The 110,919-nt window shown below is 39.1% G+C and overlaps 8 protein-coding genes across 8 annotated transcripts in view; 4 read left to right on the top strand and 4 right to left on the bottom strand.

The window, feature by feature from the left end:
* The first annotated feature begins 21,622 nt into the window (after positions 1 to 21,622).
* LOC119738572 (ankyrin repeat domain-containing protein SOWAHB-like) lies at positions 21,623 to 41,473 on the top strand. The gene is made up of 7 exons (XM_038213478.1): positions 21,623 to 21,706; positions 22,231 to 22,236; positions 22,903 to 22,975; positions 24,049 to 24,129; positions 35,118 to 35,144; positions 35,569 to 35,774; positions 38,852 to 41,473. Exons 1-7 carry the CDS (start codon positions 21,659 to 21,661, stop codon positions 38,855 to 38,857), a joined length of 447 nt encoding a protein of 148 aa, XP_038069406.1. The 5' UTR covers positions 21,623 to 21,658; the 3' UTR covers positions 38,858 to 41,473.
* Positions 41,474 to 42,149: 676 nt separating this feature from the next.
* LOC119738570 lies at positions 42,150 to 59,392 on the bottom strand. The gene is made up of 21 exons (XM_038213477.1): positions 58,248 to 59,392; positions 57,722 to 57,974; positions 57,034 to 57,151; positions 56,478 to 56,570; positions 55,721 to 55,807; positions 55,023 to 55,096; positions 54,270 to 54,396; positions 53,921 to 53,991; positions 53,207 to 53,303; positions 51,111 to 51,235; positions 50,177 to 50,264; positions 49,783 to 49,881; positions 48,825 to 48,909; positions 48,317 to 48,380; positions 47,678 to 47,849; positions 46,171 to 46,580; positions 45,754 to 45,799; positions 44,832 to 45,258; positions 44,153 to 44,269; positions 43,390 to 43,496; positions 42,150 to 42,949 (listed from the first exon to the last, which is right to left on the bottom strand). Exons 1-21 carry the CDS (start codon positions 59,329 to 59,331, stop codon positions 42,842 to 42,844), a joined length of 3,852 nt encoding a protein of 1,283 aa, XP_038069405.1. The 5' UTR covers positions 59,332 to 59,392; the 3' UTR covers positions 42,150 to 42,841.
* Positions 59,393 to 63,457: 4,065 nt separating this feature from the next.
* LOC119738568 (aspartate aminotransferase, mitochondrial-like) lies at positions 63,458 to 74,509 on the bottom strand. The gene is made up of 10 exons (XM_038213475.1): positions 74,209 to 74,509; positions 73,165 to 73,317; positions 72,069 to 72,197; positions 71,292 to 71,425; positions 70,618 to 70,705; positions 69,906 to 69,974; positions 69,207 to 69,242; positions 68,404 to 68,720; positions 65,795 to 65,945; positions 63,458 to 64,712 (listed from the first exon to the last, which is right to left on the bottom strand). The coding sequence occupies exons 1-10, from the start codon at positions 74,248 to 74,250 to the stop codon at positions 64,590 to 64,592; spliced, it is 1,242 nt and encodes a 413-aa protein (XP_038069403.1). The 5' UTR covers positions 74,251 to 74,509; the 3' UTR covers positions 63,458 to 64,589.
* Positions 74,510 to 74,563: 54 nt separating this feature from the next.
* LOC119738569 (NADH dehydrogenase (ubiquinone) complex I, assembly factor 6-like) lies at positions 74,564 to 84,472 on the top strand. The gene is made up of 8 exons (XM_038213476.1): positions 74,564 to 74,739; positions 75,469 to 75,649; positions 76,409 to 76,507; positions 76,869 to 76,971; positions 77,638 to 77,771; positions 78,315 to 78,416; positions 79,100 to 79,590; positions 84,071 to 84,472. The coding sequence occupies exons 1-7, from the start codon at positions 74,594 to 74,596 to the stop codon at positions 79,283 to 79,285; spliced, it is 951 nt and encodes a 316-aa protein (XP_038069404.1). The 5' UTR covers positions 74,564 to 74,593; the 3' UTR covers positions 79,286 to 79,590; positions 84,071 to 84,472.
* An 899-nt stretch (positions 84,473 to 85,371) lies between these two features.
* LOC119738567 (DNA replication complex GINS protein PSF3-like) lies at positions 85,372 to 86,462 on the top strand. Its single transcript, XM_038213474.1, has 2 exons — positions 85,372 to 85,773; positions 86,157 to 86,462. The coding sequence occupies exons 1-2, from the start codon at positions 85,372 to 85,374 to the stop codon at positions 86,391 to 86,393; spliced, it is 639 nt and encodes a 212-aa protein (XP_038069402.1). The 3' UTR covers positions 86,394 to 86,462.
* Positions 86,463 to 93,592: 7,130 nt separating this feature from the next.
* Positions 93,593 to 101,109, bottom strand: LOC119736581 (centromere protein L-like). Its single transcript, XM_038210598.1, is given in 11 exon segments — positions 93,593 to 95,364; positions 95,603 to 95,665; positions 96,179 to 96,281; positions 96,666 to 96,777; positions 97,257 to 97,344; positions 98,079 to 98,234; positions 98,237 to 98,277; positions 98,482 to 98,572; positions 99,472 to 99,647; positions 100,024 to 100,132; positions 101,068 to 101,109. Coding segments are annotated over 11 exon segments (1,062 nt in total). The 3' UTR covers positions 93,593 to 95,283.
* A 412-nt stretch (positions 101,110 to 101,521) lies between these two features.
* LOC119738565 (RNA polymerase II subunit A C-terminal domain phosphatase-like) lies at positions 101,522 to 108,663 on the top strand. Its single transcript, XM_038213472.1, is given in 8 exon segments — positions 101,522 to 101,791; positions 102,689 to 102,772; positions 103,675 to 103,765; positions 103,957 to 104,082; positions 104,886 to 105,136; positions 105,485 to 105,755; positions 105,757 to 106,536; positions 106,539 to 108,663. Coding segments are annotated over 8 exon segments (2,361 nt in total). The 5' UTR covers positions 101,522 to 101,558; the 3' UTR covers positions 107,064 to 108,663.
* Positions 108,664 to 110,397: 1,734 nt separating this feature from the next.
* LOC119738566 (28S ribosomal protein S17, mitochondrial-like) overlaps positions 110,398 to 110,919 on the bottom strand; it is a 2,812-nt gene continuing 2,290 nt past the window's right edge. Inside the window, exon 2 of the mRNA XM_038213473.1 lies at positions 110,398 to 110,919. This exon is cut by the window's right edge and continues 899 nt beyond it. The gene's annotated coding sequence lies outside the window, so the exon portion shown is untranslated.

The following is a 110,919-nucleotide window of genomic DNA, read 5'->3' as shown; positions in this document are numbered from 1 at the left end:
GTTTTGCAAAATATCCTGTCACTATAGATTTTTAGATTAGTGTCCATGGGGCGGAAGCACTTTTTCTTAAAACAAGGAGAAGTGATATTCTCATTGGGACTGTTGGAATAGAATGGAGTCCGTTTCGCTTTGTCACTTATACCCTCCTGAGATTGGATGTCTAGATAATATTCGTTTGGGGGGCCATGTGAAAACATGTGTTTGACATAGATTCCCATGATGGAAATGCTGATAATAGGATGCGGGAAAAACAGGGGAGTTCAAACAGCGATAGGTCAATTGCTTTTAGATATTGCCTTTTTTCATGTTGAATTGTTTGATACATGTACCTCTTAAGTTAAGAGTCATTTGCTTATTAAGGAACTGTCTTAGGAATTCTTGAGACAGTATCATGTAAATATCTCCATCCTCAGTGGGCAGCAAATTCCAATCCCATTTCCCCCCAAGGCTGCCAAAATTCTGTGGTCTCAATTTCACCTTGCAGACCAAACAACAACAAGCCATAGTGCTGTGACACATCGCCCCTTTAATTACCACTGACTGAAAGATACACAAAAACTAATCTTTAACGTCCCAACACAGTCAGATTTAAACCACTTAAATATGTTAAAGGCGACACCCTAAAAAATCCTTGACTCTAATATTCCCTTGGGCTGTTAAGACACTGACACCACCTACTCCCCGCTGACCAACAATGTGATGAATGTGGACCTGCCCATCTCCTTTACATTAGACCAAGTAACAAAAATATACCAGTTTCTCATCCCACCCGCATCCTCTTTCTCTGCCTGCTGGCCTTTTTTCCCCTCTTTTTTTATATCATACATTTGCAATGTATTTTGTCTTCTTGTTTCCAGCAAAATGGTAGCTATGTATACATAGCTACCATTTTTGTTCAAAATATGGCAGAAAGGGTAACGGCTCAATTGGACACAAAAGTATCAACCCAAAAAAGTCAGGAAAATTGAAGAATCCATCGGCCCTCTTGGAATATCCACCATCTTGGGGGGGGGGAGGCTTCCTGAGGTGTTTTTATCTGTAGCGCACATCATCTATGGATCATGATTATTCAGTTTGTTCGATGTTTATTCATCAGAAAATGACAATGATGTTACACCATTGCTATCACCATGGAGGAGTAAGAACTTTTTCCTCCATGCTATCACTCAGTCATGCACGTTAAAGCATTTCAAAGAACGGCTTTCGTCGAGCTGCCACAGTGACCTAGTGGATACTGGAATTAATTATGGATCGCAAGATTTGTGGTTCAAACCTATGTCCATTTTGATCAAATGTTTTTGTTGGATAAGTTTAATTAAAGGGAAAACACTATGAGAACCTAAGTGTCTTCCATCCACACAGCGTGATAAACATTCATGTTAGGGTGCATGATGTGATTGGTTAAAATACAATGTATGCTGCGAAAAAAATATACATGGCTGCCTCCTCCCTTTTTGAAACAGCCCGTACAAGAAACAGGTTTTTTTTTGCTTGGCCTTACCAGTACCAGACATGACTTCACACCCAGCAAATTACAAAATTACAGCACGAAGATGGTTTCTGATAGAATTTCCCTGGCAGACTTTGTCCAGTCAGGGGTAAATTTAGTTAGGACCCAAGGACTTTTCATTCAATGATCAGACCATGATGATATCCTGAAGGGGGTTTTGTGGACATCTGCAACTTGTATAACCTAGTTTGGTGTCTCAAAGGAAATTAAATTGCTAATTTCCACAATCTTTGCTCTAGCCATTCTTTAGCCATCGTAATCAGGTTAAGAAACTTTTTACCCACTTCAGAGTGGTTGCTCAACACATCTTGTAAAAGCTATTTAACATGTGATTTGCCTGTAGGTATTGTGTGAGATCTTAAATTGCAGTATCAGGTTGGTGGTAGAGCAAAAAGGAAGACAAATGGTTAAATTCAAGGACTTTCTACTGTACATGTAGTGTACATGTAAGGCTTGTAAGCTTTCATGCTTGTCACCGAGCAAATGTGGCCCATCAGACTGGCGTTTATCTCCGGTTTCAGTAGCATGAAACGGACTGAGAATATTTCTACTCCCCTGGACAGGATGCTGGTCTGTCACAGGTTACTCCCAGCTAATGCTGGTACCCATTTATACTCCTGGGTGGAGAGAGGCAAGTGGAGATGAAGTAGCTTGCCCAAGGGCACAACATATGACCAGCAGCTGGATTCGAACCCATGACCCTCTGTTCATGAGTCACGAACCCTAACCACTAGGCCACACTCCCCCACCTAAGATGCTTAGCATGTACATGTACATTGGTTTAAAAAAAACCCAGTAATCATCTAATTTGCCTAAGAATTGGAATCATCAAATTTATTTCCTGTATTAACACCAGAGTTTCCCAGTGCAGTGCAAACAAACAACCAACCAAAAAATTCAACAGCAACAAACACAATGTGGAGTTTTTCTCAAGTTTCAGTTTCTTGGCAAATTTTAATTCGAAGTATGTCTAAAAAGTACCGTAAAAGTTAACGATCATAGTTTTGCCTTTAACTGTTTTTTTTAATGATTTGTGGAGGTGTTACAACTTGAGAAATGCAAAACTGTTATCAGGTAAAATCTCCGTTTACCCGTTTATGGCATCACAAACTTCTAAACGGCATATTAGGAAATTTCCAGTTTTTCAAAATCAAACCATTTTTGTATAGAGGAAGATCTGTATTTTAATGACATTATTAAAAGAAAAACTAGCTTCGCCCAGCTGCCTGGAAGTGTATCTCTTTACAAAACATGCCACATCTTGGAATTTACAATTCAATCATATACAAAAATCTTGAATGTAAGTCACGACTTGAAACACCTCCGCTTTTCATTTAAATTCAATCAATTTTCAGCAAAAGTCATACAGGCTGTCACAGAAAAAAATGAAAGGAATTTATTTTTCTGAATCATCACGAGCCATACCACAACCAAATCATCGGAAGCATTCCAACGCATCCATCATTACATTGCCACAAACATCATCATCTTGTGAGCACTCTTTCTCCAACCTTACCCCTGTTAGCGATATGAATTATCATGCAAATATTGTGAAGGGAAGTCCAAACACATCTCTGGGAAATTTATGATTTGACGTAAGACAACCAAACTTGTCTTTCTTCACAGGAGAGGATTAATTTTTTTTTTTTAGTTAGAGGAGATTGATGACATTTGTAAAAACAGGGCCTGGTTTCAGTGCTATTAAATGTATTGTGGAAAAGTGGCCAAGATATCAGCCCTCAGAGAATGTTTTTAGGATGCTGCGGAATCTTGTACTGCGACGGCGTAGCTAAGAAGGGAGGGGCACCCCCATCAAAAGATTGTCCTCTCCTAGTTGCCCCCCTAGAAATTTGTTAGTCCTGTAAGTGACCATGGTTAGTGGGTGTTACAGAAATCCCCCCCCCCCCTGTAACATCCACCTCCACCTCCCCCACTCCCTCCCCCTCCCCTCATTGTGAGAACGCTGGCTAAGCCCCTGTTGTACTTGTAAGGCTTTTTTTTTTTTTGGATTTCTTGGATTTCTTATAATCAGGATATATACATGTTGGCCTACAATTCTTTATTTTCACAATTTTTTTTTTAGATAAACTAATATTTGGGTTGTTAACAGGGCAGGGCGTAAGATAACTCTACATACTTACAAAGCAGTCAAATTACCCTCCACTCAGTTATTGCTGGTGGTGCACTGCCAAATTGCCTAACTGTACATTCCCCCAGCTTGATTCAGTGTAGGGGAAAAATCTGCCTAACTATGCTTTGCCCAGGCTTTATACCTTCATGATTTAAAAAAACTGCCTAACCTTTCATGAATGCCACATCTTGTGTTGCTGGTGCGTGTCATATCTTTTTTGATTCCATTGGGTGGAATGTTTTGAAATAATGAACGAGCAGCGGCAGTATGTAATTCTGCATGATTGATTGAAAGTTGTAACAATAGAGACAGCAATCGTATTTCCCCCCCCAGATTCACAGTCATGTTGGGCGCAACAATACCTTGTTCATCATATTCTCATAAAACGCACAAATTGAATTTTGATTAACCGGATCTGGCGGGCCTATCCCATAAATTAATAATATGAGATAGCTTTAATAGGAATGAAATTTAGTAAAGACGGGGAGATTCCTCGCTGTTTATCACAAAGGCGGTAATAAAAATTTGAAAGGAAAAAAAAAGAACAATGGTTTCTCAGCATGCAGTCATGATATTGGGCTGTTCTGTCCGCACGGGCGAACAGATACCCGGGAAAAAATAGATTGTCTCCCTGTTTGTCCCTTGTGTCAAAGCCGACACGGCAACATTGGCCCAAATCGCAGCGCTCATTGTCGGTGCTTATTTGCTTGCCTCATGCTGAGCGTTTGACAATAACCTCTTAAGAACTGCACAGCATGAGTTGGGTCGAACATGCTTTTTTTTTTAGCACACAATACTAATACGTTCAATTAACTTTAATACAAAATGCCTCGCTAGGCGAGACTTTGTGCCTTTTGTAGCCTCGGAGGTGGGAACGTAAATAAAAGGGGTCATTTAGAGGGAGTTATGAACCTCTTGCATTCATTGAGGTAACCGCAGAGCTTTTGTGACGGTCGTGACGCGCTAACTCAAGCGTGTGGATGAGAGAACAATACGCACTGATATGCCTCATTGAATTCACTTCGTTTGTTGCTGGAAAATACAAGGCACGAATATTCAAAACATGTTGCTCAATCATATTTTTTCTCTTTTATGATGAAAGGGTGATGCTTGTATAAGTCTTAGTAGCCATGGATGTTTGTCTTTGGTGTTTTTGTTTGAAGCAACACAATTGCTCAATCTTATGTACATGTAGGGTGTATAAAATTCTGCTGAAGTTGTAGCTCAGCTGCTACTACATGTATATTTTGAGAAAACAAGGAAAACATGTGTACTTTTCGTCTTGTAACTACAGATTCCAATGCTAACACACATATTTTAAAACCACCATCAATGACTGTTTTTCGTATATTGAATGCATTTCTGTCAGAATAATTTCACATGGTATTTGGCACCCGCCCTATCTTAATTCTGAGCAAGGTTTAAATCGGTAGGTATGTGTCTTGCTTATTACCAGTGTTTCTTAGTTAAGATATTATATGGACTTGATATGGTGATATTGTACACATTATGGGCTTACGCTTTTCAGGTTATTGTAGGAATTGAACTTCCAAAATGTTGGTTTAATATGTAATTTCATATCATATGAAATATTCACGAATATGAACTGCAGAATAAAATCAACATAATGAAACCAGAGTAGGAGCAGAGGTTTGTATACAAGATCCCTAAATTCACCATTTAACAAAGTAAAATTTGGAATAATGGACTTCTGCTCAGCTTTTTATATGAAAACAAAATACTATTGTCTTTATTTATTAGGTGTTGCGATTCAGCCTTTTACTCAGTTTGTAAATTTTCAGCGATTTGTTTTCAATAGTCGTCAATCAAATGCATCTCTTTTTTTAAAAACTTTTTACAAAGCTCTAAACATCTATGGGCTGAAAATCATAACGTGTTTCTCCGAAGGCTGTTGAATGAGAATTCCCCTAAATCAACTAATAGTTACATGTAAACAAGTGTGTGCGAACCCAAATGTTTTTCGGCAAGAATGTTCTTCCGATTGTAAATTTCACCCATCTGCTGTAAACAATTTGGAAAAAAACGAAATGCTCAAGTTTGCGAAGCGAAGAACAGAATCAAAAATCGCCGACAGCTAGAAATCGTAAATCCACGATCCTGCCGGTTTGATAACATCATTACATGAAGAAATCTGCCAACGGCAAAAAGTGATTTAACTAATGTTTCCCCGATGTGGTCGTGTTGCCCTTAGCAATAAATAATATCCCCACATCCAAATATCACATTGGAGAACAGTTATTCCTGCACATAGCTTACCTCAGTAGCAACAATTTTCACTTTGTCACGGTGATTAATTTTGCTTATAAACTTCACACCTTGCGTAAATATCAAATGCATACTTTCTGCAAAACTTCACATATAACCTTTTATTGGAATAATATTTCATAGTGTGAAGAATGTTATGTTGGATTACATATCGTCATTTCCCCTTGATGAATCACCTTGTTGTCAGTGTTAGGACGTCTGTCATGCCTAAGAAGCAATCAAAAATGAAAAAAACAGAAGGCAAGCCTCGTAAATGTGGTCCCAGAGTTTACAAAATTCTATTCCATTGATTCGGAATGGTTCGGAATTCTATTCAGTCGATTTCATGAAACTGAAAGTCATGATGCGATAGTGTTTTTTTTTCCTTAAAGGTAATAAACAACATTTGCAAACATCAAAAAACAAAACTTCAAAATTATTATGAAATACCTCACTTGACTGTAAGTGAATAATAGTCTCAAGCATCCTGTGAAATCATGGCACCTGGTGTGCTGTCATTTTCAAGTAATGTGAGATTTTCATATTGATTTCCAACGCTGGTCGGCCGACCATTGTTGGAAAAAACTGACCTCTCTCAAATACTGCCCCCAATTTACCAAATTTAGTTAGTTCACATTTTATAAGCAATCAGTTACACATCTGTGAATGCATTGAGTGCAAGCCAGCTAATGTTCCATGACCTGACAATTCCCAAACGTCTATAAATTGCTTTTTTTCTCCTGAAGTAGGGTCAGGGAACCAGACCACAAGAACAGCATTTTTTTTCTTGGTTTTACCAGCATCTATGAACACAAAACTTTTACAAGTCAGTGTAACAACATTTGCTATAAAATACTAACCCCCAAATCCATCCATTTCTCAAATTACAGCAAAAACAAATCTTGTAAATTACCATTAAAGTCTATTCCACTAAATCAGCCAAGTGCTATCAAGTTGGAGCGATATAGTGTAGGGCACTATCAATAACATGAATTTAAATCCAGCCTTGGGATTATTAGTACTCAGACTTGAAAAAAAAACTCAAAGCACACATACTGTATACCTCACATGTGCTGTATTCAAACTTACGCAGGCACGTGTGAGGTATGCTTTTCAGTCTGAGTGCCAAAAGTGCCCAAGATTGAATTCGATTCTTCTTGTTAACGGTGTCCCATACCGTAACAGCGTCTTGACCATGCTTGCCAGGGGGTGCATTAGGATAGGTAGTCTTGGTCAAAGACTGGATCTGCATTTTTATTCCCCTATTTTGTAGCCAGTCCCATGACAAACCTGGCTAAGCTGCTGCGGTGTTGGAAGTCTCTATCCAGAAGATGAAATAAATCCAGTTTTGATAATATTGACAGCACTTCCCAAGAACTTCTGAGTATACCTCACGCGTGCTGTATTCAAACTAATGCATGCGTGACTATTGGGACAGGGGTGTTTGCAAGGTCGGCAAAAGCTCAAAGGGTTCATTCAGTCCTCAAAACCCACTTGAGACCAGCGCCTAGAGTTAAAGGAATGGAAGTGCCCTAACTGTCAGGTGAGACTAATCTGTGAAAGATCTCCACGCCATCTGGGGCAATTTTTTGCTTAGAACTTTAGAACACCAACGTTGTGGATTTTTTTGTGAAAATGCAGTCTTGAAAAAGGCACATTTGTGTCCGGTTTAATTTAACCTTAACCTTAACCCACCCTAATCCTTCACCATCCTCCAGGAGAAAATTTAGGGCCCCCCCCCCCAAAAAAAACATTTTAAATAAAATCAGAAGAGAGAGCGAGAGAGACTGAGAGAGAGAGAGTAACCCTGCTGTAATCAAATCCATTTGACATAAAAATAACTTTGCTCCTTCAAACAGCTCAGAAGCAGGGCCGTAAATCTTGCGGCATCTCAGCCTCTGGACCCACTTATTACCACATTAAGTTTCATTTGGGGGCTGTTCTCTGGTGAGAAATTGCTGCTAAATGCAGCCAGATATTGCCTGTATTATATCTGTCAACAAGGCCATTTGGGCTTATAGGAGTTATACTGGTTTTTAGCCAGCGCTCCCAGTAGGACCACAATTTGGTCTCCCTAGGCCCTTGAATTGATGTGTCTGATTTTAGAGTAAGGAAACAGAAAGGGCAAGTTCCTGATCGCCAGAAATGCATTGAATTTTGGAAAGCTTGGTTTGGCTTGATAGAGGTCATTTAGTTTGAGTGGTAATCATTTAAGTACAGATTTTTTGTGGGTTTTGTCTCTTTCCTGTGGGTCTTTCCTCAGCAAAATGCTGGCATTGTGAGGCGGAATTTGTAATAATAAATTGTAAATTTTATATTTCATGTGTAAGATATTAGCTCTTCTACTTACTAATGTATGTCACACATTCAAACATCCATTTCTGCAAAAATAAACTTTCAACAGTTAGCTTACAGTATGTGAAACCGTAAAAAGTATCTCAAAATGTAAAGAAATAATTGTGTGATTTCACTCTTTTCTGTCTTCAAATCTATTCCAAGTAAATATCTTTGGTTGAAGCACTTCTTGTCCCTTACTTTCTTAAGGCCGGTTCATATACTCAGTGCAAAACTACCGGTAAATAAATGCGAATGCAAATTTGTGACGTCACTTCAAGTTTTGCACTGCGAATTCACAAATGTTGAACACTTTTCAACTCCTGCAAATTTCACAGCCAATGTTTGGTGACAACGGTTTGCTTCGCATTTGCATTTGCAGAAAATATGAACCTTCATATTTTTGTCATTAGCATCCTCTTTTGAAGTTATTTCTTTATAAAACCCTGTTTTCCCATCCCCAATTTTTGGCAGCCTACTAAGAGTGGTTTAAATATAATAACTTCCAAAATTGCATTTGCTCATTCTTCTCTGCATTACAGAACAGCTTGGTTTTTAAATGTGAAAGTTCATTATAATCATTCATTTCCAAGAAATCTAGTTTTGAATTTTTCCTTTAAAATAGAAATCCGTGGCCTGTTTTATTTCATGCCTTCAGTTCCTGCCCATTTGACAGTATCCCCCCCCCCCCCAACGTTTTGCAACAGTTTTTTTTTACAGCCTTGTCTAGACTCTTGTCACAAATGTGGAGCTGTTTGGTGCCGCCCATTTCAAGGGTAACATTTTTATGAAAGTGTTTTTGTCAAGAAGAAGGGAGAAATATTCTGAGACTGTTTAGTGCACTGAGCAGCAGCAAATGGCCTCTGTGTTAAGTTATTTCCTATGACCCTTTCCTGGGGCCTGTTTCCTGTAAAACTCTTCTTAATCTTAACCCTGTGTTTAAAATATTTAAAAAAAAAACATGCATTTTTTGTGGCCAAGGCCAAATTGAAGAGGACAATTAAGTAAAAAGTGTCTTCAGTTCTACATGTACTTCTTTACCACCAAGATGCTGGATTTTCCAAGATGGCGGACGGATTGTTCCATTTTCTCAGCACTTTTGCTGATACTTTTGTGTCAAGGCGCCGTCACCCTTTTTACTATAACTTGCATACATAGCTACAACTTTGTATATATTGCAAATGTATAATTGAAAAAAAAAGGAAAGCGTTAGGGAAAAAGGAAATGGGTGGGGGGGGGGCGAGAAAGTGGTTTGTATTATTACTTGGGCTTGTGTAGAAGTGCTAGTGGGTTAAGGCAAATTCTGCCTCTGAAGTTGACATGCTCTTTGTTTTGCTTGCTGCTAAAAAGAAAATAATAGACTTAGAAGTTCTTGGATTGAAATTCAATCAAACCAGGCCCTGATGGGGTGTAAGAAGTTTATATGATGATGTAGTACTTTTGGACAACGAAAAGGTAACCTGCAGAGCAGAATTCAAACCAATGATCCTTCGAAATTGGATGAGTGAATTGGATGACAGTGTTTTTTACACATCTGTAAAGACAACTGACAGTAAGACCAATGAAGAGGTGACAATTTGCTTAGGTTTGACAGTTTGGTTGCAGGATATTATCAAGGGAGCTCTTCAAAAGGGCTTGTTGGTATGGCCTATAAGAAGGCCACATCTGCAGACATAGGAGGAGACTTGAACTGAATTGATGTTGAAGTGTCTCACTCAACACCTGCATCCTTGAGCTGATTTACAACCCTGGCCTTGCCTGAGAAGTTTGTCTGGTCCTTGGAAGCATGGAAGAGGCTGTGGGATCCAAGAGCAAGAAAACCTATGGTGCAGATCCTATAGCTTCATGGTGTGGTAGAATTGATTTGGTACATGAATTCCTGGCTCATCAGCAGTGAAGTGCAACTTCCTTCCTAGGGTCTATACTACTTTCAACCTCCAGACAATGTTTTCCCTATATTACAAATAAATTAGTGCTGAGAATGTCTGGCACTAAGACTGGGGATGGAGTCATATGTAGCATGATATGAGACGGAGGCAACCCCCCTCCCCTCCTTTGTGTTGGTCATTGTATTACCAGAATCTCAGGAATTCTTTTGAGATATCTAGGGGAGATGTGTTAGGTAACAATAGTCTAGGGTTTGCATAGGGTATTTGGAGATGGGGGGGGGGGGGGGGGGTACCCCTCCGTCTCATATGGTGCTGTATATAGATGGAGTAGCAGGCGTCAGTTTTGTGTTAGAACATGAATCTTAGCGTTGATGTATTGGATATGATATTTTGCTGACTGAACCTATGGAGATGGAGATAGAGGCAGATGTATATGTTACAATCAAGCATAGTGAAGGTGTAGAGCTATAGGTGTGGAATCCATGCAGATCTGATTGACTTCTGCCTCAAGTTTAACGGTGATTAAATATTGACATGGTGCATGAATAGTAGATGGCGAACACTTTGTGACCACTTTCCAGTGCATACAACTCTCCTTACATACAAAAGCCATTGCACTGTTCATTTTTCTGCTGGGTCATATCTTTATCTGGTCTGGCAGTCTGGCCTGTCCAGCCATGGATGGCCCAGTCCAGCCAGAAACAGGTCAGTCACTCTTTTTTTTCTTTACAAACCAACCACCCATTAATTATCTGAATCACCTGTAAGGGACATGGTACCAATCACCTCCAATTAGACCCAGTCTGGTTGTGTTGTCATTGTTAATCATCTTTACAGTGTGCAATGCTTGTTTTACAAGTTCTGGTCAAATTAATGGAGAGGGGAGAAGCCATTAAAATAAAAACAGTCTTGTCTTGTCCAGAAGAAGTTGGGAGGGGGCTGTGGTGTGTCCTGTGTCCTGTCTGGAGGTCACTTGTAATTTGAGATTATCTGCAAGGTTTAAATAGTTCAAAAGCTAAATTTAAATTACCCCTCGAGGGGAATTTAGGAGAGTGTTGGGCAGCTTGAGTCAAGCTAAATTTTGTAGAGGTGCTAAGCACAAAACACTGGGAAGCCAGTTAAGTTAGTCATCAAAAATTTGCTGACAATTTGTGACATGCAATACTGATTGTGTGACTTCTGGGTTATGCCATACATTTAGAGTCCACTTTTTTTTCTGACGCTGTTACATCTGACATCTTTGACTTCTTAATTCTGGATGCACTCCTTAAAGCCCGAGTCCATCATTTGCAGCTATCCAAAAAAGTACCTGGCGTAATTGTTGTTGAAAAACATACTGGTTGAAAGATAGTAAGGGGACTAAACTCCCTGTGAAATTATCCTTTCTGGCAAGCTCTCATTTTGAAGAAATCAACGAAAGAAGGCATTTCCAACGGTGCTTCTTAAGAAGCACCATAGGAAATTTAAATTAGTTGTTCGTTTTGTTATTTGGCGCAGCGCGCACAAGCATTGGAACGACGCACAGGCGCGCGCGGTTGCTATAATTCGTCGGATCAGTGCGCGACATCGCGTAAAGCTGCAATTCAAAATAATTCGAAACATGATTTTAGCAACTTTTGATTTTAAATTGAGATCCTAGAATGCTGTTTTTCTCGGAATATGAAGCTGAAGCTGAGCTGAAACTTATAATCAAGTAAGTTGTTCAGTATCCTTCATTAGATTTTGAACACTTTTGTTGCTTCAAACGAACAAAATGCACTAATTACAAATGATGGACTATAGCTTTAATGTATTCTTCCTCCACGAGTGATTATGTGAAGCAAAGGACTTACCCAACAAATACAAAACTAGTTTGGAGGTCATATGATACCTGAGCAGCAAATTATAAAGTTCAGAGGTCATAGGGACAGAAAAAAGTCACACTTTGAACCCGAAAATGTATAGAATGATTCAGCTTTTGACTCTGTCATGTTCAAAATAGTGTGAATCTAGCTCTGTGTTTCTGTTCCTTGCTCCATTTGTTTTGTCTTTGAATTTTTCACATAAAAATGTGATCTTGAGCTTCCATCTACTTGGGGTGAACTTGTTTGTTTCTCTTCCAGAAGCTTGGGTTTTGATTCCAGTTGATTGAATTGTTTTTATTTAGGCCTACTTTTAGACAATAAGTATGAGGTGTTGTCAAGAAAAATAAATTTTCAGTCTCGCTCCAATTATATTGAATTTTTTTTTTCCTTTTTAAAAGCTATCAGTGCTTTTGTGTGATTATTCACAGACATGAACCATTAAGCATAAGATGCTGTCCGACTATTGAGGGCGCTGTGTCATGTTAGTGGAAGAGGCATTTGTCCTAGGTTCAGCTCGGCCCATTTAATATCTGTGCAAGTGTAGAACATGCATTTTTTTTTTTTTTTTTAAAGGTTCGAGAGTTAATAGTTTCAAATATGTCACTTGAATGTAGCCTTATGAATTCAACTGCATATACATGTATTGCACTACTTGCCTATTAAATTCCCCTTTTGAAGTAATTTGAAAATTTACGTACCCCTTTGTCCCCCAAAGTGCTATTGTTAGGGTAATCAAGTTGATTTGTTTGTTTTTCCCCTTCATACTGTAGAACCGCAACAAAATTTATCTTCTTTGTTTAGTGGAGCAAAACATTTGTTGTCTGTTTTAAATTACTGCCACATAAGCCATCAACTTACTTTATTTGCCTCTCTAAATTATTATCACAAAATAAAATGAAGTATATTTTTCCTTCATACGTGATTCTTTTATTTTTTTCGGTGGCTCTTGAGCCATCCAATAGAAAAAGTACAGTGCTCCTACTGTTTGGTAATGTCTGTCACAAAGTTTATTTTCCTGAGGAGTTGCGAACAAGACTGGAGTCTCGGTGTCGGGCCCAGCATGCCTGACGACGAGCCCCAAAGACCAACTACTTGAGCTGGGTCAGTGGGAGAGATCAACAGTTTTGCCTGAGTGCTGAGAGGGATATGGCGGGGAGTTGAGTGGTGTAAATCATACCTCAGGAAGGTTTGATTGAAGGATTTGGATGGGCTTTGTGGCTGGAGGTTGATAAAATAGGGCTAACTTGTCTGATTGGGTCGTCTTCTTGTTTGATGCTTATAAAATACTGATATGTACCTCTAATCTGGAAAACAAGACAAGAAAGGCCTAGTACTTAGTAGAGTTGGTCCTAGTAGAGTGCACAAAATTGTATTCAATTGATTCAGAATGGCTATTCACTGGAAACATGGGCGTCAATCCTGGGGGGGGGGGGGGGGGAGGACAGGGGGACATGTCCCCCCCCCCCCCTCCACTTTTTGAAGGATGGGGGACACAATATCAAGTGTCCCCCCCAGATTTTTGAACCCGTGTGTATCATTTACAGGGCCCTTTTATATACAATGCCCTTTGCTAAGAAAAAAAAGTTTAAAGTGGTCAGAAATTGCCTCAGATCTCGCCACAGAGCTTCTAGAATCCATTTTGCTTCGCGCTCGCATTAGTTCTGATCAAGGTATGTCCCCCCCCCCTACTTTTGAGAAGCGATTGACGCCCCGTTCTTTTCCTGCATGTGGTCTACACAATGGGCTCGATTATGGCGTAGTCCTACACAATCTGGGACAAGCCAAAGTTAAAGAAATGAAGCAAAATACAGGATAAAAAGTGCACTTATTCTGAGAAAGAAATTGGTATGTTTTTAAGTGATGTAACAATTCTGCGGATCTGTTGTTACAAAGCTTAGCTTCATTGACTGTAAAATTTGATCAGTTGCTGCTGTGATGAAACAAAAAAACAAGTAGGCCCAGTTGATAAGGCTGACCTCTAGCTTAAATAGGTCGTACAGAGACGGAAGTTGACCAAGTAGAGTTACTTTTGCTAATCAATCAAATTAAGCCAATAAAATTTTACTTATCCGAGACTTCTTTTTTTCCTTCTGCGTAATTGATAGAACGGAGCTCAAGATTACTTTGACTGATCGGGGTGTTGTAGAATAATTGATTGACTTTAGGAAGTGTTGGAAACTTGGAAGCGCCCAAATACCAGGCAAGATGCATGACTCGGTTTCGGAGGCGGAAACCCCGGCCTTCCATTTTCCCTCATGTGACCGCAGGGGACATGTGACATGCAATCCATACCAAGTTCACAAACGTCTGAAGTTTTTGTTCATTTCTTCTTTTTTTTCTTCTGTTTTTCTGCTACTTCTGTGGCGGGGTTCAGAAGTGATATTAACCTACCCGAGGCACCACAGATGCATTACTGCCACGATTGCGAATAATGTTGCGGAAGTTTATGGAAATGGCTTTTTAATTAACCTCCTCTGGGAATGGGTAAAAGTTCTTGCCCCAGTACAAGCATGAATAAATCTGAATGATGAATTGACAACTCGGTCTGATATTCCTTCCAAATCGTTCCCCGAACAAGAAATTAATGTTAAGCGAGTAACTCCTGCTGGCCAAACTTATGGTGGGAGAAATCGGAGATTTTAAAATCTGGTTATTCTAATTTTTGTTTTAACTGAATAACAGTTATCTGCTATCTGCCCTCCAGAGCTGTAATGTTGAAAAAGTGGGTGGGAACTCTCTGATCACTCAAATTTTGCAAGCTTTTCATGAACCAAGAAGACCACTATCCAGTGAATGTGGTCACAATCTGAGACCACGGAGCAAATTGGGGGATACGTTCCAGATCTTTTCTTTAGCCTGCAGTAACACAAAAAATAGAAGGCCTAATTTTTTTTAAAGGTTGGTTTTGAATATCCGGTTTGCAAAATCCAAATCGAATAGGGAAATCAAACCGAATTAAAAAAAATCCCGATATTAATCCCACTACTACATAATAAATGCTGGTGACCGTGCATTCCTATGCTGCCACCAATGTGGTTTTAACATTACCAGAAAGAAAATGTCAACGACACGCTGGTGTACGTAATTCAAAGACTCTGTTTGTCTGATATTTTTGTCGTAACAATGTTTTACAGCTCTTGTGGTTGGTTAGAGTACTTTATGGGGATGTCCAGTGCATGCATGATATGACTTATAATACCCAGGAATTTTATGAAACCTCGGCATTGCTTTGGCAGCGGCTTTACCTCTAGTACTTACTCATGAGTGCTTGAGGGCGCTATGCGACATAATGTTGGTGGTTTAAATAAATGAGAATGGGAGGCCCTTGGCTACGTTTTTACACTTGGCTACAGTGCATACATTACATTTTTAAAATCGTTAATTTTTTAGATTTGGGTAAAGTAACTGGACTAAAATGACTGCTTCAAGAAGGGTGATTTTTCCTGGTGTTGGTACCCAAAATATGGTGTTGCTCATGCCCTCAAATATTTGGCCTATCAGAAATCTGTCATTAATATCCAAAAACAAATAGACACACTCCAGATCTTTTGCTTCATGTTTTTGGAACTTGATCTTCCTGACGCAGACACTTGGACCTATTTTAAAAGCATGTGGGAATATTGGTAATTACCCCAAAAAATAACCAAAATAACTCAAAGTGAAGAAAGAACTAAAAAAACCTATGAAATTATTCCACCTGAAGAATTGTCCTTTGGAAGAAAATAATCATTAAAGGAATTTTTTGTGTATGTGTGTCGGCAGCAGATCCATTTACCAGGCCCAAAAAAATTGTGCAAATGTTTTCTCTGATTTCCCAAAACATATTTTGCTTCCAGTAAGCTAAAACTTCAACAGATTTTATTTGTTTTGTACGCTACTTACGATTTTGAACAATTTTGGTTATGCTTCTAAAAAAAAAAAGTACACAAAGACCAAACGATGCAATGTGCCTTTAAACTGGAGTTCCCAAGTTAATTCAAAAGTTTAAAATCTCTTGAAGCCAACGCTGGGGGCAGAGCCAAGGTTTCTTAAACCCCACAAGTTGTTGTTCATTGTCCCAACCCTAGTATATATGTGATTTATTACGAGTCTCCGGAGAGCTGTGTTGCGCCTCAGTGTCTCCACTGCAGCCAAGTATTACATATCAGTATCCAGAAATGACGTTTAGTGGTGACTGCTCATATTTCAGTCCTCTTGCTGGACAGTGTTAAGACCCTGGCATTTGCGTATTTTCAAATCTCCCGAGAATTATGACATTTTCAATGTGAACTTTTTTTGCTGTAGCATCTACATGTACATGTATAAGATCCCAGGCATTGCGTTCATCATACTTTCATCAGTTTGTACATGGGTCAGAGATATGCATTTTCTGCCCCGGTGCTCGGTAGGTACTCGGTAGAGCGTCTCAAACCTGGACCCGACCAGGCTTGGATTTCACCCGTTTAGAGCACCAGACCCATAGAATTCCTGTTGGATTCTTGCTTGTTTGAAAGGGATTCCTGAAAGTTTTGAAAATTTGGGATAGTCTGAAGGGCCCTTTTGACGCCATGCCAACGGCATGGTATACTGACCACTTCATGTGCTTTCCTAAGGTATGATGTGAGCACAGAGATGTAAAATGGGGGAGGGGGGGGGGGAGGGGAGAGAAATGGGGGAGGGGGGAGGAGAGAAATGGGGGAGGGGGGGAGAGAAATGGGGGAGCGGAATGGGGGAGGGTAGGAGCTTAATTGGTGGTATTATTAGTTCTCATTTGCAGGTTTATAGGTTTGGGCGTGTCGGTTTTGGAGATGGGATTGTAAGAAGAGCTGTCCTAAAATTCTTGCCAATGCCGTGGACAAACAAACTTCTTTACAACGGTTATCACAGAAATCAAATCACAAGTTGGTCACAAGTCAAAGTGTAAGTTCATCATAAGTCAGGGTTACAAGTACCAGGTGATGTTTAACCCTAAAAGGGGGGGGGGGGGCGGAATCCACCCCCCCTCGACTTTTTCCGTGATAGCCTTTAAAAAATGTTTTTTCGCGACCCGAGCTTTTATGACTTTTTAGCCTCGAGCTTTGCGCATCTTTTGACACCAAAAACATAAAAATCGGACCAGGGGTTGTCGCGCAGCGACAACCTCTGGTGATCAGACTTGAGACTGGATGATTGTGATGGACTTCAGGTCAGTAAATACTTCACATGAAGCGAATTTGATGTCGTGAAATATTTAAGTTGACATCTTGAAAGCTGTTTAACTTTTGCGAATTCGCAGCCCGAATACTTGCCGTGACATCACAAGTTCACGTTCACCGTTTCGCGCCAAGTATGAACCAGACAAGTCTGTCTTTACCCTCTTTAAACCCTACTCATGTCAGGATCCAAATTTGTGGCAGCCGAGGAAAAAAAAAGAAGATTTATGGTTGTGTGTACATGGCACTCTTGCTACAAGTGTACAAACACATGATACATGTGTCATTACATGGAGTTTGGGTGCTGGGCCTAGATAACTTGTCTCTGGCAGTATGATGTATAATGTTTGGAGTATCCAAGGGGAGGATGGATGGGCCGTGTGATGTAGGGCCTACGCCAGATGGCTGGCTGGTGTGTGATGATAACGTCAACACGCCCCCCCCCCCTTCCCCCCAAAAGGCTGACAGAACACCCCTGACCCGTAAAAGTACAAGTTTGGATGGTTTAGGTTTAGATTACTAGCTATCAAAGAAATTGTGGGCACTTACTCACTGTACATTGGAGAAATGCATCTCATATTCCTTGACGACGGTTTGAAACATGTTGCAAGTTACAAGTCTTTTGATAATTGCAACATAAAATGTAGTTTTTGAGGCAATTCATGGAATATGCAATTAACTGAACGGAGACCATAATGTAAAGTTCCAAATAGATCATATGCATGTATCAAAGACTTTAAAAAAGTAAATATGATTTTCAATGAAAAATCCAGTTGAATGTTTGAATTAAATAACAGTCCACCGTGAGTTTGTTTTCCTTTCAAACAACTCTTTACTTCCGCCATTTTGTTGTGTGTTTTAAAAGTTGTTGACTGAAGATCCAAACAATTCTTTTCTGAATATCCTACAACTGTTTACTGTGCACACAAAAAATGCATGAAACAGACACTGTTGCAGGAATAACACCCATGACAAGTTTTATGAAATTGCATGCAGGTCTTCATATTTTCATATAATGCAACAAATCTGAAAACGATTGAGGTACCAATACTTAAATTTATTAAAATACATTTTTAATCTACAAACAGATAATTTTGGAATTAAAACCAAAATATGTACCATGATTAGTCATTAACGGGGAAAAATATCGTGGAGGAGGCCAAAGGAGGATCCATTTACACTTTACATGCTGGGAATTTGGGCCCGCTTGTTTATTTGCTTGTGTTTTGTTTTGGTTAACCTTTCCTTTGGGAACATTCTCTCATGAAAAGGTGCAGTCTATTTCTCCAATGTTTATTTCAACTGGAAAATGTGGAATGACAAATGTAACACAAATACACAGATTATGATAATGCAGTTTGTCAAAGTTGTGGGCTCAAGCAGTGGGGTGTTTTATTTTTATTTTTGTATCTGGGCCGTAAATCTGTCACTTGGCTGGTGTTTTTGGGAAGGGTAGAGAGAGAGACCTAACATCAACAACATGCAGGAATGTTCAGGTCAGGAGTATGTTGTCGTATTTTCAAAGTGGTGGGAGGATTTCGGTCAGTGTGGCCATTTTTCTTCAGAGAAATCATTCATTGTCATGCTTGAACAAAATCCAATTTTGGTAGCCTCCAGTCTCACGATAAAGTATTTTTTTGATAATTTTTCTTGAGAATTTCTATAAAACAGTTCAGTTGCTGTACATTTTGAGAAAGTTAGAAAGTTCTTTCAGAGTTTTATTGAATTCAGGATTAGTCTGGTTCCTGAAAAGTTAAGAAGTTTAAGAATCACCTCTAAAGAAAAAAAAGTCTTTAAATGTTTATAATTAATTTTAAAGTTGAAACCATAAACCCATGTTATGCCATGTAGCCAGGGATCATGACCAAAGTCACGATGCTAGCAAACCTGGGAAATAGCAAAACTTCATTTCAAAAGATATACATTTAGCTTTATGCAGAACTAGGGCTATTCTGGGAATCACGTAATTTTTTCTCCACTTGAATTTTGTTACTCTAGCTGAAGGTCGTAGTTCAAACATGTATGCTCATAATCAGATATTCACACATCCATTGTAATGACGGCACATTATTTGAAAAAGCAATTTTGCCACAAAAGTAGTAATTTGCACAAAATGTGCCTCATGTTTATCAATATTTGATTTAATACACATTTGGACTAGTGACTGCAGGGTATTTCTCAGCAAAAAGTATCCATCGGTAAAAAATAGTACAGTCAACCCTAACTAAAATGCCCTATTTCCAAGTTGTTTTAAAACAGAGCCCAGAAGTAACCAAAAAAAAGTACATCAGTCAAAGTTGGGGTCGGGGGTCAATTACAGAGTTTACTAAACATGGGCTACTATATCTGTCTGTTGTAATATAAATATGTCATGTGCTTGGCTATTACGCTCAAAAAATAAATGCTGCTGCTGAAAGATCCTGGAACACTAGGTGGTCCCTTTCCCCTCTAAAGTTTACGTTCTGTAAAAGTCTTTGTTTTTATTGCTGTTTTAAAGTGGGTGCATGTTATGAAACATAAATTGCAACTTGTATTAGGAACTGGACCAGACATATTTACAACCCCGTGACATTGACGAATTGCGCCCTCTTTTTAGCCACAACAATCCCCCCCACCCTTGAGGAGCAATTCCACTAAGATAAGAAAAGACACTGGCCAGTAATACGAGGGGGTGGGGCAGTGGTGTAACAGGGGTTTAGTTTGCAAGGGGCACTCAGGGGGGGGGGGGGGGGGGGGCGTCATTTTTCTAGAGACGGTCACTCAATGGATTTTGAAATAGCTAATTTGAAGAGGGTGGAGGGCACAGAGCAGGTGGGCCTGTCTCCTCCATGCGCCCCCTCCCCAGCTTTGCCACTAAAGAGGGTAGTTGGGGAGGTGTAAGCATCCTCTCCCACCCCACCCCACCCCCATAACCCCTCCCCCCCCCCCCCCCCCCCCCCCCCCCCCCCCCCACCCCCCAAAAAATGAAAAAGGTGCACATTTTGAAGTTATTTTTGTAGTATTATTAATTTGGCTAATCTGTTACTTTCACAACTGCCTATCAGAAGATGATTTTTATCTCTCCATGAAAATGAAAAATAACATGATTTAAGATTGAAAGGGACAAGTACCGGTATTCACAACACTTTGTTTCACGCTGTGTGGGGCCCAGTAGTTATTGGTCATCAACCAGTATTAGCATTGGTCATCAACCACTCATTTCATGTCATTTGGATGGTACATACTACATGACATGGGCGTTAAATGTGGCTATATATGAAGAGTTCATTTCCAAAAATTGTGCATCTCCATTTTAAACAAAAGTGAAAAAGATGCACGGTTATGACAAGTTATGGAGCATACACTCTAGAAGTTCATAACAGCTGTTGCTACATGTTTCCCTTTATTGTATTCTTCTATTGTGTTTAACTAAAAGCTGTCAAAAGTGAATTTTGGCAGCCAGGAGAGCTAGGGCAAGATTCTAAGAAGACAACCAAATGGCATTTATCGCGTTTTGGAAACAAAGTCTTCATATATATGTTCATATGCATACATACAAGTTTCAACAGTTCCCAAGAGTCAGCTTCCATCAAGTTTGAGAACTGTAATCCTAAGGTTGCAGGTTCGAATGCAGTCTGAGTCATTCTTTCCAGTCACTCATCAATAAATACAAAAGTATTTGCTGCACAGTTTCCTTTCAGATATGTGTTACGGGTCATGTAAAAATTTTACTATTGCGAGTAAACCATTCACTACAAAGTGGCCATCTGTGCTTGCAAGCCAGTGGTGGGTGGTTCGACTCCCTTCCACCACCATCATATTGACTTTACAATGGAAATGCAGGCCCATGCTTCAGACGCACAGTTACACAGACAAATTGTGATCACTGTTTTCACCAGCTGGAAACAAAACAAATTAAGTCATTAATAAAATGTTTAATTGCTATTATACACTCAACCCAAAAAGAAAGTCCCCCTTAATACTTTTTTGTCTAACTCAAAAACTACTGGGCACTTCTTGCTCAAATTACGACTGATCAGTGCAGAAATTCCTTAGCAATCCGACCATACTCTTTGTTTGGCCCAAAACAGTGATAATATGTACAAAATTATGCAATTTACGACAAATGGTACCGAAAAAAAAGTTGCACTTTTGTACACTTGCAAGGTGAGTGTGAACTGCAACATGCACGTATACAAAAGTGCAACTGTTTTCAGTATTATTTGTCATAAATTGCATAAAATCATCCACATTATTACTGTTTTGGGCCAAATAAAGAGTATTTGAGAATTTCTGTACTGATTAGTCATTACTTAAACGAGAGGTGCTCAGTAGTTTTGAGTTAGACAAAACAGTATTGGAAGGGGGGACTTTCTTTTTTGGTTGCGCGTACAACAGATCTTCAGGCAATTCCTAATTGTTTATATCTTGTGCTAATTATGCTTGTGAAGTTGTATTAGTAATTTGAGTTCTTTTTTTCCTTCAAATCTAAATAGACTGCATTACACTGGGGAGCAAAGCATGGCAAGAAGGAAATGATACGTTTAGTGGCTGACAGGGGAGCAGATGTCAACTCCAGATCGGTAAGTCATTATCTATTGAATTATTCATGATTACCTATTGAATATTCATGACAATCTGTTGAATTATTCATAAATGAATCGGTGATCTTTGCAATCGGTGATCTTTGCAATCAGTGATTTTCAAGGATGGTTGCTTCCTTGAAACTGCAAATTCTCGGAGACCAATCATCACGTGAACAGTTCGCTAGTAATGGGTAACTTGCGTGGAACTGATGACACAGGGACTAGCCTAACTTTAAACCTAGCTTTTTGGACTGTGGTTTGAAATGCCTAACTGTGATGATTTGCAAAGTTAGGCATTATTGAAACCTCTTAAAACAGGAATGGTATTTGTAGTGCCTTTAACATGCATTACTATGTCCCACTTCTGTCCAGCAATTTTGTTTGAGCTTTTTTTTTTTATTTTCGGGCTGGAATGTTTATAACTTAATTGGTTATGTACATTGTTTTGATGTGATACAAATTTGAATTTCCCCCTGTTTTTCCCTTATTCCACGGCGTCTTAAATGATCTCCACATTTCAGCAAGGGGTAAGTCTGCCACTTAATTTTGAAATTGCTTTCTGATCTCATCCTGTTGGAGTTTAACAAGAAGTTAGATAACAAAGTATGCCTGTGTTATTGATAACCTGTATGTGCTCATTATAACCTTAGCCTCAGACCAATGGAGCTTCAGAGTTGCATATTAGTACGCATATTCAAACTCAACACAACTTATGGAGAAAAGGAATGTACTTACGTCTTTAGTACAAAAAAGTGTTCCTACATGTTCTTATTCATCACTCCTAACGTGTTACGTACTGTTATTATTAAATGGAACAAATAAATTGACTGGAGTGGGGTTTGAACCCGCTACCTTCGGAAGGTTGCGCATTCAAACCCAGCACCAGTCAATTTCTTTGTTCAACTTTGTAATGATCATTTATGCACCTTATGCACCTTACAATACATGTATGTCATACACTGTTTTAGTTTTGTAGAGAGCCAGAAAATTATTACTTAAAAAAAAATCTGCTGTCTTCCAACTTATATTAATTATTAGAATATTCAGAACATCAGAAAGAAATCTGAAAACTTGGTCTTAAAATTGTTCACCTCTCCTTACATTAATGCACCAAAAGTCTCTAACGACACCTGCTGTTGGAATGATTTGTGATAATTTCAGTAATTTTAACTTTCTTGGATGATTGATTTCAGGGCTATACTCCTCTCCACATAGCTGCCATGCACAACAAGGAGTCAGTCATGCAGTTTCTCATTCAGGACTACCGTAAGTTATTTCTTTCCATTCAAATTTGATTTACAAAAGCGGAACCAAAACCCAAAGAAATACATTTTATATTTAAAAAAAGAATGAAGCACCAAAAATAATTGTGACTGATAAGCCAATTTTATAATTGCTTTGAGATGAAAAAATTACTTCAATTGCTCAATCCATTCAAATTATATCACCATTTGAATGAAATGACCCTAAAATCTGTTTCATCCACAAAAATGCGATTTCATGAATTGTTGTTAAAATTGTCTTCAAACATCACCAGCGATAATACCTCAGTTTAAAAGTTAAAATATTCAACAAAGTCCTTTTGAAGGCCCGTCTTTAAAAAAAAACAAATGGATTTTATAAATCCTATTGTTAGCCAAAGCAGGGTTGTTAATAAAGATATTGTGTACTACAGTTGTTGAAACAAGTATTCCGTGTCATTTTCTGTTTTGCTTCAAACAGTCAGAATACCCTATAAATTGCTTTTGTGGACGAAACTGATTGTAGGGTTACTTCGTTTAAATAGTGATAACATTTTAATATGCAGAGCAATTGAAATAATTTTCTCACTTCAAGGTAGTTTAATAAATGGGCTTCAAAGTCATGATTATTTTTGGTGCTACATATTTTTATATGAAATGTATTTCCTTGGATTTGGATTCCGCTTTTTTTGACTCGCCCTATATAACTCTGTATTTTCTGGTCCTAGATGACCAGCCATGTAACCTCTTTATACCTATGGCACTTTGCTGGTTGTACCAGGAAATGTTTATAAACATGTGTCCTTGGTGTGTGTAACTGAGCATAAAAAAAGGTCAATAGCTGGCTTGCTCTCGTAAATGAATGCAGTATTTGAAAATAGCCAGTTTTCCAACGATCATTTGGCCTGCTGATTGTTGATTGGCCGGTTGATTTTAAAAAATGACAACATGCTAGGCATTACGATTTTAAAGGATTCTTGATACTATTATTTACTTACTATTCTATTCAGTAGTCATTTGACAATTTCATTTTTGGAGTTTTGCAACTGTTGTACACCACTTTTAATAAACCTTACTCTGTCTGACTCTAAACAACAGATGCCGACGTCAACGTACGGGACTTTAGCGGCCGCAAAGCTCGCCACTACCTCAAGACGGGCGCCTCTTCCTACATGCAACGTAAGACAGATCCTTTCTCTTGTTACCCTTCCCCCCCTACCACAGACCCTCCCTTCTCCGCCCCCCACCACAACGGCCTAGCTCACACCCGCGGCGCTTTACATAACCCTGCCACCAACACTACTCATGCTAGTACTACTCCTTCTTCTGAAGACACCCCGGGCAACTCCTTCACCCGGGCCATGGAGCGACTGTCCTTCCGGCGACCTGCCGCCATCCGGAGGTCAAAGAGCGAGAGGCACCATACGCCTTTGGCGAAGGGCGCCCACAGTGGCAGCGCTAAGCGCTCGCCGAGTCTCAAACGACAGAACAGCAAACAACCTACTGAGATATACCTAGTCTGAATTTGGGAAATCATAATTTCAGAGGCAGCTTCTAACATTTGCAACTGTTACTTGATAAATCACATCAGTACCTGCCCTTAAAGGTCATTCCTAGTTTGTATTCCTGCGGAACTTCGACATCTTATAGTTGCATTCCACATATTTCACGAAAGCAGCATTTCTTAAATTTTAATTTTCTAATTTGTTTGAAAAAACAATGTATATACATTTAGCATTTTTCGTCAATTTTTAAAAGTTATACAGGGTCTTTCCATTTTAATATCATGCCTTGATTTTAAATTTTGAGATTTATTTTTTAAGTAGTGTGCTTAGAAAAAAAGTGATAATTACGCAGGGTCTTTCAAAATTAACAGCATTCCTCCTGATGTTTTGATATCTTGTAGTGAATGTAAGTTGAAGTATGTGTACTGCTAGACGAGTGTCTTGTTAGTGTGTAAATTATAGTGATCGCAGGGGTGAGTTTTGTCAGGATTTGTCCTGATTTCAGGATTTAAAAAAAAATCCTTTTTGAAACCTGGAATTCCTGAGGTTTCACGCATATTTTTACCTATAAAAGTTTATATAGAACAAAAGGTAATTTGGTATTTTAAGCAAATACTTTAGGCAAATACAAACATTTGCTATAGTATAGACCCTACGTTGCTCTGGGCCCTCATTGACCCTCAAATCGTCTTCCGATTATTGCATGAATTGTTCATACTCCCGTAATCTCACCTCTGTGATTGGTTTAGAACTGAAGATATTAGACGAATGCAGCCTTAGAATGTAGATGCATGCCAGATAGCATTTGCTTGTGATGATTCCAAACAACTGTCATTCTTCCTGTATTTCTGCATAATTCCATTTCCCAATTTAACACCAAAGAACATTGCGCACAGTACTCAGAAATTCTATTAATTGTGTGATGTTTAATTACTGACAAATGTAGGCAAATTAAAATTACAAATAAGTATCAGTACACGGCCTAACAATTGATAAATTTGAGAACCTTTAAAGGGAATATACATCATTTGCTTTTGCTGTAATTTTCAGAAATGGATGGAATTGGGGGGTTGGAAATATAAAGCAAATATAGTTACACTGACTTTTTGGAGGTTTTGGGTTCGAAAATGCTATAAAAACCAAGAAAAACGATCATTTTCCTGTAGTCTGGTCCCCTGACTCCATATAAGAAGAAACAGAGCAGTTTACATACATTGGGGAATTGTAAGGTCAGGGAACCAGTCTAGCTGGCTCGTACCCGTTCATAGGTTTGTAATCGATTGCAAACAAGTGCAATGGTCAATTGGGGCCAGTATTTGAAAAAAAAGCCAGTTGTTTCCAACGCTGATCGGCCGATCAGCGTTGGAAATTGATACAAAAATACCACTTTTCTTGAAAATGACAGTATACCAGGTGCCATAATTTTACAGGATGCTTTAGACTGTCATTTACCAACATCCTATTAAGGTATTTCGCAAAAACTTGGTAGTTTTATTTTTCGATGTTTGCAAATGTTGTATATTCCCTTTAACAGAGAATATACTGTTTAATCAAAATTAGACAATAATGAACCTAGATATTTCCCTTATTTAGGTTTTTGGGGGTTTTTTGGGGGGTTTTTTTTTGTGGGGGGGGGGGGGGGTTGATGAGAGAATATTTTGTAAAACTTCCATTCATTGGTGCTGGTGTACTTATACAGGACTTTCCTCAAATTAACAAAACTTCATTAACAGTTTGTATTTATTGGCAATTTCATGGTATTGGGAGTGCTTGAATGCTAACTTTATCATTTTTTTTTAACATTGAGCATTTTAAAATAAAATTCTATGTATTCCTGTATCCTACTAATTGTATGTATTTGTACGAGTCAAAGTTTGTTGTAAAGTGTGGTTTTTGTGATTTTTACATGGAAACTTGCCTTCATACTTCTTTGTTTTGGCTGGTACTCATCAGTACATGAAGCATGACAAAAGTAAAAAGGGAGCCAGTGATTGTACATGCTAATTCGTTTTTGCACGCATGTTAGAGAACTGAACTAAGTCATCAATAAGTAAAAATTAAAACAAACAAAAAATGGAAATCTGCTTTTGTTGTCATTAGTAGAGAAAACATTAAAAATCATATTTTTGCTGCTTAAGAAAGAGACATCATTTACAATTACATTAGTGAGCAATACAAATTACACAGCCAGCTTCATTTTTTTTTTAAATTGAAATGCAAGTTTGCTGTTTTCATTGAATCAAATCTTGAAATTTGCTTAGACCTACATTTCTGCGCTTCATTAAGAAATCCCTGAAATTAGCCAATGCTTTGTTCTGGGACTACAGGGTTATAGTTTAGTTTGAAATAAAACAGCTGCATTAAGGAATATTGACACCAATTGATTGCTCTATTTTCTTTTATTAAAAACTAGCATGGTTTATGCATTTCTTCCTTTACTGTTAGAGGTAGTACAGTGTAAGCTTATCAACGGTTTATTTATTTACAATTGCTAGAATTTATGTTTACTGACTAGTTAATACGTGTTCAGAAAAGATTTTAGACTTATGTCTCTTTGCATGATAGTTCAAAAAGATCTACCACAACTAATTATGAAAGCAAACATAGACTTGTGATCAAAAGTTAGACAACACTAGACTCACTTTGACTTACCACTACTTTAAAAAAAAAAATTGTTGACCAGCAAATAAAACATAGTTTATTTACAGTTCAGTTGCTGTAAGTTTTCCCTTTTTTTGAAAACACTCTTCTTTTTTAATCACAGTAGCTGGAAATCAAACACTGAAGAAAAGCAAATTACAATTGTCTATGGTTCATTCTATAGATTTAATAAGATAACTTAAAAGAAAAGAGATGTATGTTAAACCTCCAAAACATTTCTATTGTCCATAAACTATCTTGTATTGTGAATATATTTATTGCATGGAATGTTATTGTATGAGATGTAGTTTTTGTAGTCGTAAAGTCGTCAGGTGTTCTGCATTGTGCTCATCATAGAGTCGTCATCTCCCTCCATCCATAGATCAAGAGTTAGGGTTCTCAACAAAGGCAAGACTGAATAATCTTATCTGCACCAGTCCAAAAACAAAAAAACAGGTTATTTCTCATGCTTCTAAGATGGCACGAGGCATACAAGTGCCACACTATAAGAAAGGGCAGATTCTCTTCTTTCAGTACGTTGTTTACGTAAATTCATCTCCTCTCTTTTTAAAAAGTTTGTTTGTCCCTAGAGAATCACACCTAATTCAATGAAAATATGACTAGGAAAGCCGGTCCCAGAGTACACACAATTCTATTCAATCGATTCAACGTGGATATTGACTGGAAATCTTTTCATGCATGTGGTCTACACAATGGACCAGATTTAGCCCTTAATTGGCATTACAGGGTAATCCTATACAATAGCACTGCCCAGCTCACAAGGGACTGTCAGTCAGTCAGTCAGTAAGATAAGTACAAGGAGGACACTAGGCCGGCCCTCTGGGACCAGCAAAGTCAACTTTTCCTTTCCTGAATCTTGGTTCACTGCTTAAGGCAATACCTCTGTACATATATGTATTGACTTAAACACCTTAGCCCAATACTCCATTGAAAAATCCTGGACTTGCGCCTCATCGCAACCACCCTTTGGAAAATGCCTGGATCTTCCCCTGCATGTTGCCAGACACCATGTTGAGAACCCTGACTACTCAAACCATGCTTGCCATATTGCATGAGTGTGTGATTTCCATGAGTGTGTTTTACCCCACTGCTGCCTGCTTTGCACACTATAAGTTTTGAACATGATAAAGATTATCAAATACAGAGAAAAAGTTTGTCTGCATCTTGGATTGTTACTGATGCCTGCTGTTAGCTGATTGGCTGATTCCAATTTGTGACTCCGATCCTGCTCCTACTCGTTGCAGAATGCTGAGAACGAGCTTCGCTCTGACAAAACGTCTGTCCGATCGACGATCGTCTGCCATGTTTGTGAGCATCGCAAGGCAACTCAAAGGAAGTACGCCATGAAACATTGCTGCCAACTTCACGATACTCTAATTCAGTCACAAACTGAAGTGAAGGAAAAACATTTGAGCACAGTTGCTTTACTTGCAACATTGAATAAGAATCCGGTCGCGTGTGCATTGTGATAGAAACTCCACAAAACAATATCTGCTCGCTGATGATTGTATAAAATTGTTTATACCTCAAGTCCATGTACAAGTTGAAATGGCTATGTTAGATTTATCATTTGGAAACCATTTTTTGAAAGTCCGGTTGTAGGAAAAGAAGTTTGTTTAAAAAGAGGTAATTAATGTACATGTACATGTATTTTTTACTGACTAGAGTTCAAAGGTTCTTTATGGGAAAATCTTGCTTACCCCTTAACGGCCCCTTGATGGCCTGAAAAAAAGGATAGATACCAGTAGTGCGTCTGAAATTTTAGTATGGTATAATGTACATGTACCACTCTTCATATGAAACATACGAAACAAAGGTTAAGACTTTAGTTGACTCTGATGGTTATAGTTGAGTATAGTGTGAGCAGAACATTAGTCATTGTAATGATAAACAAAGAGGTTGACTGGAGCAGGGTTTGAACCTACTACCTCCGCATTATCGTACCGGTGTTCTACCTAGAACATTAGTAGTTCGTAATGAAATACTTATCTTTTGCTGTCCCTACTTATACAGGTTAGCAGGCCAGATACACTTCTAGACCTGGCTTTAGTTTGATCTAGTATTGTTTTGTAATTTTCAGGGAGAACATTTGTAGAGTGTGTGACTATGTGGTGGGGAACTGAATAAGTCTTTTTGGTCGGGGAAAGACAGTTGTATTGGGTTGTTACATCTTCTCAAAATGTATCCTCGTCACTTACCCTCTATTCAATTGAAGTGCCTTTTTTTCTCTTCTATTTATGGCCGGTTCATACAAATGCAAAGCAAACGTGACGTCACAAAACATTCACTGCAAATCTCTCCAGAGTTGAAATGTGTCAACTTTTGCAAATTCCTAGCGGGACAACTTGCCAGGACGTCACAAATATGCGATTAGGTTTGCTTTCGTGCTGAGTATGAATCGGGCTTTAGCCAGATTAACTTAGTTTACTATGGTGCTACCTGTGGGGCTTATTGGCTTTTTAAGTTCTGCTAGCTTTCAGGACAGATTTTAAGAAGCTAAAGTTGTAGCAGAGTTGCAGGGGAGTCAATCGCAAGTCATATCACAAAGGACACAAGTAACGGGCGATGAACATTGAAAGAGGGATGCCTTTGTCTTAGCCTGTTAGAATAGCTTGTCACATGACTTGAGACTGGATGACTCTTGATTGACTTGTGATGACTCGATAAGATCTCCGTGCTTATTCTTTAACTCTCTAGTTACTTAGTTTTCATAAAACTGTGGGAACCAGTCCAATTCAATGGCTTCCCATGATATCTTGGTTGGTGACCAATCTTTACATAGTGTGTCTCAGCATACCTGTTTCTTTTCATCATCTTGATTATGCTTAGACTTTCTACGCCATACATTTTTTAACTTGCCGTAGTATTAATTATATCAGAAAATCATATCTAATCAGAAGATCTAAATTTTTTTATCATGATGATTACGGTTTTTAACTACTTTGTACAAATAAAGTAAATTTTTAATACAACTCCTGAATAGCGAATCTTTACAAAACCAAAGCTTCGTTTTAACGTTTAAATGATTGAGCAATTTTACAATCTTCTTTTGTAGAGTATATAAAGTATACAATATTAGATCATTTTAATGAGTTTTCTAAAATGAAAATATATTACATTTGAAGTTATAGATTATTCACAGAAAATTTTTGGTTTGCCATATGAAAACTTAAAAGAAAAAGATTAAAAGAAAGGTCCTCCCTCCACTGACACTGCAACCCTACTGTTCCACTTCAGTGGGCACTAAGCTTGCTCAGGGATCCTGTCTACTTGGCATCCTCACAGGATGCAACTTCACACTCCATTGATTTCACCTTTTGCTACTTAAGTATTCACTTCTTAGAGTTTAGGCACTCTCCTGAAGACGGTCAGAGCATACTGACCGGAACGTCGAGTTTATACCTCTGGTTCTTTTCAGAACCATTCTCTTAGTTGAGAAATTATTCGCACATGGTGTTTCCGCAAACCTTTCATTATTTAGTATCTTCACCATGCAAAGCCTCAAATCTTACTTATTAAAAGAAAGGATTAATACCATTTTACAATTATATCTGTTCTTTCCTTGTGGGCAAAGTATTTTACCAATTGGTATAGCTCAATTAATTTATTTATTGCATATAATGCATTCCATGTAGTATGTAGGTAGCTAAAACAATTGAACAAAAATCTGAAGAAAGCAAAAATCACTTTCAGTGTAACTGCTCATGACCTCGCATGACTGCATTTTATTTTCTGTTTCTGGAACTCTTTAAAAAAAATTGTTTTGTTAAAACAAATTGAATTATTATAAAACCATCAATGGTAATTTCCCATTAAAAAGTTTTAGCAAATTTCAGAAATCATGCTTTACCTCGTAACCTGATTTGGTAATTGGATTTTGTTTTTACATCAGTACGTTTCCCTGAAATTTCAGAGTAGAAAAGGACTTATTTTTATTAATGTGTGAACAAACTTGGGTGTAAATCAGAAAAGATGTGCATTTTACAGCAGATCAAATTTGCAAATTGCATAAGTAACATAATGCCATCATCAAATTACATTGAAATCATGTTAATTTTTCATACGACCACAGTTCAAGACAGTGCAGTTGGAACTTCATGTATTTACTAATGCCGGGGGGAATTGTAACCATAGTGATTGTGTCAATAACATTACTGTGCCTCTGTATACCATTGTATCTAAAGCCGTTTTTATAGGAGACAAATGAAAACAGAATAGGCTCATGTAAATTTTCGGAGAAAACAAAAATTGTTAGCAAAGTTTGGAGCTTTGTATGCAACAGAAAAGGTAAGAGACACATTCAACATGTTGCTTCATGTCAAGATGGGTGTTCAGTAAATGGTGGCAAGTTTTGTACTCTAGACTCCAAAAACTTTCTCCATTAATTCTTTCATCTTTTTGTTTGAAGGTGTCTGCAAAATGTTAAACATTGAAAATAAATGTGTGCGGCATAGTATTTGCAAAATTTGCATTAGTGCAGAGCAGTACAAAAACATATTGGCGCTAAACGAAAAGAGAGATCGTTTTACTGCTCTTAAAAGTTGCCACCAATATACTGAACATGCATTTCTGCTTGCTCTTTTGTTTTGCCTTTTGTTTTAACTTCACACTCAACTTGCAGCTGTTTCATCACACTTCCCTTTAATCCATCCTCACACTGTCACTAATTGGTGCTGTCATTGTGCATGCATTTACGTCAATTAATAGTATTAATCTTGAAATCATTTAGAATTTTAACAGATCTTGGCCCAATTTAATGGCTCTGCTTATGCTTACTGTTAGCGGAAAAATAATCCTGCTTACTGTAGCAGAAAATTATTTGCGTATGGTAAGCGTATTTCACAGGCTATTGAGGAATTTTGGCTTGTGTGCATTTGTACATCCCACTAAAGATTCCGCGCTTACAGGTTTAGGCCACAAAAAAGTCTCCGGTTTCTGGTATGCGTGCGCGTCGCCGTAGCCATGTGCGTCGGCAAAATGAAAAAGTTTTTTTTCAATGAAAGATGATGTCTCAAAACCGCCAAACTCACTGGTTTGACTGGAATCCTGCTACTGCACAATTTTAACGTGTTTTTAGATGGGGTTATGATCGAGAATAAGCTTTATGTGGCCTCTCTGGACTCCCATATATTTGCACTAAGTTTAGTCGGGCACCATTTGCAGTCATCAGCCGACATTTGAAGCAAAAAAGTCGGGTAAAAAAAAAAAAAAAGCCGCGTTGCCGCACCACTTTTTGGACAAGCTCCATACCAGAAACCGGAGACTTATTTTTTTTGGCCTTAGTGCTGATATTTTTGCTGGGGCTGTTAATGCACAATGGTGATCGTAAGCTCAGAATTATATGGCTAGCAGAGCCTTCAAATTGGTTCTTTTGCATTTTATTTGATTTCATTTTTAGCATTATCACGAGTTGATTATTTCATATTTGATTGGTGATGATTTTGATTCAGATTTTGTCATTGGATCGGGTGATATTTATTTATTTATTCATAATTACGAGTGATCATTTATTGATTAGTGATACAATTGAGAATTGAGATGCATTTGCAAAATTCCTCTGCATTTTGAAACTTTGTGCATCATGAGAATATCAGCAAATGCAGGAACAAGGCAGGGGACCTGAAAACTGTTATTTTGGGAACAAGATGTGGTCCTAAATCTTTTAGGGCGCATGAAGGGTTTCTTAATTTCATTTATTGGAAAGTGCAATTCTGAAAAGGAATAAGATGGTTTCTTGATTTTGCTGTTGTTGGTATTTTGCATATTTTTAACGGGGGTGTTTTCTTTTTTGTTATTGTGTTGCAACATTTTCAAAAAGTAAATAAAACAGGCTTTAATGCCATTAGGGTCCAGAGGAACAAGAACATCGTCCCGGCAAATGAAGACACGCAAACATTTCATGTCGAAAAAAATGAAGGAAATAGACAACCAATTTTTATGTATTTCAAATGGTATGTGTGAATCTGCATATGCAACTTGAAATCTCGTTCTAAGTTGACATGTTCTATCATTCATATATTTATCATATATTTAGTTTTTGAGGTTGATCTCAAAATATCTGTCAATCTATAGACCACAATGCATGTCTGTAGTTGCAAAATTTAGCAGACAGTCATTGACAATACGAAAACATGCTACCACTTTTCTGTCCGCAAAGCATTGCAAAAATACCCTGAAAAATTTTGAAAAGTGCTGTTGATAGAATAGTGCGCAGCTTCTCTGTAAAATGCTTCCGAAGAAAGTGGCTTTAAAAGTGTAGATTCTGTTCCCTGAAAGTAAAACATTGATACCGCTTTAAGACACCTGTTTATGCACATTATTAATTGCTCAGTGTATTAAGGGAAGGCTTCAGTTTTGTTTCAATTCTCATGCAGACATCTTTAACAAGGTTTCCACTTTTTAAAGAGAAGTTCTTTGCATTTCAGTTTGTCATTGTTTTGTTTCGTTGTTGTTTTTATTTGGCAGATGCATTTTCTTTACCATTTATTTAGTTTTGAATTTAATTAATATTTTGAATTAATCAAATGTCATGTTAAACCAAACCTCCGTTCTTACTAGTTCATAAGAGTAGAGTACCAAAAACATCCACTTGTTATTCGTGCAAATAATCACTTGGTTTAAAAAGTAGTGCACAGGATTGACTTCCCTGCCACTTGCCAAAACCCATGCATTTATTTTGAAATTCCTCCCTTTTTTTCAAATTCAAATCTTCCGGAAACTTGTCAGATTGTTTATTTGAAGAATTTAGTTGACAAGGCCTTTCTGGAAAAAAAATGAAAGATAGAACTTGGAACTTTTTTGTGGGGAGTTTTTTAAACAGATGATCTCACTGAATATCCAACTTGAGACATGCAAACTCTCAAATGCAAACTAAATTCCAAACCTCATTTTCTCCCCTTCGTAGAGTAACTATAAAAATCATGCAATTTGAATAGTCCAATTGCATCAGCACAGTTAGTCTTTGCCCAAGACTGAATTTGAATCACTGTTGATAGCAACCTCTGCCGTCACTGTGGTTTTAATGCACTTGTCAGGGACATGCTGTATTAGGGGAAGAAAATACAAATTCCAGCCGTGGCCCAAGACTACCGCACAGTCAATCCTGTGTTAAAGATATAGTCCATCATTTGTAATTTGTGCATTTTGTTCGTTTGAAGCAACAAAAGTGTTCAAAATCTAATGAAGGATACTGAACAACTAACCTGATGAAGTTTCAGCTCAGCTTCAGCTGTATATTCTGAGAAAAACAGCATTCTAGGATCTCAATTTCAAATCAAAAGTTGCTGAATCATGTTTTGAATTGGGCCTGAATACAGCGTCCGAGACACGTTCTCACTGAGCCGATTGCAGCTATACATGATGTCGCACACTGATCCGATGAATTATAGCAACCGCGCGCGTGTGCGTCGTGCCAATGCTTGCGCGCACTTCACCGAATAAGAAAACGAACTACTAATTTAAATTTTCCTACGGTGCGTCTTAAGACGCACCGTTGGAAAGGCCTTCTTTCGTTGATTACTTCAAAATGACAGCTTGCCAGAAAGAATAATTTCATAGGGAGTTCAGTCCACTTACTATCTTTCAACCAAGTATGTTATTCAACAATAATTACGCCAGTTACTTTTCGGATTGCTGCAAATGATGGACTATAGCTTTAACTCTACATCACATCACGTCATGACCGTTACACACACACATTCACAACAAACCTCATACCAGCATGTTGAGAAGTAGTGCACCAGTAAAACGTTTCTTAAAATCAGAGTTTTGTGCTTTTAAGCGCAAAATTCTTGCCATTCTTGCAGTGGTGTGTGTTTAGAAAACTGAACAATAGAACACATTAGAAGTAGTGATATAAGAGTTCTCATTTTAGAGGAAATAGTTCAGATTTGAATTGTTCCACCTGCAGGATTTCTTGTGAATTTGCTGTGTGGGGGTTTTTTTTTCGGTGTTTTTAAAAATAATTTTAAAGGTTTTTTTAAAATCTTTCTCTTGTTACAGAAATGATGACAGGAACTCCACCAACAAGTAAGTGAAGCTCCTCTCCATGTTTTTCTTGGACGTGTTGAAAATTCACGAGATTCTATTGGTCAACATATATGCTAGTGTGTTCTTGGGCTAGACACTTGACTACAATTGCCTCTGTCCACTGAGAAGATAAATGGGTGCCTGTGAAGGTAGAGACCAGATTGCACTGATCTCGAGCTGTTGCAGAAAAAAACTGGTCTCAAGACTCGAGGCCTGATTAGTACGGGTAATAATTGTGAAGTGCCTTGAGACCTTTGGTATAAAGTACGATGATATTATAAGCATCGCAGTGTAGGTCATTATGGGCAGTCAGTCAGTCAGTCAATCAGTCAGTGACTCATATAAGGGACTATGGGCCATCCTTTGGGTTTCAGCAACAACTAAAACCAAAATTAAACAAAAGTTGCATCGTCTCCTTTTACAGCTTCCCCACCTCGAATCAAGCTGATGTCCCTAGCTGAGACGTCGCCCGAGAAGCATTCCCAGCATCATCACTCCAAAATGTTCAGCTCCTTCCGTGACACTATCAAAAACTCCTTCCGGATATGGGGCTCGGCCGATAACCTGGATGAAACCGACAACTCCAAGCTACAGGTCTCGCCAAGGAGCCGTAAAGCCGGCGTAGATTATGTAAGACAGATAACATGGAATTCTGCACTTGTGGTCACCTTACCACAGTAATTCTGCATTGATCCATAAAAGCACAGAATTCTTAGTTACTGGATCTTTGCGTTTGCACAAACAAACAATTCCTTGCAATTCTGTGACACTTTACAGTTGGAAAAAGTTTTCTGCTATAGTTAGCAAAAATAAGTCGAAAACAGGTCCATGAAGTTAGCTGCTCTGCTTACGATTACCAAACATTTAATTTATTATGTAGCCAAACAAGGCAAGGGGAGCCTATTAAAGCTGATGCCAGAGTGCACAAACTTATGTCCAATTGATTACGAGGTGGCTATTTACTGGAGTCTTTCGTGCATTTGGTCTACACACTGGACAGGATTTTGCACACTTATTTGCATTACATGGTAATCCTATATGATAGCACTGCCCGGCTCTTAATTCACCAGTCGGCAACCAGTCTAAGGTCACAAGTGAGCTAGTGACTTTTGTGCAAAGAGGGACCAGCAAAATGCCTCTGCTAACGTTAATGCATATTTCATAGGTTAGCAAGGAATTCCGACTTATATATGCAAAGATCCCATAACTAAGTACTGTGTTCTTAGGATTAGCACAGAGTTTCTGTGACAGCACTGTTATATGAAAGAGTGATTTTGAAGTTAGTGGTTGGTAGAGCTGAGATTGGGTGGTGATAAACCTGAACTCTCACTGTTTTACATGCACATGTTTTTGTTTTATTGACTAACTGAGCAAAGGCAGCACAAAGGTGGTGGATAGTTTGTTTAAGAATGGTTTTGGGATTTTTTTTCCCCAGAAGAGGTCAGGTAAATACCAGGAAAGTTCATCACAAATCAAAAGCAAGTCAAATCACAATCCAATCTTGAGTCAAATCACAAGTTAGTCACAATTCAAATCACAAGTACTCACGAGTGTGACGAGTCAAACTACTGGTCAATCACAAATCAATCAAAGGCCCCTCATGAGTCACTCTTTGAGTTGATCACAAGTCATCTAGACTCAAGTCAGCAACCAAAAACTTCTACTCTAGTGAACTATGACCAAGACATCACTGTTCAATTCTCATCCTCTATTGTGACTGGTGGTGATCTGAGTTGTTACTGACTTGTGGACAAACTTGACGAGCACAACTCCACTGTAATGGCCTATTTTCAATGTCAGTTCAGCTCTTGGTAGCAGGGCAAAGCAGCATTTTTTTAAAGGTACATAGAATCATTTGCTCAATATGCATTGCTTTTATTTGAAGAAACAAAATTGCTCAAATTCTGAAGTAGTTTGCATAACAGCTAATCCGTTGAAAATTTAGCTTTGTGGTGACCATAGATTGAGAAAACACAGTAAACATACATGTATGCACAATTTTGTTGGTCTCTTCCATGGGTCCATTGCGAATGCAAGTAAAGAAAGTGCCCGCTGGATCATTTAAAAAAAAAATCACCCTATTTTCCTTTCAATTGAAGTATTCCTGGCAGAAAAATTACACAGGGTATTTGATACCATCCCTATCTTCCCTTTGACCAAGGCTTTCTCATTAAATTTGTGCGTACATTTCTAGGCAATTTCCATTGTTCCTACATGCCTTGAGGTTTTCCATTTGTTTTGTCATTTGATTTTGTTGCTTTCTAACAGCGTGATGTGGCTCTAACCATGCACTTCTCTTTTCTCTATTTCGGTTTTCGTTTCCTGTGTGATCAAAATTGCAGTTAATGCCACCCACTGCAGCACCGCCTAAATTTCGTAGGCATACGGAGAGCACTTCACCAAGTATAAGGTATTTCATTGTCTCAGTCGTCCTGGACACCAGGCCAACAGGCATACCTGGCTAATCAGCCAATAGACAGATCCGTTAAGCCTCGCCCCACGGTGTCCTGACCAATCACAGCCGTGATTCATGTCCAACATGCATGCACAAAAGTCTGACATGCCTAGGGGCAATTCCACAGTTACTCACGTAACATTTTTGATGTACTTTGGAGTTTCCTTACTGAAAAGGTTTAATAACTGTTATCCCCATGGTAGATAGAGTAGACCTGGACCTACCTAAGACATCCAGAAAAATGTGTTATGTATGATAGACAAGACGCACAAAATCGGTTACTCGCGTTACAGAAATGTAACGTGAGTAACTGTGGAATTGCCCCTATTATGCACGCGTCTGGAACATATATAGTATTGCATTGGAGAGATGCACGTGTTGATACATGCGCGTTCAGTGGGCGGAGCCTAATTGGTCAATCTATCCGGTATTCCAACTGCGCATTGGTTAAAAGAGTATAGGTCATAGGTCGCATGAGAGAAAAAAAAATAAACAGCCATTTCCAAGACAAAGCCGTATTGGTTCTTTGTGGTACTTCACTGATTCAGTGCAACATTTAACAACTTTCAAGTAAGACCTTACTGTTGGCACTGTACGATGTCACACTTCTCTATCCCGAATGACATACATGAATATGGACTATAATTCATTGTTCAGCAAAGAAATACCAAATTGGCTTTTCTTGGAAATGAATTCAATATAAAGGCTGAACCAAGAAATTGACTGCAACTGGATTCGAATTTGCCAATGCTCCTGAGGTTGAACCTTCAAATCCTGCTCCGTTTTTTCAACCAAATACGGGTGTATAGGTGAATTGTGTTCAGTTTTCCATTTTGGATTTGTGGAGGTTCTTATTCAGTCTACAACCCCCTCAAAAGAAAGCATCCTGTTGATTAAAGGGCCTTTCACACTATCCACATCTCCCTGTTGGGCCCAGATCCAATACGTTGATTGCAGGAACCCCTTTCACGCTAGCAAAAAGCCAACACATTTTCCCACATGAGTTCAGCCCTCTACACGGGTTTAATCCAAGCCTGGTTGGGATCAGGGTTGAGAGACTCCACCCAGGTAGAACATCCAAAATCTACAGCTGACCCAGTGTAAGTGTGGACTGGTGGTCGATGGGACCCAGTTCTGCTTAGATGGACTCTTGTTGATTTCAACACGGGTAGGCACGAGTATAGTGTGAAAAACCCTTATTTTATCAGGTCGTTTTAACAGCAAAGGCACTTTCCCCCTTTTTTGTGAACAGATCTGAGATGAGAAAAAGCGAATCTGATCCCAACATCATGGAGTCGACAGAAAGCATGTTTGTGTAGAGACCAGCAATGTGATGTGTCTAGTAACTGCAATTCTCATCCAAGTTATTGGACTCAATAAGCTGTTGAGCAACAATGCAAGAGCCTACCTGCACCAGCCATCCTAGATAGATGGAAAAGGGTCAGGGGAAACTATATGTACCTTTTATTTCATGCCCACTGAAAAAAAAAATGTATTGTGTAAGTAAAAATTCTTGAAAAATTATGGTGTTAAGAGATCCCTGGAGTTTGAATGATGTTCCTTGAAATGTTCCCCAATAGAAATTCACTTGTCTGATCATCATACACTTTTCAATAAGGATTGTGTTCAGGATACTTGTACATGTATGTGAATTTATGAAGAGCTGAAATTTTGGTCATAATTCTATTAGCTGCAGCTTTTGAGACAACTGATTAACAAAACAATTAAAATAGCATTAGTTTGTATAAAAAAAATAACTCAGAAATTCATTAGTCTTTCATGAACAAAATTTTAATCAACATTTTTTAATGTATTCACATCTATTTTTGTATAAAAAAAACTTTTGATTTGCTTGTAAACATGCTTACTGGAGAATATGTGCTTATGTACTGTTTTATGATTAACTTATACTTGTACATTGCATGATTTGTATTTAGTGCTGTAGTCCGTGTGATTAGTAGTTTCTGTAGTTAAACCTGGTAAGTATATTTTCTATTTGATTTTAGGTTGCTTTTACACATCTTACCAGTCTGACCAATAAGTGTCTTTTTTAATTTTGGAGGACAAAGCTTTGACCTATATACAGTGTTAAACAGCATTAGTTTTTAAGGTGATGGACATCAGTTGCGTTTGTTGTAATTTTATGAAATGAACCAATTTAAGGGCTATTAACTTAGAGCAGACATCGTTCCACTGAAAGTTTATTTAATGTTTTGTGTCCTTCGGTACTGGAAAAACATGGACACAATTTTTCATCAAAGTGCAGCTCCCGGATAGAACCCATAGATCACAGGGAGTGCCCAAGTGCCGCTCTGTAGTGGGAAACCAATTACATACATATACCTAGCATACCCGAGCCTAAGCACGAAGTCAACAGCTGGCTCACGGCCGTTAACTGATGGCCGTTAACTGTTCTAAGCAATGGTTAGGTCCTAACCATAGTTAGTACTGATACAAAATTCCTCTTTTCTTGAGAATGACACTACCAGGCTCAACGATTTCACAGCATGCTTCACACTATTATATACTTACAATCAAGTGGGCTTTTTCATAACATTTTGGCAGTTTCATTGTTGAGCATTTTCAAATGTTGTCCATTACCTGTAATATAGAAGTTTAAATTTTTGCAACATTTTTTGTTTAAATTCATGTTCAACCCATTTCCAATTGTATTATGAGCCCCTTGGCTTTGTACATTAGTAACAGTACAATAGTGTACATTAATGTAGTATATTCTTCACTACATGTACAGTTTTATTTATTGGCCAAAAACCAAAGCATGGACATTTTGTGAAAGTAAGATTGTATCAAAGTCCACAAAAGTTGGCTTGATTTTTCCATCTTCAATTAAAAAAATGCATATTGACTTTCTGATTGAGCAGTACACATTACCTTTTTGCAGACATGACAATTAAGAAATGTGGATCTTCATTACACTGTCAAAAACAATGCTCTCATCAAATTCTGGTAGACACATTTTCCCTTACAATATTGTTGTTTGCCCTCGCAAGAAATTCCAACAAGGTTTTTATATTTTTATTACATATAGAATTTTCGATTCAAGTATTTGTAGTTATCGTCTTGTACATACTATAAATAATCAGTCATAAATTTATTTCTATCCTTTTATTCATTTTCATCATTGGCCGACTTTTTCATTTTTAAAGACTTTAGTTTTTAACATGTTGATATTTTCCAGTATTTGTTTGATTTTGAAGCTCAAAAACCTGTTCCTTTCAATACTTTTTAGTGATTCAATATTATAAGAAATTTGACACCGATTGTCAAAAGGGATACTTTGTGTTTTACTTTATTTTTTTATTACGTTTTAAATTTAAAGATGGACTACTTAAAATAAGACCAAATTAATCTAGTGGTAAAATTAGATTTCTCAGGTTGTGCTCAGAATTATGAAAGTAGACTAATACATTGGGTATTTATTGATTTAGCAAGAGGGTAATTGATATTAGATGATGGTTTGGCAAGAAGTGTCCAGTTTGGATGTCAATTGCTTAATGGTAATATTGGTGGTGGGGTTTCATGGTTAATTTTTGCAGAGAATCATGCATGAAATGCCCATTCAAAAAACTTACATATTGAATGCAATAGGAGTCTGTAGATCTAGAGAGGTACCGAAAGAAGCAAAAGCTTGTAAACGGGGCTCCCTGTACTTGCACGTACAGGAAGTAATTAAAATAGGTGGTCAGTTGTTCAGTTATTTTCGGGGGGATAAACACCATGTTTCCTCAGTCGGAACTTGTACTTATTTTTAGGATATATATTAAACAACACAAACACATAGATGTGTGCATTCCAATGTACTGTAATTGCTGCAAGACTTTATTATTGTAAACAAAGTTTTTCCAGTCGTTAAGCTGAAGAGGCTTCTTTTTTATGTCAAACATCAAACCGATAGTATTGTAGTATGGGCCTTATGCACGAGTTGGCCATTTTTATCGAGTTCCCTGAATGTGTTTCATAAATTGTTAACTTTGAATGGGATGGCACCAGACTATTTATGCAGCCTTGTTTTTCCGTCATTTTTTTATATGGCTTAAAACATGAGGGAATGTTTAATTTCATTTCTCTTCGCAAGTTCCAAAAATTAAGTTTTTGCCTCTCTTTCAATTCAATATGGCTGACTTGTGCATAAGGCCCATTGTGTTCATTGCTTCAGTATCCAGTATTTATATTAACACAAATAGTATTTGCAGAGAACTTTCCCTTAAATGAGTGGTAAAAGAGATATGGTTAATCAACTGAATAGTTGAATTTCAATTAATTACAAGTTGAAGTAAACTGACTGAAGGGGGATTCTAGTCACAATATGCCCCCAACATTCCATTTCAATTCAGTAAAATTAAAAATGTCTTGCAGGAAATAGCTTGATTGATCTTGTAGATTTTGCGACTTTTTTCGACAAACTTATCTCCTGATGTGTTGTTTTGCTCAATGATTGTGAGGAATCAGTAAATGGAGTAAATATATTCATTCACAAAATCTGAAATTTATTTGAAGTCTTTGAAAGAACACTCTGTACTCAGTTTGGGTATAATTCATTCATTGGTTGAAAATGCTTTGTTTATTCATATATTTGTACATTACATAGGATTATCATACATATTAACAAGGATTTATTAACTACTTTGTGAGATAAGAGCAAAATTACCCAATATCAGGGTTATGGTAATAAATCAATAAAACAATATGGAGACAATTTCTTTTGAGAAAATGGAATGTGTTCCCGTCAATGTGATGTCCAAACCGAGTCAGTGTGTGTAACTTGCTAAATTCAATATTCAACAGAGAAATAACATGGAGTGCTTTGGTTCAATGGAATCCCAACAGGAAACATGGTACCTGTGTACTTGGGCAAGACACTTGCCTCTCTCCACCCGAGGCCAATGGCAATAGACTGATCTAGTAGGCCCCGCCCCCATGTTGTTTTGATCAATCACAGCCTTGATTAATGTCCGTCATAGTTAGCGCAGCACAAGTGTTCAATATTTATTTGAAGATGTTTCGACACTGTAGACCAATCAGGGCACACTACCAATGTACATTCACAGAGGCCCCCTTCAATGGTGAAAGCATTGTGCCAGCTATTGTATAAAGCAACTACCCCCTGATGGATTATCTGAACAACAGCTAGCACAATGCTTTCCCCATTGAAGGGGGCCTTCATGATAGTACAATGGATTGGTCTATACCACTCGTCGCAGTATCAATGACAAACTGGCGATTACTTGACTCTGATGAGCTGTGCATTTCTCCCTTTCTCATATCGCACTGCTCCGGTCTCAAATTGCTGTGCCCTGATAGATTCTGAGATGCGTTTGTAGGTTGACGTCTACATCAAACAAATAGTCAAGAAAAGGAGAAACGTATTGTAAGCCATTTGCATAATGATTTTAATTTCTCTATTTGACCCTGTGTAGCTTATCAGCTCATGGGTCAAACTACCATAGAGCAACTTGTAACAGTTTACAATATCTGAAATTCTGTCAGAAAAAGTCTTGTAGTACACTTGGCGAATCTTCAACCTCTTGAAATGTGTAATATTGTTATAAGTGGGTGTGGACAGCCGAGAGCTTCTTACATTACTGTGTCTATAGCTCCTGGACCTAGTTACTTAAAACTCGATGGTTCTTGAGTCTGTAGTGCTGAATAGTAACTCACTGCAACCAGGGAGAACTGGTATGCAAATGAATAGATGTTTTCATCTGCTGATGTAATCCCACCCACACCTATATTTGTTCACTTTATGGCATTGAAATATATGTAATTTACCTTTGGGTTTAGCACGGCAACCACGCTGGTGATGGGTACCAGTTTTCCATGTCGAGGGTTGACTGTGAAGTAACGCTTGCCCTTGATCACACCGTCGGTATCACCCTCTGGCAGGAAAACAATAAACATGATCAGTTTGGTGTTCTGAAAGGGAGGATGGGCTTGCCACAAAGTACCAACAATAAAAAGAAGAATTCCATTATTAATGAATTAATTGTTTAACATAAGAGTTCGGAGAGGCTAAGTGGTGCCCACTGGAAACACTACCAGGGAATTGGTGGAGGTTTTTATCCAGTCACAAGCCAGTTGGAGTAGGGACCTTCATTTAATGTGGAATCAGGTTGGCGTAGCGGTACTTTCCTCGCCTTCCACCGCTGTGACCCGGGTTCGAATACCGCCTGGGCCAATATGAGGATTGGGTTTTCAGTCCCTACCTGATTCTGTGGGTTTCCCCAGAACATTATTCTGGGGTTTTCCTCCCACCTCTGTTAAACTGTAATTCCTTCTCATTGTCTTCTCTCTTCAGGTTTCTTCAGGCTTGCGAGCTACAGTGCCTAGTGCGCTTTTGAGGAATCCTTGGTTTCATAACCATATATATGAATAATAATATTAATAATAATAACAATTTAAAGCTTTCTCTGTCCCTCCAACAAGAGAACAAAAACAACCTGAAAACCAGACGAGTTCACTTTTGGTGCAAAAACAAAACATCAACACAAGGTTTTTGTGGTTGGGATTTAGGCTGTAATGACATTTAGCTAACCTGCTTCATCCAGCCGGATGCCTGCATACAGTCTATGGTCATTGTGATTGTATTCCTTGTCCACTTTACCGATGAACTTGACGATTCCTGACTGAATGGTGCCTCCTCTTTTACCACCTACAATTAAAAAAAAGTTTAAAATTCAAAACAGTACATTTATATTGTAATTCTGCAGGTTGTGAGTTCCAGTCCAGCCTGGGGTTATGGTGCGTGCGTGTGTCCTTGGGCAAGGCACTTTGTCGCGCATTGCTTCTCTCCGCCCAGGAGTAAATGGGTACCTGTGAGGGCAGAGATGGTTATTGTGATTGATTTTAGCCGCCTTACACTGAAATGAGCTGAGATTGTATTTGGAATGTTTCATTGGATCAATGAGCTTGGGTAATATTGACGTAGTGCCTTGAGTACCAATACTGGCGATGTACTTTATTTTAAAAAAAAAAAAATTATGCAGCAAGCAACTATATTTCAGCTTGATATTTATTGCGCATTGTTTTAATTCCATTTTATTCAGGCAATAAATTTTAAGAAAATAATTGGGGACAAATGAAATGGCACCTCGGGTACCAAATCCCCCCAGACATACAAAAATGCCATGGACCACATCGTAGCAGAAAACAATTTTTTACTCTTGACCAAACGTGCACACAGATAAAACGAAAGAAATCTTTAAGTCACAAACCTTTCTTTTTGATGCGGACCCTGTCTCCAACCTGCAGGCACTGGGCCACCAGAAAGTCATCCTCAAACATCACCGTCCCCTTCTGCATAATGGAAGACTCCTCTGCCCCTAATCTAGCCATAGAGGACTTAGGCCTGGGGTTGGCACCATTTTTCAGGCAAGGGGTGACAGTCTTAGAGGTGGGCATGTAAGAACCCTCAGGCGTATACAAGTCATATATAGTGGGCTCGTCCTCTTCCACGCTGCCCTGTTTTTGGAGAAGTCGCAAGAGTCCTCCGTTTGATGCGTTCACGGACGTCGCCACCACGTCTTCGTCGTCTGGATGACAATCATTCAGTCTTTGGTGCTTGCATTCTGATTGGCTACTGCTGCTACTACTGTCGTAAGGAGGTGTGCTGATGTCTATGCGGCTGGAGTTGTATGATGGCTAATGACAAAATACAAATACAGAAAAAAATTCATTTTTTTGTATAGACTCATATACAAGTACCCCCTCAACGGTCACAAAGAGAGAGTTGGGAGGGACCACTGACATTACAATCGGAGAAACACTTGTACATATTGGCACCTTATGCCTACTTGCTCACGTAAACACGCTACAGGCTTGTGCACAATTAATTATGAAATTGTTCGTGAGCGGTTCACGCCATACGCGTACAAACCATGGCAAATGGTCTTGCATGTTGTGTATTCTTCCACAGAAGCCCTCGTTAATGCCATCACAAAGGGCCCTCTACTGGTCATGCATCAGTCCATTGGCAGAGGCAGTGCATACTCTTCTTCCACAAATTCCACAGTGAACGTACTTCATATATACAAAGTGTGGCACATATTGATAACTTCGTTTGGCCAGATATTTCAACAGTTTCTAAAATAAGAATGCAAAAAATATATTGGTCCATCTTTTATTGAATGTACTTACCTTGTTTTCCTTTGAGCGGGCCCCAACTTGCATGCTCTTTGATGACCTAGGGTTACAAATGAACGAATCAGTTAATGATTATCGGAAACAAAGACAGGTGTTCCTGTATTGTTTTAGTTAAAAGTAAATTAACAATTTAAGAAGACTGTATCAATGAATAATAAAGCCATGAAGACTATGTCTGCTTTGGTTTTTGCAGTGATTTTTTTGTCTTAAAAAACTTTAGATATGAATGTGAGACTGACTCACTCACTGACTGTCACTGGTGAATTAGACTTCCATAAGTCTCACCTTGGCCCAAAAGTTTGACTTAGAGATACCCTGTAATACCAATGAATGGGCTAAACTCTCGGCCCATTATGTCGGCCACACGCATTACAAATTACAAAGTCTCCACTAAAGTTAGTTCACACCTACCTCTTCTGGAGTCGGATAACCCTATAGTTCACCCCATTCGGTGGGTAACCGTTTCTCGTGCCCCGCCCCCTCGTTGTGTTCCCAGACCCCGCCCCTCCCTCCATCCCACGATCCAGCCTCTCCTTGACACTGTCCAGCTCCTGTGATTTCTGCGCCACCAGACTGTCTTTCCCAACAATCAGCTGTTTGAGGGTGTAGATCTCACACTGTGCGATTTCCAGTTCTTCCTCAACAGAGGGCAGTTTGGAGAGCTCTGTTTCCAGTGTCTTGATCTTTGTCTTATTCTCTCGGTTGACCTGTCGGGTCAAGGTCAAGACAGCGTTCCTCTCCTCCAGCTTCTTCTGGCAAAGCTGGAGGGTCTCTTTCTCTTCTTGCAACTCCTTCTTGATGTCCGGAACCTTCTTCAATTCCTGAAAATGAAAGAGTATTATTTAATGAATCTCAATGCTCTTCCAATTAAAGCTACAGTCCATCATTTGCAGCTATCCATGAAGTAACTGACGTAATTATTGTTGGAAAACATGCTTGGTTGAAAGATAGTAAGGGGACTAAACTCCCTGTGAAATTATTCTTTCTGGCAAGCTGTCATTTTGAAGAAATCAACGAAAGAAGGCCTTTCCAACGGTGCGTCTTAAGACGCACCGTTGGAAATTTCCGTTAGTAGTTCATTTTTTTATTCGGCGAAGCACGCGCGCGCGGTTGCTATAATTCGTCGGATCAGTGGCAACATCGCGTAACTGCAATTGGCTCAGTGAGAACGTGTCTCAGACACTGAATTCAGGCCCAATTCAAAACATGATTCAGCAACTTAATTTTGATTTGAAATCGAGATCCTAGAATGCTGTTTTTCTCGAAATATACAGCTGAAGCTGAGCTGAAACTTCATCAGGTTAGTTGTTCAGCACCCTTCTTCAGATTTTGAGCACGCTTGTTGCTTAAAACGAACAAAATGCACAAATTACAAATGATGGACTATACCTTTAAACTATCAAAAATCTCTTTCACGCTAGCAAGAATGCAACACAAAACACAGCAGTGTTGTAGTGGAGGTACATTTGATAGATCACAAGTCATCTCAAGTCCATCACATGTCATTCCCAAGTCAACAAAAGTTATTAAAATGAACTTTGTTAGTGTTCATCCCCTGTTTACTTGTGACTTGATGGGTGAACTGATTTGTGATGTACTAGTGGTCTTCTGCAAAATCCGGGAGAGTTGGCAGCTCTGCTATGATACTACTGCTATACAAGGCCAATTAATGCTCTACACGGGTACAAACTTTGCTCTGGTCAGGTCCAGGGTTGAGAGGATCAACCCACTTCTAAAAAAATTTGGAAAAAAATAATTGTGAGCCCCCCCCCCCACAAGCCAAATCCTGCGTGTGCCACTGGTGATAAGGTCTTTACAGATTCTTGAAATTCTTATAGGATCATGGAAAGCAGTAAATAGCCATGCTACTAAACTTATGCATGTCTTCTACAAGGGTTTCATCATCAAAGTGACCTACCGTTTCCATCTTCTCATTGCGTTTGATTTCCTCTCGTAGCTGTCGATGCAGGTCCGCGATGACTCCCTGCCCTTCCTCCACCTTGGACTCCGACTCACTCAGCTGTTTGCTAAGATCATCAATCTTGGCCTGCAGACTCATGATGTCCAGCTCGTGTTCCCTTAGAGCACCTCTGAGGTTGGGTGGAACAAAGATGAAAATTGTTGACGATTTCTATAGACAAACTTGGCGACAGCCATTTTCTAAGTTGGAACCGAGCTCGTATGCATCGCACTCAATATGGACGCACTCTGGGCTACTTCGACCAATTGGGTTACCAAAATGCATGCTCACCTAGTCTTTAAGATTGGCTTCTAATTTTGTTCACCAAATAAGTCAATAGCCATGTTGATAATGATGGAATCACAGAAAAATGACGTGAATCTGTCGTAAAAATGTGGCAAATTCGTGTAATTTTGTGTATTGGGCTTGAATGAGGTATTCAATACAATTATAATAATCGTTAATAAATGAGCATGATCAATATTCAACAGACATCAACAGTTAACTTTTTAAGTTAAGTTTTCTGAGCAACTCAGATTGTGGATCTTTCAGGTACTAAATTTTCAGTAAAATGTTCATGAAATCACAGTGACTTACTGGCAGTTTCTAAGGACATCTCGCACAGAGTCCAGATTGGTTTCTGTTCTTTCAGCATCAGCAACTGAAAATCAAAAAATAATATTAATAATATTAATATATAATAATAATATTATGTCAGGAAATTAAATTGACACTATTTCTAGCAAAGCAGTTATTAACTTGAGTTGATTCCTTTGTACACGACTAACGGTTGCAAAGACAAAAACCTCATTAAAGTTTGTTAGCAACAAGTTTTTTTTTACTTGAATGAAATGGACAGTTTAACCAAATTTAATTAAGGGAAACGTAATCGTTGCACACTGCTGAACACTGTCAAAATGGCACCTTTCTTTTTTTTAATTAAAAAGCCTGATTTGTTCGAGAGTGTCATAAATTGACAGCAACAAAGGATGTTCACTGAATGTTACTTTTGTAATTAATAGACGTATGAGCAAACATTATTACCGTTCTAAAATATGAATAATAATGTAACAAGGGGTGAGGAAGACAATGTCATTTTCTTTACCTCTTTCTTCCAGTTGTTCAATTTTGTGAAGTAGTTTTGTCTTCTCTTTCTCATTAGCATCCAGCATTATGCTCTTCTTCTCACTCTGTATGATATCAACAAAAAAGGTCAAAATTTGCACATGAATTTGCAATACAGGACTGATAGCACTTTTATTCTTTCACTTGAAGGTAGAGAAGATCATTTGTCATTTTTTGCATTTGTTTCGTTTGAACCAACAAAAGTGTTCAAAATCTAAAGACGGATGTTCAACAACTATACTGATGAAGTTTTAGCTCAGTAAATGCTGCATTTTCCAAGAAAACAATATTCTAGGATCTCGATGTCAATTCAAAACTTTTTGAGGAGATTAAAAGCTCTACTTTTTTCCTACAACTGTAAGAGCAGAACTATAATGGCATTTTGCATCAGGAAGATATAGATTCAGTTAGGTTTAGCCTGTCATCACTGATGTAAATGTAGGAAATTACATCAGTAAATTTATAAAATTACATCAGTGAAGGGCAAAACCTCTCCCAGACGCAAAACTCCATCTTATAAATTGTGATTTGTTGCAGGACCTGCTGCTATTTTGGTTCAAACTAGCCTGCTGATGCCGGCGGTCATTGGTTCATGCATTTGAATCCCTGCGAATTTGTTCTCACAGGTTTATACTCTGATGTCAGAGCAAACGTGCATGCTGAAAATGTGCATGAACACAAGATGAACATATTCCAGCTCTCATGAATTTACCTCAATTGTTTCTTGATATCAAATTTATATTATCTTCTCATTCATTATTGCATGAAGTATGAACCAGCCATTACTTTAAAAAAAATCCACATTAATTTGACTGCTTAAATACAATGCACAAGTTCACCATTAACTTATGAAAACTGCAGTCTCAGTATTTCATTTTCTTTTTCAAGAAGACTTTGAAATTAACCCCTCCATTTAAGGAAATCAATCAGGACATTACCTCTGCTCTGCACTTGTCATACAGTCGCTCCATTTTCTGCAGTTCTCTGGATGTGATCGCATGTTCAGAACTGAGTGATGTATACTTCTCCTCAAAGTCCTAGACAAAAGAGACAAACAAGTCTTTTAAATCAAACACATAAAAGAAAATACCAAATAATCAGGTTAGAATTTCTTTTCCTGGGAAACGAGTTGACTGAAAGTCCATTATCATATCATGCTTTTTGTACATTTTGAAAACATTAACAATTTGCAAGTATGCACACTTCACAGAACCCTACAAAATATAGCAGATGTATTGTCTAAATTTTGCCAACTTGCATTCTATCCTGAGATGCCCTTTTTCGAAGAAAAAATCACAAATTTCTTTAGAAAAAAACACAAAAAACTTGTACCTTTCTGAGAGTTGACTCGTCCTCCAGTTTAGCCTTGGTGACTTTGAGTTCCTCTGTTGCCTTCAGAAGAGCTTGGCCTTCATGTTTTCTGTCAGAATTTACCAAAAAAGTACACACAGAAAAATGAAACGCTAAGCAAAGTTTTACTTTGAAAGAAAATAGTGGCAGTTACCAAAAGACTTTGACCCCGTAAAAATGTTTATGACAATTCACTGTGAGACATCAGGTCCAACGCTGGCTTCAGAATGATACAAAATTGATTTTAGAGCACACGCATTGGAGGAATTTTCGAAAAGAAACGTGTCCTGGAATGAAGAGTATAGTGCTCAATGCCTTGATTTTTGAGAAACAAAATTTTGTCACATGATAAAATTCATGATAAATTTGTCAGGTGATTACACAAAAACAGCCAATTTCCAAGGTATAGTTGTGTGAACGTTTGTATTCCATTTTTTTTCTAATATAAGATTTTAGGCTTTGCATGGTATCAGTATCGTTTTGGTTTGCGGTAACACCATGTGGTAATAACTACTGCTTAGAAGATATTTAGTTCTGAAAAGAACTTGTCCTGCTTATTATCACCTTTTGCTAAGTACTTTTTGTTCTGATAAGAACATGCAGTCCTGCTTTAAGTTCTAAAAGAACTTGTCTTTTGGTCTCAACGTTTCGACTAGCCTGCTCTAGTCATCCTATGATGACTGTTCTATCAGAACAAAAACTACTTAGCGAAAGTTAATAATAAGCAGGACAACTTAGTTCTTTTCAGAACTAATATCTTCTAAGCAGTAGTTATTACCACATGGTGTTATCGCAAATCGAAACGATACTATTTTTTCAACCATCTTTCTACCTATTATCACTTTGCGGTAAACATGTTTTTGAGCTGAAACGGGTGCTTTATCTCAATATTGCTCCTCTTAAATCTATGTCCTACCTGTGTCTGAGCTGCTGTTGCTGCATGGTGACGATGTGGTTGGGTGCGTGTCTGCAACTCTGGCCTGTCCTCTTGTTAAACCAGAAGGCGCCTACGTTCCTAGAGTGCAGAAAACTCCAGTCATCCTAAACCATAACAGTCAACAAAATCTCTGTTTTAATGCCTCCCTCTGCAAAAAAAATCACTCAAAGCACAAAATGTCCATCAAAAGCTAATTTCTTACTTTTTGAAAATGTCTCTGCCTGTCTGCAGTTTGTATTTCATATTTGGAGTTTCAGTTTCCGGAGTTAACAAAAATCATAACTATCAAAGCAACACAAAGTTTTAAAGTAGTCCTCTCTAAAATTATATATAACTAAAATACTATTGGGCAATTCCAATGTCACGCACATTACAAATCAGACAATTTTTATACTTTAAGAGCTCAGTGAATAAACCTGAAAATGTAGTTCTCAAATCTTATAATATATCCATCAGCTGGTAATGGTCAAAGAGATTGTAAAGACTAGGAGTTTTGGATCATTCCTCTGAATCATAAATTTGATATCATTTAATTGGCTCTGTCGTGGACATTACATTTTCTTCCATAATGCTGAAATTGTCCCATTACATACTTACCTCCTTACAATGTCCACACTACATCATAGTTCCTAATGATATTCTCACAAGTGTACGTTAAGAACATCACAAAACATCCACTAAAGCTTCTCAATAACATACAACTCCACAAATATGTACTGAATGTAAGTCCAAACAAAGTTTGTTTTCCGATTATCCGAACACAACAGCAAGGGGTAAATATTTGCGAAGATAACCACAATTGCAACAACTAATTATCAGAGAGTTGAGTGAAGATCTATTACCAACATGTCCTGAACCAGACACTTAAGCCAATCAATACGGCCCTGGCTCTTTCGTTTCGTTGTCAAGAAGAGCCTACTGCCCAGTATGCAAATCAGCATGAAAACCGGCCAATCAATACGCCCTTATGGGGCTTCACATTTGCATAACAATGGATCCACTTACAAGCAGGGAAAGTACCAAGGTCTTCACGCACCGTTTAATATTGAATGAACTGCACAACTTTGTTGGGCCAATAACTCCAGGCAAACTTTTAAGTGTGTGTGTGTTATTGCATAGAGTGAGGCTCTATTGTCATTGTAGGGATGTCTTTCAGGACAAAATAGTCTGTTGTTGCATAGAATATAACTGTCTGGGGGAAAACAAGTTGTTTGAAGAGTATTTTGGACTGGAAGAATAAGGGTCTAAGACTGAACTTTTCAAAAAAGGGGATTGGGCATTAAAAGGTCACTAAAAATAATAACAACAGGCTCAATCAGTAAACTCATTTGGACTGAAAACAAAATGTTCAACTGAATTTCTTGTAAGTTCATCATATTAAACTTGGGTACTTTTATTTGAATAAAGTTAGTTTATTATAAATCAAAGTTCATTCTATAACCTAATACATGTAGCAATGCTACAATGAGAAACAAGTACATGTACAAACCACAAAATGTGTCACTTCTGTCCATTGGTTTAACTGATCAATAGAAAACAAAAATACTTTTCATAAAAGAATTTGCTCTATTTTGGTGAAACAATTCTTAAGCCTTCATCTCTGTACAAATAAAGCCTAAAATCTCAAACTTGTAGATTGCTTCTATGACCAATGCGGGAAAGTAAAACCCAAAACTTTAACAATGAATGTAATTTCAGCCTTGAATACAAATTCTTGTAACATGACAAATAACTGTTAATTTTTTTTGCTGTACATTTGACATTAAAAAAAACGGCACTTGATCGATTGTGACATTCTCAAATCACAATCATTGATACAAACATATTTTTTAACATTCCTATCATAAAGTGTTAAATTCTTGCTTTTTGGTGTGTCAGGGTCAGTAGGGGTGGGGTGGGATTGGGTGTGGGGGTGGTGGTGGGGTGTGGGTGTATGGGTGGGGTGGGTGTGAATCTGGGGATGGGTGTGAGGGTGGGGTTTTCTGGGACAGTGTGGGTCTGTGTCCCAGTTGTTCTGTCAGAGTTGGTCGGTATCCTAGAGGTAACTGTTTTTAATTGGCACATAGTTTACATACCGCAATTGAATCTCTTGCTGAGAACACAGCCACAACAAGTCGCTTGGCAAGGGGCAGGAACTCACCGTAGCTAACCTTGTCCACTTTACCTGCCTCACTTCAAAAAAAAAAGAAGAAAAAAGAGTGATCACTTTTTGGTTTTGATTTATTGCTGGTCCTAGAGGGCAAGCCTATAGTCCTTTATGGACATTGAACGACCGACCGACCAACCGACCGACCGACCGACTGACCGACCGACCAACCGAATGACTGACTGACTCCCCGAGTGACTGACTGTTAGTATGTCACATGCATGAAAAGACTTCCAGAGAATTGAATCAATCGTATAGAATAACTCTGGGACCAGTTTTACTAGGCCTGACTTGTCTTTTTTTATTACCGCAACAAAGGCTTCAAGAAACACACCTCCAACACGGTACTATCGCCAACCTTCTAGTTTGCTGTGGAGTTCAGGATTCATTAATACACAATAACTGGAAACCTCCAATTACGTTTTACCTCTCAATACACTATGAAAAACTCTCTTGGAGAACGTCCTATGGATTGAAAGGCTTGTGAAATTCTTGCAAAACTTACCAATTGTTAGTTCTGGGTGAGCTTCAAATTGAAGTTTTCCCCTCGCTGATTAAAACTTGTAATTGGTTAAAAAAGTCTAAAATTGCATGATCAGAAAAGAAGAGAGCAATAAATTGTCTTCAACAAATTTGGACTTACTTTCTGAAATGGTTTGTTATTTCAGCGATGTCTCTCTTGGTAAGAATGAGACTGAGGTCAGAGTTGATAATCTGAAAATGAAGAAAAACACATTCAGATCAATTAAATTGTTAAAATAAAGTGTTACACCAAACCTATTATTCTATGAACTCAAGACAACCTTTGTACAGAAAAAAATAATATATATATTGTAAATGAAATCAGTAAGGCATATCACCATGTTTAGTGTTTACACAAGCACCGTTTTGACAAGTTGGCTTCTGTTTATATTCATGGGAAATATGTGAACGGATTTAGATTTTGTTTTTGGTAGAAATGTGTAGTTATCATATCCCTGGGCATTGCTTACTCTAATGAAATCATTGAGATGAATCCTGCCATCTTTATCCATGTCTGCCGTCTCAAATGTGTCTTGAAGGGCCTTCTCAAAGAGGAAGAGTTCTGGCTGATTGTCATAATCCACAGGGCGATCAGAACTGTGGAATATAAAAAAAATATAAGAAAAGATGTCCAAGTTGCAACAACATTTTGCAGAATTTTATGCTCTTTAAAAAATTATATAATTTTAAAATAAAACTTGGCTACCCATTAGTGCTTTTACCGCCCCAAAGTGCCCTGCATATTACTCCATGTACCGTCTGAAAATGCCCGAGCATGCTAAGGTTTTAGAGATTCTTTAGGAAGCAACTGCAATGTAATAAACTGTAGTACATGAGCTAATGATTTAATTTGATTTGACATTTCGATTGATTTAATTTCACATTACTATAGTTATGAAAAAAGATAAAAGGTTTTAATCAGGAACTTGTTAAATTGCCAATGTTCATTTACTAAAATAGCATACTGGTAATAAACTAACAACATTTTGAAGAGAGTGGGGTTGCAAAAGTATCTTCCAAGAAAGCAAATTTCAAGAACCAAAGTTGAAGATTTGCAAAATCTTTGAAACTTTTTGGAAAAAAAAATTAAGTTGCAGCACACAAAAAAATGATGGCCAGGGTTGCTCTATCTCTCAAAACATGACCAGGAGTCCATCTTCTGCTTTGACAATTACAAACAAAACACCACAAAAAGAGGTTTGTAAGTTTCTGTCATGACCTACCTGACATCTCCGGTGTTCTTATTGAAGTAGTATGGTGGGTGATCTCTGCCCCTGTCTAGAATGCTCCAAGGGTTCTGCGGGGAACAAAGTTGATCAATGGATACTCAAACTAAGGCTGTGTCCGAAATGGGCTTCCAGAGCTACGGCTACGTCTATTGTCAGCGCGTCCCCGCGTATTTTCAATGGGCGCGGACCTAGACCTAGCTTTAGACAGTTGATTCGGATGCAGCCTTAGTGTTGAACTCGCGTCCATCACAAGTCCTCACAAGTCCATCACAAGTCCTAACAAGTCCATCACAAGTCCTCACAAGTCAATCACAAGTCATCACAAGTCATCACAAGTCATCACAAGTCCATCACAAGTCCATCACAAGTCATCACAAGTCATCACAAGTCCATCACAAGTCCATCACAAGTCCATCACAAGTCAATCACAAGTCATCACAAGTCAATCACAAGTCATCACAAGTCATCACAAGTCCACCAGAAGGCACTAGTCATCACAAGTCCTGACAAGTCAATCACAAGTCATCACAAATCAATCACAAGTCCACGAGAAGTCAATCACAAGTCATGCAGTCTCAAGTCAAGTCACAAGTTATTCAAATGAACTTTGGCAAAAAAATTCCTTTGTCATTGAACAATAAAGATGCTGTCATTGTAATGTTCTTGAGATGTAGGATTTATGGTTGGTTTACCCTTGAGTCTGCATCCTGCTTGTTGTAGTACAGCAACAGCAGATTCCTTGCCAGAGGGAGGAACTCATCGAATGACACCGGAAGATTCTATAAAACATGGAACAGCATATGAGCATTTGATCTCATTAAAATCTCACTATTGGAGTTTGCCGTTGAATGATATGATTTTATCGCTATTAAAAAAAAGCCATCAGTTGGTCATGATCTTCTCTTTGATTATGGGTTATGGATGTGGTTTTGGGGGGAAATACTGTTAAAAATCCCACAATCTCCTAATAAATGCCTTTTGATTTTACAATAAAAATAGAATCAGAGTGATGTAGAAATGCAAAGCAATAGCTGTAAACTTGCTTCTGGCCTACAAGGTATAGAGAGCATTTGGGGCTTGTGGTCAGGGCTTAAGGTGTGGGAGGCAGGAGGTCTTTCCAATTCCCCAATGTTCCTCAACCCCTCCCCTCCCCCCCCCCCCCCCCACCGCTCAGAATCTGGAGGAAAAAGAAAGAGATTTGTATTGTTTTAAACTATAGCCAGACCCACGGAATGCCCATTCAAGTTAATGAGGATTCTGCAAGTGTCCACTTGCTAATTACTAGTAGACCATAGCAAGTGCAGATCCCCTTGGAAATACTTGGACTTCAATGCCCCCCCCCCCCACACCCAAACCCACCTTTGGAAAGTCTAGGATCCACCACTGCGTAGTTACGCCATTCAACCTATTGTTAATGACAAGGCACTCATATGGAGCTACATTACTTACCCTGATATCTTTCCTGCCCTTGCTGCAATCTTTCTCAAGCTTCCTGATGTCCTCAGCAGACAGCTCCAGATCCAGAGTTGGTGATTTCAAAATCTAAACATGTTGTTAAAATATAAATATCTGAAAATATTTGACAAATTGACAAAAAATGTAATTTCTAGTCTGCTCTTAGAGACTTGAGCAGTCAAAGTAATTTACTCTGAGCTCTGCAGTGAACAGTTATATTGGCCCCACAAGTGCAAATATCTTTTTCTTTTACCAGAAAAAGAGTGAAAACTACTGTTTTCAAATTGATACTACCCATCCCCTTTCCCTGTATGGATTTGTGAAATAAAAATAAAAGAGCGATAAGAAAAAGGGCAAAAAAGAGTGCCTCCTAGTGTCAAACGAGGTCCACCCCAACCCAAAAGAGAAAAAAAAATTGTTTCTGGATCTCCACCCATAACCTCTCACTGATTTATAAAAGAATGTACGTACTTAGTTTCCAGTTTGTCGTTTATTTGAATAGATGATAATACTACACTGCATATCTGCTAACTTCTTCAAGTAAACTCACAGAAGCAAATTCTGCTCTTCTCAGTCTCTTATCGCAATCCACGTCAGCACTGTCAAACACCACAAATGCCAGTTCCTTGAAGGGATCCTCAAACTGCCTGCTATGTCGGTTGACTGACCTGGGAAATCAACATCAGATTTCACAGTTCCCACACGATTATTAAAGGCAACATTTTTTAAAACGAGAGCTTGCAATTTTCATTGTGTGTTCTGCAGCTTTATTATACAACGATGTTGGTGAAGTTATTTTATTTAGATTTTTTCAATGACCAAGTTGATTGTTTACAATTGTAGGCCTATACAATTTCTTTTGTTTGCTGCTGGGATAAAATTAATGCTCAGTGCCTCTCTTACCTGCAACAACACACACAGTGAGGCAGGCGAAAGCCTTTGTTCAAGCTAGAAACCTGCATGTATATACCAAATTATATCTTGCATGAAAAGAATTCCAGATGCAGAAGTGATTGCAGTAACAGGCATTGCGACCATAAGCAAGCTTTGTTGTTGAGTGAGACACCTGCACAACCTGAAGGTTGTGGGTTCGAGTCCCACCAAAGCAAGGTAGTGAATTTGTTTTCTTACATGCCCTTTGACAGCACTGTGTACACATTGCTTGTAAAATTACGTCGGTGATGGGTAAAACCCAATAGCCAACATTTACCAAACTAATCATGGATTCCAATACTCACCTAGGAGACCTCTTTGCCGATAGCTTCCGTTTCTGCCTGACAATCTCGCAAGACATCTCATCGTCGGAATCCTCGGTCCAGACAAATGGCCGGAGTTTGACCTTCGGGAGCTTGGCGAAAGGGTCAGCACATAGGGTCCTGCGGCCAGTTTTGCGCCTCTTCTTGGGAGCCGGTTGCTGATCGGCCGCAGAGGGATGCCGAGGAGTCAGCTCCTCCCCAGATGTGCCACTGGCTGCCATGGTAACCTGGTTATCTTTAATTGATTAACCAGAGTGGCTTCATTTAACAAAATGCTCAGGACATCACAGAAAAACTTGGACAGTTGATTCAATTTAATTCTGGAATTCTTTCCTCTAGTTGATATGCCTTTGGTGTTTAATGAGAAGTATATAACTGGAACTCACTCAATCATGAAACTTCAAAACAAATTTGTGACCACAACTTCAACTAGACTGACAATCACATTTTTAACCAAAACCCACATTGATACAAAGGTGCAGGGAAATATAAAGTTAAATTATCTTACCTCCTTGCATTTTGCCGTCAGTGTTACTGTCACAATCCAATTCCAATTCTACAGCCTCTCTGTTGTCTGTCAGCAGCATTTCAAATAATCCTCCTCCTTGTTGCTTCTTGTAATTCCCCTTCAATAATGTGGAGGAGTCCAAAGTTGCTACAGTTGATGGCGATCCTGTATGTCCATTGGAAGTGGGAGAATCCATCCAAGATGCATCCATAGTCTTTGGGGGTGTGTTTAATTGAACATGGTAATCTTTGGAAATTCCCTGGCCCTGTTGCTGATTTCTTGACGCATTATCACTTCTTGCACTGCCATGACCCCCACAACACTGTCTTGCCCGTGGTTTTGCGCTTGACTGGGGAGAGCTTGAACTTGGCAATTGTTCAGTAGTATGATGAATTTGACTATCAGAAGGTGGCTTTGTTGAGGAAGACATTTGGATGTTGTTACTCTGAGATGCTGGGGTGTTACTCTGAAGTTTTTCAGTTGAAGTGTGGTCTTGTTTTGTAGATGAAGACAAAATTAGTTCATGACTGCTGGTGGTGGCTTCCGAAAATTGATTTGGTTCAGTGAGTACTGCTTCCTTTGTGATGTCACTCACACGTGACCCTCCATCATGAGTCAGACCAATAAGATCCAATTCCGAATCTCTGACGGAGATGATCGAAAGTTTCTTTTCCAAAAGTGCTCCTGAATTTCCTCGCTTTACCTTACCATAGCTCTCATTGGATGAGGAATTATCCAGAAGTAGAGAAATGTCACCCTCTTCTGCTGACAATTCTTGAGATGTATGGATGTATCTGGCATCTGATGCCTGATGGCCAGTATCCTTGCTGATTTTCGAGAGCTGTTTTACGTTTGTCCTGTCCTGTGGAGCAGCGCTAGAGTTTACTGATATTTCATCATGTCCACTGGTGTTATCAAAGTAAGATGGTCCATTGCTGTCAAAACTTGGCTCAGATGCAACAAAATTCTCTTTCAGACTTTCCGAGGGTTTTCTATTTCTTCCATCATTATGATCTTCTGAAATGTTTCTGACATCATCAGGCAATAGATTTGTAGGGGTTTTCGACAATGGTAAGGCAGGCATCCTTTTGGAAAGTTGCTGAGCACATACCCAGATCAGTTACATCCTAAAATCTTTGTTCCTATGACAAGCTGCAAAAAATCTAAATGAACATGATGTACCATATTTTGACAATTTTGGCTACAGAACTTTTATTAACACGACTTATGTTTGGAGATGTGTAAAAAGTCATCCCTGAAAGTATATACTGCAAATCAAGTAAATCTCTTTAAACTTTCTGCAAATTGAACAGAATTATTTTGATCAATTTAAGCCACCAATGGAAAAAGTCTTGTCAGAAAAACAAACAAATCAATACTTTGTATTTAATACCTCAGTAGCTGACAAGTGATGACAAGTCGTAAAAATCTTTTTTCCCCCTTTTTTTTTGGGGGGGGGGGTTAAAAGTGCAGTCCTACATACTTCAGGTGAATGTGCACGCCCTAAAATCAGACTTGACCATTAGGGGTCTAAATCATGTCTCTTTTAATCCAAAATCTTGGCCATATCTCCTGAGAACATACATTTGCCTATGATAACACCCTATTCTTTTCCAAAATTGGTACAAAAAAACCATACCCCCCCCCCCCAAAAAAAAAAAACTATTTGAATATCATCTATTTGGTTAATGTAACCTTTTAAATACATATATCATACAGAAATACTTCTCAAAATGACAGCTTTTGATGAAATGTTGCTTCACATTTCAACAGATTACTTTTAAAAGGAAATATATCTTTTGATGGTACTATAAGCAAAAAGAAAAAGTTACCTTTTCAAAAGTCAGTTTGCCACAAAGTTTATGCTTCACAATGTGGTGTGTAGTACATATAATCCTGGGCCTGCTACGCATGTCAATAAGATCTCAACATGTCTCCCAAGGCACAACTGCAACAAGCCACATCCGCGTATCCCCGGATGAAGTGGCTTGGTTTCTAAGGTCCTTATCCCTACACCTGGGCAATAACAAAAGAAAAGGTAACACAGGCTTGAAACTTTCATGAGAAACACATATGAAAATTTAATTAAGACAGTGTGGAGGGGTAACCAAGTACTGGATGTGAAATCATTAAAATTTCATACTTACAAGGGCCGGATTTGTGGGTGGTGAAAGTAAAATGCAAAACAGAGCTCAGTGCACGGAAAGCATCAGTAAGTACATGTATTGATACTGCATGGGAAGAGTTTCTAAAGACGCTTTGGAAAAAGTTTGCTGCATTGAATTGGATGATTTGGTCCTTGAAATTTGCAGTTGCATAAAACTGATTTACTATAATGGTAAACTACAGGCAGTGGGATTAAGAGAGTGTTGAGGAATTAGAAAGATTAGCCCATAATCCTATTACATCTTGGCATGGATTTGGGGCGTACCTGAAACACTTTTAGAAGTATATACAAAAGTTGCTGACCACTTTGATCACAACAACACATCAGATGAGTTTTTCCAAACCACAATAAAATAGGGCATAAAGATAGCCAATGCGTGGATTTTCATGCACCATAAATAATGCACAGAAAAATAAATGGGCCTTGGTAGTGCAACCTTGCTTTTCTTATGTGGATAATTTCAGAATTCGATTTTGTAATTAACATGAAAATCTAGCAAGTTTAATCGAACTAAACAATAAAAAGAAATTTTCCTTTTAAAAGAAAACTTAAGTACATGTAGGCCTAAATAAGGATGGTTCAATTGAAAGATAATTTCACTTTCATTATCGATGACAAATTCAAACATTCTGCAGAAACTTATTTAGCAGTATAGCAAGTACTGTCACAATGAAGTTCAACTGCACAATTTTAAAATTACAAATATCTATTTCCTGACATGTTTGACAAAAAAGTTCAATGTTTTACTCACCCGTAACAGGTTGTTAGCTTCTCTCTACATATAATTAAAGCTGTTAATTGAAAAAAAGACCTCACAGTCTTTGACTAACTTTTTGGTGATTGTTCTTATAATACTCAAAATCTTGTAAGTCATAGTACCAGTACTTCACCATGGAAGCATGACAGAACTAACAAAAGCCAAAAGTCAACCTGTATTGTGTAAATCGATACAGTAATGGACACACAACCAGCAAACTTTACACTTGTTGATTGTTTCTTTCTTAGCCTGATAATTCCCCATCCCCTATACCCGATAACACAAACATTCCAACAAGGTGTGGCCCAGGCTAGCTCTGCTAGACTCCCTGCGAAGCATCTTAGATGTTCAATATTGAAAATCAATAAAGGACAAACACAAGACACTTGAGGACACAGAGGGAGTCAGTCTAGCTTGAGAGCTCCTTGTTTGCGCATTGTTTCTTAAGAAAATACAGCATCTTAAAACTTTACTTGAGGGTTTAGAGTCTTAGGGATGAATACGTAATGAAGCAAATTATTAACACTTGCAGACTTCAGTGACATATTTGCAGAATACTGGACATGCGCATAAGTTAATCTGTGCCCCACCCCCTGTATCACTCTATAGCATTTTCACATAATTGTCTTCTTTACCAGTGTTGGAAGTTAACGGAACAAGGTCCCATAAATCACAGGCAGGGCAGTTTTGGGCAGTATAGGGACTAGTGGGCTACAATTAAAACAATTTTTTAAAAGAAAGGAAGTTCTGGAAAGGCTCTTTCCTTTGTTCCATTGAACAAGTCTTGTAATACTGTGGACAATTTAATTTTCATGAAATTACATCCCCCCCCAAAAAAAATGTGTACTCTAAATGAACAGTATTTCAGTTGATTACAATCTGTAGAATCCATTTTGATGTTTATTTTTTTAATATAACTCAATTCATACATCACACAGCAGTTTTGTTTTTTTAGCAACATCGATCTTATTTATATATGGGTCATTCTATAAATGTAGGGCCCACATTTTCCTGTCCCTGTTACATCTGACATCTATGATTTTATAATTCTGATGCACTCCTTAATGCAGTCGTCCTCCAAGAGTGATTATGAAAGGCAAACTACCCACGCAACAAATACAACAATTGTTTGAAGTTCTTAGTGATACATGTACTCAAATGGCAAGTTACACATTTCAAAAGTAACAGGGACAGGAAAAATGTCACACTTTGAACCGTAAATCAATTCCACAGTCAAAAAGTAAACAAAATGTTTAAACAATGTAAAAACAATCAACTGTCACATTTCCAACTGGTACTACCCATTCAAGTTATTCTGCTTTGAAAGGAATTATTTATAAAATCTGCAAAACAATAATTTAGAAATTAAACAACACTTCTAGTTCTACTAAAAAGTGTTATTTTTTCAAACCATTAAAACTACTTTTTGTAATCATTCCCTACATACCTTTCACACTTGGCTTGCACATAATAACATTTTCTCATGTTTAATTTTATAGCTTTCTGTAACATTTTCAAATTTTGTATTCATCAATTCATATTCTATGAAGCAGAAGTATAGTCTGCATTAGGCCAAAAAGAAAATTAGTCTGTCTCTGGTCAGCGCACGTGTCGATTTTAATCAAATTGTCCACGGTAGCTACAGCAGCACCCTCTATTACCGCACTTCCTCAAAAGGAATGGGGAAATTGCACCAAGGCAAATGATGGAGGGCACCAAGGCAAATTATGGAGGACCCCAATGTATATGAGGACACAACAAAAGCAAAATAGTACCCACCTTGTCTGTACAATCTAAGCTTGAAAAAAAAAAAGCCCCCCCCCCCCCCAAAAAAAGCGTCCCCACATTAATTCTGGAACTTCGGTCTGACCAGAGACCGAATATTATTTTTTTTTGGCCATACCTTTAGACACTGTTTCAAACAGTAAAAGCACAAGGTGTATCTATACTTTCTCTTAAATCTGTAGATTAATAGAATCTATAGACCAATCAGGGCACACTATCACGGAGGCCCCCCTCAATGGCAAAAGCATTGTGCTAGCTCCATTGAAGGGGGCCTCGTGAGTGTTCAGTGCTCACGTGCCCAGATTTGTCTATAACTTGTGTGCAACACAAGCCAGCTGCATTGGTTACTTGTTATATTGAGCGGCAACCCAAAAATAATCAACTGAGTTCTTTATGAAGAAATCCATGTACATATCGGATTTTTAAAATACAACTTGATTTGGCACCCAAATAATTTCAGCCTTACACTAATACATAAACTTGAGAGCTGCTTCAGATGTATTTATATAAGACTTCAGAAATCTTTTTTATTCACAATTCTGTCTCTAGACTAGTCACAGCAATACATTTTGGAGAGAGAAAATACTATTCCTCAATACCTTTAGCTAAAATTCATCTTCCCTTCTGAAAACGTCCATGACATAAACATGATCTTTGTTCCAATTATTTTCAAAACTTCACAGAGAATTTTATCTAACTAAAACCAAGAAGCCAAGCTTCAATATTTTTATATGACATAAACAACTATTTTAGTGCCCCTATTTTGAAATAATTTTTTTTCTAATCTTCTGAAAACTTTTCAACACCCTTGCGTATATATGTATTACATAGTAATAGCCCCTCTAATTTATAATAATATAATGCACATAATGCACTTATAAGGTGTACTGACTCTGATTAAGACCGGACTTTTCCTTGACCTATCTCCACCGTTCAATCAATGAGCAAGTTCAACCAAGAACTATAGTTAGCCTTGTTCGATATTACTGAATGCAGGATACATAACTGGTGGTCTATAGCTTAGGGCCATGCTGAATATACCAAATATTCAATCAACCAACTATTCGAATAGCATTTCTTTGATTCAAATACGAGAGCAGTCTCGAGGAAATGATGAAAAAATGTCCAGAACATTTTTTTATCTTATTAGCTGTGAGGTATTTTTGTATGTCAAATGCCAAATTTGTCGAAAAACCACTTTCGAGTATGAGAGCTTCCATGAGAAATATTAGCTTAAATGTCCCAAATAACCAATCAGATTCAAGAAGGAAGTTACATGATTCAAAATTAACGGCTGCCATTTTGTCATCATGTGACTGGTCATCATGTGACTGATCATCATGTGACCCATCATAGAACGGAGTCGGCATGTGTGCGGGTAACGTTGTGGTCTAACCGCAACGGTGAAAAAAACATAACGGTAATGCGGTGATCCGGTAAAATCAGAAAGGTGTGCAGCAGGCTTAATGCAGAAACTTAACGTCTCAAATCAACCACTAGTTGACCAATGGTTCATGATCCAACTTGCTCAATGAGGACAGTGATGTGACAGCCTGGTACCCAGTACTGAACAGTAAATATCTTGATGGCAGGAAACCAGTTAAAGGTCATGACCTCTCCATCCACCCACTCCTCACTTGGTGACCTCGTGTATGGCGTGGGCCAAGTAGGCGTTGTTTTTGGATGAGATACCAGCCACTGAGATGCGACCATCCTTAGTCAGGTAGACGGAGAAATCCTTGGTCATCCGTTCAACCTGAGCGACAGAGGATAAACAAAAATATGCATATGCACCAATTCCACTACTTATCAATTGATTTAGATTGGCTATAGGCTCCGTGCACAAGTACCCCTTCCACGGCCAGAAAAGGAGAGTTGGGGGTGACCTAGACTGGTGCCCGGTCCATCCACTGCTTATTTCAAATGATCCAAAGTTATTGGGGGCGGGGATTAGTCTGGGAGACCATCCCAAGCTAAATTGGAATGTTTTCGCGTGCCGACGCCTGACGCACATGCGGGAAGACGCTATGGCTTAGCTTTGTGCACATTCGGCGTAAATTAGTCATGCGTAATCCATGCGCGAACCAGTAGTACGCACACACTGTGTGCCCGTCCAAGGGCTCGTAAAAGTGGTAAAAAGCGCCCTCTTTTGTTGGCGCACGGAGCCCATTCACTGGAAGTATTAGTACGCATCTGGTCTACACTATGGTCCAGATTTGGCCCATACAGCTAACAGTGGCGGCGCCAGACTCTAAAATGGGGGGGGGGGGGGGCAATTGGAGGGGCAAGGAAATATTTTTGGGGGGCAGTCAAAATAAAATCTTAAGCCTGTGTGCACGCGTGTGCCCATTGTCAATGGGCCGGAAAAAGTCACTAGAGCAACCAACTTTAATAGAAGTGTACATGTGTAGTCATTTTTATGAATGAGAAATGTATCATACCGCAGAATGGTGTACAACAAATGTATACCAATGTACAAAGACGTTGGCTGCACACTATCTATGGCTGTAAAAATGCATGTGTGGCATGTTTTGTCTACCTAAGTACCAATGTTTTTAATGCTTTCATTGGCCCCAAATGTGTCCAAATTTTGTGAATCTTAACAGCGAAGAAAATAGACATAATTAATCTACCTGTTAATAAAGTGTTGAGGAAAAACTTGGTGGGCAATCTGGGGGGGGGGGGGGGGGGGCAAGGACAAAACTTGGGGGGGGGGGGGGGAAATGCCCCACATGTACCCCCCGTAGCGTGACAGTCAGTCAGTGAGATGGGTGCAAAGAGGACACTTGGCTGGCCCTCTGGGACCAGCACTGAGATTTAGAAAATGGCCAATCCTACCTGATCTGGTTTGAGTCCCGTGAAGCAGAACATGCCGATCTGGTCAGTGATATGCGACCAGTCCCGATTGGAACCTTCCTTCCTCAGGTTGTCTACCAGTTGGGTTCTCATGGAGATGATTCGCCCAGACATCAACTCCAACTCCTTTTTCCTGAACGATTTAAGACACTTCCGGTCAGTTTTACTAGGTTCTATTGAAAATAGTTTACACTAAAACTGCTTACAAGAGATCAATGCTATGATAAGCAGTACTGATTGCTGCTTCTGGATTCTGTATTCAAATAAGCTAGTAGACTCTGCAAGTGATAGGCTCTACTGTGATAAACTTCTCCAGTTATATGAAAGACTGAGACCCCGTTCCCACTTGATCCACCAATTGGGGGATCTGATCCACCTTTTGCCAAATTGCCGGATCAGATCCCCCAATTGGTGGATCAGATCCGGCAATTGTGTGTAGTGGGAACGCTAACCGTTATAAGGTGGATCAGGATCAGATCCACCTTTTCTGATCCACCTCTGGACCAGGATACAGATCCCCCAATTGGTGGATCAGATCCGGCAATTGCCGGATCACGATCAGATGGGAACGCAAAAGGTGGATCTGATCCGGCAATTTGACCTGTTAACATCCGCCCGGTGCACGAGTGGCGCGAAAATGTTGCGGTCTCATGAACGAAGAAACACGTTTTCAGGCGTGTAGCTCATGTGAACATTTCCAGCGTTTACAACATGCACAATAAACAACCGCTGAACTACGGGCTAGCACCGGCACCGCGCATGCAAAAGCGCACGTGGTATCCCAAAAATACACTATAGGCCTTATTTTTGTTGCGTGTTCGTCCATTACTAAACCTTTTTCATTCCTGAAATTTCACTTATTTTTCCATCCATAAATGACTCTGAGTCCGCACTCACCAAAAGACTTCACTTTGGCACAGAATCATTGAAAAGCTTACGAGTATGCGATGAGAATAGTGCCGATAGCGCGGTACGTACGGAGGTGACAAATCTGAAGTATTGATTATAGAAAATTGGAAAATGATGTCGTAGTACATCATGTGACCGTTTCTAACCAATGAGAAGCTTCAGAACCAGGGAATCCCTTATCGATGCATTGGTTTCTGTCGTGATGTCACACAATGAGCGGCACTGTTGGATTTCACCTTTTAATGTATGCACGCACGGATCCTCTACGGATCCGTGATTTATGTTGGTGAATTCGCGTAATTTTTGTCTGTGAATTCTGATAGTGCTGTTTGAAAACTGACCCATCCTGGCCTAGCATGCAACCATGCAACAATGGCACTCCCACAGAGCGCGCGTAATTCCGAACTCAGTGACCTTTCGGACCCAACATTTCCGTACGAAAAGGTGGATCAAGCATAAGTGGGAACGCGACTTGCGGTTTTGTTGCGGTAAGATAACGATCACACCAAAATGCTGGATCTTGATCCACCTTTTTCCAAATCAAGTGGGAACGCGGTGCTAGTTTAACAACCTCCCGCTATCAATGGCAATCTTAATCAGGGGTGTGCGTGGCCACTGACAAAAATAGCTGAAAACAGCTGAAAAAAAGGTGTAAAAAAGCTGAACTTTGGAAATCTCCTATACTTTTGTACACAGCAAGTGAGGGAAAAAAGCCGAAATCCGAAACAAAAAAAGCTGAAATCAGCTTTAAAGCTGAGATTTCACTCCTCTGTTAATACCACCTCACAGTAATTTCTGAGGTTTTACTTCAATTCCCTACGGTAACTTGCTACACAGTGGTCAACTGTGTTCCAGTAATCTGCCAGACTATGACAATTTTCTCAAGTAAACTGCCATATTCTGGTTAACTCCCTCCTGTTTGTCAGAATCTGATGAACCCCCTCCAGTTATCTGCAAGACTGTAATAAAGATCCTCTTACTGGGGAAAATTCTCCCGGGAAGGCCTTCAATGATAAGAGTTCTGCGTTCTACAAAGTCAGGTTTTCACACGGTGTTTGGTCTAAGCGTTATAATAATGCTGTGGGCAAGGGGCTTGTTTACAAGTGACCGTAATTTTTTTATTTTAATGTGGATTAGTGTCTTATATATTTAACAACTCATCTGTTTTTTACCGTCACAAAGCGAGAGCTGTTTTCAAATGAAAAGTAGAAGTGGGATCAGTATATATACTGTGATGTAATACACTGCCCTAGTAAAGAGTAACTTATCAATCAGCATTGGGCTTGGGTCTATACACGATAAGAGTTAGCAGTCTTGACTTTGACAAACTCCCAATCCCCCAAGGAAATGTCTAAGCAAACATTGCTGTGGGAGTAGTATACTTACCGAATTGCAATGTATCAGGCAGGAGACCTGGTCTCATACAAACAAAGCTAGCAGAGCTTCTAAAATCATGTATTGGTAGCTATGCACCTTGACAATGAAACCTTCCCTCAATTGGGTTGACCTAATCCTCAAGCGCATTTAAATGTCACAAAGAATGCAATGCTTGTTTATACACACGTGCATACTTCAATAACCCCAACACCATAGGTCAATCAGACAGTAACACACTGGTGGATCTCGGATTCTTGATTCAATATAAGAGATTTTGTCAGGCTGTGTTCAGACTAGTAGCTTACCATTCAGCGTTGAGTTCAGGTGTATTCATGATGAGGTTGGCGATCCTAGCCCCGTTCATTGGTGGGTTGGAATACATGGGCCTGATGATGATCTTGAGCTGTGACTCACATCGCTTCGCCTCGTCAGCGTCAGAGCACACCAGGCTGAAGGCACCAACCCGCTGGCCGTACAGACCCATGTTCTTGGCGTAGGACTGGGCCAGGGCCACTGTGTGACCCTCAGAGATGAAGTGTCGGAGGGCCCAGGCATCCTTGGCCGGGTCCCCACTAGCAAAGCCCTGGTAGGCCATGTCGAAGAATGGGAACAACTGTCTGTCCTGAAAATCAAAGTGTAGGAGATGCCAAGCTTTAAGGCACACATTTCCTGGAAATTGCACAAATTCATGGTCTATTCAAAATTTAGCCAACGATGTTCTACCAAAGATGGCTTTATTATTTTGTTCACTGATATCAACTCATGATGATCTCATAGCAATCAACAAAACTAGAGACACTACACACTTGGCATCATTTAATTTAGCCATCTATATAGGTTCAACTGCAATTGTTTTTCTTCAGATTTTAAATTTTTTTGTCAGCTGACTGTCCCCACTTAAGCTGCCGAAAATATGAGAACTACAGAAAAAAAGGGATGCCCTTATGTCTAAAATGGGAATTTTTTTTGAAAAACCCAGTTTGTTTAATCTCACCTCCCAACTGAATCCAATTTTTTTCCAGCCAAAAATTATATTTCTTTTCATATTATTCAAGTTGCATGGAAAGTACTTTAAACCGGAAGATAGAAGAAAAAAATCAGTTCTTACCTTGATGATTTTCCCCAATTCTTTCCACTGTTCGGGCTGAAAAAAAGTAACACAAAGTACATTGGAAGTGACATGAAATTTGTAACATCTCTGACCACAAAGGCAGTCAGAGATTTTTAAATAAATATTGAGTAATTAAAAACTAAGGCTACTTTTGAGGGAAAAAACAACAATTTCTTAAGTAAAATTGAGTTTGTCCGGCCAAGCAATCTTAACGCCAGTCTATGGAATAGCCAATTGCATGCAAGCATTTACGATATTCGCAAAGATTTGGATATTTGTTATGATTCTGACCATTCCGTAACCCGTTGTATTACAAAAACAAGGCAGCCAAATTGACCAATCCACACTTTAGTCCACATTTCTGATCAAAATGATGTCACAATTTCTAACATTCGTAGTGTGGCTCTGCACGGTCTGATCCTTAACCCTATAAACAGCACTCAACCCATCAAACCCCAACAGCATGTTTTGTTGGAATCTGTCAGGATGGGTACAGTACCCCTAAACTGACAGGCTTTTACATTGGGTTGGCACACCTCCAGAAACTAATTCAGAAATATGTGTGTGCAGTTTCCAAAATAGGTGTTTGAATTTGCCAGGATGGGTATGGTTCCTAGTAAATCATGCTAGGGAGTTAGGGTTAATGTACCCAAATAAAAAAAAATAAAAATCAATCAACCGCTCAGACTACCGTACCTTGGGGTCCACTCCGGTAGGATTGTGGGCACATGCATGCAAGATGATGATAGACTTCTCTGGGATTTTCTGGGGAAAAAAAAGAAAAAAAAAATTCTCCAATTTTATATTAGATAACATGTACAAATACAGTGATTTGTGAAAAAAAAAGTATTATTAGCTCTTGATAATAAGTTCCATAATTCATTGTTACTTTTTTGGTAATGTGCTTTTTGACTACTGAAATTACGTTCATTCTTTATTTCTTTATTTCAATAAGCATCGTAAATTTGAGAGATTTTGATTATCTCATCACAATCAGCTGAAATATAGAGCTATATACTCCGCATTTACAGGCAAACTGCATTTACATTATTGCAATAGGAATCTTGGTCCAAGTCCCAGGAAACATAAACAAATATGGGAATTTAGTTTGTAATCAATGCTTGACTTAAAACAAATTTCGGCACAGAACCAATATTGGATTTTAAAACATTTTACCAGGTGATTACAATCTACATGTTAGCCCCAGAAAAGTAAGTTCTGGACTTAAATTTGTTGTTTTGCTTTGCTTTTTTTATATAATTTTAGTTTAGACTATGATAAAATGGATTATGATAAGACTTATACCTAGTACTGGCTAAAACCAACTCCAGTACAACTTTGTACGGATAACGTCCTCAGTGTTCAAAACAGTGTTTAAAAGGTGTTGACTCTTAAAAATATGTCTTACAGAAATATCCTCCATAGCACCAGCAGCATCAAAACCACAGGTGTTCTTGTCATAGTACCTATAACCTTTGACTTCAAGGCCGGAATCTCTGTGGATAAAAAAAATAGAATAAAATTAGTTGCTTTAACAAGTGCTTGTATGGAGCACCAAAGTGAATACGTCACGTGCACAAGATATGTGTGAAAGACATTAATAATTTATTAATTTATATAGCACAAATTCTATAGCGTGATTCAGACCGTGAACCAACATGGGCGCGTACTCCATTCGTTTGCACTACACTTTCTGGTTCTACATGACGTCACACTTCGGTACTCTATTCCAAACATTCATAGGGGTTTACGAAATCTTGGCTTCATCTTCATCTTTGGATACAGACTCTGGCCTCATGATTTTAGTCCCTTGACTTGACAGTTTCCGGATATTTTTTTGTCCTTTTTCTGCAATAGAGACACCAAATTCCGTCTCACAGGGCAAATAGCTGGTTTATTTTCAATGGGTTTGAATGCTGCAGGGTTAGTAAGAATGAATCTGGGGCTGGAGACATAAACAAAGCCGACTTACAAGCAGAATTTGATATTCTCTTTATTCAAACAACTTTTATTTAATTCTATCTTTTCAAAATCTATGGAAAACAGAAAAAAAACCTACTTAGTTTGTCTACTTTTGCTTACCTAAATATAGGTGTGTGATTGCCCCAGGAGGGGGTAGGCAGGTAGACGGACTTGCTGCCAGGGAAGAACCTGGCCAGAAAGTTGCCCCCGATGCGTAGAGAACCCGTGCCAGAGATACCCTGCACGGTTATATTCTGTGGAGTAAGGCAAATGGGTTCATTGAAAGTAGGTTGATTGTCACAAATAGCAGTCAGGGTTTCAAAAAATCTATTTTAACAAGTGAAGAAGTTGGTAATGATAATCATAATCATACTTTTTCAAGAGAAGAGGAACTACCCTGGATGTTTGGGGAGGCAATTATTTTTAATTTTTTGGCTTTTGCACCTCAAATTGTGAAGTTCATGGTCTCAAAGAGCCCCTTTTCCCAAAAAATTGCGACCAGATTCATTTTTCAAGATGACTGTTGGCCTTTGAAAAAAGCTTTTTCCAAATCATTGACCAAAAATGCTTACTCATTCCTGTTGTCAACAATTTTCCTAAATAATGAAACTGTCAGTGTTTATGTGTTTGGAATTCATATCAGGTAGAACTAGTAAAAGGAATGCCATATGTAACAATTATTGACTGCTGTGATGTGGAATATTGCACTTGTAAGAAGGGTGCCGAGGGTGCTATGCGCCCCTACGGAATTTAAACCAAGTCTTTTCTATAGACGGGACATGTCTTACTTTAAGACCAATGAAATTACAATATGCAAGACACAATATATCCAGTATATTAAATATCACAAAAGTAATAGGCCTACAACTTGACAAATAATCAAACAAGTTTCCTTACCCTTCCACCACTAATGACTTCGCTGTCGTCCCCAAACGCAAGCTTGGCAGAAGCCTTAGTGAAGTCTGGCAGGCCAGTGATGCCCAGGTACTCATGGTCCATATTGCCGGCTGCTATCATGGCTTCTGCCTATAGGGATGAGTGAAACAGTCAGGAGTCATCTCAATAAATATCCGGGAGAAGTTGCAGGAAAGTTTATCCGCAATAACATGTATCAAGTATTTGTTGCAGGATTTTTAAAAACCTCCCACGAATCTTCAAACACTAAATTTATCAGATTATAAACAATGTTGATGACTTCATCACAAGAAACATTCCAGAGTTGGTCAGAATACAATGCATCTATTGTTGATAAACCTCAGGTCTATCGTTAAGAATGGGTAAAGTTGGTTAACACTGCTGTAGGTTCACGCCAACTTCAGATAACAAAAGTTTGCTTTAAAGTTTGCACATAACATGAATGACCATCAACCAAAAAATTCCCACAAATGGAAACTGACAACATTCACTTTAACCCTAACCGCCCTGAATCCTTCAAAATCCTCTTTGACAAAGTGGAAGAATTTGGAGGATTGAGATTACATGGCAAAACTGCATTACTGATTTCGTAGGATGCACTTTGTCAAGGTCTTGGGCCAGACCTTGTGTTGTTTTTGCTCAGCCATGCAAAAGTATAGGCCTGGATTATTATTGGAATCCTCCGTGCTGCTCCAGGATGTCACTGGCCAGGCCTCAACATATTGATAGTCACTGCCGCGGCATTTTGCAGGATTCAGGCAGTGGTCACCCCTCCATGGACCATATTCAAGAAAATAATGGAGGGATTTGCAGGATTGAGGCTATATGCTTTTTTCCCACGAGGCCAATTGGAAGATTTTGCAGGATTGAGGCTACATCCCAGCAAAAAGGCCTATAGGGAGTTTCAATGTAACTTTGATTCATAAAAAAAACTGACTGGAACTGGATTTCAAACTGCAAGTCCCCCCCCCCCCCCCACTAGTGTATGTGGATGGACAACCTATGTACAAGCATAGTGCTTGGTGGCACCTCAGCAATGCCATCCAATTCTTCTAGCTGGATGAGTCTTAAGACTCACCTTTCTCACTGTTGGCAGAACATATGGTTTGCCTTCATCATCTCTGTACGCTCCAACGCCCAGGTTCATCTTGTTGGGGTTAGAGTCACGCTTGAATGCCTCCGTGACCCCAAGGATGGGGTCAGGGGTCCCATCTCCACATTCGACCACCAGCTGCAACATTTGAATTTTTTTGATAACTCATTTGGAATGGGGAAGGCAGATGTGTATATATAACTCGTAACTCAGACATCAACTTTAAATGAAAAAAAAAATACAAGTGGGTAGGCCCTAGTTTGCAATGCAAATGATAAAAAAAAATGCAAGTTGAAGGTGAACATGGTGAAACCAAGTGTCAAACATAACAAAACATTTTTCAAAAAGATTATAAAATCATGATGCCACTTCGGCATATGTGTAGTGTAGAGCCCTAATCCTAGGCTAGTAGTAGTAGTAAGGGAACAAGTTGTTTGTAATGTTGCTAACTTGTTTGGTAAGTCAAATAACCTAAAAACAGGTATTCCGTGGATAGCGGGCAGGGTTTTACTCTTACGAGGGAAATTTTGGGTACCCTAAAAAAGTGACGATGAAGACAACAAAAACGCAACACAAAAATAAAGATGGTGATCACTGCAACGCACAGTGAAAAAGCGAAACCACGTTGATTCGCATGGCACCAACCGAAAACGTGTACGAAAATGTTCAAAAGTACTAAAAAAGATGTCATATTTAGAAAACAAAGAGAAGTCTGCTTCACTCCTTCTTAGTTTAATTTAGAAAGTTTTGAGTTTTAAAAAGTCACTTTGGACTTGGAGTGATAAAAAACACTAATTCGAACAAAACTAAAGAGGGGCCCGTAACAACACGATCGCCATTATTATTATTTTTTAAAGAGAAAACAGATTTCTGAAGTTCAACTTAGCAATAGCAATTAGCAGCATTAGCAGACTACATGATCATATAAGAGGGGGCGAGTTTGTCCATACAATAAATAATACACAATAAACGCGGTAGGCCTACTCGCGGTGAGGGGCGACTTGACAAAATTTGCAACTCTTTTTTTACCTTGTTTTGGAGACAATTGACGTAGCAAAAGATCTTGTGCATTGTTCCTTCAGTACAAGAAGGTTTTTAACCGGGATTCTCAATGCCATTTTGCTCTCAAATTTGCTTCTAATCTGCAAAATTTGCAAAAAAAATGCCGTTTGTTAGGAGACAGTACCAGCAAAAGGAGGAGGATGGCGTGAACGTACCCAGACTCCAACCTGATTAAAGCTACGAGATTTTACGCAGGTCAATCAGGTCACCATACTAGTACGGTACGTGATGAGCTTCACGCACCACTAGCTCACGCCGGCAGTGCGTGATCCCCTTTTGGTTGCAATTCTTTTACGCGAAACAGCCGTTGGAAGTTATGTATGCCTAGACGACTGCTTACAAAATATTCAAGATGGCAGCTCCCATGAGAAGTCATGCGAAATCGTGCGCCAAAACAATTTTATTCAAAAGGCATTTCAACAGGTGCCCAAAAGTAATAAAACTTCAGCGGAAATCAGCATCAACAGATACTTCTCAATACTGTATGGATTTAGTTCGGTAGGTAGCGCCAAACATCCCGAAAGATCATTTTCTTGCATGATTTGCCTATCGCCAATGACCGCCGTGGCCGGTCATTGAGGTCGGGGGGGGGGGGGGGGGGGGGGGGGGGGGGAGGGGGAGGAGGTTGGGGGGGGGGGGGTCATCAGAGAAATGTTGGCTGACTGATGACAGGCTAAATAATAACAAATAGTTCTTTTCATCAATAAAATTTGTTTTTCGGAATCAGATTGGTTCACAAATGAAATAGAATCTAGGCTAATTTTACATTGCCATCTTGATCATATTCATACTCATACTAAGTCATAGACATGAACTTTATATGATTTTATCAGCTCAAATGACTTCAACAATTGAAAGCAATCTCCTTTAAATTAAAAAACTGTAGTTTCTTAGAAATTTGAACAGTGTTTAAAAAATGCGTTTTTTTCTCACCCAAATTTCCCAAATTAGGTTTTTGTGCACAATTCCCCAAACCCCCACCCCCCCCAAAAAAAATCAAAACCCTGCCCTCTTTCCACAACATTTTCTTTGTTTTTCATCATCACTAAATACTTAGGTGAGTCAAGTAAATTAAGTTAATTAAATTCCCACTCTGGAATAGGATTGGGGCACAGCTACGCTTCATTATTGACTTTTCTCATGTTCATCCCATTTATTAATCTAATTCATTTTTTTATTTCAACTATAAATATTGCATACTTTCTTTCCTGTGATATCCTGTCATAGGAAGAGTGACTATGAGAGTTTTCTCTCTGCCCTCCTTCTACCTCAGTCAGCCAGGGCCTCAGCGTTTGCCCTCCGAGCCTTCAACGTGGAGACGGCCTCCATCAACGACAACGTGACAGAGAAGCACATTGGACTCATGAGGCTGCAGTTCTGGAAGGACGCCATTGCCAAAATTTATGAGGTCTCAAATTGTTTTGTATGATATGTGGCAAAACTTAAGACCAAGGCAATTTTGCAAGTTGTTATTGCTGTTGATTTTGGAAGCTAAGTACTGCTACTACATGTACAAGTTGTCAATAAATGTTTGGACCATTTGACAGATAAAATTCAGACTATTTGGTACATTTTAAATAGTGGGTGTTGGCATTCATTCCCTGCCACAGAAACTTTACCACAAAGCTGTGTAACACATTTCTAACCGTTGGGGTTTAACATTAAATACCTAAATGAATGCATACAAATGTATGCAATATTTGTTTATGCAGTTTTAATATGCAAATACAGAATGGCACACTATATTTAAACCAAATTGGAAAATAGTTTCATTTATCGGATAAGATGTTTCATATTAATGTAATATTTGCTCTCTGTAAGCCAGCATGTTCTATAATATCCTTTGCATTGGTTAACCTTCATTTTCTGTTAAAATAAAATCAGGGGTAGAATAAATTTGACCTGGAACTCAATATGAGGTAAGCTCCCACAGAATAAAAGGTACCTCAAGACTATTTTTCAGAAATTGAACCCCAGAATATTATCATTTACCAGCTGTTATGTATATAAACAGTTCATTACTGTTGTTGAGTTGTACATGGCCCTTAACCTACCCTTCACAAAATTTGCACAACAGTTTGCAAATGCTTCAAGTGTAGTTTGATGGGGCATTCATTAGTATTTACATGTATAAGTATTTATATTCATAAATGTTTTTGGATTGTAGGGAGCACCGCCACAGCAGCCTGTTGCCATGGAGCTGTCCAGAGTTGTGCACCGGCATAAACTATCTAAAAGATGGCTGACAAGAATTATTGAAGCTAGAGTTAGTATGTGTATGGTTGAAGTCGAGTCTCAACAGTGTTGCAACTATTGATTGATAGCTTTTGGTTTTGAAGGCATCTTTCTTTTTTGCCGATTTTGTCTGTAAAGTAAAACAAGATTCATGGTTTTTTTTAAAGTTATAATTTTTGGCCATTGTTGACCAAATTACATGTTATATTTGTTTGAACCAGGAGAAAAGTGGTCATGTGTTTGTGGTTGAAAAATTGTGTCCAATTAAAGGTACATTTTTTAGGTTTCGGTCATAATATATGTATTTTCATGGTTTGTTTGCATTGAACTCCATCAGCATCTTTGTAACTAATTTTGGCCAAATTGATATTTATTTTTTGCCTAATTTTTAGGCTGAGACGCTTGATGCCAAGCCCTATCAGAGTGTGGAGGAGCTAGAAACATATGCTGAAAACACATCCTCCTCCTTACTGTACCTTACATTGGAGGCTTTGGGTAATTGGAACTGAAATAAATGTCTTCTATTGATATTGCAGTAGAGAATCAACATGAAAGATGATGAGAAATCTGGGTTTTTTAAGATGGATAAACGTTAATGTTAATGCACTCCAACATTAATTGAAAGAGGAGCTTTAGGGAAGAACTTGCCAATAAAAAAGGGTTTGCCTCGGAATCAAAAGGCATCGCAAAGACAAAGCATGCCGGTAATTGTAATTGTCTTGCCCTCTCCTCAACACCAGTATTTGTCCCTGCTTAACTTAAAAGGTACTGACAGTAGAATATCATTGCAGTGAAAACATGGATCACCTCCCCCACCCCAACCCTCCCCCCCCCCCCCGAAAAAGGTCCAAAAAGTCAGCCATTTGATTATTTTGTCAAGTGCAAGAGCTAGTAAAATGGGCTTGAATTGCCCCCCAAAAAGTTCCTCTCAAGAATGAGAAAGCGAGATGGTTTTGAAGTTGCCGTTAGTGCCACTGAAAAGACAGCAAAAATAAACTTTGTTGCAATTTCTTCAAATTCACGAGTATTCACACATGGAATAAACTGTCAACAATGAAAAAGTAGTGTGAACCCCAAACTCAAAACTATAACAAGTGTTTTCCAAAAATTGACAATTGTGAGAATATTTAGTGTACTCATGCTGTCTTTTTTTAATTTCAGGAGTAAAAGATGTGAATGCAGACCACGCGGCCAGCCATATCGGCAAGGCACAGGGTATCGTCACATTACTGAGGGCCACGCCGTATCATGTCAGCAGGAGACAGATATTGTTACCCTTGGATGTTACAATTAAGGTAAAAAGAAGTCTTACCTTTGGTCAGGGGGTTACTGATGTATCGGGGGAGCAGCGATTAGTTAAGAAAAGAGAAGTATATTTTGAAAACCTGATTTAAACTTGGACAAGGCAAGCCTAGAAAACCTGGTCCCAGATCGGCACAAAATTCTATTCAATTGATTCAGAATGGCTATTCACTGGAAGTCTTTTCATGCGTCTGGTCTGCAAAATGGGCCGGATTTAGCCAATTCATTGGCATAATGGGGTAATCCTATATGATAGCACTCCCCGGCTCACAAGTGACTGTCGGTCAGTCAGTCAGTCAGTCAAATTCAAATAGGTAAAAAAAAGGACACAGGCTGGTCCTTTGGGACCGGCAAGAAAAACCTTAAACTTTGGTTTTAATTGTTTGAATCGGGTGGATTTTGGAAGACGGGGAGCTAAGAAGGACACTGGAGAAATGTAGCAGAGCTTATCAGATATTTAACTGCACATTTATCTGTTTGCAAAGTTTTGCCTGCTGTTGCCTTATTTTTTTCATTTGTAATTATTTGTTACCCAGCACAATGTGTCCCATGAGGCCATACTACGAGGGAATGCAGAGCAACCTGTGAAGGATGTGATCTATGACATTGCTAGCATTGCTCATGTCCACCTAGAGACTGTGAGTTGAAATTTGACTTGTTTTGGCAAAGAGTCATTTCATCTGCTAGAGACTTCTCAGAATACAAGATGGTAGAGGAACTGGTTCTTGGGGAGTGTTTAAGATTTGATAGGGGTGTAGGGATGTATAGGAGCATGGGCTGTGAACCAGTAGCGATATATGCTCCTCTCCTTACACTCAAGAGGTCACAAAGAGGTCACAGAGGACTTGTAAAAAAGAGATCTACAGTTCGGAAATGTATTTGTATTTTCAGTTTTTTTCACCCTAAGCTATGTGAATTATTCAATGATTCTTTGTACCAGCACTCACCAGAGGTAAAATTCAACTATGAGTATTAATAACACCTTCGATGTAAAAGATAAATGGTTAACTGAGCTAGCAACGGTTTTGTTTGTTTTTTGTTTTTGTGGGTTTTTTTTGGGGGGGGAGTGGTCAACCAACCCCTTTCAATGGGCTCAGAGGTGGGACTTGAGCTCCCCCCCCCCAAGAAAAAGGAGAAAACTATTTCACTCTAATTTCTTCTTTTTATTCAATTGAAATTTTAGAGCAACTGGAAAAAAAGGGTATTTATTTTGTGTTTTTTACTGTAATTAGACATTTACAGAGAAATTGCTAAAAAGATCATCTTTCTAAATAATGAAGCCCATAAGCACTCTAATTGTTCCTTTCTTACCCCTATGCAGGCGCGATCCTTCAAGGCCAGTGTACCCAGAGAAGCCCTACCTGCCTTCCTGGTCACTGCGGCTGTCGAGGCCTACCTCAGACGACTTCAGAAGGTCAACTTTGACGTCTTCCACAAGAACTGTCTCAAGAAGGAATCACTACTGCCTCTTCTACTCTGGTTGCAGAACAAAAGGAAAAAGTTTTAGCCAGAGTAATTTTTATTTTGCAGAAATCCAATTAATGGAATACATAGTTCATTTGAATATTTATGCAGTGTCCAATTAGTGTAGAAGTTTATTAAATGTTTCTTCTAGATACTTTCATCTGGTAGGCATTAACAGAGGTGTAAAGCTCAAAATTTATAAAAACTGTCAGTATTATGTTTATGTAAATCGTTGCACAGATATGCAAATAATTTACAGATTTTAGACTGTAGGTACTGTAGCGAGAAAATCATCCCAATTCCCCTTTTGCACATAAAAAAAACGTTGTTTTTATGGAGTTGGGCAATGTAAGTTTGGAAACATTTATTTCAATGATGTCATTCATTACAATTATGTACAATCATGTATAAATTAAGAAAGGTCAATAGTAATATATATGACAGTTATGTACACAGTGATTACTAATAAGTGTAATATTAAATGACAACAGTTAGGTATAAGGTTAAGCAGACGCTTTTGTGCCCTTACCTATGGACAGACATACAACCAAAGTACTGTAATAAGGGACAAACAAAACACAACGGTAGACAGACAGGACAAGTGTGTGAGACAAGGCCTAAATATTAATGCACATATAACATTTCAATTTATGAATATGATTCGATATAATGATTTTTTAATTTTTTGACAAAGACAGATAGTGAGGGTAACAGTTTAAGAGAATCATCTAAACTATTCCAGTACAAGGTGCCTTGATGAACCACACTGTTTTTTGACATTGACGTCCTATTAAATTGGACAAACAGATTTCCCTTAGCACTACTTCGGGTGTTATATACATGAACATTAGATGCTAAGGTAAAACAAGAATCCAAACAGGACGGGAGTAGATTATGCTTAAATTTAAACATTAATTTTCCTAAATTAAGGTAATATAAGTCATTACATTGTAATATATTTAATTTAGCAAATAACGGAGCAGAATGATCACGATAGCCAGCATTTGAAATTAAACGAACTGCTCGCTTCTGTAAAGTAAGTAATTTGTTACACTTAGATGGCAAACTGCCCCAGGTCAAGATTGAGTAATTTAAATATGGTAAAACAAATGAATTATACAATGTTAATAAAATCTTACTCGGAAGATAATATTTCAAACGATTCATTATTCCAACGTTCTTTGATATTTTTGTCGCTACTTCATCAATATGATGTTTCCAAGTGAGATTTTCATCAATAGTTACACCCAGGAATTTAGTTATCTTAACCTGATTAAGCCTTGAGTTATTTAAATTCAGAGGAACAGATTGTGTGTACTTGTACTGATTGGCACAAAAAATCATATAATTTGACTTGACAACATTAATAGATAATTTATTTGCGAGAAGCCATGTACTGATCTTTTCAAGTTCCATATTTAGGTTACTAATTGCTTCATCTACATTATCGTGAGTGTACAACAAACTTGTATCATCTGCAAATAAACAAAATGTTACAGTGTCTGAAGTATTACATATATCATTAATATAAAGAAGAAATAGTAGAGGACCCAATACGGAACCCTGAGGTACCCCGCACGTAATGAATCGGCTAGTTGAAGTTACAGATTGAAACGATACATACTGGTTTCTGTTACACAGATAGCTTTTCAGAAGGTCCAAAGCTGTTCCCCGCACTCCATAATGATCTAATTTACTTATAAGAATATCGTGATTTACAGTATCAAATGCTTTTGACAAGTCTAAGAAAATGCCTATGGAGAAATTATTTTGATCAATTGCATTACATAATTTATTAACTACATATGATATCGCTAATTCAGTTGAACGATTTTGTCTAAATCCAAATTGAGACTCAGAAAGAATATTATTTTTAGTGATAAAAGATACTAATCGTTTGTAAATAAGCTTTTCAAATAGTTTTGAAAATGTAGATAGGACTGATATGGGTCTATAGTTGGTAATGTTATGCTTACAACCTTTTTTATATATCGGTGTTACTTGGGCTATTTTTAGATCATCGGGAAAGACTCCAGCTGTCAAACACTTGTTAAAGATGTCAGACAAGGGCTTAGCTAAAGAATACCGTGCTTGTTTGATGACAGAAGAACTTAAACCATCAAATCCAGGGGCCTTCCCAGAAGGTATTTTGTTAAGATAGTCAACAACCTCTTCCTTGGTAATAGGTGTAAGAAACAGTGAATTTGGACATTTGTTGCTTAGAAATGAATCAAAGGAAGTGTTACATAACGGGAGTTCACTGGAGAGGCTACTGCCGATGTTAACAAAGTAGTCGTTAAATGCTTCTGCAATTTCCTTGTCATTGTTAATTTCGTTACCATCCTGAAAGAAGTAAGATGTGTTTACGTTTTGCTTGCGCTTGTTAAGTAATGAATTAATAACTTTCCAAGTACCCTTGATATTACCTTGCACTTCGCTAAATTTTGTGTATAAATATTCTTTTTTGGCTAATTTGATTAAAGAATTCAATTTGTTTTTATACAGAGTATAAACAGATTTATTAGTCGCAGTCGGGTTCCTCGTAAATTTTCGGTACAAATGATTTTTTCGTCTGATAGAAATGTAAATACCATCAGATAACCATGGGGATTTACATTTATTGTATCGGCATTTAACATCTTGTAAAGGAAAGTTTTTATTATAAAGTTGTTGGACATTTGATAGGAAATTATTATACATACGATGTATATCGTTTATTGATATTACAGAATCCCAATCAATCATATTTAGATCATAAATGAAGTTTTCAACATTACTGGCATTAAAAGTACGTTTTTGGAATTTGTTGCTGGTTCGGGGACTTTCTTTGACACTGTTGGTTACTAAGAATACGGGGAGATGGTCTGTGACGTCAGTCATCAAAACACCAGAGGAAAGATTCGAAAGGTCATTGGTTAGAATGTTATCAATTAGAGTTGCACTATCAGCAGTGATCCTTGTTGGTTTGTCAATAGTTGGATAAAATGATTGAGATAGAACAGTATTCATAAAGGTCTGCACACTATTGTCAATGTCATACTCAAGTAAGTTGATATTATAGTCACCCATTATATAACATTTTTTATTTTCACTAGATATAAGTGACAAAACAGTACTAAAGCATTCTGTAAAGTTGTTGGTTAAAACACAGGGGGGTTTATAGACAGTTCCAATAATAACATTCGCTTTACCTGTATTTATAACTTCAATAAAACATGATTCAATATCGGAATTGTTAATTGATAAGTCGTTGCGAACTTTATATACCAAATCCTCTTGTATATAAAGTGCAACCCCACCACCCCTCTTGTCTTGTCTACAGGTTCCCTCAATGATATAGTTTGGGATTTGTATTAGAGGGTCATGAATATCATTTAACCAGGTTTCCGATATTCCAATAACTGCAAAATCCTTCCGTAGTAAGTTAATATACTGATTAATGCTTGATACGTTTTTTCGTAAGCTACGAGCATTGAAATGTAATAATTTAATATCGGTGTTCGTAATGAAATGATCACTGAATTCATCCTGGTCGTAGTAATAGCAATTTTTGTCGGGAATATCAAAATTTGTATCTGGATCTATATCAGAAGTCATTCAATAGGGTATTTTTATTGGTTAATTAATAAAAACAAAATCAAAACATATCAAGCACGAAATATAACTCACCAGAATAAGCAGGATAAACTTGTGATGTCGGCTTGTCTCACACTGAGGCACAAATACACACACATAAATACACAAAACAAAGGACATGAATAGAGCAGTGAAGATTAAATGTAAGTGAGCATTGTGATGCATTGTTGACTTCAGGCGTCTCCCTCAAGACGGAATGATCTGAACGGGCCATCTTGGATCTTGTACCTGATCATGGCTGGTACTGACCAAGGAATGTACGCAAAGTGGACCCGCTCCTCTCTTTGAATGCGTCGCAGGTGCATTTCCCTCAGCTGCTTGCGTTGGGCCCTGACTTTGGGTGTGACGTCGTCCGTTATGAAGATGTTGTTGCCCTTGAACTTGTTGTTCTTCAGATGTTTTGCTGCATTCTTTAGGATGAATTGACGATCGCTGTATCGAAGAAGCCGGCAGTGAATTGGTCTTGGGCGTGGTGAGCTGAGTGCTGCAGCTGAGCCTGTACCGGGTGGTGGACCCGTGCGATGTGCCCGGTCGATCTCGATCTCGTCGGCACCCTGGAGCTTTAGATGATTGGCCAAGAGCTCATGGACGAAGCCCTCGCACGATTCCGATCCGGCCTCAGATCTCTCAGGAATGCCTTGGATGACAACGTTGTTACGGCGACTTCGATTGTGGATGTCATCAATCTTGTCTTCGAGGTTCCTGATGATCCGCAGGTTGTACTCGGTTTTTGTGTTGATCAGCTTTTTGATGGCGTCATGACTTTCCTGGACAAACGTTACAGATGTTTTGAGTTCAGCGATGTCTGTGGCATTTGAAGACACCTGCTGGTGGGTCTGTTGGTGCTTAAGCTCTAGGGAGGTCAGTCGTGATTCGATGTTAGTGATTGACGCCAGAACCTTGTCAAGCTTGTCGTCAATGATCGATAGCTTGTCACTGCATACGCATGACGCAACATAGCCGCCATCTTGGTCGCTGTCATTCGGGCTCGGGAGATCTTTTTTTGAGCTGGGTTTTCGGCGACTCCGATGTGCTTTAGTTGCTGGATCCTTGTCAGTCATGGTAAGATGTATCTATCTAAAATGACTGTAAGCAGTAGTGGCAATATTTCTTTCAAAATGACGCAAAATTTATGTAAAAAGAGGGAGAGCGGATAGTACACAACCTTACTCGTCACGCATCACTGATTGAGGTAAAGAATTCATTGTGTTGAAATCCAGTATTTTTGACATGATAAATAAGGCAAAATTTCACTAAAATTGAAATGTTTAAGTTTAAAATTAATCAGGACGATGTATTCTTTGTTGAATAATTTATTTATGGATTGATTGGCTCATTTGATTACAGTTGTTTTCAAGAAATATTAAACTGAACAATTTGTACTGAAAAATTTCAAAGAATTTTGTTTTGGCAGATTATGTCAGGAATTTTGCAAGCTGGCCACTTGGTCAATCTCAGTGAAAACTTGTGTTCAAATGCTTAAAAGCAGTCACTCCGAAATTGTTTGCATGCTGTTCAACGTGAAATTGTACTGGTCAATTTTGAAAAAGGGTGTGCTCCTAATATTAAAATGTGAAACTTTTCTTTAATGTTTCTTTGTGTGTTTGAGTGATGTCCCATTTCAAAGTGCATAACTTATTACATGCGTAAGGAATCACCGAATAAATAATTTTTTTTCCTAGTTTATTCTCAAGTTCTGCTGTTCTCACTACCTCCTAATGTTGTTTATATCGTTGTCCATGCTCCACATTAACCCTTTTAAAAAATTTTTTTATATAATACTTATTTTAACTGGGTAGCCAATTCAGTGGAATCCACTGATCTCCCATGGTGCCCAGTAAAGAGAAGACAATGTGAAGGAATTACAGTTTTAGACGGAGGAAAACCCCAGTAAAATTCCGAGGAAAACCCAATCAACATATTGGCCCAGGCAGGAATCGAACCCGGATCACAGTGGTGGATGGCGAGGAAAGAACCGGTATGCCAACCTGACCCGCTTTCAATTTCATGAAACTGCTCAACAACAACAACCCCCCCCCCCCCCTGCCCCCCCCCCCCCCTCAAAAAATGTTTTCACTTTTATATCATATTATTTTTGCTGGAAGGGATTGTGGCATTTGAAAAAGGCTCAGTTTCACGAAACTGCTCAATCAAAATAAGTTGCATGTATTATAACATTTTTTCTAAGCACAAAATGCCTTGAAGGGGCCTTTTTAAAACGCAGATTAACAGACTTCAGACTACAGGGCCATCACTTCAAAAGAGGGCGCCCTGACAGTTTTGTGGTGCATTTTTCTGGCAGGCCGCTTTTTGGGCCAGAAAAATCATGCACCACAAAACTGTCAGGGCGCCCTCTTTTGAAGTAATGGCCATAGTCTGCTTTCTTCCCATACACTAGTCTTGTAATACATGTAATATACGAGAACGTAAAGGGTACCAGACTTTCCCGCCACTAGCCATAAAATTCAAAACACGCACGGTTTATCTGCAGCGATGGCGTCTGCTCCTGAAATTTATACCCGGTTTTCCAGCAGCACCGACAACTATTACAATATCGAAGACATTCTGGCCTCACAGGAGAAAGTGCCGGTCAAAACAGAACTGCCCATGTATCATTTGGGCTTCCTGAACTCAAGTTCTGACAGTGAACACATTTTGCCGGGTGCCAAAATGGAGTTGCCGTTTTGGCTGGCGACCGGTTTGTGCAGCAGGAAGCGGAAGATTGTCAGCGTGGAGCTGCCCAAGTCTTACCGGGCGGGCTATCGCGAAATCTTCACCGCCGATCCCAACGTGGTAGACCTTCACAAAATGGGGCCGTACTTCTACTCCTTTGGCACGAAACTCTTGTGTTTTGAAAGCACAGAGTCAGATGACATCGCCAGGTCTTTACTTCAGGTTGGTGTGGTTAAATGATTAACTGTGTTACCATACACATCATTGTTAGGCTTCATCTTTCTTTTGGAAAAATTGTTATATTTAGTAGACTAGTATTTTTTTAAAATTGATGTTTGCCTTGCACTCATGGTCACTGCAGACTAATTTGAAGGGGGGGGGGTTCATCAGAAAATGGATAAAACTAAAAAGACTGTCAACAGTCAGGTCGTTAGAAGTTACAGACCTCATACATAGGGGGAATCAGTCAATAGGTGGCGCTATTTGCCTCTATTTCTGACAGCAACATGATTATTCGTGTTCAAATTTAAATTTCTTTTTGTTAATTTGTTAATTAGTTGTTTGATTTCAATTCTGTTGTTTAATTTCTCTTAAATCTCTTTCAGACTTTTGTGGGCCGGTTCCGGCGCATCATGGATAACTCACAGAATGCACTCAACGAGGACATCACTAAACTGATGACCAAGCTGGACGAGATGGAACGCTCATTGTTCCGCGCCGGACAGCAGAGTCTGATGGCCTTCCAGCAGTGGGAGACAAGGAAGATGACCAAGATGGCCGCCTCGGACATGGTGGCTGGTCACAGGAAGCGCAAGAGGGCCATGATGGAGGACGGAGACTAGTTTGAATTTATTTACGCTGAAAACTGATTCTGGGTCGAGAAGTAAATGATTTCTTGAACCGGAAAAAAATCAAACAGAAATTGCTCAAACAAGTCAACTGTAAAGAACCATCTTCAAGTGGTTATTATATTTGACTCATGATGGTGATCATAGTGTTTGTGTTCTTAGGCAAGACTCTGCACTACAATGCCTTCCCCCCACCAAGGATGAAAAGATTCCTGTGAGGATAGTGCACTCTAACAATCTCAAACTGCTATATAAGACTGGGCCCAATTTCACGGTGCTGCTTAACAGTTAGAAGAAAAGGTGTGTTTAGCATAGCAAAAAAAATTGCTAACCCTTAGCACTATTTCACGGCGTGGACGTGCTAACAGTCACGCGTGCATGGAGATTTCTATTGTTACGTCACTAAGTTAAGCAAATTTTTCCTCTGAAGTAAGCGTGCCTTTTGCTGCGCTTATGCTTACGGTCTCCATGAAATAGATGGAGGCTTTGTTAGCAGAAAATCGTGTGCTTAGCAGCGCTGTGAAATTGGGCCCTGATCTCATGGCCTGAAGAACGGATGTATTAAAGCATTTTATAAGAACTACATATTAATTTGACAATACTAGATCCCCCATAGGCCGTACCTGAAGTACTTGGCTACAGCCACTTCCCATAGAGCAATGTGTCATATCCAGCCACAGCCAAGTAATTCAGACACAGCCTTAGTCTTATATTAAGGGAATAAATGTGTGCTCGAGAGATTTTAATCACTCTGTTTAACACGTTGACTGCCGACTAGAGTATACTCGTAGTCACAGGTGTACCGAATTTTGCCACTACGAGTATACTCGTAGAAAACGGAAGGTTTTTGTATTGTAAATTGAATACACTGGCATCACTGATAACGCAACAAAAACGCTGCTGGCAATGCTGAGGACATACATCTATAAAATGTTTATGTCAACATAATTTGTTTTCGTGTTTTTTTCTGGTAGAAATAAAATCAGAAATTGGCAACATTTGAAATGTCGTGTGCCACCTTGTGTACATTATTTTCAATCAAGAGTGCAAAAGAAATTCTTATACAGCCAATACTTTGCATTTAGACTTGTGGCTTTTCAAAAAGGTTTGATCACATTGGTCTATCCGCCTGGGGGTGTGTGGGGGGGGGGGGTGGGCAGGAGGGCAACTTGCCTTGCCTCTGGGGACATTTTGCCCTTTTTCAGAAAATGAAAGTGAAAAATGAAGGGCCCCCCCCCCCCAAAAAAAACACACACATAAATAACAATGAGAACAACTTATCCATTCGCCCCCGCCCAAAATCAGTTTGATTAATTTCTTATATTTCTTGACAGTTCTGATTTCTGATTGTATGATGCCACTCGAAATGTCCGAAGAAATCACTGGATCGCTTCTTCCATCAGGCAAAGAATCCCTACTTTCACCAGTTTGTGATTCATCCGAATCACTGTCATTCGTGGGCATTTCTGAAGTTTCATTTCCGTCAGATTCGGCAACAGAATTCATATCATCATCATCGCTAGCGCTGTCAGAATTCATCATGAGATATCAGTGTTGGAGCAAAGGCTTTGACCCTCAAGGCCAAGGCCAAGGCTTTGACCCTCAAGCCTCGAGGCAAAGGCCAAGGCTTAACCCTCAAGGCCAAGGCCAAGGCCCTGTTTTATGAAATGACCACTGATATAGAACTAATTATAGTCACATGAGTGACACATCATCACGCAAGGGCGGATCCAGAACACAATTTTTTTGGGGGGAGGCCAAAGAAATTTTGGTCCCCCCCCAAAAAAGTGGGTCAAAATATCACGGCTTGGGCTTCGGGGCCCGCTTAAGGGCCCCGAAAATTTTTGGATTCGAGATGCTCTGTGGTGCGATTTGAGGCAATTTCTGGCCATTTTAACCGATGTTTTTTTAGGAAAAGATGGTGGTGTACTCATTGCCTGCCTTTATTACGACGTCACATTAAAAAAAATGGGGGGGGGGGGGCATGGCCCCTTTTGGCCCCCCTGGATCCACCCTTATCATCACGAATTGCTCGTTATGAAGAACAACATTTCTTTAATTGCAATCAACATGCTCGCATAGGCCTACACCGTTTTATGACTGCACTGTATCTATTAAAGTATAAGTTCAGGTCTTCAATATGGTTTAACTAAACAAAATAATGATTTACTTCTATATTGACACACAATTCTCCCAAGTGTAACAAAAGGGGGATCCAAGAAACTGATTTGGGAAATTTTTATTTGCTGGCCCAACATGGTCAGAAATATCAGCATTATCTAAAACAGATACATGCAAATCTCTAGCACTTATCAGGGAGACATATACAGCCAATCAGATCTATTCCATAGTTATATGCAATTAAAGTGATCATCTCCTTAGCCCCAAAAGTGTACGGAATATTTTTGCAGCAAATCTACTACAATGGTAACAAAATGTGATGCTACAAAAGTGGAAGTGTGCCCAACACACAAATCTATAGGGTGCTTCCCTCCTCCATGGTAATACAATTAAAATGGTAACAGCAAAATTTCGAACAGATTTATCTGGAAAATGCAAAATTCTATGGGCCTTGAAAGAGCCTTGACTCATAATTGCAAGGCCCTGAACCCTCAAGGCCAATTACGGCTTTTGCCCTCAAGCCTCGAGGCCAAGGCCAAGGCCCTAAAATCCAGCCTTAAGGCAGCCTTAAGGCCAAGGCCCAGCATCAAGGCACTACATCACTGTGAGATATGCCACTCTGTCCGCACTGAGCTGCGCCATTTTGTAATAATGAATGTGGCTAGGATGGCTCAGTTCATGTAACATGCAATCCAATGTCAACGACAGTGAAACATTTCGCAGAATGCCATATATATTGCATAACTGTCAAGGAGAAGCAAAGAAGTTTGTTACCCCATTGCCAACCTACGAGTTATCTCGTAGTGACGCGGCACGAGATAACTCGTAGTCGTAGCTGGCAAACCGGAATAATCAATTTTATAACGCCTCACCCACAGATTCTGTGTCTTGATTGGCCGAGAGCGAGTCACATGTTACTTTCTAATTTTACTATCTTTCTGTGCACGGCCAAAAGTACTATACCCGTAGCAACCAAAGTACTATACCACTAGCAACCAAAGTACTATTTGCACGGGGCGCTATTTGTGTGCAAATGCATGCTGGTGTGCGCGTTGTGCGTTGCGCGTAGCACGTATTGTTCCAAAGAGAGCGCGCCGCAGACTTGGGTTCAAACATTTCGTGAAGGGGTAGTTTGGAAGAGAGAAATACATTTCTCACAAATTTTGTATTGAAATTGAAGTTTATATCAACTGTGTTCAGATTTAAATAATTTAAAATACTAAAATCAAGCAGAATTTGTGGGTGAAGTGTTATAAAACAAATATTGAATGCTTTATCTCGTGGTGAAGTAAAACTAGCCTCCCTCGGTGATCCATGGACCATTCTATTTTCCCTCGGCTTCGCCTCGGGAAAATAGAAAGTCCATGGATCACCTCGGGAGGCTAGTTCTACTACACCACTCGAAGCATTCAATATTTGTATACTATGCCTTTGCCAGCCTACGAGTTGTCTCGTAGATATTTTTTTCCACATAGAGTGACTAGAAATGAATGCACTACAACATATAGTCACCGAAAAAGGGCCTATTAAGTATGCGCGCATGCGTACAACGCTTGGTAAATGGGCACACCCCGTGAAATTACGCGCGGCAGTCAACGTGTTAAGACCGCTTAGAGTCTGGGTGCTGATAATTACCCGAGCCGGAGGCGAGGGTAATTATCAACACCCAGACTCTAAGCGGTCTTAAACAGAGTGATTAATACCGACCTAGCACATATATATTCCCATTCATAAATACCTTTTCGGTCAAAAAAATATAATATTTCGGTCAAAGAATTCGTGAAGGGGTAGTTTGGAAGAGAGAAATTCCTTTTGTCACAAATTTCGTATTGAAATTGAAGTTTATTTCAACTGTGTTTAGTTCAACAAGTTCACTTCATGCTTTTTGAAACATCCCTCTAGCTAAATAATGGAGTGTTCAGCTGGCGATTAAGATGTAAACAACCCTTTTATGGAGATTGACGCGCGTGTGGCACGTTCTGTACAATGTCGCGCAGAACGCACCTGGTGCGTTGCGTTTTGAATTTAGAACTACAAGTGCAGGGCCCGTCAAAAAAATGCACCTTTCCGCCTGGGCAATTTCAAAATGCTCATATCATGCAAACAACGCACACGATTAATTGTGTTGTTTTCACAGGTTAAACTCACACTCATAGGTTGAGCGCACTTTGTACATGTCGCCAGGCCATCCCCTGCACTGATATCCACCCATACGCCCGTGCAGCTACTCACGTACGTGAGTCCAGAAATACTCTGAATAATAATTGCCCTACAATGCGTGTGCCCATCCTTTTTCCATTGTTGCGTCATATTAGCCTAAGCACGCGCACTTTAGCTCAGTGCATCAAGAGTGCGTGCCCGTTCTCTTTGCATTGTTTGCGTCCGTATTGAGCACGCACGCTTTAGCTTTACATGACGTAAACAATTAAAAAGGACTGCGCGTGTTCTAGGTACTGTAATCTGCCACATTGCTTTTTTGCAGCTTTTTCGAGAACCGCTGGTCCAAACCACTTCAAACTTGGCACTGCACATTATGTGGTCCCGAACAATATACCCGCCGATTTTCAACTTCATACGGTGCCCAGTTCTGGAGATAATCGATGGACAGACAGACAGACAGACAGACAGACAGACAGACAGACAGAGATTCCTGGAATTATAGTAAGGATAAAATTCTGACTCACTGGTAGTGTTGCGCATGCCTACGTGAGGACTGTGAACGTTCAACCAATAAAACGGTAAGAGGCACTGGATTTTTAGGAGTCCACATTTTATGTGACACTGGAAAAGTGTTTAAGACCAGCTAGCCTACTAGCGCCCGCGACACGAACTTCTTATATCGCGGTCTAAAGGTACCTTAACCTGGGAAGTTCTGCACAAACTATACCTTGTTCGGAAGCGTGTATTGAGGCAAACAAGCTGGTAATAGGACAAGTCTTGTAACTCAGCAGTTGCGGAGATAATTTGAGAAATAGCGCATAAATGCCAGTAGTACCCCTATGTGCAGTCAGTCTAACAGCAATGCCTGCAAGCGCCCGCGACACGAACTTCGTATATCGCGGTCTAAAGGTACCTTAACCTGGGAAGTTCTGCACAAACTATACCTTGTTCGGAAGCTTGTGATGAGGCCAACAAGCTGGCAAAAGGACAGGTTTTGAAACCCAGTAGTTACGGAGAAAATTTAAGATATATATAGCGCATCAATGCCAGTAGTACCCCTATGTGCGGTTAGTCTAACAGCAATGCCTGCAAGCGCCCGCGACACGAACTTCGTATATCGCGGTCTAAAGGTACCTAAACCTGGGAAGTTTTGCACAAACTATACCTTGTTCGGAAGCGTGTATTGAGGCAAACAAGCTGGTAAAAGGACAAGTCTTGAAACCCAGTAGTTGCGGAGAAAATTTAAGATATATATAGCGCATCAATGCCAGTAGTACCCCTATGTGCAGTTAGTCTAACAGCAATGCCTGCAAGCGCCCGCGACACGAACTTCGTATATCGCGGTCTAAAGGTACCTAAACCTGGGAAGTTTTGCACAAACTATACCTTGTTCGGAAGCATGTATTGAGGCAAACAAGCTGGTAATAGGACAAGTCTTGAAACCCAGTAGTTGCGGAGATAATTTGAGAAATAGCGCATAAATGCCAGTAGTACCCCTATGTGCGGTTAGTCTAACAGCAATGCCTGCAAGCGCCCGCGACACGAACTTCGTATATCGCGGTCTAAAGGTACCTTAACCTGGGAAGTTCTGCACAAACTATACCTTGTTCGGAAGCTTGTGATGAGGCCAACAAGCTGGCAAAAGGACAGTTTTTGAAACCCAGTAGTTACGGAGAAAATTTAAGATATATATAGCGCATCAATGCCAGTAGTACCCGTATGTGCGGTTAGTCTAACAGCAATGCCTGCAAGCGCCCGCGACACGAACTTCGTATATCGCAGTCTAAAGGTACCTTAACCTGAGAAGTTTTGCACAAACTATACCTTGTTCGGAAGCGTGTATTGAGGCAAACAAGCTGGTAATAGGACAAGTCTTGAAACCCAGTAGTTGCGGAGAAAATTTAACATATATAGCGCATCAATGCCAGTAGTACCCCTATGTGCAGTTAGTCTAGCAGCAATGCCTGCAAGCGCCCGCGACACGAACTTCGTATATCACGGTCTAAAGGTACCTTAACCTGGGAAGTTCTGCACAAACTATACCTTGTTCGGAAGCTTGTGATGAGGCCAACAAGCTGGCAAAAGGACAGTTTTTGAAACCCAGTAGTTGCGGAGAAACTTCAAGATATAGCGCATCATTGCCAGTAGTACCCCTATGTGCAGTCAGTCTTTATCATCCGTTTAAAACAGGCCACGTGACGGGCTCTCGACCAATAGGAATGGCTTAACTGTCCGAGGTATTTATGAATGGTTAATAAACGTGCATTGTATATTGTTTGACATTGGTTAGATACCATTTAACGAGCCAATCAATTGACTATGAAGAACGTCATCTAGTTTAACCCTAAAGGGGCCGGGGGGCGGAATCCGCCCTCCCCCTCAACATTTTCCGTGATAGCCTCTAAAAAAATTTTTTTCGCGATCCGAGCTGTTATGACTTTTTAGCCTCGAGCTTTGCGCATCTTTTGATACCAAAAACATAAAAATCGGACCACGGGTTGCCGCGTAGCGAAAAATTTTTCGGCGCTACGCGCCGTGAAAACTTAATTTTCGCGTATACGTCGTGTACACAGAGCAGAATTGCCATTCGTACATATGAATAATTAATTAGCCATAATTCCAAAACCCTTTGACCTATAGTCATGAAATTTCTTGGGTATGTTTAGGAAGAGTTGCTCTATGCATGTGCCGAGTTTCAAATTTTTCGTCACTCGATGGCCGAGATCTTGGGGGGGGGGGCGGAATCCGCCCCCCCCCCCCCCGGCTGAGAGATGGTCAAAATAACCAGGCCCCTTTAGGGTTAAACAAAGGATAGACATTTTCTGTATCGTTTATAACAAAAAAGGGGGCAATTAGAAATATTGAACAGTGACCAATTCAACCAAAACAATAAAGACCACACACTCAATGAGTAAATACACATTACATCACGTGTCAGACTGAGTTTCAATTTATTTTACAAAAAAGCTTTATCAATTTACAAAATCAAACATTACAAAATACATACACATGTAGTGAAAGAAGATATAAAGCAATTCCAATTTTAAGTGTTAATGTAATCACCTCACTGACTGCAAAGGAGCCTCCATATTCCATATTTAGAGGAGAAATATCACAAGTATTAATATGAAAAATAATTAAGCTGCTGCAACTGCTCACTGACTGGATTGACCTTACCTATACAAATCAAAAAGTTAGAGAGGCCTGATATATTTCGTCTTTAGCAAAGACTTCTGAGGAAGTTTTTGCTAAAGACGAAATATATCAGGCCTCTAACATTTTGACAAGTATTAATAATTACATTTTCACACGAAATGGTGAATTTTCCACAAGGGAATACGCACAAGTGACTCGAGGGCAAGACGGTTATTACATCTGCAACTGCCATCAATTTGCCGTTCTCTAACCAATATCAATTTGCCTGAAAAGTTACAGATTTGATTGTAGAGGGGGTTCAAACCTACAACCTTTGGACTACCCGCACTAGTACCTTCACTCAGTTAGCCAGCCATTTATATAGCTCGTTTTATAAATTTGGGGTCCACTTTTTCCCTGTCCGTTACATCTATGATTTTATAATTCTGATGCACTCCTTAATGCAGTCATCCTCCAAGAGTGATTATGATTAGCAAACTACCTACCCAAACAATACAACTAATTTGAAGTCATTCTTACTGATACTTAAATGGAAAATTACGAAGTACCAAGGTAACAGGGACAGAAAAAAATGTCACACTTTGGACCCTGAATGTATAGACTGATCCACATGTATGTTGGTAGTCTCCCAAATCAATATCTTTGATCAGTATCCATGAAACCATGCCGTTTGGTATGTGATCAAAGCACGATATATCACTCAAAAATTGCCCAAGGTCGGTGAAACGCAAAGGGGGACACTGATGTGTGTTGTCATCAGGCAAATTAGAAAACCCAAATTCACAGTAAAAGGTCTCCAAAATCATAGCATAACAAAAAAAAGTGTTTTACAAAACTGTTTAGTCATGTTTTAAAATGTATCAGAAGGCTTGTTCAAAAATTATTCTGAATTAAATGAAAAAAAAGGTACATTATGAACATGTTCGCATATATACTCGCCTCCATATGGTGTCGAAATGTACCAGGTGATGGAAACACTGATCTTTTATCAACATATTTTCATTGAACTTTCTATAAAAAAAACCACGTAAGCCCCCCCCCCCCCCCAAGACAACTTGTTATACTTGTAGATATTTTTTTATTTTTATATTCCCACATGCTGTTGAGCTTAGAAAAGAAGAGATACAATTCCTAGTCACATCGGGCATGAAAACCCACAGTTTCCTTGGTACAACTTTAACTCCTTCTTGTCATATAAACAATGGTCGATCTCAAAATGTCAGACATCATCTTTTCATTTTGGTAGGGAATCCTCCTACTTGGTTTTGGGCATCATTCCAAGTAGATTTCAGCTTCTCTTCTGGTAAGATGCCCATTTTACTTTGTTGTTGACATTGTGCAATCTTGAAGGTATCGCAGGGGTGTTGAATGCAGAACCTCCTCGAATGGAAAACATATGCAAGTCCACTTTTTATCTCTCTTTTGTTGGGAGAAGAATGCATCTTCGTCAGGAAGCTCTACAGAAGTTATCCCTCACCAGCTCCGTGATGTGCTGCAGAACGGCATGAATGGCCTTCTCTGAGAGAATCTAATGGTGAAAATAGGATTTTTTTTTGAATTAAAAACTTTGAATGTGGAAATAGTTGAGCCCAGATCAAGGCACACAATTTTGCTTGTAAATATCGTCCAATGTTCAACTACGCTGGTGAAAGCTAAACACACTTCCTCAGACAAATCTTTGCATTGATGGTCACCCTCGTTCAAAACTTACACTAAAAAAATGCAAAGTTCGAAATAAAAATTCTCAAACAATACAAAAGACTTACTTTGAGCCTGCCCTCCGAGCCAATGTAAACAATAGGAGTGCCAATTCTTGATAATGTGAGTGCCTGTGGAATGAACCAATTCACTTCAGAATAAGACATGGAATGAAAAGAAACAGGCAATGTTGAGCAATGGAGTAATCACTTTAAAAAAAATTTATTTTGAAATTATTGTGTCCGACAATGAATCAGTTCTTTCAGGACAGACTGGTTCCTTTCTCCCCATCAGCATCGATAATGTAGACTGAATGTGACTGAAACCAGTCTATTAGCAGAGCCGATCTGTTTGTTCGCAAAAGTATAATAAATGTCTTTTTCAAAGGGGAGAAAAATCAATTTTGTTGAAGAGCACGAACAGTACCAGATATGCAACTTTTCCTCGGATCCGCTGATTTCCTCGTTTTTTACTTCTCATGAATGCCATTACAAATTGCAAAATACTGTACAAAGTCTTGTGTGGTTTGGAGTTTCCTCGTTTTTTCCCCTCTAAATTCCCAGTTGCATGCCTGCAGTACATCTTCAATACAAGGATGTCATTAGTGGGCATCCTGCATCTACCAATGGGATGTGTATACTCACAGCAAGGTGTATCTTGAAGTGATGGAAGAAGTGTGCCTCTAACGCTTTGATGAAAGCCGTCACCTCATCGGCAGTGAAGTCCACTGATTCCTCATCATGTACGCTGCAAACATCCACACAAAATATTTGAAGTGAGATGTGCAACGGAGGGGAACCCCTCTTTTGTGTTGGTCATTTCCCTGGGATCTCAGGAATTCTTTTGAGATATTTTTAGGGGATGTGTTAGGTAACAAAAGTCTTGAGTGTGTTTAGGAACCCCTGGGTGGTGGTGGGGGGGGGGGGGGGGGAGTACCCCTCCGTCTCAATTGAGCACGGTATAGCACAAAGGGTCCAATTTCTATTCTTGCACAAGTTTAAGGTCCACTTCAAATCAATAACCATTCACAATACCTTGGGGGAGGTGCCCCAAAGTCGGGGTGGGGATTGTTGTTGTTGTTGTTGTTGTTGTTGTTAATTGGCGAGTTGTTTTTGCCAAATTGCAAGTTACCTGTCCCATAACGTCTTGGCATCGGTAGCATCTATCGTCAGTGTGATGCGACTTAAACCTTCTACTGCTTTTGGCAAGGTGTACAGAAGTTCTACTGTTTTGGACTTATCTCCTGTTGAGGAATTTAACAAAGAAATACAAAACTGTGTTTGCACAGAAGGACATTAAGAAAAAGGATTGGCTAGGCCATCATATTTCTGTTCAGTCGCATTTGAGATTTTCTATCAGAAGATTACTAAATCTTACACAATCTAACAATAGAGGGCATGTTAAGTGCTCACGTCAACAGAATCAAACATCTAGAAAGAAAGAACAAACTTTTTATCCAGCACAAAATAGTCTACTGAATGATAAGGCTGGATTCAGCAATGTTTGCAATAAACAAATCTAATATTTTAATAACTACTTCAAACCTCTCCATAGTCCATACATGAATTTCATCTCAACAAGTCAGAGAATTTAAAGAACCAAATTAAAAATAAGTAATCCACAAAAACCTTATACCCAGCAACACACTCATAGTCATCCATAGTTCAACCACAACGTCTTTCCAAAATATGCCTGGTACCTGTTTGTCTGCAAGACACTAACCTGTTGAAATGCCTGCCCACATGGACACCATCCAGACCAGGGCCATGGGGTTAAAGGTCATCTTCCTTATATGGCAATCAAACTGTGCCTGAAAAAAATCAAAAAATATTCATACTGATAATTTACAATTTGTATACATTCACAGCGTTATTAAGTGTTCGTTAATTGAAAATACAACATACATTTTATTCTACAACGTCCCGGCAATTATTCAATTAATTAACACGCATTATAAAGTTTCACAATCTTTCAGAAACGATTCGATCAACCATATCATCTATAAACAACTACTACAGGATTTTGATTCCTCAAAAAGGTTGAATCATGATTCTGATTTAGAGTTTGAAATCGAATTTAATCAATTCTGGCGAGGAATCGCCCAAGCCTATGATAATGTTGTAATATTTAAGTATTCAATGTCTGAAAGGAACAAATTTGCCAAAAATGCATAACAAAACAAATAAATCATTTTTCCCTGAGCCAACCGTGACTTCAGAGGACAGTGAAATCGGGGCATATATATACCATATATACAGTTTAATGGACTACATACAATAACCAAGCCTCTCCATTAACCATTGCATTTTGTGCTTTCGCACACTCTTTAGGCCTTTTACAACAAATGTGACACACAGACATCAGACATCAGACAGACAGACACACATCAGACAGCGCACATCTTTTTATATAGGATTGTAAGCACAACTTTTCTGCTAACTGTTAAGCAGCGCTATCAAATTGGCACCAGGTCTCCAGTCAAAATTCTGGAAGGGTGCTAGCAAAAGTGCCAGAGGGAGTTATGGCTAATGCCGGTCCAAATACCTGAAGCCATGAGATGACATATCTAGTGACGGCTGCCGTCCCCTTCACCAACAGCACAGGTAGCATAGTCAACCTCTCAGCCAGTTCATCTCTATGCTCAGAGCCGACTGAGCAGAGAATGGCATTGCAGATGATCCTAGCGCTGACCCTCGACCTTGACCTTTGGCCTTGATGGTCAACTCAACAGCTTCTGGGTCATCTGACATAAACAATTAACAAATAAGTTACTATCAAGCTACCTTGGTACATGATCAACTGTTCAATTGAATTAAACCTTCAGGTGCATATGTTAAATTGTGGACTTGTACTCACAACTCACAAGAAATTACAACTAAACCATTCTTAAGGGATTAGGCAATGTTCTATAACACATTTTGTTGTGAAAGACTTAGATCTATTGTACCTGGGGAAGTGGCCAGTCCTTTGTAGATGCTGAAGATGGCTCTGTCACCAATCTCGCTCTCTAGGTCCACACCTATGCCTTTGTGAGACTCCTGATGGAAAGGAACAATATCATACATCACTTGATACTGCAAATCTCTGTTCACTGCTTAACCCTAACCTCCCCAACTCCATCAATATCCATCCCCCATTTTGTGGCCTGGCTTGACTTAAATATTGATGGAGTGTGATGGACTTGGGCCTGGAGGCCTGAAGCAGTGCTAGGGGTATCCGATTGGGTTTTGCTTAGCATCCTGTACTGCTGTTGTCATATAAGCCATGTGCACTAAGTCCATCAATATCCACCAGTATTTCAGTAGTAGATTCCATTATGTCATGTATTGGAAGCAGAGTGAGTGATGGATTTCGGCTGACTTGGTTTAGTACTAGTAAATGACAGAAGGGAGTTTGGGTTAAGGCATTTTGGTCTGTGTATGGGGGGGGGGGGGGAGGTTAGGAACCAGTCAAGAAGTAGAGATGCATCACTGGCCTGTATGCTTTTAATATCAAATGTTAAGAAATACTGCATACCATGGAAGAACCACAATGAAAGTGATGTTTCACATCACTTATATGACTGAGGTTGGTCTGTGCCAAATATAGCGAATATCCAAATATTTGATCATCCACTTAATATTCAAATAGCACTTTAACAAACAGAATATTAGAAATATGTGAGAGGTCTCAAGAAGAGGACATCTGTGTTGTCTGTGGTGTTTATTGTTTGAGAGCTTTCGTTAGTAATATTTGCATCTTTCCAATCTGTCAAATATCTGGTAGTCAGCTACCTCGAATATCACTGTTCCAACATTCGAGTATTCGATCAAATCCAAGTTCCAGCAATCGAATAGTACATTATTTAAACATGCACAGCACTAGACTGTTCACAAAGCCCAAAGCACTAACTTATACACACAATGTTAACAAACTTTACATTTTCAATCCCACTTACTGCTTGCAAGGCAGCGGAGAGATGCCTGGAGTATTTTCGCAGGGCGGCCGCACTGTGCTGGAAGTTGTTGAGTGGGGTGACTTGGTAGACATGCCACGTCTTACTGGTCAGCTGCTTCAGGGAATGGGTGTCCCCTGCTGGAAGGACTGGTGTCCTCTCTAATTTGCTGCTCTTTCCTGAAATAAAGCAGCAAAATTCAAGGATCAGGAAATAACCACAAAATACACACCAAATTCTTATATTTTTGTTCCATCATTATGGTGGAGCCAGTCCTACATGTCTTGCCGATCAGCCCAGATTTTTCAGAAATGCCTTCTATCCTCTCGTTTCAAACTGCTTAACCTGGGGGGGGGGGGGGGGGTTAAGTGCTGGATGTTCTCTACTTGTCTTGACCCAAGGTTGTGACAAAAGTTGAGGTCATGTTGCTGAAAACCAAGAGCAACTTGGGGTTAAGATTTGCTCAAAGATCAATCCAGAGATAACCAAGAGATTTTGCAGGGTGAAAAATTTACAGTGTGGGTAAAGAGAAAATGTGGGTATGTCATTTCATACCATGCAGTCGTCTTGATTTGGGAGTCTTGGTGTATGGTGTGTGTCGTCGGGTCGGCCATGCTTTCCCCTGCCACTTGAGCTGAGACTCCGCCCATGAGAAGTACTGGTGCTGTCAAAATGCACCACCTGTGATTGAGGAGTATGCGTTGCTGTTGACGACGCCATCTGCCAAAGAAAAACACAAAAACCAAACCAGTGAATGATTGAACTCATCATCTTATGTCAGTTTACACTATAGAAATAGCCTATGATAAAATATTTGAATATTCAAACATCAACCAAACATATGAATAGCAATTTTTCACAGTCATTCCTGCACTCATCCCCCATTAGTATTTGTCTGCAAAACTGTCATCCTTTCAGCAAAATTGTTCGACTGTCAGTGTCAGCAAGTATATCTTCAAGTATCAAATATGATGCAAGTTCAGCTCTATTGTCCATTAGTCCAGCAGTCTTGCCCCTGGAGATAAAACATTGTCAAAATCCTACATGAAAAAATAAAGTGTTGGCCTAATATAATGTTGGGCTCGTTCAGTCGATGTGCACCATCGGTCAATCGCATTGCGCTATCCGTCGATCATGACACTATTGGTTGATCCTGTTCCCACCTGTCATGCCAGTCGAACACCTTTTCTTTCTAATTCACAACTCTGGAGGAGTCCGAAATTATAAAATGGTCTGAATCCCATCTTGTGAATACGAGGTTACAACAATAATTTTGGCATGGAGCCAGACTAAAATTTGGCACCGGAAAATGTTTTAAGTAAAAAAAAACAGTAACTGCGCATGTTCAGTGCATATCCGGCAAACTAACGTTTACTAAATGTTTGCCGTCTCCGGCAAAATATACACTGCCTAAAAAAAACTCGACTTTATTATTTTTAGGAAAGAATGTTGCATCCTGACTGACGCCACTTTCTTCTCCATATATCATCTCAATGAAGGTCGGTCATTGCAAAAATGTTGAACAGACTTGAATCTGGGACTGAGATTGAGAAACATTTCCAATTTGGTTGGTAGGAAACTTAGGAAATTTGTGTTTACTCTCCTGACATGCCTGACTTTGTACACAACTGCTGAAGTCATGGAAGTCATGGAAGTGGCGTCAGGATGCAACATTTATTCCTTATTTTATACTCTACAAGTAATTAAATAAAATATCTGACTAAAATGAGAATGAGACGTATTATAGTTACCTGTAAACAGACGCATTTTTGGCCGAATGCGAAAGGCCGAAACTAAGTTCTAGTCTAGTAAGTAGTATTTTTAGTAAGTAGCTCCGCGTAGTTCATAAACCAGTCATGAAACGGTCGTAGATGTTTAAAATGAGCGCGAAATTTTAGTCTCATTCAAACATTTAGTTTGAAAAAAAAATAAAATCATGACAAAATTACTTATTTAAGAGCCTTCAATTTAAATTTAAAAAATATTAAACATGTTTTGTATTTTTATAAATATAATAATAGAGTAATCGTACTCAAAACTCAAAATGACTATTGCTAAGAAAATAAAAATGTCTGTTGCGCAAAATCAAGATGGCGGAAAATTTAATGGATTTTTCGCTTCCGAGCAAAAATATTTGCAAAATCTTAAAATTGAAGGTTAAACCGAAAGCCACAATTACAAAAGGATCTGTCATTGCAACCTATATACTTCACACCAACAGGGATGGTGACTATGATGACAACGAAACGCTTAAATTCAAGTCGGAGCACTTCGGGACGGTCGAGGAGTTGCTTGTCAGCGAGGGAGATGTTGTCCATCCGGGGTACAAAATTTTGAGTCCATTTCACTCCTTATAAAATCTTATATTTTATTCCCTGGCTATACTTATTGATAGCATATTAGTCCAGCGGAGAAGTACAACATATTTAATTGTGTATATTTGATATGTTAGGTAATTGTGACCTCTAATTGTGTTTAAGAAATTTATCTCGAAATGGATGCAGTTGAGTCATCCTGCAAATGACAAACTGCCAGAAAGTGAGGGCGCTCTGCAGTAAATGAATAAAATGCAAATCGAAATGATTTAAAAGCTAAAACTTTATTAGAAAACTTTGATGGCATATGGGCCAAAACCATGGTTGGATTTTGGGAAAGAATTGTCGTGGGCCAGACTTTGTGGAGACATTTTTCACTGACCGACCTTCATTGAGATAACATACAATGTGTTCTTATTCCTCCATGATACAATGTATGACTGAGTATGTTAATATTATGATGAAAAAAGTGGCATCAGGGTGCAACATTTTTTCCGGATTTTGTTCAAACTTTTTGTTAAGTATTGTTTAATTGTTTTTTCTTCTTCAAGCTACGACTACTAGCGCAAGGCTATGATGATAATATAATTTTTTTTGGGGGGGGGGGGGATTTGAAGTTTAAGTATTGGGCATGGTTGGCTGGTATTTAAAAGGGGACCTCTTACTCCTCCACCCCGACCATCCCATAAAAATAAAAATACAAAACACATATAATAAAGTTATTCTTTTATAGACAAATAAAGATGGAGTCATGAATTCACACTTGTCTTGTGTGCCTTTTCCATCTTCACTTTTATACCACTTCCATTCAGTATGACCTAGGCTACTTTACTGAAGTCAACAGGATTGTGTGTCTTCTAATATTTTTCATATTTCAATTGTTTTCCTTGCATGTATTCCTTCAGGACCGCCATTATGAAGGTTGCTAGCTGTTCCCATCCCACTGTCATGAAGGACATGTGTGCTGAATGCGGAGCGGATCTCAGAGAGTAAGAAAACTAACCTTTAACTCAAGAGTAAATGTGTGGGTTATGGAGAAAACTGAGACAAAACGACTACAAAATGAATCAGTAACTAAAAAAGTAAACAACAGAAAACTACAAGAATACATACATGTATAAACCCCCCCCCCCCCCAAAAAAACTGGAAAATGTTATGTGTTCTTTTTCAGGTTCAAAATTCTCTCCTTAAAAATGTATCCTTCAATTTAAGTTCCAATTAACCTTCCAGAAAATGTGCATTATGGACGCCTTCTACATGTGCCCATAAACCATTTAAATTACTGCCAACATCACTTTTATTCCTGCAGGGGTGCATTTCCTACTTTTAAAATCCTCAAACTTTCCTTGAAAGGGAATATACAACATTTGCAAACATCGAAAAATAAAACAACCAAATTTTTACCAAATACCTTACTAGGATGTTGGTAAATGACAGTCTAAAGCATCCTGTAAAATTATGGCACCTAGTGTGAAGTCATTTTCAAGAAAAGTGGTATTTTTGTATAAATTTCCAACGGTGGTCGGCCGACCACCGTTGGAAAAACCTAACTATTTTTCAACTACTGCTCCAAATTTACCATTTTGTTTCAGTCTAAATTTTGTTTGCTATTGGTTACATGTTCATGAACGGCTGCAGGCCAGCTAGACTGGTTCCCTTACCTTACAATTTTCCGGCATCAATAAATTGATCCATTTCATCTTTAGTGGAGTCAGGGAACCAGACTACTTGAACATTTTTGGTTTTTCTTGGTTTTTCCAGCATTTTCGAACACAAAACTTCAAACATGTCAGTGTAACAATATTTGATCTATTATACTAACCCCTCAAATAGTTCATTTCTGACAATTACAGCAGAAGCCAATGATGTACATTCCCTTTAATGTTTACAGAGCACAAGGATTGCCTGGACAGCGTCGCCAAGCAACCACAGCCTCTGTTGCCATGGTTCACAGCATTCCAGAGTTGCAAGTCAGCAAAGAGGTGTGTATGTGGCTCATCGGAAGTTTGCGTCTTAATTTAACCTAATGTCAAATTATATCTAACCCTGCTGGATTCCATACAATCTAATATCCTCTAGCCCCATGAGAACCTGTTTGGTTGATATGTGTGTTAATATAAATTCAATGTGTTTTGTAAATTTGAAGTTCTTTTGTTGTTGTTTTATTTTCCAGGAGGCGTATGAGCTTGCCAAGTTGGACGAGCAGCGTCTGCTCAAGAACCGTAAACTGGTGCTAGTGGTTGATCTGGACCAGACCATCATACACACCACAATGGATAATGTTGCGCCAGACCTGCCTGTAAGTGCTCAAACATTCCGTTGCGCACCACAGTACATTTGTTTCTTTGTAAAAAGCAAGCGGTATTCAGTATCACAGAACTTTTAGCATTGGCAGTCCTTGGGTTTTTTCGGATTTCGAGACTGAAACTTTTGCTGTTGAAAAATTCCAGTAGATGGCAAATGCCAAAGCCAAAGAAATTAAGCATAGAAATAGAGTTTTAGCCCATTTTCACAAGTCCCCTGAAGTCGTTCATAACACAGTCACAAGTCCTTACTGGTATGTTCAATGTCAAGTCTAGTCGAGAGTTATTTAAATGAACTGTGACAAATGTATTCTTTGCTGATGTTCATCCCGTTACTTGTAATCTGAGTTTGTGACTGACTTGTAACTTCTGATGTGACTCGTGATTGGCTCCACCGAAGCCGAGTTGTTTAGTCCAGATACGATCCAAGAAATGCATAAACACTTTAGTCAATTTCTAGTCAAGATTTGAAAGTTTGCATGGTGTAGTCGGCAATAAGAGTGAACTTGCAGTTGGCAACATGTCACAAGCAATCTCTTTTGAGAATTTGCCTGTTTCTTAGAGTCCCTGAGTTTTTTTATTGGTTCTTTCTCAGAACCACACAAACCAGATTTCGTTTAACATGATGATGCAACTGCAAGCTCACATTTATAGTCTGTTCCCTTTCATCAGGGTTTGTGCCACTTCCAGCTGTGGAGTCAGGGTAGCCAACTTCCCTGGTACCACACCAAGATGTCATTTCTTTTAACTTGATGATGCAATTGCAAGCTCACATTTATAGTCTGTTCCCTTTCACCAGGGAGTATGCCACTTCCAGCTGTGGGGTCAGGGTAGCCAACTTCCCTGGTACCACACCAAGATGCGGCCAGGGTACCGGGCCTTCCTAGAGAAAGCCGCTACGCTCTACGAGCTGCACATCTTCACCATGGGAGCGCGGCTGTACGCCCACACCATCGCCTCCTACCTGGACCCAGAAAAGAAGTACTTCTCTCACAGGATACTGTCCAGGGATGAGTGTTTTGATCCCAACTCCAAGACTGCAAATCTGAGGTATAAATTCTTAACGGCACTTTGAAGGCACGTAGGAAGCTTTGTAATTGCTTGAAAACAAACCTTCAGATTTAATGAAAAAGTCCTTGCCCAAAGTGAAGAAAGGACTGGAATAAAATTCTCTGTGAAATTATTCCACCTGAAATAGTTTTGTCCAAAAATATTCCAAGCGAGGGAATGAAGAGTTAGTGCTCTAGTAATTTAGTATAACACTGGGTTATATACAGAAAATAACTCTTAATGTAATCACCTGGTATAAGAAACATGAGCTTTTGAGTCATGGCAGTAATCAGTTTCCTGAAGGTATGTAAAGATAATTAAAATAATTTTCCAACAATTCCTTTGTAGGTCCATTTTTCCTTGTGGGGACAACATGGTGGTCATCATTGATGATCGAGATGATGTCTGGAACTACGCACCAAATTTGATTGTGGTCCCTCCCTACAAATATTTTGAAGGTACAGGCGACATCAACGCCCCTCCTGGTGTACCAGGGAAGGACTTTAAGTCTCCAATGGATCCCAGAAAACAAACTGAGAAGGAGGTTGAGGAGTCGGCCAAGGAGTCCGAGGTTGAAGAGTCTGATGCAGCACAGACGAAGGATTCTTCAGATGCGGAAAAAACGAACTGTCAAAGATGATACTGTGTCCTCCTCAGTCGACAAAGAGATTACCACAGGAGGGGAACCTACGCCAGATGAACAATCTAAAGAGGCAATCGAGCCCATGGACAATAGTGAGCCCAAAATTCAGAAGTCTAACGCGGACAGCACTCAGGAAAATGGAGACCAGAAGTCAGGAGAGACTGTGAAGAAGCCAATCGAAGAGGAAAGTAATGACAGTGATGATTATTTTCTCTACTTGGAAGACATACTTGAGCGTATCCATAAGGAGTTTTACGATGCCTATGATCACCTGCAGAAGAACCCTCAGCACGAGAACAAACCTTCCATTCCAGATTTAAAAATAATTTTGCTGGCCCTGAAGCAGAAAGTGCTGGCCGGTGTAAACCTTGTTTTCAGCGGAGTCTTCCCAACAAACATGAACCCAGAGCAGAGCAAAGCTTGGAAAGTTGCCACGGCACTTGGAGCTCGCATCAGCCCGAACATCATCTGCAGAGCGAAGGGATCATCGACCCCAATCAATGCAACCACACACCTCATTGCAGCCAAAGCTGGCACATCCAAGGTTCACACTGCACAGCGAGCCAAGAACATCCACATCGTCACGCCGGATTGGCTCTGGTGTTGCTGGGAGAGGTGGCAGCATGTGGATGAACGTCTCTTCAAACTCTTTCCCGGGCACGTCCGCTTGGGCATTGGCTCCAAATCAAGCAGCCGTGCAAGCACACCGGGTACCAGCGATAGCGAAACAGCCCGCCGACTGGCCCAAGACTCTCTCCTAAAAAAAAGAAGGCGGGGAAGTCCCGACCCCTTCCAGATCGCGAGGAAGATCAAAAGCGGAGGAAGCTCTCTCCCGACTCAATGACAGATGACCGAGGAAGTGAGGAGATGGAATCAGCTCCAGCAGGGATCAAGACAAGGCAGCTAAGTCTATCTGCGGAATACAACCCAGTGTACAGTTTCTCCTCAGAGGAGCTGGAAAGCATGGACAAAGAAGTGGAAGGTATCTTCGATGAGAGCAGCAGCAGCAGTAGCAGCAGCTTGGCAGAAGACGTCCGAAGCAACCAGGAGAGTCTTGGCAGCATCACCCAGGCAGTCTCAACCTCCAGCGATGACAGTCTCACTGCCGAGAACCCCAAAGGTTGGACCAAGAAGCCCAGGAGGCCAGACAGAGACAGCGACTCAGTGCAAGACTCACTGGATAGTAGCTCGAGCGCTGGGCTGAGTGACTCGGAACCCAGCAGCAGCAACGAGGACAGGATGGCAGCCGAGATTGATGACCTACTGACATACAGTAAGAGTTGAAGCCTCATGGATACACACCGACACAATACTGATGCTGCAATATTTTCACTGTCAATAGTCCTCAAACAGAAATCTGAAATCACCACTGCTTGGTAATGCAATTTATTCAATCTTGCATATCAATGCAGATTAAGCCCCGCCCCAAGATCTCTTTTGACCAATCACAACGTTATTAATGCCAGATAGGTATGACGCGCGGCTGGAACATGCAGTGCACCATTGGAGATGTGCACGTGTTGGTGCCCATGTGCGCAGCAGGGAGGGGTCAATGAATCGGTCTATTGCAGTTTAAAAAGGGATGTGATGCTGGAATTCCAAAAAGGAGCATTAGACTAGCTGTTGGGTTCGAGACATTTCATATCTTGGTCAGAAAGAGAGGACCTGCAGCAGTATATTCCCAAATGTTGTTTTTCTGTAAATATGTATGTTTTCAAGTGATGTACAGAAGTGCTTGTTTGTGTGTGTGTAAATTACCGTCAACTGATATGAAAGTAGTATTGCAATGATGTCGTTGGTGCGATGCAAGGGGATATTGTGTAGCAAGGGGAGTACTTGCTGCCCCCCCCCCCTCCCAAAAAAGGGGGAATTGAATGAAATCGGCGCAAGCAAATGTTAGAGCAGCTTTAGGAACAACCACAAATCTACTATGAAAAAATCAACTCAAATATTGAATGTAGTCCTTTTTATGACAAAAAGTTACCATGATCTATCAAATGATGTTTCAATTTAACCCCCAAACCCCATGAAATTTGGATCATTTATTGATACATAGTAGGATGTGCATTTAACTGGTGAATTCTACAAAGGTGGCGATTCGTATATATTTTCATTTGTTCTGTCCACCTCTCTGGAACTCCCTACCTGAATCTTGTTCCCCTTCTTCCCACAATCTTTCACAATTCAAAAGTGCACAGATATCTCCTGTCACTATGACTTTTTTGCATTTTTGTTCTTACTAGTTTGTAGCCCACACCTTGAATGGTTCAGGGCCTTGTGTTTGGGTGATAGCCCCCCACCCCCACCCCGCCCCTCCAAAAAAGAAGAAAATCTAAAGGAACAGAATATGGTAATGGATATGAGACATGTCAGTGAGGCAACAGAAGAATGTTACTCTGTTTGGAAAGAATGTTGCATCCTGATGCCACTTTTTTCATCATATAGTATCTCAATGAAGGTCATTCATTGCAAAAATGTTGAAAAGATATGAATCTGGGACTGAGAAACATTTCCAATTTTGTTAGGATATACTTTAATAATGCACTCGACTCTCCATAGACTTTGTACACAACTAAAGAAGTGGCGTCTGGATACAACTTTCTTTCCATCTTTTTTTCCTCTCAAACTCACATACATGGTTTTTATGTGGGCTGAGGTATCAGACCTATTTGGACCTGTATGTGGATGGCCATTGCCACTCTTTGTTCAGTTTTGTATATTTAATACTTAAAATATTTTGTGTAAAATTCAGGGTATTACAATGATTTTATTCACTATTGTTCACTGACCTCTCTAAAAAAATAATTGAATTGAAAAAAGTCTCATTCTTATTTTCGGAAGTGACTTTGCCTTTATTTTCAAATAAAAAATCGAGTGAGTTATACTGGAGGTTTATTTTATTGCAATCAGAAAGTATTTTTGTATTTTTTGACATCTTTCTAAATGTTCATTAAGCTAAAAAAAATAAAATAAAAAAGCAGAATTATGTAGGCAGAAAATAAGCCAATCAACAAGATCATTACATCTGTATGAAAGATTTGTTGAAAGATACTTGCATGTTTGTAAAAACAGCCTGCACTTTTAATACAAATTTTAGAAGTTTGCAGAGACATCATGCGAAGTGACTATCTGCATGTGGAGTGACTTCTTGACAGATAATACTGAGCAAATCACGAACCACTTCTATTAGTAACTTCATATAATATATCCGTAAACTTCTTCCTAGTTGTACTCGTCACTCACAAAGCCACAATCTGTTTATAATTTGCATCGTCCAATGCATACATATTTGAGATATTATTGTGCCGAGCTAATTGTGCTATTGTGCCAATAATCTGAATGGATACTTTGTATTTGTAATTAATGCAATTTGTGTTAATTACAGTGCAATTCTTGGATTTTGATCAATGGAGAAAACTGAAAGGTTGTTTCTCCACAGGAGTGGTTCAAAATTTGTATCATTTTTAGGGAACACACATTCATGTAGACATGTTTGTTTATGGTGTAAATCGAGGACTTTGTTTTGTTCCTCTTCCCTTTTCCTTTGTTTGTACTTTCACTTTTTCACAATAGCTCTCATTGGTTTTGTACACGTTTTCCAATCGAGGTCGTCCTCGATTTGGTTCCTGTCCTCGATCCACTGATGATGTTGCACATATGTGTCCTCGATTTACACCATAAACAACCGCATGACCTTGATAAATGAGAGTAAAGGGACAAGTCCTCCAGTGGTTTACAATGGTTTCTAAATCTGTGTAGGATGTTGGCGGAAAGTTTGACTTGTTACAGCTGAACAGACATGTAGTGTTGTAGTTTAGTCCATCACAAATCCATCACAAGTCCTCCAGTCCCAAGTCAAGTCACAAGCTATTCAAATGAGCTTTGACAAAGGCATTCCCTTGTTATTGCTCATCCCCTGTTACTTGTGACTGGACTTATGAAAGGACTTGTAATTTACTAATGAAAGGACTTGTGTCGGACTTGACTACAGCACTGACATGTAGCCTTTGTTTACAGCCGATATGACGATTGAATTCTAAGCATATGATCACATCACAATCATTCTGTTTGTGGGAGGCCAACATTGCAGGAAGCACCTGTGGTGTGTAGTTTGTAAATAACTTGTATAGGAAGTGTTGTTGACAATTGACTCGGCGGAGGACCATCCAAACCGTGGGTAACAGTAGTTGTAAATTAGATTATTTTTGGAATTGCCGTAAGACGTGTATCATAAATGAATTTGAAGTTGAAATCAGAACATTGAACAATTTTTGTACAATAAAAAAAATCCCCAAGAGAGAAGATGTACATTTGTACTTGTATAAAAATCTCTTGTTGTGAAACTACTGTACTTTGTGTTAATTTACTTTTAGGATCGTATCCCACTCGACAGTAAAATAATTACTGTTAAAAATACCCACTTTCAACAAAAATTGGAGCAGTGGATGTACTAATCACATGTATACACATGTACCCCTCCAACGAGTGTAAACAGCTGTGTGTTGCATGCCTACTCAGTGTTGGAAATAACAGAAGATAAAATATCATATCTTGCTGATATAAAGCAATTCGCTAAGCCAATCCAAGTGAAAAATTTGAACCAAATGTACAATGCAACTGAGGTAATGCCTTGCTGTACATTAGACATTGCTATCACAGCATTGGATTTTAAGATCCGATTTTATTTCCATACAAGCCTAAATGTGTGTATCAAAATGTTTCTAAGCACATGGCATTCTTAAATGCACCCTCTGCAATGGAATTCATTGTAGTTAAATGTGTTGGTTGGTTTTGGAGGATTCATTGTGTCGAGTTCGTAGGCTGTACCCAGCATTGTTGATGTTCAGCCATGCATAATTGAGCCCTGCATTATGCTCGATATCATCCGCACTGCTTCTGAATGTCATCAGCACTGCCTCAACCCATGAGAGTGATTGTTGGAGGATTTTTAAGCATTGAGGCAATGGTCATCCCTCCACTGAACAAATTCAAGAAATAGGGCCTAACGGATGATTTTGGAGAATTGAGGCTGAATCAAATTTTACATGGTGGCAATTGGAGGAATTTGCAGGATTGATGATGGTTCCTAGCCAAAAGGGCCTAGGGAGTTAGGGTGAAATTAAACCTGCCTGCCCCATCG

Source organism: Patiria miniata, unplaced genomic scaffold (assembly GCF_015706575.1).
Source record: "Patiria miniata isolate m_02_andy unplaced genomic scaffold, ASM1570657v1 HiC_scaffold_3, whole genome shotgun sequence".
NCBI classification, from domain to species: domain Eukaryota; kingdom Metazoa; phylum Echinodermata; class Asteroidea; order Valvatida; family Asterinidae; genus Patiria; species Patiria miniata.
This window is presented reverse-complemented; position numbering and strand designations above follow the sequence as displayed.

What these genes read in the sequence shown, in the direction of transcription:
- LOC119738572 (XM_038213478.1), top strand. Translation starts at nt 21,659, where the DNA reads ATGATACGTTTAGTGGCTGACAGGGGAGCAGATGTCAACTCCAGATCG. An exon ending in GTTTCTCATTCAGGACTACC is followed by an intron (nt 22,976 to 24,048) that starts GTAAGTTATTTC and finishes TCTAAACAACAG; the next exon opens with ATGCCGACGTCAACGTACGG. An exon ending in CGCCTCTTCCTACATGCAAC is followed by an intron (nt 24,130 to 35,117) that starts GTAAGACAGATC and finishes CTCTTGTTACAG; the next exon opens with AAATGATGACAGGAACTCCA.
- LOC119738570 (XM_038213477.1), bottom strand. Translation starts at nt 59,331, where the DNA reads ATGCCTGCCTTACCATTGTCGAAAACCCCTACAAATCTATTGCCTGAT. An exon ending in ATCTCAATGATTTCATTAGA is followed by an intron (nt 53,992 to 54,269) that starts GTAAGCAATGCC and finishes CTTCATTTTCAG; the next exon opens with ATTATCAACTCTGACCTCAG. An exon ending in GCAATGAGAAGATGGAAACG is followed by an intron (nt 46,581 to 47,677) that starts GTAGGTCACTTT and finishes TTTCATTTTCAG; the next exon opens with GAATTGAAGAAGGTTCCGGA.
- LOC119738568 (XM_038213475.1), bottom strand. Translation starts at nt 74,250, where the DNA reads ATGCACAAGATCTTTTGCTACGTCAATTGTCTCCAAAACAAG. An exon ending in TCAATTGTCTCCAAAACAAG is followed by an intron (nt 73,318 to 74,208) that starts GTAAAAAAAGAG and finishes CAAATGTTGCAG; the next exon opens with CTGGTGGTCGAATGTGGAGA. An exon ending in CGGGACTCAAACCAGATCAG is followed by an intron (nt 64,713 to 65,794) that starts GTAGGATTGGCC and finishes TCTGTCGCTCAG; the next exon opens with GTTGAACGGATGACCAAGGA.
- LOC119738569 (XM_038213476.1), top strand. Translation starts at nt 74,594, where the DNA reads ATGGCAGCTCCCATGAGAAGTCATGCGAAATCGTGCGCCAAAACAATT. An exon ending in CCATTGCCAAAATTTATGAG is followed by an intron (nt 75,650 to 76,408) that starts GTCTCAAATTGT and finishes TTTGGATTGTAG; the next exon opens with GGAGCACCGCCACAGCAGCC. An exon ending in CCTTGGATGTTACAATTAAG is followed by an intron (nt 77,772 to 78,314) that starts GTAAAAAGAAGT and finishes TTTGTTACCCAG; the next exon opens with CACAATGTGTCCCATGAGGC.
- LOC119738567 (XM_038213474.1), top strand. Translation starts at nt 85,372, where the DNA reads ATGGCGTCTGCTCCTGAAATTTATACCCGGTTTTCCAGCAGCACCGAC. An exon ending in TCGCCAGGTCTTTACTTCAG is followed by an intron (nt 85,774 to 86,156) that starts GTTGGTGTGGTT and finishes AATCTCTTTCAG; the next exon opens with ACTTTTGTGGGCCGGTTCCG.